This window comes from Musca autumnalis, unplaced genomic scaffold (genome assembly GCF_047663935.1).
Source record: "Musca autumnalis isolate F117 unplaced genomic scaffold, ASM4766393v1 scaffold_2, whole genome shotgun sequence".
NCBI classification, from domain to species: Eukaryota; Metazoa; Arthropoda; class Insecta; order Diptera; family Muscidae; genus Musca; species Musca autumnalis.
In genome coordinates this window covers 19,937,023-20,081,201 of record NW_027411755.1, presented here as the reverse complement: position 1 = coordinate 20,081,201, position 144,179 = coordinate 19,937,023, and the positions used below count along the sequence as shown (strand labels likewise).

The 144,179-nt window shown below is 33.9% G+C and overlaps 1 protein-coding gene across 1 annotated transcript; it reads left to right on the top strand.

The window, feature by feature from the left end:
• The first annotated feature begins 67,758 nt into the window (after positions 1-67,758).
• Positions 67,759-140,748, top strand: LOC141392079 (uncharacterized). The gene is made up of 2 exons (XM_073965036.1): positions 67,759-68,961; positions 140,722-140,748. Exons 1-2 carry the CDS (start codon positions 67,759-67,761, stop codon positions 140,746-140,748), a joined length of 1,230 nt encoding a protein of 409 aa, XP_073821137.1.
• Positions 140,749-144,179: the final 3,431 nt, after the last annotated feature.

Here is a 144,179-nt window from a genome sequence, read left to right as displayed (position 1 = left end):
TAAAGTGAACTTATCCAAAATTTTGTGTGGGAAGTACGGGATGGAGTGGACAAATATAGTCCATATTCGAACTTGATCTATATCTGGTAGATATTATGAGAATGTGAAAAGTATGGACCAAATCGGTTACTCCCTTCAAGAGTTATCGTACGCACAAATTTTCCGAACATTTTCGAACTTTTGTGGGGGAGGTACCGGAAGGAGTGGATCGATATAATCCATCTTTGAACTTGAACTAAGTTTGGACAAAATATTACGAAAGCCAAGTTTTGGACCGAATGGGCAGATCCGTTCGAGAGTTATCTTGCGCTCCAACAACTACACACGGTGTCATAGGTTTTTTGTAACTTTCAGACTATTTTCCCAGGAAGTATGGACTTGCCCCTACTGAAACTTATAGCGTCGTATAGAGGACAGCAAATACAACTTGCGTAAACAAAAATCAAAGCGATTCGAGACCAGGTCCTAAACTGAACTTTTCCGAAATTTTGTGTGGGAGGTACCCGAAGGAGTGGACCGATTGAGTCCATATTGAAACCTCATCTAAGTTTGGTAGAAATTACACGATGTGCAAAGTATGGACCAATCGGTTATTCCCTGCAAGAGTTATCGTGCGCACAAGTTTTGCGAAAATTTTTGAACATTTTTGGGGAAGGTACCTGAAGGAGTGGACCTATATGGCCCATCTTCGAACTTAAATCGAATATGGACAAAATATTTCGATACCCAAAATTTGAACCGAATCGATTGATCCGTTCGAGAGTTATCGTGCGCACCAGCCAGACAGACCGACAGACAGACAGACAGACAGACAGACGGACGGACATTGCTAGATCTACTCAAAATTGTCTGAAAGGGATATCGTACAAACATACTTGGGGTCTAAAACCATTATTTCGATGAGGCACATTTTTGGTCGTATCAAAGTGTAAATACCCTCTTTAGCCTAAAGGCTGAGGGTATAAAAATCCAAGCCCATATAATATTCTTAAAACAATGCACGCTTAAAAAATATTCGTAAAAAAAATCCACACTTAACAAATATTTGTAAAAAAGATCTACGCCCAAAACATTTTTAAAAAACAATCCGCGCCCAAAAAAGTATTCCTAAAAAATCAATAACCAAACAATATTCTTAAAAAATCCACAAAAAATATCCTTGAAAAATCTACGCCAAAAAATATTCTTAAAAAAATCATCTCAAAAAATATTCTTAAAACAATCCACGGCAGTGGCTCAGGTGATTGCCTAAAAATATTCTCAAAAAAATCCACACCCAAAAAAATATTCTTAAAAAAATCCATGCCGAAAAAATATTTTTAAAAAAAATCAACGTCCAAAAAATATTTTTAAAAGTATTTACGCCCAAAAAAATATTCTCAAAAAAGTCCACGACCAAAAATATTCTTAAAAAATGCACGCCCATAAAGTATTTTTAAAAAATAATCCGCGGCCAAAAAATATTACTAAAAATCCACGCCCAAACAATATTCTTTAAAAATCCACGCAAAAAATTATGCTTGAAAAATCTACCCCAAAAATATTCTTAAAAAATCCACGCAAAAAATTATCCTTGAAAATCTACCCCAAAAATATTCTTAAACAAGTAAGAAAAGTCTATAGTCGGACGGAGCCGACCATGGGATACCCTATACCACTATCCCTGGACAATCGCTCTCCACGGAACTTCTTTTCAATGATTGTGAAAATTTAATTATCAAATATCAGAGATGTAATGTATAATACTTATGACCAAAACCAAAAAGTTATCTAGCATGACAAAGACATTTTTGTAGCAGGAAAGGACAATTTAGTTCACACAAACTAAAATGTAATGAAGCCCACCTATGTAGTACTACTACTTCCGTTGTTTAACCGCTACGTTATTGAAATTTTTACCAATTTCACACAAAAGTTTCAGTCCATTTAACCCGCTAAGTATTATCTGATCTTCACGTTGGTTTGTACGCTTCTTCTTCATCATAAACTCAAACTTTTTTTAAAATTTTGCGGGTTATTATTTTGACCTACAGAGCCGCTACAAAATTGGTTAAAATTTTGTTTTTGGTCCATTTCATCCCCTGAACATTTCACTATCATCACCAAAAACTAATCATTTCTAATCTGGCCCAAACACAATCTCCTTAAAAAAATTGTTATTGAAGTTCAAATTGCCTTAAGCTTGTTTACAATTTTTAATGGACGGACACACACCGCTAAATCGCTTTATCTCGTCGAGATATGAATTTTGACATACCAAATAAGGGGTCTATGACGAATATTTCGTGATCATACATAAATTATTGGAGAGATAATATGTAGCATGATATAAAAATGTGGTTCTCTACACAGAACCCAATATATATTAGGCAGTAGGCCCGCTATCTAGCAAACACTTTATTGCAATTTACATCAGAGGAACGATCAGTAGTTTTTTTCCATATGTAGGCTACTTTGCGAAATATATATGTCCTCAAGGAATTAAAATATCGACCAAAATAAATTTTTTATATTTTTCATACAAAAGTAATGGTCCATTTCACCCGCTAAAGAATATCAGATCATCATTCAAAATTGTAGGCATCTTTTTCGACCCATACTCTTACCCGGTGCAAAATTTCGTGACTATTGAAGTATAATTGCGACTTCTAGCGAGTTTATTATTACACTACAAACAAATAACGGGATATATTAGGCTGTAACTCTGTTATCTGATCATGCAGACCAACACAATTGGCATCAATTGAAAGGTCAAGCGTTCCACTTTCAAGTATATCTCACTTGTCCGGAATGTCACTTCCAGGAATTAAGATATAAGCTGTATATTAAAATTTTTCACAATTTTCACACAAAAGTTTTGGTCCATTTAACCCTCTAAATATTATCCGATCGCCATCTCAAATTGCAAGCTTCTCCTTTGTGATATACTCTTACCTTATTTAAAATTACGCGTTTATCGGACTATTATTGAGACCTACAGAGCCGCTAGGAAATTGGATAAATATTATGTTTTTGGTCCATTTCATCCGCTAAATATTTCACGATCATCACCAATAAGAATAGGGATCTATTCTGATCTGAACCCGACCTCCATACAAAATTTCGTGACGATCGGTCCATAATTGCGGCCTGGAGCGTGTTTACAATTTATAATGGACAGACGGACGGACGGACTGACGGACGGACACACATCTCAAAATCGCTTTATCTCGTCGAGATATGAAAAATGGTATACCACATTGGGGGTCTCCGACGAATATTTCGCGGTGTTACATGAATTTTTACCAAAACAAACTTATAATACCCTTTTCCACATTGTGGTATAGGGAATAAAAATCAACGCCCAAAAATATTCTTAAAAAATCCACGCCAGTGCAGGATATGGGCGGATGACAGGTTTTTGAAGCAAAAAATCACAAAGGCAAGCTAGACCTTCAAAATTTCGTGCAGATGTTTATAATCGGCCTAGAAACTAATCTGTTAAATTTGGTTGATATCGGTTCATATATAGATATAGCTCTCATATATATGTTCGCCCGATTTCGAGTAATTGATGGACCAAACACGAAAATGCTGTCCATTTATGATGATATTTGGAATATGTAGCGGAATTCGGACTGGAAATAAGTTTGCCAAGTTATTTAGAAATCGGTTCATTTTGGATATAGCTCCCGTATATTTTTTCGCCCGATTTGAAGTATTTGGTGCAACAAACACGCAATTTCTGTCCAATTTCGATGAAATTTGAAACGTGTGACAGGATTCAGTCTAGAAATATGTTTGCCAAATTATATCGAAATCGGTTCAGATTTGGATATAGCTCCCATATATATATTTTCGCCCGATTTGAGGTATTTGGTGCAGCAATCACGCTATATATGTCCAATTGTGATAAAATTTAAACTGTCTGACGGAAGTTGGTCTAGAAAACATTATTGAGACATCATATTGAAATCGGTTCAGATTTGGATATATCGTTCATAAATTTTCTCTGTCGAAGTTAATTGTTTTCTCATTTTAGTTAGTTGATACCGAACATCCTTGAGAACATTGTTTAAATATTTTTCTTTTGACGAATTGACCGAAACAGAGGCGGCATGAATCAAGAGCTTGGTATTGTTGCCGTGTTCATAGGAGACTTCCGAAGCAAGTTTTCTTCCTTCACTATAATCCACATTAGGGCGCCCTCTCTTCTTTGTATCATTACCTTGTTCTAGCGGAAATACTGTGTCGCCAGCTAACCATAAGCTTTCAAATTGTAATACACGATTTTTTGACCTCCAATTTTTTATCCATTTTTGGTTAAGGCGTGCACAAATGTTATAAACTTGCCTTTTAACTCCCGTCACGAAGTTGTCTTTGACACCTCGATTAAATTTCACAGAAATCCAGTCTATGACGTGTTTAGGTTTTCGCTGATTTTCCAACCAAAAATTAAAAATATCCAAATTTTCAAGTTTTCCGAAATCTGGAAATTGATAATTTTTTTATTCGCAAGTATACGCAAAATTTCTTATCAAAATCTGTTAGCCGGCATTGTCACCTTTCACCAGATACATATTTTTACGAGAATACACCGCGATATCGAAAGTTCTACTCCAAAGAACACATGGACGATACCACAGACTACATCAAAAAACATCACTTACTGACACAACAAATTATTGACCACATCTAATATTACATTTACATTTTTAATAATAATCTTAATTTACATAACATTACCCGTATTTTCCATTTTTAAAAAATATATAATATCAACAGATCAGATTTTGGCGCCAAAATACTTAAATTGTTAAATTACGACTGAATGTCAGAAATAAACGGAATGAAAATTATGACATCTTTGGCAGCTTGTCAAAGATGCCGGTGACCGTTGCCAGATTGTAATTTTTTGGTTTTGGAGGTTTGTGTTAAGAATATAATTCCGTTATTATTTGATTTCATTCACTGACTTGAAAAAATGACTTTTGCCTCAAAAACCTGCCATTGGCCCCATCGTGCAGTGGCTCAGGTGACTGCCTAAAAATATTCTCACAAAAAAAAAATCCACGACAAAAAAAAAATATTTTTAAAAAATTCACGCCCAAAAAATATATTTAAAACGTCAACGTCCAAAAAATATTTTTAAAAATATTGACGACTATAAAAATGTTCTTAAAAAATCCATGCAAAAAATTGTTCTTAAAAAAATCGACTCTAACAATATTCTTAAAAAATTCTTCCCAAAAAATATTCTTAAAAAAATCTAACAAACAATCCGCACCCAAAGAAATATTCCTAAAAAATCCACGCCCAAACAATATTCTTAAAAAAACCACACCAAAAGATATTCTTAAAACATCCACGCAAAAAAATATTCTTAAAACATCCACGCAAAAGAATATTCTTAAAAAATCCACGCCAAAAAATATTTAAAAAATCCAATCCAGTGGCTCAGGTGATTGCCTAAGAATATTCTTAAAAAATCCACGACCAAAAATATTCTTAAAAAAATCCACGCCCAAAAATATTCTTAAAAAAAAATCCACGCCCAAAAATATTCTTAAAAAATCAACGTCCAAAAACTATTTTTAAAAAAATGCACGTCCAAAATTTTTTCCCAAAAAAATCCACGACCAAAAAAATATTCTTAAAAAACTCCACGCCCAAAAAATATTCTTAAAAGAATCAAAAATATTTTTAAAGAAATATTCTTAAAAAATCAACGGCAAAAAAATATTTGAAATAAAATTCATGCCCAACAAATATTCTTAAATATTCTTAAAATAAAACAATGTTCTTAAAAAATCCATGCAAAAAAAAATTCTTAAAGAAATCCACGCCCAAAAATATTCTTAAAAAAATCCCCACCAAAAAATATTCTTAAAAAATCCACTTAAAAATTTTCTTAAAAAATCCATGCAAAAAATATTCTTAAAAAATCAACGGCCATAAAATATTCTTAAAAAAATACACTTAAAAAATTTTCGTAAAATACCCATGCAAAAAAATTTTCTTAAAAAAATCAACGCCCATAAAATATTTTTAAAAAATCCACGGCCAAAAAATATTTAAAAAAACAAACCAAAAAAAAAAAATCGCTCCCAGAAATATTCTTAAAAAAATATACATATATATATAGATTGCCCAAGAAATATTCTTAACAAAAATCCACGCCCAAAGGTGTTATAAAAAAATCTTCCCCCTTGAAGTTTCACCCAAAACTTTCTCAGCCGCCACCTACTGACTTCTTTGCTATTATTTGGTGCTATTGTTATGGCCTAAATATGTTTCTGTTGTTTTTTTAGCAACTACTACTTGAGGCTGAGCCTGTAATGGGTGTTATTGTTTTTGTTGATGTTGTAATAGTGTATGTGTAGTTGTAGACACCCAAATTCAGAATCTTGTTCGAAGTTCACTTACAACAACAACAAGCCATTTGCATAATTTAAACTGTAATATTTGTTGCAAATTGATATTACCAAACAAACCGTACAGAGAGGAAATGTTGTAGGATTGTAAATGGTATGAATAGAGAGGAGGAGGGGAATGCTTGCTGCATGTAAATGTGGCTATAATATTTGTAACATAAAGATATCATTTCAATTTTTTCTTACAAGGTATCTTGAAGATGTTGGGAGTAGGATGCGTACACAAGGACTAGTTTTTAAGGAATAGTTGCTCAAAAACGTGCTAAAATAAAACACCAGTAGAGGTATTAAAAATGTTCTAATATGAGAGCAGCATTAGTTATATGAGGACAATGTCATCGTAAAACATAGGCTAGATTATATTCCCATAATGGGTGAAGAACCATCAACGGAAAACTTTGGTGAATTTGGTTATCTGAATACTTAAGACGAATGCGAAGTAGCTCTTTCTAGGGTCCAAGGACTGATTTTGTTTTGGCCTTAAGAGAAGGTTATAAAGATTAGATACTTTATAACATGTCGAAGACTTGTAAATCGAACCACTGTACCACCAATGACACAAACTGTTGCTGCTATCAGCATAATAGCTATTGCTGCTGGTGTAAATGATGTTGTTTGTTGTTATTCTTTCTTTTTCCTTCTTTTGCTCTCGTATAAACAATAAAAAATAATGTAATGCAAAAATAACAACACAATACATAAACAAATGAAAAGAACAACCGAGGGAAAAAGGAACACAATATTAAAGTTCGCACCAGCCAACATTAAAATGCTTTAACTCGTATAGTATAATATTCTTTTTGAGCGACGTCAACAGGCAGAGATATACAGACATCTTCAAAGCAGTACTCCTACTTTGGACGAGCAGCAGCAGTACAACCAAAAGTACTTCAAATGATTGTGTTGTAATCGCTGGGGTGTAATAATGTACTACCATAAGCCCAGTGTGAATAAAAGACATTATAAACAGTAAATTTCGGTATGTCTGGCTTAGCTGGGGAATACGCGAAGTGTATTTGTTAGAGGAGAGAGATATCTGTGATACAAAAAAATCATAGAAATGGGATTTTATTTGGGTATGTAAAATGTATTTTGCTAATTGAGTCTACATTGTATATCAATTAGTGTCTGGTAGACCTGAAGAAGATGGAAGCAGCTAAAGGCAATCTTCAGACCCATGGAATTTTAGTTAAATGACAGCTCCTTGGTAGGAGCCTAAAAGGGCATCTTGATTCCTGTCTTAGGTGATTGCCCAAAAAGCATTCTTCAAAAAATCCTCGCCTGTGGCTCGGGTGGTAGACCAAAAATATTCTTAACAAGTAAGTACGTATCAGTCAGCTGTGCTGACGGAGAAATACCCTCAGCCACTGACCAAGAAAAAAACAACAAAACCAAACCAAACACAATAATTATGCCGTATATAAAATATATTGATTTTATATCACGAGTTTGCTTTAAAATCTGTAGGTACCGTAATGTGGGCTTATACCAAATCATTGACATATACCAAACATTTTTGGCAACCAAACTTCCTCATAAAGGACTCAAAATATTAAATTATGTTTAAATAAGTTTGAAAGAAATGTTTGAAAAAGTTTTAGAGTTATCATTATTATTATTAGGAAGTATTGACTTACTCCGGAACAAAATGTACCATTGTAAATGAGGCCGCTCCAACAAGAGTCAAAACGATGCGAGAGGAGCTCCTAAACTTCACTTTATCCGAATTTTGTGTGGCAGGTACCCGAAGGAATGGACCGATATAATCTACCGGACTGGATGAAATAATACGATGCGCAAAGCCTGCATCAATCAAAAACTCCCTGCGAGGATTATCTTGCGGATTTGCCATTTTGGTTGGTGCCGTCAGGGTTTCTTGGAGCTTTTAGGCCAATATCTCAGGAATTATTGACTTAATCCGACAAAAAATTGTACCGTCGTAAAGCGAGCCACAAAAAAAAACTTAATGAAAAAATTTCAAAACGATCCGTGAGGAGCTCTTAAACATCACTTTATCCGAATTTTGTGTGGGAGGTACTCGAAGGAGTGGACCGATTCCAACTTGATACATGACTGTATGAAATAATACGATGTGCAAAGCCTGCACCAATCAGAAATTCCCTGCGAGGATTATCTTGCGGATTTGCCCTTTTGGTTGGTGCCGTCAGGGTTTCTTGGAGCTTTCAGGTCAATATCTCAGGAAGTATGGACTTCCGCAAGAAAAAATTGTACCGTCATAAAGGGAGCCGCAAGGAAAATTTACTGAAAAAAATTGCAAAACCATCCGAGAGGAGCGCTTAAACTTCACTTTATCCGAATTTTGTGTGGGAGGTACTCGAAGGAGTTGTTAGATATAGTTCATATTCGAACCAGATCTATAACTGGAAGGAATAATATGATGTGCAAAGTTTTGACCAAATCGATTGCTCCCCTCGAGAGTTATCGTTCAGACCATTTTACAGAAAAATTTTGAACTTTTGTGGGGGAGGTACCAGAAGGAATGGGCCGATATGGCCCAACTTCGAAGTTAAACTAAGTTTGGACAACGTATTACGATACCCAAAATTTGGTTCGAATCGGTTGAACAGACATTTTTCGTATCAAAGTGTATATACCATTCTAGCCTAAAGGCTGAGGGTATAAAAAATCCACGCCTGTGGCTCAGGGGGTTGCCCAAAAATATTTTTAAAAAATCCACGCCCAAAAATGTTCCTTAAAAATATTCCTAAAAAAACATACGCCTATGGCTCAGGTGATTGCGCAAAAAATATTCTTAAAAAGCCCACGCCAAAAAGTATTTAAAAAAAAATCCACTCCAAAAAATATTCTTAAGCAAGTAAAAAGTCGTTAAGTTCGGCCGAGCCGAACTTTTTATACCCTCCACCATAAAATAGTCTTAATTAAGATGGAATAATTAGGGTCCTTTCACAATTTTAGGTGGAACAACTTTTCGACAGTGGATAAATTCCTACTGCCTCCCACTATTGCTTAAATTACACTGTGAACACAAATGTTAGGGCAGGGATAATTCCTTTTGGGAATGAAAGCCCTTGGTGTGTGTACATTAAAAACCCCGAAGGACAGATGCGCCGTGAGTCGAACTTCCGCGTTATGGCGTGATGAAGTTTTTGCAAGAGACCCTGTAAGCCATCAAGAATTAGCATTATATCTATGTTTGTTGTTTTTGTAGAGCACTTAAGCAACAGTGAACAAAGATATAACGCTAATTCCTGATGGCCCACAGGGTCTCTATCAAACATTTTATCACTTCGGGGTTCATAATATACTCACCAAGGCCTTTCTTCCCCAAGAGGAATTTTCCGTGCCCCAGACTTTCACCTCCATTTTGTTGCACAGTGTTATCTAATCTAAAAAATGTGTTCAGCTAGGTGAAAGGTACCACCAACGGGGCTATATCAAATTAAATTTTTTTGGCGGAAAAGTTTTATAGCTGCAGGGAACTTCAAGAGTCAAATTGAGGGTAGTTTCATCAAAACAATGTAGACCCTCAAAAATGGACCCATATTGACAAATTTTAGTGAAGAAATTTCGTGACCACTGAAAATTTCCGAAAATCGGGAAGTACAGTTATATGGGGGGATAAACCAAAACATGGACCTATATTGACGATTATTTTTGAATAGACAAAATTGTAGCTAAAAATCTCAAAATACCGATCTTTACAGCTAGTTCGTTTAAAAATTTTAGCTAAAATTCTCAAAATACCGAAAATCGGGAGGTACCGTTATATGGGGGCTATACCAAAACATGGACCTATGTTGACGATGTTTCGTGGAGATGTTTCATGACCACTGAGAACCTCAAATGTCAAATTGCAGATAGTTCGGTTAAAAATTGTGGCTAAAATTCTCAAACTACCGAAATATGGGGGCTACCGTTATATGGGGGCTATACCAAAGAGTGGACCGATATAGCCCATCTTCGAACTTGACCTGCCTATGGAAAAAAGACCCTCGCGTGCAAAATTTCAGCACTCTATCTCAATTATTGCGGACGATAGAGTGATTACAACAGACGGACGGACAGACGGACATGGCTAGATCGTCTTAGAATTTTATCCTGATCAAGAATATATATACTTTATAGGGTCGCAAATGATTAGTTCGATGTGTTACAAACAGAATGACAAACTTAATATACCCTCCATACTATGGTGGAGGGTATAAAAAAGGCTCAGGGGATTGTTCGCAAAATATTCCTAACAAAAATCCACGTCAAAAAAATATTCTTAAAAATATCCAAGTCCAAAAAATGTTCTTAAGAAGCACACGTCCAAAAAAATACTTAAAAAATGCACGCCAAAAAAATATTGTTAAATATATCGAAGCTCAAAAAAATTTCTTAAAAGCACGCCCAAAAAATATTCGTAAAAAATTCAAGCAAAAAATATTTTTTAAAAAATTCAAAAAATCCACACCAATAAAAATACTCTAAAAAAATCGAGCCCAAACAATATTCTTAAATATCAACGCACCAAAAAATATTCTTCAAAAAAATTCACATCCAAAAAATATCTACGTCCAAAAAATATGTTTAAAAAACTCTATTCCCAAAAAATATTCTTAAAAAATCCACGCCCAAAAAATACCCTTTAAAACTCCACGACCAAAAAATATTATTAGCAAAATCCACTTTCAAAAAATATTCCTAAAAAAATCCACGTTCAAAAAAATTCTTAAAACAATCAATGTCAAAAAAAATATTCTTAAAAAATCTACGCCCAAAAAATATTACTTAAAGAAAATCGATCTCCACGTCCATCTCCATCCCCACGACCAAAAAAAAAAAAAATATCCTCAAAAAATCCACTCCCAAAAACAAATCGTAAAAATCCGTTTCCAAAAAAATTCTTAAAAAAATACACTCCCACAAAATATTCCTGAAAACTACCCCCCCCCCCCCCTCAAAAAAAATATTCTTAAAAAACCACATCAAAAAATTTCTTAAAAAAATCCATGCTCAAAAAATATTTTTAAAAAAATCCACGCCCAAATTTTTTCTTAAAAAACTCCACGCCCAAAAAATAATTCTTAAATATGAATTCACGCCCAAAAAATATTCTTAAAAATGAATCCACGCCCAAAAAATATTCTTAAAAATGAATCCACGCCCAAAATATATTCTTAAAAAATCCACGCCTAAACAATATTCTTAAAAAATCCCCACCAATAATGTTTTTAAAAACACCACGCTCAAAAATGTTTTTAAAAAACACCACCCCCAAAAAAATTCTTAAAAAAGAATCCACGCCCAAAAAAAATAATTCTTAAAAAAGAATCCACGCCCAAAAAAAATAATTCTTAAAAAAGAATCCACGCCCAAAAAATATCTTTAATAAATCCACCAACAAAAATTAAAAAAAATCCACGCCCAAAAAATATCTTTAATAAATCCACCCAAAAAATATCATTAATAAATACACAAAAAAAAAATTAAAAAAAAATCCACGCCCACAGAAATATTCTTTAAAAAATCCACGCCCAAAAAATATTCTAAAAAAATCCACACCCAAAAAATATTCTTAAAAATATTCACGCCAAAAAATATCTTCAAAAAAATCCACGCCTGTGGCTCAGGTCATAGTCCAAAATTTTTTCTTAAAACACAGCCACTCCCAAAAAAAAAATATTTTTAAACGAATTAACACCCAAAAAATATTCTTAAAAAATCCACGCACAAAAAAATATTTTAAAAAACTAGGGCCAAAACATATTCTTAAAAAATTTATGGCCAAAAATATTCTTAAAAAATCCACGCTCAAAATATTATTTTTAAAAAATCCAAGCCCAAAAAATATTCTTAAAAAAATGCATGCCAAAAAAATAGTTTTAAAAAAATCCATTTCCAAAAAATATTCTTTTCAAAATCCACGCCCAAAAAATATTCTTAAAAAATTCCACCTCCCAAATATATTCTAAAAAATCCACACCCAAAAAATATTCTTAAAAAAATTCTCGTCCAAAAAATATTTTAAAAAAATCAGGGTCCAAAAAACATTCTTAAAAATATTCACGCCAAAAATATGTATTCTCAAAAAAATCCATTCTTAAAAAACAACCACTCCCAAAAAAATATTTTTATACGAATTAACACCCAAAAAATATTCTTAAAAATCCACGCACAAAAAATATTTTAAAAAATTAGGGCCGAAACAAATTCTTAAAAAATTCACGTCCAAAAAATATTTTTAAAAAATTCCACGCCCAAAAAATATTTTTAAAAAATTCCACGCCCAAAAAATATTCTTAAAAAATTCCACGCCCAAAAAATATTCTTAAAAAATTCACGTCCAAAAAATATTCTTAAAAAATTCCACCCCCAAAAATAGTTTTTGAAAAATCCACGCCCAAAATATATTCATAAGAAAATCCAGGCCGAAAAATATTCTTAAAAAGATCCACGCCAAAAAAATATTCTAGAAAATTCCACGTCCACAAAAATATTGTTGAAAACACGTCCAAACAATATTCTTAAAAACATCCACGCCTAAAAAACAGTTTTTAAAAAATCCACGCCCAAAAATATTCATAAAAAAATCCACGTCGAGAACTATTCTTAAAAAGATCCACGCCGTAAATTTTTCTTAAAATCCACTCCCAAATATATTCTTAAAAAAATTCACGCCCAAAAAATATTCTTAAAACAATCCACGTCCAAAAAATATTCTTAAAAAGTAGAAGCCCCAAAAAAGAAATTCGTAAAAAATTCATCTCCAAAAAATCTTAAAACATTCTACGTCCAATATTTTTCGGACGTAGATTGTTTTAAGATTTTTTTGGAGATGAATTTTCTTTTTAAAAAATATCCACGTTAAAAAAATATTCTTAAAAATTCTACTTCCAAAAATATTCCTAAAAAATTCCACGTCCAAAAAATATTTTAAAAATATCAACGCCCAAAAATATTCGAAAAAAAAATCTAGGCGATTGCATAACAAATGTTCCTAAAAATCCCATAGACTTTATCCCCCTTAACCCATGTAGTAGATCTTAGAATTGGTGCCTGCGGTATAGACCCGGAGCTATCTAAGTAATCCCAAAGGAGCGTTGGCTGACCATGGTTTCGTTGCTTCTGTGCAATCCAGCAGTGACTGATACCACAGAGAGTGTGTTGCTGGTTTGACTCCAGGAATGAGGTCAGCAACACACATTTTCTGCCCTTGTAGGCATTAAGATCGACATCAGTAAAATCTTATATATGGCATACTGCACAACTTAACTTAATAAGTAGAGCAAAATCTTATTAACATGACTTCTACGCCTCCACCCAATTTTAACCTAGAAAGTCGTGAAGAACGCGCTCAGTTTTTCGCCAACAAAGTGGATTTGAAGGTGCACTATTGTCCTGAATGCAGTTTCACATAAGAATTGTGCTCCAACGATGGCCTACTTGCTGCCATAGACAATTGTGGGACTGCAAAACGTAACATCACATCAATCTGTACTGAGATAACGGCTTCAAGTTTGGGTCCAGAGACAATGAATACCGACAACGCAGAAGTAGAAGAACATGACGCAAGTCTCCCTTCGTCAGTCATTCGTATAGAGCATTCTCCGCATCGTAAACAAACTGAAAGAGCACAAAGTGCATTTTAGGAAGTTTGTAGTAAGTAGGAAGCCATGTTCGATCTCAACCTAAAGGTCGTACATTCGTAGTATGTAGTATTGCCGAAATTTGAATGTCCAACTTAAACTTTATTTTAACAAAGGTTTTACAATTGAACATGACGATTCATGTCATAAAAACCACCAACTCTCTATCTCATCATATGCAAAACATGTTTACCCCAGCAGCTAAGAAAAACCTTCCTTCTAATGTGCTATGCAGGAATAATATGAAACAAATCGCTTCACACCGGATGTGTACTTTAGAGTGTCATTCCCTTAACATTTGATACTCGTATCGTGGACTTTATTTTTGTCGTTGTTTTGCTTTTTTATTTCTTGTTTTCTGTTCTGTAACATTTCCTCTCATATCCTGTTTACATATCCGGGCAATATATGGTAAACGACAAACAGCAGACCACCATCACCATATCAGTGGTGGTGGCAGAAATATAACAACAACAACAATAACTAGCAATGGAACAACAAAAGTATAAAAATCGACAGAAAAGTAGAATAAAAAAGTTCTTTCTCTAAAGTTTTTATTTCATTTTCGGGCTTTCTTTTGGTTCATCCTTTTTTCATACACGATGTGGATGATACAGTGGAACGAGACTATAAGTCTTTTAAACTGTTCGTAATAATTACTCTGTGGAAAAGTGTTACCTGCGAAGGAAGTAGAGGAACTAGAGGGGATTTTTTTTCTTCTTAAAGAGTGCAGCCCTGTTCTATTTTTGGATCAATGATATGGAACTTCATTTTTATTACTGAGCCCAAATGGCGGGTCGAAAATAATATGAGATCACTTTAATGGAAATTATACTCAGAAAATTTGGCTTGCATTTTGCTGAGGGTTTTTTAATTTCCGCGGAAAATGTGATACTGCCTTCCTCGAATTCATGTATTCAGTGTGTATGTTGGTCAAGCAAAACGTGGCACCCTTGTAATGTTCATACGCTTTAAAAAGCATAATCCGTTATAACACAGCTCGCCTGTACTCCATTCCTATCTTATAACTTTTGTACCTTTCTACAAAAGGAATTTATTTTCCTGTTGTGTTACGAATTTTAATAAATATATGAGTATGTTTTGTAATCATTGAGTTGTTCTTGTTGTTATTACTTTTTTATTGTGTAATTCGTAAGAACGGAAACTTTTGGATTTAAAGAATATCTTCAAAGAAAAAAGTTTTCCTTTGCTTTGATCTCTTTATGTTTCATTTATAGAATAAGTTTTTGTTCAAACAATACGTTTGAGATCTGAGTGTCCAATATGTACAAGTGGAAATGGGTGCGGCAAATCATAATCGCTTACCGAAACATGGTTTTATTCATGAGCCACAGGTGTAGATTTTTTAAACAATATTTTTCAACCATCATCTGACCTCAAGGCGTGGATTTTTCAAGAATGTTGTTGCAACCTTCATCTCATCCCAAGGCGTGCATATTTTACGAATATTTTTCAACCGTCATCCGACCTAAAGCCGTAGATTAAAAAAAAAAATATTTGCCCAGAAACCTTCTCAGCAACAAACTTGACTTTTTTGGAGATAATTTCAAAAGAATATTTTGAAGAATTTCAAAGAATTCTGGGCCAATTTGTAAGAAAAAATTTCCAAGGATTTCACAGCAGCTAAGGTGGATTTTTAAGAATATTTTTCCAAGACTTTTGGGCTAATAAACGTCTTTTATGAATATATCTATAACATACTTGAGGTGAGAAGAAGAGTTAGGAGTCCTCTAACATTGTGTAGTTAGTTCCTCTATAAGTTCTTCTTGATGATGATGATCTTTGGCAGGTCTTTTATCTATAGACGACCTCTTTTAAGGTGCTCAATATATGTATGTATAGGTTGCAACTTTAGAAGTTCTTTTATTTCTAGAATATCCCTTGCGGAAGCTCATTATTTATAGTAACTTATGCCTATAGAATGTCCCTTTGAGAACCCTCTAACCACAAAACAATTAAGAATGACGTTAAGTTCGGCCAGGGCGAACTTGTTATACCCAACACCACGAGTTGTATTAAAGTAAAATGGAACAATTAGTTTATTTTCGTTTATGAAGAAGACTAAATACCAAATTTCAGCAAGTTCGGTAAAACGAAGTGGCTAACATACAAAATACTGAAATTCGGGAGGTACCATTCTATGGGGGCTACATCAAACATCTATCTATAGCTACAAATAGACTCAAAGAAGACTAAATTCAAAATTTCCGATATTTCGGTAAAACCCGAGGACCTATACTGATAATTCTCTTCTGGCATATTTTATAACCCCATGGAAGAGTTAATAACAAAATTCAGTCTTTCGATGGGATATTGACGTCACAACCTTCAGAATTACGAAAATCGGTAGGGACCGTTCTATGGGGGCTACATCGAAACGTGGACCTCTACCAACGTATTTCAGTCTGAAAGGCTTTTACCACCAACAGAGACTTAATACCAAATTTCAGCCATTTCGGTGGAATATTGAGGCCGCAACCTTCAAAATAGGGAAATAGGGAGGTACAATTCTTTGGGGGCTGTACTTAAGGCATGGACCTGTACCGACAAATTTCTGGGGGTAAGTTTTATATCCCCAACGAAGACTAAATACCAAGTTTCAGCCATTTCTGAGTAATATTGAGCCCACAATCTTCAAAACACCGAAAATCGGGAGGTGCCGTTCTATGGGGGCTATATGAAGGCGTGGAGCTATAACCACCAATTGCATATGAAACGTTGAATAACCCAAATGAAGCCCAAATACAAAATTTCGGCCATTATGGTGGATTATTGTGTAAGCGACCTTTAAAATACCGAAAATCGGAAGGTGCCCTTCTATGAAGGCTATACCAAGGCGTGGATCTATACCAACAAATTTCGTATGGAACGTTTAATATCCCAACTGATGACCAAATACCAAATTTCACACATTTTGGTGGAGTATTGAGCCCACAACCTTAAAAATACCGGAAATAGGGAGGTACCGTTCTATCGGGGCTATACTAAGGCGTGGATCTATACCGACAAATTTAATATGGATTGTTAAAATCCCCAAATGAAGACCAAATACCAATTTTCAGCCATTTTGGTGGAATGTTGAGGCAACAACCTTCAAAACACCCAAAATCGGGAGGAACCACTCTATGGGGGCTATACTAAGGCGTGGATCTATACCGACAAATTTCGTATGAAACTTTTAATATCTCAACTGAAGACCAAATACCAAATTTCACCCATTTTGGTGGAATATTGAGCCCACAACCTTCAAAATACCGGAAATAGGGAGGTACCGTTCTATGGGGGCTATAGTAAAGCGGGAACCTGTACCGACAAGCTTCTGGGGGAATGTTTTATACTCCCAACGAAGACTAAATACCAAATTTCAGATATTTCTGAGGAATATTGATGCCACAACCTTCAAAACGCCGAAAATCGGGAGGTGCCGTTCTAAGGGGGCTATATGAACCTATACCGACAAATTTCGTATGGAACGTTTAATACTCCAAATGAAGACCAAATAGCAAATTTAAGCCATTTCGGCCAATTTAAGCCATCGAAAATCGGGAGGTACCGTTTTATGGGGGCTATATGAAGGTGTGGACCTATACCGCCAAATTTCTGGAGGAAAGTTTTATATTCCGAACGAAGACTAAGTAGCAAATTTCAGCCATTTCGGTGTGATAATGAAGCTAAACCCTTCAAAATCGGGTGGTACCGTTCTATTGGGGCTACATCAAAACGTGGACCGATATAGCTCATATGCAATACCAAACATTCTAGGAGTAATAGAAACTCTTTAGACGCCCTCTTTAGGAGTACTATATGCCCTGATGATCCCTCCGAGAGTCTTATTAACTTAGCTGGCCCATTACAGAACATTTGTTCCATAGACCGAACTAAGAAAAGATCTCCAATTTTTTCTGTTTAGTGCTTCGCTTTCTGGAATACCGCGCCTTGTCGTCTCTTCATCCACTTGTTTGCTCCATCTAAGCTTAGGCCTGCGTGCACCGCCATGTGGCACGTATTTATACGCCTTTTTAGGGGGTTCATCATCGTTCATTCTTATGATATGGCCTAGCCAACGGAATCCTTGCATCTCGATACGTTTATCTATACTGATGTTGTTGTATAGCAGATACAGCTCGTGGTTCATACGACGTCGATATTCACCGTCAACGCAGATTGGTCCATAGATCTTTCGAAGAATTTTTCTCTCAAACACACCAAGCACTGCCTTGTCTGCTTGCGCAAGTACCCAAGCTTCGGAATCATACATCAGCACAGGTAGTATCAGTGTTTTGTAAAGCGTTGTTTTTGTTTGACGGGATGTGGCTTTATTCCTAAACTGCTTACTCAGCCCGAAGTAGCATCTGTTGGACAACACTATTCTTCTTCGTATTTCACAACTGATGTTGTCGGTTGTGTTTACGGTGGTGCCGTGGTAGACGAAGTCCTTTACTACCTCAAAATTATAGGAACCAACCTCAACAGTTGGCCCGATCTCTATGGACGCATTGCGCGTCGACACCATTAACTTTGTCTTCTCGCCGTTTACCGCCAGACTCACTTTAGAAGATTCCCTTTCGACTTTTTGAAAGGTATCAGTTACTTTCCTTGCTGATCGACCTATGATGTCAATGTCATCGGCATAAGCAAGTAACATATGGCTGTTTGTAAATATTGTGCCACTTCTTTTGACCTTCGCATCTCGTATAACCTTTTCCAGCAAAATGTTGAATAGGTCACACGAGAGGCCGTCACCTTATCTGAAACTTCTTTTGGTACTAAACTCTTCGGAGAGGTTATTTCCAATTTTAACTGAGGACCGAGTATCAGTTAATGTCATTCTACAAAGCCGAATGAGCTTTGCGGGGATACCAAATTCAGACATGGCTTGGAATACCTTTGAACGTAGGGGGCTGTCGAAGCCTGCTTTGTAATCGACAAAAAGGTGGTGAGTATCGATCTGCATCTCTTGGGTCTTCTACAGGATTTGTCGCAGGGTAAATATCTGGTCAATGGTTGACTTGCCAGGTCTAAAGCCGCATTGGTATGGTCCAATTACTTCGTTGACCATGTGCTTTAGTCGTTCGCACAATATCCCTGGCACTATCTTGTAGGCGATCGGGAAAAGACTGATGCCCCTATAGTTGGAGCATAATGTCTTATCTCCTTTCTTATGGACGGGACACAGGATGCCCAGGTTCCAATCGTCGGGTATGCGTTCTTCCTGTCAGATTGAGCTAACTAGCTAATGCATACACCTTATCAGTGTGTCGCCTTCGGTTTTAAACAGCTTGGCTGGTAAGCCATCGGCTCCTGCTGCCTTATTATTCTTCAGCCGGTTTATTGCTGTATTTACCTCATTTTGGCTGGGCAGTATACATCCAATACCATCTTCTGGGATTCGATCTGTGGTATCTTCGTCGACTACGCTACTATTGGATACCAACAGTTTGGAGAAAGAATCTTTCCATATCCTAAGCACATTATCTGTATCAGTTACCAAATTACCTTGCTGATCTCTACAGGAGGATGTGCCTGTACCAAAGCCATCTGTTTGATGTTTCACTCTTTGGTAGAATTTTCGGACTTCATTCTGGCTCCAGTACATCTCGATTTTTTCACACTCCCGCCTTTCCATTTCTGTCTTTTTCCTGCGAAAGAGACGTTTCTCGTCTCTCTTTTTCTCCCGATACCTCTCTCTTGCGCTACGCGTTGCTACTGATTGTAGAGTAGCCCTGTATGCCGAATTTTTTTTCTTCGGTAACAGCACGACACTCCTGGTCATACCATGGAGCCCTTGGTGGAGGTCTCTGGTATCCAAGTATGGATTTTGCGGCTGTTTGCATGGAATGGGCGATATTTTGCCATTGTGCTGATATGTTATCGGGACGAGGAGTGTTTTCATGAGCAACTTATCACTTATCAAAAATAAGGGTCCTGTGGAACGCAAAAATTTGCGAATTTTTGAATTGTAAAAAATATTGCTGAGTGCAAAATGAAAAGTTGATAAGTTGTTGCGTGGAATAGGGCCCAGGTTTAAGTCTAGTAAAAAAGTGCGGACCGGTCGAACTTACTGACATCTTATTTGTTTAAGAATATGAGCTACAGGCGTGGATTTTTTAAGAGTATTTTTGGGGCACTGAAGCCACTGGCCTGGATTTTTTAATAATATTTTTGGTCATTCGCCTGAACCACAGGCGTGGATTTTTTAAGAATATTTTTCAAGCTGTTTGTTTAACTTTTAAACTAAATAGTTTTGTAATCTAACCGTGTAAATATACCTCATTACATTTTCGGGGAACAATTTTTTCCTCCCGACAAAAAGAAAAAAACTCATTTCCTTTTAAAAATTTTCGTACACGTTTTTTTCTTCCTCTCTCCCTCTAAATATCGTGACTATATTCACTTAAACAACACTTATGAAATCATGATATGAAATTTTCTTTTCTAACGGAACCCACGAAATAAAAAGTGAAACGAGAAGAACTACAAAGTGAAGAACAGAAAAAAACGAAAACCATCTTCAGTAACCCCATTATGAAAATGGTGAAAAATAGTTAGAAACCAAGGTACACATTTATGAAATAAAATTTTTTTCTAAAAAATGTATACTAAATTGGTATAGTTGTTGTTGTTACAACCACATGGCTTGGAAGTCCTGTTGTTGGCCAAAAAACTACTACTGCAGCAAAAAATACAACAATAGCAAATACCAGTAGTGTATATATTTTTATGATTTATATAAACAATTTAAGCAGGTACTGTAAATGTAAAAAATAAATTATAGTATTTTGCAAAGTTGGAAACACAAACAGTCATGCATACATATGTATGTATGTGTGAACATCTGCAGGACGCCATAACTACTGGTAATGGTGGCCTACACGCATATGCGTTAGAAATAAAATTGAAATGAATTTGCACAATGGCTTAAAATATTTCAATTCATTAAATTTCCTAAGCCATTCATCAATGCTATCTCTAATAACATAACCTTAAAAAAAGATAATCCTTTTAATTCCTGAATGACTTCAAAATAGCCTTCACATTCTAATGTTTTCTTTTTAAATGCAAATCTTTGTATTGCCCATTGTGCATTCTAGGTTTCCTTTTGTTTGCCCACCACCGCATAGTTTAGACTTTCACACAAAAATTTTGAAGTATTGCATTGCATGTTTATTGGAGCAAAAGTAGAGTGCTGTATGTGTGTGTGTGTGAGTTTGTGAGTACGCGAAAGTGCACGTCTAAAATTTCTACTTCGCGAAAAACACAAACTTTCATTAATGAGAGTGTATCCTTTTGCACTCTCACACACATTTACATTTGATGTTTACACAAAATATGTAATTTTAGATATATTCATTTTTCCATCTACATAATTTGAATGAAAGTCCAACAAAAAAAGAAATTACTGAAAGTTTTGTTAGGAGGTTTCTATGGTAGGTTGCAGATTGTATGTGGTATAATGTTGACTGTACTCTTTTGCTTGACCATAGGAAAATTTCAGCATACCTGGATTTTTAAAGAATATTTTTTCAAATACCAACAAAGCCACAAATATGGATTTTTAGGGATATTTTCTCAAAGACCAACAGAGCAAAAAAAGTAAATTTTTCTATAATATTTTCAGGGATTTTTAAAGAATCTTTCTTAAATCGAGGATTCCTTAAAACGTTTTTAAGGAACACCACAAAATTAAGCCTTGTATTTTTCTAACAGCTCCATATTGTCAACAATTTCATAGTATTACTCACAATTATTCCCAAATAATCCGAAACACATACCGCATATCCTTTGGTTATCATTTTAAATATTTTGTAACATCCGTTGTTAATTCCTTCCTGACACACATATTTTAATATCTTTCAACAAGTTACCTTCAAAGTAGTTTTTTGGACAAATACGAAAAGAAAAACAAACTCTTGTTGCAGGATTGCAGGAAAAGAGAACAGGAAAACAAAAACTTCGCAACAATTTTATATTCTTATGTTACTCGGATTCTTCTCGTATCTTTTGCTCTACGCAAAGCGGATATATAACCTGGTAGTGGTGGGATTATCAAAGGAAATGCAAAACAGTTTTTTTGTTGTTTCTTTATTAATTTTACATATTGCCACTTTTGTTGAGGTTTACTTCTTGGTAAAGTTTTTTATATTTATTTAAGATATTAAAATAAAACAAAAATAATTTTGGGTTGTTTTTATTTTATTTACTTTATTTACTTTATTTTTTTAATATTCTGAAAAAATATTCTTTAAAAATTCTACGACCTTGGTGGTCGCTAAAAAATATTTTTTAAAATATCTACGACATCGGCGGTCGCTGAAAAATATTTTTTAAAAAAATCTACGCATTTGGTGGTCGCTGAAAAAATAATCTTTAAAAAATCTAAGCCCTTGGTGGTCGCTGAAAAAATATTCCTAAACAATTCACGCTCTTGGCGGTCGCTGAAAAAGTATTCTTTAAAAAATCTACGACCTTGGTGCATGCTGAAAAATATTTTTAAACAAATTGCGAACTTGGCGGTTGCTGAAAAATATTTCTTAAAAAATCCACGACCTTGGTGTCCACTAAAAAAATATTCCTTAAAAAATCCACGACGTTGGTGTCCACTAAAAAAATATTCCTTAAAAAATCCACGCCCTTGGAGTCCGGTAAGAAAATATTCCTTAAAAAATCCACGACCTTGGTGTCCACTAAAAAAATATTCCTTAAAAAATCCACGCCCTTGGAGTCCGGTAAGAAAATATTCCTTAAAAAATCCACGACCTTGGTGTCCGCTGAAAAAATATTTTTTTTTTAAAATATCCACGCCATTGGTGGTCGCTGAAAAAGATTTCTTAAAAAATCTACGGCCTACATGTCGCTGAAAAATATTCCTCAAAAAAATCCAAGCCCTTGGTAGCCGCTGAAAAAATATTCATAAAAAATCCACGCCTTGGTGGCCATTGAAAAAATATCCCTTATTCATTGCAATTTGTTTTAAAAATACACAAACTTGGTGGTTGCTGAAAAAATATTTCTTAAAAAATCCACGCCCTTTGTGGTCGCTGAAAAAATATTTCTTAAAAAATGCACGCGCTTGGTGGTCGCTGAAAAAAGATTTTTTAAAAAATCTACGACATTGGTGGTGGCTGACAAAATATTCTTTAAAAAATCCACGTGCTTGGTTTTGGCAGAAAAAATATTTCTTAAAAATCCACACCCTTGGTGGTGGAAGAAAAAATATTTCTTAAAAAATCCACACCCATGGTGGTGGCAGAAAAAATATTTCTTAAAAAATCCACACCCTTGGTGGTGGCAGAAAAAATTTCCTTAAAAATCCACGCTCTTGGTGGTGGCAGAAAAAATATTCCTTAAAAAATCCACGCTTGTGGTGGTCGCTGAGAAAATATTCCTTAAAAAATCCACGCTTGTGGTGGTCGCTGAGAAAATATTTCTTAAAAAATCCACGCCTTTGGTGGTCGCTGAAAAAATATTTCTTAAAAAATCCACGCCTTTGGTGGTCGCTGAAAAAATATTTCTTAAAAAATCCACGCCTTTGGTGGTCGCTGAAAAAATATTTCTTAAAAAATCCACGCCTTTGGTGGTCGCTGAAAAAATATTTCTTAAAAAATCCACGCCTTTGGTGGTCGCTGAAAAAATATTTCTTAAAAAATCCACGCCTTTGGTGGTCGCTGAAAAAATATTTCTTAAAAAATCCACGCCTTTGGTGGTCGCTGAAAAAATATTTCTTAAAAAATCCACGCCTTTGGTGGTCGCTGAAAAAATATTTCTTAAAAAATCCACGCCTTTGGTGGTCGCTGAAAAAATATTTCTTAAAAAATCCACGCCTTTGGTGGTCGCTGAAAAAATATTTCTTAAAAAATCCACGCCTTTGGTGGTCGCTGAAAAATATTTCTTAAAAAATCCACGCCTTTGGTGGTCGCTGAAAAAATATTTCTTAAAAAATCCACGCCTTTGGTGGTCGCTGAAAAAATATTTCTTAAAAAATCCACGCCTTTGGTGGTCGCTGAAAAAATATTTCTTAAAAAATCCACGCCTTTGGTGGTCGCTGAAAAAATATTTCTTAAAAAATCCACGCCTTTGGTGGTCGCTGAAAAAATATTTCTTAAAAAATCCACGCCTTTGGTGGTCGCTGAAAAAATATTTCTTAAAAAATCCACGCCTTTGGTGGTCGCTGAAAAAATATTTCTTAAAAAATCCACGCCTTTGGTGGTCGCTGAAAAAATATTTCTTAAAAAATCCACGCCTTTGGTGGTCGCTGAAAAAATATTTCTTAAAAAATCCACGCCTTTGGTGGTCGCTGAAAAAATATTTCTTAAAAAATCCACGCCTTTGGTGGTCGCTGAAAAAATATTTCTTAAAAAATCCACGCCTTTGGTGGTCGCTGAAAAAATATTTCTTAAAAAATCCACGCCTTTGGTGGTCGCTGAAAAAATATTTCTTAAAAAATCCACGCCTTTGGTGGTCGCTGAAAAAATATTTCTTAAAAAATCCACGCCTTTGGTGGTCGCTGAAAAAATATTTCTTAAAAAATCCACGCCTTTGGTGGTCGCTGAAAAAATATTTCTTAAAAAATCCACGCCTTTGGTGGTCGCTGAAAAAATATTTCTTAAAAAATCCACGCCTTTGGTGGTCGCTGAAAAAATATTTCTTAAAAAATCCACGCCTTTGGTGGTCGCTGAAAAAATATTTCTTAAAAAATCCACGCCTTTGGTGGTCGCTGAAAAAATATTTCTTAAAAAATCCACGCCTTTGGTGGTCGCTGAAAAAATATTTCTTAAAAAATCCACGCCTTTGGTGGTCGCTGAAAAAATATTTCTTAAAAAATCCACGCCTTTGGTGGTCGCTGAAAAAATATTTCTTAAAAAATCCACGCCTTTGGTGGTCGCTGAAAAAATATTTCTTAAAAAATCCACGCCTTTGGTGGTCGCTGAAAAAATATTTCTTAAAAAATCCACGCCTTTGGTGGTCGCTGAAAAAATATTTCTTAAAAAATCCACGCCTTTGGTGGTCGCTGAAAAAATATTTCTTAAAAAATCCACGCCTTTGGTGGTCGCTGAAAAAATATTTCTTAAAAAATCCACGCCTTTGGTGGTCGCTGAAAAAATATTTCTTAAAAAATCCACGCCTTTGGTGGTCGCTGAAAAAATATTTCTTAAAAAATCCACGCCTTTGGTGGTCGCTAAAAAAATATTTCTTAAAAAATCCACGCCTTTGGTGGTCGCTGAAAAAATATTTCTTAAAAAATCCACGCCTTTGGTGGTCGCTGAAAAAATATTTCTTAAAAAATCCACGCCTTTGGTGGTCGCTGAAAAAATATTTCTTAAAAAATCCACGCCTTTGGTGGTCGCTGAAAAAATATTTCTTAAAAAATCCACGCCTTTGGTGGTCGCTGAAAAAATATTTCTTAAAAAATCCACGCCTTTGGTGGTCGCTGAAAAAATATTTCTTAAAAAAATCCACGCCTTTGGTGGTCGCTGAAAAAATATTTCTTTAAAAATCCACGCCTTTGGTGGTCGCTGAAAAAATATTTCTTAAAAAATCCACGCCTTTGGTGGTCGCTGAAAAAATATTTCTTAAAAAATCCACGCCTTTGGTGGTCGCTGAAAAAATATTTCTTAAAAAATCCACGCCTTTGGTGGTCGCTGAAAAAATATTTCTTAAAAAATCCACGCCTTTGGTGGTCGCTGAAAAAATATTTCTTAAAAAATCCACGCCTTTGGTGGTCGCTGAAAAAATATTTCTTAAAAAATCCACGCCTTTGGTGGTCGCTGAAAAAATATTTCTTTAAAAATCCACGCCTTTGGTGGTCGCTGAAAAAATATTTCTTAAAAAATCCACGCCTTTGGTGGTCGCTGAAAAAATATTTCTTAAAAAATCCACGCCTTTGGTGGTCGCTGAAAAAATATTTCTTAAAAAATCCACGCCTTTGGTGGTCGCTGAAAAAATATTTCTTAAAAAATCCACGCCTTTGGTGGTCGCTGAAAAAATATTTCTTAAAAAATCCACGCCTTTGGTGGTCGCTGAAAAAATATTTCTTAAAAAATCCACGCCTTTGGTGGTCGCTGAAAAAATATTTCTTAAAAAATCCACGCCTTTGGTGGTCGCTGAAAAAATATTTCTTAAAAAATCCACGCCTTTGGTGGTCGCTGAAAAAATATTTCTTAAAAATCCACGCCTTTGGTGGTCGCTGAAAAAATATTTCTTAAAAAATCCACGCCTTTGGTGGTCGCTGGAAAAAAATATTTCTTAAAAAATCCACGCCTTTGGTGGTCGCTGAAAAAATATTTCTTAAAAAATCCACGCCTTTGGTGGTCGCTGAAAAAATATTTCTTAAAAAATCCTCGCCTTTGGTGGTCGCTGAAAAAATATTTCTTAAAAAATCCACGCATTTGGTGGTCGCTGAAAAAATATTTCTTAAAAAATCCACGCCTTTGGTGGTCGCTGAAAAAATATTTCTTAAAAAATCCACGCCCTTGGTGGTCGCTGAAAAAATATTTCTTAAAAAATCCACGCCTTTGGTGGTCGCTGAAAAAATATTTCTTAAAAAATCCACGACCTTGGTGATCGCTGAAAAAATATTTCTTAAAAAATCCACGACTTTGGTGGTCGCTGAAAACATATTTCTTAAAAAATCCACGCCTTTGGTGGTCACTGAAAAAATATTTCTTAAAAAATCCACGCCTTTGGTAGTCGCTGAAAAAATATTTCTTAAAAAATCCACGCCTTTGGTGGTCGCTGAAAAAAATATTTCTTAAAAAATCCACGCCTTTGGTGGTCGCTGAAAAAAATATTTCTTAAAAAATCCACGCCTTTGGTGGTCGCTGAAAAAAATATTTCTTAAAAAATCCACGCCTTTGGTGGTCGCTGAAAAAATATTTCTTAAAAAATCCACGCCTTTGGTGGTCGCTGAAAAAAATATTTCTTGAAAAATCCACGCCTTTGGTGGTCGCAGAAAAAATATTTCTTAAAAAATCCACGCCTTTGGTGGTCGCTGACAAAATATTTCTTAAAAAATCCACGCCTTTGGTGGTCGCTGAAAAAAATATTTCTTAAAAAATCCACGCCTTTGGTGGTCGCTGAAAAAATATTTCTTAAAAAATCCACGCCTTTGGTGGTCGCTGAAAAAATATTTCTTAAAAAATCCACGCCTTTGGAGGTCGCTGAAAAAATATTTCTTAAAAAATCCACGCCTTTGGTGGTCGCTGAAAAAATATTTCTTAAGAAATCCACGCCTTTGGTGGTCGCTGAAAAAATATTTCTTAAAAAATCCACGCCTTTGGTGGTCGCTGAAAAAATATTTCCTAAAAAATCCACGCCTTTGGTGGTCGCTGAAAAAATATTTCTTAAAAAATCCACGCCTTTAGTGGTCGCAGAAAAAATATTTCTTAAAAAATCCATGCCTTTGGTGGTCGCTGAAAAAATATTTCTTAAAAAATCCACGCCTTTGGTGGTCGCTGAAAAAATATTTCTTAAAAAATCAACGCCTTTGGTGCTCGCTGAAAAAATATTTCTTAAAAAATCCACGCCTTTGGTGGTCGCTGAAAAAATATTTCTTAAAAAATCCACGCCTTTGGTGGTCGCTGAAAAAATATTTCTTAAAAAATCCACGCCTTTGGTGGTCGCTGAAAAAATATTTCTTAAAAAATCCACGCCTTTTCGTGGTCGCTGAAAAAATATTTCTTAAAAAATCCACGCCTTTGGTGGTCGCTGAAAAAATATTTCTTAAAAAATCCACGCCTTTGGTGGTCGCTGAAAAAATATTTCTTAAAAAATCCACGCCTTTTCGTGGTCGCTGAAAAAATATTTCTTAAAAAATCCACGCCTTTGGTGGTCGCTGAAAAAATATTTCTTAAAAAATCCACGCCTTTGGTGGTCGCTGAAAATATATCTCTTAAAAAATCCACGCCTTTGGTGGTCGCTGAAAAAATATCTCTTAAAAAATCCACGCCTTTGGTGGTCGCTGAAAAAATATTTCTTAAAAAATCCAAGCCTTTGGTGGTCGCTGAAAAAATATTTCTTATAAAATCCACGCCTTTGGTGCTCGCTGAAAAAATATTTCTTAAAAAATCCACGCCTTTGGTGGTCGCTGAAAAAATATTTCTTAAAAAATCCACGCCTTTGGTGGTCGCTGAAAAAATATTTCTTAAAAAATACACGCCTTTGGTGGTCGCTGAAAAAATATTTCTTAAAAAATCCACGCCTTTGGTGGTCGCTGAAAAAATATTTCTTAAAAAATCCACGCCTTTGGTGGTCGCTGAAAAAATATTTCTTAAAAAATCCACGCCTTTGGTGGTCGCTGAAAATATATCTCTTAAAAAATCCACGCCTTTGGTGGTCGCTGAAAAAATATTTCTTAAAAAATCCACGCCTTTGGTAGTCGCTGAAAAAATATTTCTTAAAAAATCTACGCGTTTGGTGGTCGCTGAAAAAATATTTCTTAAAAAATCCACGCCTTTGGTGGTCGCTGAAAAAATATTTCTTAAAAAATCCACGCCTTTGGTGGTCGCTGAAAAAATATTTCTTAAAAAATCCACGCCTTTGGTGGTCGCTGAAAATATATCTCTTAAAAAATCCACGCCTTTGGTGGTCGCTGAAAAAATATTTCTTAAAAAATCCAAGCCTTTGGTGGTCGCTGAAAAAATATTTCTTAAAAAATCCACGCCTTTGGTGGTCGCTGAAAAAATATTTCTTAAAAAATCCACACCTTTGGTGGTCGCTGAAAAAATATTTCTTAAAAAATCCACGCCTTTGGTAGTCGCTGAAAAAATATTTCTTAAAAAATCTACGCCTTTGGTGGTCGCTGAAAAAATATTTCTTAAAAAATCCACGCCTTTGGTGGTCGCTGAAAAAATATTTCTTAAAAAAACCACGCCTTTGGTGGTCGCTGAAAAAATATTTCTTAAAAAGTCCACGCCTTTGGTGGTCGCTGAAAAAATATTTCTTAAAATAATCCACGCCTTTGGTGATCGCTGAAAAAATATTTCTTAAAAAATCCACGCCTTTGGTGGTCGCTCAAAAAATATTTCTTAAAAAATCCACGCCTTTTCGTGGTCGCTGAAAAAATATTTCTTAAAAAATCCACGCCTTTGGTGGTCGCTGAAAAAATATTTCTTAAAAAATCCACGCCTTTGGTGGTCGCTGAAAAAATATTTCTTAAAAAATCCACGCCTTTTCGTGGTCGCTGAAAAAATATTTCTTAAAAAATCCACGCCTTTGGTGGTCGCTGAAAAAATATTTCTTAAAAAATCCAAGCCTTTGGTGGTCGCTGAAAATATATCTCTTAAAAAATCCACGCCTTTGGTGGTCGCTGAAAAAATATTTCTTAAAAAATCCAAGCCTTTGGTGGTCGCTGAAAAAATATTTCTTATAAAATCCACGCCTTTGGTGGTCGCTGAAAAAATATTTCTTAAAAAATCCACGCCTTTGGTAGTCGCTGAAAAAATATTTCTTAAAAAATCTACGCGTTTGGTGGTCGCTGAAAAAATATTTCTTAAAAAATCCACGCCTTTGGTGGTCGCTGAAAAAATATTTCTTAAAAAATCCACGCCTTTGGTGGTCGCTGAAAAAATATTTCTTAAAAAATCCACGCCTTTGGTGGTCGCTGAAAATATATCTCTTAAAAAATCCACGCCTTTGGTGGTCGCTGAAAAAATATTTCTTAAAAAATCCACGCCTTTGGTAGTCGCTGAAAAAATATTTCTTAAAAAATCTACGCGTTTGGTGGTCGCTGAAAAAATATTTCTTAAAAAATCCACGCCTTTGGTGGTCGCTGAAAAAATATTTCTTAAAAAATCCACGCCTTTGGTGGTCGCTGAAAAAATATTTCTTAAAAAATCCACGCCTTTGGTGGTCGCTGAAAATATATCTCTTAAAAAATCCACGCCTTTGGTGGTCGCTGAAAAAATATTTCTTAAAAAATCCAAGCCTTTGGTGGTCGCTGAAAAAATATTTCTTAAAAAATCCACGCCTTTGGTGGTCGCTGAAAAAATATTTCTTAAAAAATCCACACCTTTGGTGGTCGCTGAAAAAATATTTCTTAAAAAATCCACGCCTTTGGTAGTCGCTGAAAAAATATTTCTTAAAAAATCTACGCCTTTGGTGGTCGCTGAAAAAATATTTCTTAAAAAATCCACGCCTTTGGTGGTCGCTGAAAAAATATTTCTTAAAAAATCCACGCCTTTGGTGGTCGCCGAAAAAATATTTCTTAAAAAATCCACGCCTTTGGTGGTCGCTGAAAAAATATTTCTTAAAAAAACCACGCCTTTGGTGGTCGCTGAAAAAATATTTCTTAAAAAGTCCACGCCTTTGGTGGTCGCTGAAAAAATATTTCTTAAAATAATCCACGCCTTTGGTGATCGCTGAAAAAATATTTCTTAAAAAATCCACGCCTTTGGTGGTCGCTCAAAAAATATTTCTCAAAAAATCCACGCCTTTGGTGGTCGCTGAAAAAAATATTTCTTAAAAAATCCACGCTTTTGGTGGTCACTGAAAAAATATTTTTTAAAAAATCCACGCCTTTGGTGGTCGCTGAAAAAATATTTCTTAAAAAATCCACGCTCTTGGTGGTCGCTGAAAGAATATTTTCAAAAAATCCACGCCCTTGGTGGTCACTGAAAAAATATTTCCTAAAAATCCACGCCTTTGGTGGTCGCTGAAAAAATATTTCTTAAAAAATCCACGCCTTTGGTGGTCGGTGAAAAAATATTTCTTAAAAAATCCACGCCTTTGGTGGTCGCTGAAAAAATATTTCTTAAAAAATCCACGCCTTTGGTGGTCGCTGAAAAAATATTTCTTAAAAAATCCACGCCTTTGGTGGTCGCTGAAAAAATATTTCTTAAAAAATCCACGCCTTTGGTGGTCGCTGAAAAAATATTTCTTAAAAAATCCACGCCTTTGGTGGTCGCTGAAAAAATATTTCTTAAAAAATCCACGCCTTTGGTGGTCGTTGAAAAAATATTTCTTAAAAAATCCACGCCTTTGGTGGTCGCTGAAAAAATATTTCTTAAAAAATCCACGCCTTTGGTGGTCGCTGAAAAAATATTTCTTAAAAAATCCACGCCTTTGGTGGTCGCTGAAAAAATATTTCTTAAAAAATCCACGCCTTTGGTGGTCGCTGAAAAAATATTTCTTAAAAAATCCACGCCTTTGGTGGTCGCAGAAAAAATATTTCTTAAAAAATCCACGCCTTTGGTGGTCGCTGAAAAAATATTTCTTAAAAAAATCCACGCCTTTGGTGGTCGCTGAAAAAATATTTCTTAAAAAATCCACGCCTTTGGTGGTCGCTGAAAAAATATTTCTTAAAAAATCCACGCCTTTGGTGGTCGCTGAAAATATATCTCTTAAAAAATCCACGCCTTTGGTGGTCGCTGAAAAAATATTTCTTAAAAAATCCAAGCCTTTGGTGGTCGCTGAAAAAATATTTCTTAAAAAATCCACGCCTTTGGTGGTCGCTGAAAAAATATTTCTTAAAAAATCCACACCTTTGGTGGTCGCTGAAAAAATATTTCTTAAAAAATCCACGCCTTTGGTAGTCACTGAAAAAATATTTCTTAAAAAATCTACGCCTTTGGTGGTCGCTGAAAAAATATTTCTTAAAAAATCCACGCCTTTGGTGGTCGCTGAAAAAATATTTCTTAAAAAATCCACGCCTTTGGTGGTCGCCGAAAAAATATTTCTTAAAAAATCCACGCCTTTGGTGGTCGCTGAAAAAATATTTCTTAAAAAAACCACGCCTTTGGTGGTCGCTGAAAAAATATTTCTTAAAAAGTCCACGCCTTTGGTGGTCGCTGAAAAAATATTTCTTAAAAAATCCACGCCTTTGGTGGTCGCTGAAAAAATATTTCTTAAAAAATCCACGCCTTTGGTGGTCGCTGAAAAAATATTTCTTAAAAAATCCACGCCTTTGGTGGTCGCTCAAAAAATATTTCTCAAAAAATCCACGCCTTTGGTGGTCGCTGAAAAAAATATTTCTTAAAAAATCCACGCTTTTGGTGGTCACTGAAAAAATATTTTTTAAAAAATCCACGCCTTTGGTGGTCGCTGAAAAAATATTTCTTAAAAAATCCACGCTCTTGGTGGTCGCTGAAAGAATATTTTCAAAAAATCCACGCCCTTGGTGGTCACTGAAAAAATATTTCCTAAAAATCCACGCCTTTGGTGGTCGCTGAAAAAATATTTCTTAAAAAATCCACGCCTTTGGTGGTCGCTGAAAAAATATTTCTTAAAAAATCCACGCCTTTGGTGGTCGCTGAAAAAATATTTCTTAAAAAATCCACGCCTTTGGTGGTCGCTGAAAAAATATTTCTTAAAAAATCCACGCCTTTGGTGGTCGCTGAAAAAATATTTCTTAAAAAATCCACGCCTTTGGTGGTCGCTGAAAAAATATTTCTTAAAAAATCCACGCCTTTGGTGGTCGCTGAAAAAATATTTCTTAAAAAATACACGCCTTTGGTGGTCGCTGAAAAAATATTTCTTAAAAAATCCACGCCTTTGGTGGTCGCTGAAAAAATATTTCTTAAAAAATCCACGCATTTGGTGGTCGCTGAAAAAATATTTCTTAAAAAATCCACGCCTTTGGTGGTCGCTGAAAAAATATTTCTTAAAAAATCCACGCCTTTGGTGGTCGCTGAAAAAATATTTCTTAAAAAATCCACGCCTTTGGTGGTCGCTGAAAAAATATTTCTTAAAAAATCCACGCCTTTGGTGGTCGCTGAAAAAATATTTCTTAAAAAATCCACGCCTTTGGTGGTCGCTGAAAAAATATTTCTTAAAAAAATCCACGCCTTTGGTGGTCGCTGAAAAAATATTTCTTAAAAAATCCACGCCATTGGTGGTCGCTGAAAAAATATTTCTTGAAAAAATCCACGCCTTTGGTGGTCGCTGAAAAAATATTTCTTAAAAAATCCACGCCTTTGGTGGTCGCTGAAAAATATTTCTTAAAAAATCCACGCCTTTGGTGGTCGCTGAAAAAATATTTCTTAAAAAATCCACGCCTTTGGTGGTCGCTGAAAAAATATTTCTTAAAAAATCCACGCCTTTGGTGGTCGCTGAAAAAATATTTCTTAAAAAATCCACGCCTTTGGTGGTCGCTGAAAAAATATTTCTTAAAAAATCCACGCCTTTGGTGGTCGCAGAAAAAATATTTCTTAAAAAATCCACGCCTTTGGTGGTCGCTGAAAAAATATTTCTTAAAAAAATCCACGCCTTTGGTGGTCGCTGAAAAAATATTTCTTAAAAAATCCACGCCTTTGGTGGTCGCTGAAAAAATATTTCTTAAAAAATCCACGCCTTTGGTGGTCGCTGAAAATATATCTCTTAAAAAATCCACGCCTTTGGTGGTCGCTGAAAAAATATTTCTTAAAAAATCCAAGCCTTTGGTGGTCGCTGAAAAAATATTTCTTAAAAAATTCACGCCTTTGGTGGTCGCTGAAAAAATATTTCTTAAAAAATCCACACCTTTGGTGGTCGCTGAAAAAATATTTCTTAAAAAATCCACGCCTTTGGTAGTCGCTGAAAAAATATTTCTTAAAAAATCTACGCCTTTGGTGGTCGCTGAAAAAATATTTCTTAAAAAATCCACGCCTTTGGTGGTCGCTGAAAAAATATTTCTTAAAAAATCCACGCCTTTGGTGGTCGCCGAAAAAATATTTCTTAAAAAATCCACGCCTTTGGTGGTCGCTGAAAAAATATTTCTTAAAAAAACCACGCCTTTGGTGGTCGCTGAAAAAATATTTCTTAAAAAGTCCACGCCTTTGGTGGTCGCTGAAAAAATATTTCTTAAAATAATCCACGCCTTTGGTGATCGCTGAAAAAATATTTCTTAAAAAATCCACGCCTTTGGTGGTCGCTCAAAAAATATTTCTCAAAAAATCCACGCCTTTGGTGGTCGCTGAAAAAAATATTTCTTAAAAAATCCACGCTTTTGGTGGTCACTGAAAAAATATTTTTTAAAAAATCCACGCCTTTGGTGGTCGCTGAAAAAATATTTCTTAAAAAATCCACGCTCTTGGTGGTCGCTGAAAGAATATTTTCAAAAAATCCACGCCCTTGGTGGTCACTGAAAAAATATTTCCTAAAAATCCACGCCTTTGGTGGTCGCTGAAAAAATATTTCTTAAAAAATCCACGCCTTTGGTGGTCGCTGAAAAAATATTTCTTAAAAAATCCACGCCTTTGGTGGTCGCTGAAAAAATATTTCTTAAAAAATCCACGCCTTTGGTGGTCGCTGAAAAAATATTTCTTAAAAAATCCACGCCTTTGGTGGTCGCTGAAAAAATATTTCTTAAAAAATCCACGCCTTCGGTGGTCGCTGAAAAAATATTTCTTAAAAAATCCACGCCTTTGGTGGTCGCTGAAAAAATATTTCTTAAAAAATCCACGCCTTTGGTGGTCGCTGAAAAAATATTTCTTAAAAAATCCACGCCTTTGGTGGTCGCTGAAAAAATATTTCTTAAAAAATCCACGCCTTTGGTGGTCGCTGAAAAAATATTTCTTAAAAAATCCACGCCTTTGGTGGTCGCAGAAAAAATATTTCTTAAAAAATCCACGCCTTTGGTGGTCGCAGAAAAAATATTTCTTAAAAAATCCACGCCTTTGGTGGTCGCTGAAAAAATATTTCTTAAAAAATCCACGCCTTTGGTGGTCGCTGAAAAAATATTTCTTAAAAAATCCACGCCTTTGGTGGTCGCTGAAAAAATATTTCTTAAAAAATCCACGCCTTCGGTGGTCGCTGAAAAATATTTCTTAAGAAATCCACGCCTTTGGTGGTCGCTGAAAAAATATTTCTTAAAAAATCCACGCCTTTGGTGGTCGCTGAAAAAATTGTTCTTAAAAAATCCACGCCTTTGGTGGTCGCTGAAAAAATATTTCTTAAAAAATCCACGCCTTTGGTGGTCGCTGAAAAAATATTTCTTAAAAAATCCACGCCTTTGGTGGTCGCAGAAAAAATATTTCTTAAAAAATCCACGCCTTTGGTGGTCGCTGAAAAAATATTTCTTAAAAAAATCCACGCCTTTGGTGGTCGCTGAAAAAATATTTCTTAAAAAATCCACGCCATTGGTGGTCGCTGAAAAAATATTTCTTGAAAAAATCCACGCCTTTGGTGGTCGCTGAAAAAATATTTCTTAAAAAATCCACGCCTTTGGTGGTCGCTGAAAAATATTTCTTAAGAAATCCACGCCTTTGGTGGTCGCTGAAAAAATATTTCTTAAAAAATCCACGCCTTTGGTGGTCGCTGAAAAAATTGTTCTTAAAAAATCCACGCCTTTGGTGGTCGCTGAAAAAATATTTCTTAAAAAATCCACGCCTTTGGTGGTCGGTAAAAATATATTTCTTACAAAATCCACGCCCTCGGTGGTCGCTGAAAAAATATTTCTTAAAAAATCCACGCTCCTGGTGGTCGCTGAAAGAATATTTCTTAAAAAATCCACGCCCTTGGTGGTCGCTCAAGAGGTTGTTCAAAATCCACGCCTGTGCTTTAAAGCATATTTTTTGAACACATACCAGCAAAAAAGTTATGTGTTGACATTTCCGCTTACCAACTCCCCCACCTATTCCTCCTGATGTCATTCAAATGCTAGAATAGATTTTCAATATGACAAATTGAAATTAATTATTAACAACGTTACGCACGATTTTCTTTGATTTTATATTCAGTGGCAGAAAAACATTGTTATTTTTGTGCTTTTCATTGCTTTGTTGTTGGTTTATGCTTTTTTGGAAGGACCACTCAAATTTTGTGTTTTTGATGTTTTTGATGCAAAACAGCCAAAAAATAAAAATGGAATATAAAGTTATATGGCCTTTTGGCAGCACGAGCAAAGTTAGAATGGCCCGGAGGTTAAAATGTTATGGTTGAAAAACATCAAACTAATTAAGGTCACGTGACCACCCAAAGTTGTGTTAAGAGTTCTTGTTACACCTCCAACTCCTTGCAAAAATAACAAAAAAACTCTCAAGAAATATCATTTGCAGAAGTTCAACAACGTGTGGAATATACGCATTTGCCTCCCAAGAACATTTGTAATGTCATTCATACCCACAACGACCACCACCAGCTCTGAACTGGGGCAGGGGCAGTGAAATGTAAAATATTAAGAATCGAAATGTCACATTATGAGAAAAGACAAGCAGAAATGCGTAGCAGCCAACCAGCAATAATTCGCTTTTTGTCTGCGTTCAATTGCTGGGAAAATGAAAAAAAAACCTGCCCCCTCCCACCCACTGTCTGAGAGGCGGGCCCGACGACAGCAGAAAACTTAAAATAAATTGTTTTGCCTCCTTGTATGAAATACAAATTAGCATTTTCCTCATTTTGGATTTTCCATTTATTGTTGTTTTTCTGTGTGACATTTGTAGAAAAATGTCTGCCGAAGAAAGGACTTGCTAACCACGTACTGACAAAGAAACAATGAGATGGCATCACATCAGCATCTTGAAGTGGTACGGATGAATTACACTGGACAATATGCGTTTAAATGCTACTGCTTTGTCGCTCATGCTGATAGTGATGATGTCGCCAACATAAAAGATGGATGTAGCTCATATCGTAAGCTTGTAAGTAAAGCAATTAGTCAAAACAGCAAGTGAAAGCAAAGCAATTTTCGAACTAGTCGAATCTTATATACCCTTCATCATATTTTAACTGATATTTAAAGAGACATCTGAGCCACGAATGCGAAATTTTAAGGAATATTTTTCAAGGACGTGGAACTAGATGAACTAGACGAGTCTCATATCCCTTCATCATAGGGACTAATATTTAAACTGGTATTTAAAGAGACATCTGAGCCACGAACGCGGAATATTAAAAAATATTTTTTCAAGGAAGTGGATTTTTTAGGAAATATTTTTCCCAGAGCGTAATTGGTTTGAAAAATATTTTTTCAAGAACGTAAAATTTTAAAAAAAATTTTCTTCAATAATGTAGATTTTTAATATTTTTAAGGACGTGGGTTTTTTAAAAATTCTGTTTAAGGAAGTGGATATTTAAAAAAATATTTTTTAAGGACTTTGATTTTTTAAAAGAAAAATATTTTTTTCAAGGACTTTATTTTTTTAAAAAATATTTTTACATGGACTTGGGGAGTTTTTAAAAAATATTTTTTAAGGGTTGGTTTAAAAAAAAATTAAGACGTTGAATAAAAATATCAAGACGTGTTTTTTAAGAAATATTTTATTTTCAAGACCTGGATATTTAGTATATATTTTTTAAAGACGTGTTTTTTAAATAAATTATTCTCAACGTGCGGTTTTAAAAAAAAAATAGAACGTGGATTTTTAAAAAATATTTTTTTCAAGACGTGGTTTTTTAAAAATTCAAGACCTGGATTAAAAAAAATCAAGAATTAAAATTTAAGAAATATTTTATTTTCAAAAAATATATTTCAAACCGTGGTTTAAAAATATTTCATTTTCAGGACGAGGGTTTTAAATAAATATTTAATTTTTAAGACATGGATTTTACACAAATACTTCGTTTTCAAGACGTGGTTTGTTAAAAAATATTTTTTATGAGGTGGATTTAAACAAATACTCTTTGAATAAACGTAGATTTAAAAAAAATATTTTTTTCAACCACCATAGACGTGGATTTTTTAAAACATACTTTTTCAACCACCATAGACATGGATTTTTTAAAAAAAAATATTTTTTTAAGCACCATAAATTGGTGTGGATCTTTAAAAAATATTTTTTCATGCACCGGTTTTATGCGTGGATTTTTTCAAAAAATATTTTTTCCAGCACCGGTTAAATGCGTGAATTTTATTATTTTTCAAGCACAATAAATTGCCGTCGATTTTTAAAAAATATATGTTTAAGCACCATAAATTGGCGTGGATTTTTCAAAAGTATTTTTTCAAGCACCGATTAAAAAGAACTTTGATTTAAAAAAAAAAAAAACCTTTTAAAGAAGATTTGGATATTTTAAAAAAATTCAAGGGCCTGCATTTTTTTAAGATATTTTTTCATTTTAGTTGGTTTTTGTTTTAATTTTTTAAAAAATATTTTGTTAAAAATTTTTTCAAGGACTAGGATTTTTTTTCAAGGACTTGGATTTTCAAAAATATTTTTAGAAACATTTTTAAGAAGATTAGGATTTTTAAAAAATAGTTTATTAAGGACGTAGATTTAAAAAACATTTTAAAGAGTATTCGGATTTATAAAAATATCTTTTACAAGGACGTAGATTTAAAAAAAGCCAAGGAAGTGGTTTTTTAAGAATTATATTTTCAAGGACTTGGGATAAAACGTAATATTTCATTTTTAGGACGTGGATTTTTTAAAAATATTTTTTCAAGAGGTGGATTTAAAAGAATTAAGAATAAAAAAATATTGTTTCAAGACGTGGATGTTAAAAAAATATTTTTTAAAGACGTGGAATTTTAAAAAAAAAATTCAAGAGGTTGATTTAAAAGAATTGAGACGTTGAATATTAAATAAAGAATTTTTTAAAAAAAATAATTTAAACATAATTTTTTTAAGACGTGGATTTTAAATAAATATTTCATTTTCAAGACGTGGATTTTACACATGGATTTTACACGTGGAGTTCTTAGAAAATATTTTTTCAAGACGTGGAGTTTTTTAAAAATGTTTTTTCAAGACGTGGAGTTTTTAAAAAAATATTTTTTCAAGAGGTGGATTTAAAAAAAATTAAGACGTTGAATAGAAAAATCAAGACGTGTTTTTTTAAGAAGTATTTTATTTATATTTTTTCAAGACTTGTTTTTTTTTTAAATATATTATTTTCAATGCGCGGTTTAAAAAAAAATATTTCATAACGTGGATTTCTAAAAAATATTTTTTTCAAGAAGTGATTTTTAAGAAATGCTTTATTTTGAAGACCTGGAATTAAAAAATTCAAGAATTCGTTTCTAAGAAATATTTAATTTTCAACATAATATAAAAAATATATTTCAAAACGTGGTTTAAAAAATATTTCATTTTCAAAACGTGAATTTTAAATAAATATTTTATTTTCAAGACGTGGATTTTCACAAGCATTTCATTTTCAAAAAAACAAAAAAAAAAAAAAATAATAATGACGTGGATTTTAAAAAAATATATTTTTTATGACAATGATTTAAAAAAAAATTATGGCGTGGATTTAAAAAAAAAATTATGACGTGGATTTAAAAACAAATCTTTGAATAAACGTCGATTTTTAAAAAAAAAAAAATTTATAACATAGATTTAAAAAAAATTATGACGTGGATTTAAAAAAATATGACGTGGATTTAAAAAAAATATGACGTGAATTTAAAAAAAAAAAATATTCTTCGAATAAACGTAGATTTTTAAAAAAAAAATATTTTTTTCAACCACTATAGATGTGGATTTTTCAAAAAAAAAACATTTTTCAACCACAATAGACGTGGATTTTTTAAAAAATATTTTTCCAAGCAGCATATATTGCCGCCGATTTTTAAAAACATATTTTTCCAAGCACCATAAATTGGCTTGGATTTAAAAAGAAAATATTTTTCCAAGCACCATAATTTGGCAGGGAGTTTTAAAAAACAGTTTTTCAAGCACCGATTTTAGGAGTGGATTTTTTAAAAAATATTTTTTCAAGCACCACAAATTGGCCTGGATTTTAAAAAAAATATTTTTTCAAGCATCATAAATTGGTGTGTATTTTTAAAAAATATTTTTCAAACGCCGTAAAATGGCGTGAATTTTTAAAAAAATATTTTTTCAAGCACCACAAATTGGCGTGGATTTTTAACAAATATTTTTTCAAACACCATAAATTGGCCCGGTTTTTAAAAAAATATTTTTTCAAGCACCATAAATTGGCCCGGTTTTTAAAAAAATATTTTTTCAAGCGCCATAAATTGGCGTGAATTTAAAAAAAAATATTTTTTCAAGCACCACAAATTGGCGTGGACTTTTAAAAAATATTTTTTCAAGCACCACAAATTGGCATGCATTTTAAAAAAATATTTTTTCAAGCCCCCAACAAAACGTAGATTTCTTAAAAAAAATATTTTTTAAGATCCTAACAAAATATTTTTCAGGCACTTAACAAAACGTGGGTTTTTTTAAAAATATTTTTTCAGGCAAAACGTGAATTTTTTAAAGTATTTTTTCAAGCACTTAGCAAATCGTGGATCTTTTAAAAATATTTTTTAACAAAACGAAGATTAAAAAAAATCAGGTACTTATTAAATCGCGAATCTTTTAAAAATATTTTTTTCAGGCACTTAACAATACGGGAATTTTTTAAAAAATATTTTTTAGGCACTTAACAGAACGTAAATTTTTTAATTTTTAGGCACGTAACAAAGCGTAGAATTTTTTAAAAATTGTTTTTACAAAGTGAAAAAACGTGAATTTTTTTAAAATTATATTTTCTCAAGCAACCAGCAAAACGTAGATTTTGTTTAAAAAATTTTAAAACTTATTTTTTCAAAGCATCCAGAAAAACGAGGATTTTGTTTAAAAACTGTTTTTTACAAACGTGAATTTTTTAAAAAATATTTTTCAAGCACCCAACAGTACGTGTATTTTTTATTTAAAACATACATTTTCAAGCATCCAACAAAATATGGATTTAAAAATTATATATTTTTCTAGCACCCAAACGTGGACTTTTTAAAAAATATATTTTCTCAAGCACTCGATAAAACGTGGACTTGTTAAAAAATTATATTTCCTCAAGCAACCAACAAAACGTAGATTTTTTTAAAGAAATATTTTTTAAACCCCATCATAGGATTTTTAACAAAAAGTTATTCAAGCACCACCATAGTAGTGGATTTTTTTCACAAATATTTTTTCAGGCACCAACTATAGAGGTGGTTTAAAAAGAATATTTTTCTAAGCACCAATGATAGACGTTGAGTTTTGAAAAAAATATATCATCAATTATTTTCGGTTTTTATTGCAGTGTTTTATTTAACTTGCTAAAACTTTCCACACTTTTCAGATTTGGACGACAATACATAATTATGATAGAATCTCTCAAATAAAACGCTTGCCGCTTAATTTTATCACCATAAAACACTGTAACTTAATTTTTTAATTATTTTTTTATTTCTAATTTTTTTATAAATATTTTTTTTAACCTTTTTGTAAATAAGTTTCCTCTAAAAATATTTTCAAATATTACTATGTTTTATTTAACTTGCTTCGTTGTCTGTTTAGTTCAAATCTGGTAACTCATTTTTCACACAGTTGCGGTTGACCAATCCAACTAAAACTTTGTACACTTTTCAGATTTGGATGACAATACATGAATATGAAACCAAAACCAATATGGGTCAATTTTTTCCTATAGCCCCCTTTAGCAGCAACACACAATTTCAGGTATTTTGAGGATTTTATATCAATTTTTAGCCCGAATTGGCTGTAACATGGCATTTGGAGTCCCCAATGGCACAGAAACTTCCCCACCAAATATGTTGGTCATAGGTCAAGGTTTTGGTATAGCCCCCATATAGCGGTGACATTAGATTTCTAGCATTTTAAAGTATGTGCATTAACAGGAGTTGCAGCTCGCTTAATCAGTGGCTCAACGATCCACACTACGCTAAAGCTGCCTGTTCAAAAAGATGGTAGAATTACGGGATTGTCACCACTAACTGGAAACTATCTAAGAATTATGCGACAGCAATGGAGAGATATAGAGTTTATCATAATAGATGAAATATCTATGGTATCTTACCAAATGCTTTGTATGATAGATTTTCGATTAAGGCAGTTGAAAAATAAGGATGACGAGTTTTTTGGTGGTGTAAATATTCTTCTCTTTGGAGATTTAATGCAGTTACCGCCTATCAAGAGGTCAGGTAATCCCGTGTATAAACAACCTCAACATCTAGAGCCAGCAACAAATCTGTGGCACCTCTTTACGCTCTGTGAACTCACAGAAAACATGAGGCAACAAGGGGATAATACATTTGCAGAGCTACTAAATGCACTACGCATTGGAGAAATGAAAGCAGAACATTTCGAAATATTGTCAGAAAAAATTTTAAAAGAAGCAACGGAAGAATTTGCAATTGAAAAGGCGTTAAGAGTATATCCAACAAATAAGCAAGTTGAAGATCACAACACAGCTGTACTGCAATACTTCAAAAACCAAAATGTTAAAATATATACAATCGAAGCACAAGATCGATTAGTAGACGTAACACGCCAATTGGAAAACAGAGATTTGAATGAAGTCATACCCACTGACATCAATAAGACCGCCGGATTACCAAAAACTTTGGAAATTTTTGTTGGAGCAAAAGTGATGCTCCGATCCAACATAGATCAAACAAAGGGATTAGTTAATGGAGCAATAGGATATATAACGGATATAATTTGGCCTCACTACCGCAGAGAACAAATGTACTTAACAGATATACCATCAGTAAGGGTTGACTTTGATAGAGTTGGTACTCATATAATACAACCAAAAACAATACAATTTTCGGCTAAGTTCAGTTACGGAACTGCTGAAAGAAGAATGCTTCCACTGATATTATCATGGGCCTCAACTGTCCATAAATTACAAGGGTCAACCGTAGACTACGCAGTGGTGTATCTGGGATCAAAGCTTTTCGAAGAAGGGCAGGCATATGTGGCATTGAGTCGCGTAAGATCGCTAGATGGATTGAGAATAGAAGAATTAGATTGCTCAAAGCTAACTGGAAAGAAGCCATGCAATAACGAAGCGTTAACAGAAATTAATAGGATGAGAAACTACCAACCTAAATAAATGTTTATTAACATTATAAATATAAACTCTTCATTAAATATCTGTTATAATTTCATGTATGTACAATAAAAACTTAAGATCTCAAAAATTTGTTAACTAAAAACTTAAAAATAAAATATAATTTAAAAAAAATTAAGTTACAATGTTTTATTTATAAGTGCACCAAAAAATTATAAAATAATTGTTCGCGTAGCCTTAGTAAGTATATTCTTCTTCATGATGGAATCTCTCAAATAAAACACTTGCCGTTTAATTTCGTTCCCATTTTTAATTTGAAGGCAAGTGTTTTATTTGAGAGATTCCATCATGAAGAAGAATATACTTACTAAGGCTACGCGAACAATTATTTTATAATTTTTTGGTGCACTTATAAATAAAACATTGTAACTTAATTTTTTTTAAATTATATTTTATTACAGTGTTTTATTTAACTTGCTTTGGTGTCTGTTTAGTTCAAATCTAGTAACTCATTTTCCACACAGTTGCAGTTGATAAATCGGTATCACCCTATTTCAGGTATTTTAAGGATTTTATCATAATTTTCAGCCCTAATTGGCTGAAACTTGGCGTTTGGAGTTCCCACTTCCCCACCAAGAATAGTGGACATAAGTCCAGGTTTTGGTACCACACGATTTCAAGCATTTTAAAGTTTTTATCTACATTTACACCCTAAATTGGCTGTAATTTGGTTATGAGATTCTCAGTGGTCAAAAAAATTATTTACTAAACAGTTGAAAATAAAAAAAAAATAACCCAATAATTAAAAAAAAAATAAAAAAATTAAGTTACAGTGTCTTATTTATAAATGCACTTAAAACTAGAAAATAATTTTTCATGATGAAATCTCTCAAAAACAAAAACGCTTGCATTCAAATTAAAAATGGTGACAATACTGAACGTTTGAACAAGCGTTTTATTTGAGGGATTCCATCATGAAAAAATATTTTCTAGTTTTAAGTGCATTTATAAATAAAACACTGTAACCTATTTTTTAAATTATTTTATTTTTTTAATTTTTGGGTTAAATTTTTTTCAGATATTTTTTTTAAAATATTTTTTTTAAAGGTGGAAATTTGTTTTTTATATTTTTAGATAATTTTTTTTTTCAATATATTTAGATATAAATAATTTTAATATTTTTTGATTTTTTTTAGTATTTTTTTTTTTTTTTGAAATTTGAAAGGATCAAAGCAAATTCAAATCTGTATTTTTTAGTGTAACAAATGCCATGAGGAACCAATGATGCCTTAATCAAGACGAAAAAAAGTATGATGTCTAAAAAAGTATGATGTCTAACAAAATGGTTAACAACAATAGCAATTATGCCAACAAAGACAAACTGTCAAGAAAAGAACACCAAGAACAATAATTACTTGTTAAAATAAAAAAATATAAAAAAAAATCCAAAAGAAGCAAATGCAACTGACAATCTTCGGCCCAAAAAAAAGACACCAAATTCGTGACTTGTGAAATGTTTAACGCAGTGAAAGGACATAGAAAGGACTCTTCAAAGAGTCAACCTCAAATCTAATTTCAACCCACCCATATTATGGTCGTGGTCCTGATGATCCCGATCGGATGTTTAGGATATATCCTCTAAAATCATCTATTAATCCTCAATAGCGGGTTTAAAACTCCATTAATTGCTTAAATTTAAATACCATTTAATTTCACATAGTAATTTCGAGTGTTTGCTAAAAGTTTATTTTGAAAACAAATTGGCCTTTAAACAAAAATTGCATATAAAACGTGCAGTTTTTTTAACGTAAGTACCTTTGCAGGGCTTAACTGCCAAAACAAAAAATGGAGTATGCACATCATCACACAAACAAAAACGAACTATAGAAGTCAGTGAACAAAAGCCGGTAAGAAAAAAAAACTATATAAAACTTGGTATTTTAACCAATATTTACCCCAAATAAATGACCATTACTGGTGTTTTTTTTTTCTGTTTGTTTGCCACATTCAATCCAGTGCACAAAACAAGTTCAAAATAACTAAGGGTTGGTAAAAGCTTAGTGTGGTGCTAGCAAGTCAACAACGGCAGCAACAGCAACAAGAAAAGCCACCAAAAGCTGCCTAGCAAACGCACATTATGATGAATTTCATTCATGACCGCATTCAGCCGTGATTTTAACGCAAACTCTGGCACTTTTTTTGCCAATTCTATTTGGAGTTCTTTTTTCTGTGTGTTCATCGTTTTTTTACACACAGGATCTGCTCCCAACTACTGTGAAATTCATTCAACGATGAAAAATTCAACTAAAATGCAATGTTATGGCAGGTAGAAAAAACTCAGCATTTGTATTAAAGTTTTTTCTTCTTTCGTTTTTTTTTTTTTTTTTTTTTTTTGTAAGTTAAGGGTGTTGGTTGGTAATTCGAAAAAAAAATCGTTAGCATACAAATATTGCCAGAAATGGACAAAGGAACGTTTATAAGGTTGATGAAAAAAATCTTTAAAAAATCCACGTTTATAAGGTTGATGAAAAAAAATCTTTAAAAAATCCACGTTTATAAGGTTGATGAAAAAAAAATCTTTAAAAAATCCACGTTTATAAGGTTGATGAAAAAAAATCTTTAAAAAATCCACGTTTATAAGGTTGATGAAAAAAAAATCTTTAAAAAATCCACGTTTATAAGGTTGATGAAAAAAAATCTTTAAAAAATCCACGTTTATAAGGTTGATGAAAAAAATCTTTAAAAAATCCACGTTTATAAGGTTGATGAAAAAAAATCTTTAAAAAATCCACGTTTATAAGTCTGAAGGTGGATGAAAAAAAAATCTTTAAAAAATCCACGTTTATAAGTCTGAAGGTGGATGAAAAAAAAATCTTTAAAAAATCCACGTTTATAAGTCTGAATGTGGATGAAAAAAAAATCTTTAAAAAATCCACGTTTATAAGTCTGAAGGTGGATGAAAAAAAAAATTCTTTAAAAAATCCACGTTTATAAGTCTGAAGGTGGATGAAAAAAATTCTTTAAAAAATCCACGTTTATAAGTCTGAAGGTGAGTGAAAAAAATTCTTTAAAAAATCCACGTTTATGTGTCTGATGGTGTGTGAAAAAAATTCTTTAAAAAATCCACGTTTATGTGTCTGATGGTGTGTGAAAAAAATTCTTTAAAAAATCCACATTTATGTGTCTGATGGTGTGTGAAAAAAATTCTTTAAAAAATCCACGTTTATGTGTCTGATGGTGTGTGAAAAAAATTCTTTAAAAAATCCACGTTTATGTGTCTGATGGTGTGTGAAAAAAAATCTTTAAAAAATCCACGTTTATGTGTCTGATGGTGTGTGAAAAAAAATCTTTAAAAAATCCACGTTTATAAGTCTGAAGGTGTGTGAAAAATGTTCTTTAAAAAATCCACGTTTATGTGTCTGATGGTGTGTGAAAAAAAATTCTTTAAAAAATCCACGTTTATGTGTCTGATGGTGTGTGAAAAAAATTCTTAAAAAAATCCACGTTTATGTGTCTGATGGTGTGTGAAAAAAATTCTTAAAAAAATCCACGTTTATGTGTCTGATGGTGTGTGAAAAAAATTCTTTAAAAAATCCACGTTTATGTGTCTGATGGTGTGTGAAAAAAATTCTTTAAAAAATCCACGTTTATGTGTCTGATGGTGTGTGAAAAAAATTCTTTAAAAAATCCACGTTTATGTGTCTGATGGTGTGTGAAAAAAATTCTTTAAAAAATCCACGTTTATGTGTCTGATGGTGTGTGAAAAAAATTCTTTAAAAAATCCACGTTTATGTGTCTGATGGTGTGTGAAAAAAATTCTTTAAAAATCCACGTTAATGTGTCTGATGGTGTGTGAAAAAAATTCTTTAAAAAATCCACGTTTATGTGTCTGATGGTGTGTGAAAAAAATTCTTTAAAAAATCCACGTTTATGTGTCTGATGGTGTGTGAAAAAAATTCTTAAAAAAATCCACGTTTATGTGTCTGATGGTGTGTGAAAAAAATTCTTTAAAAAATCCACGTTTATGTGTCTGATGGTGTGTGAAAAAAATTCTTAAAAAAATCCACGTTTATGTGTCTGATGGTGTGTGAAAAAAATTCTTTAAAAAATCCACGTTTATGTGTCTGATGGTGTGTGAAAAAAACTCTTAAAAAAATCCACGTTTATGTGTCTGATGGTGTGTGAAAAAAATTCTTAAAAAAATCCACGTTTATGTGTCTGATGGTGTGTGAAAAAAATTCTTTAAAAAATCCACGTTTATGTGTCTGATGGTGTGTGAAAAAAATTCTTTAAAAAATCCACGTTTATGTGTCTGATGGTGTGTGAAAAAAATTCTTTAAAAAATCCACGTTTATGTGTCTGATGGTGTGTGAAAAAAATTCTTTAAAAAATCCACGTTTATGTGTCTGATGGTGTGTGAAAAAAATTCTTTAAAAAATCCACGTTTATGTGTCTGATGGTGTGTGAAAAAAATTCTTTAAAAATCCACGTTAATGTGTCTGATGGTGTGTGAAAAAAATTCTTTAAAAAATCCACGTTTATGTGTCTGATGGTGTGTGAAAAAAATTCTTTAAAAAATCCACGTTTATGTGTCTGATGGTGTGTGAAAAAAATTCTTTAAAAAATCCACGTTTATGTGTCTGATGGTGTGTGAAAAAAATTCTTTAAAAAATCCACGTTTATGTGTCTGATGGTGTGTGAAAAAAATTCTTTAAAAATCCACGTTAATGTGTCTGATGGTGTGTGAAAAAAATTCTTTAAAAAATCCACGTTTATGTGTCTGATGGTGTGTGAAAAAAATTCTTAAAAAAATCCACGTTTATGTGTCTGATGGTGTGTGAAAAAAATTCTTTAAAAAATCCACGTTTATGTGTCTGATGGTGTGTGAAAAAAATTCTTTAAAAAATCCACGTTTATGTGTCTGATGGTGTGTGAAAAAAAATCTTTAAAAAATCCACGTTTATAAGTCTGAAGGTGGATTAAAAAAAATCTTTAAAAAATCCACGTTTATAAGTCTGAAGGTGGATTAAAAAAAATCTTTAAAAAATCCACGTTTATAAGTCTGAAGGTGGATTAAAAAAAAAATCTTTAAAAAATCCACGTTTATAAGTCTGAAGGTGGATTAAAAAAAAATTTTTAAAAATCCACGTTTATAAGTCTGAAGGTGGATTAAAAAAAATCTTTAAAAAATCCACGATAAAAGTCTGAAGGTGGATTAAAAAAAATCTTTAAAAAATGCACGTTTATAAGTCTGAAAAATCCACGTTTGTAAGTCTGAGGGTGGATGAAAAAAATTCTTTAAAAAATCCACGTTTATAAGTCTAAAGGTGGATGCAAAAAATTCTTTAAAAAATCCACGTTTATAAGTCTGAAGGTGGATGCAAAAAATTCTTTAAAAAAATCCACGTTTATAAGTCTGAAGGTGGATGCAAAAAATTCTTTAAAAAACTCCACGTTTATAAGTCTGAAGGTGGATGAAAAAATGCTTTAAAAAATCCACGTTTATAAGTCTGAAGGTGGATGAAAAAAATTCTTTAAAAAATCCACGTTTATATGTCTGAAGGTGGATGAAATAATTCTTTAAAAAATCCACGTTTATAAGTCTGAAGGTGGATTAAAAAAAAATCTTTAAAAAATCCACGTTTATAAGCCTGAAGGTGGATGAAATAATTCTTTAAAAAATCCACGTTTATAAGTCTGAAGGTGGATTAAAAAAAAATCTTTAAAAAATCCACGTTTATAAGCCTGAAGGTGGATTAAAAAAAAATCTTTAAAAATCCACGTTTATAAGTCTGAAGGTGGATTAAAAAAAATCTTTAAAAAATCCACGTTTATAAGTCTGAAGGTGGATTAAAAAAAAATCTTTAAAAAATCCATGTTTATAAGTCTGAAGGTGGATGAAAAAAATTCTTTAAAAAATCCACGTTTATATGTCTGAAGGTGGATGAAATAATTCTTTAAAAAATCCACGTTTATAAGTCTGAAGGTGGATTAAAAAAAAATCTTTAAAAAATCCACGTTTATAAGCTAAAAAAAAATCTTTAAAAATCCACGTTTATAAGTCTGAAGGTGGATTAAAAAAAATCCACGTTTATAAGCCTGAAGGTGGATTAAAAAAAATCTTTAAAAAATCCACGTTTATAAGCCTGAAGGTGGATTAAAAAAAATCTTTAAAAATCCACGTTTATAAGTCTGAAGGTAAAGTAAAAAAATTCTTTAAAAAATCCACGTTTATAAGCCTGAAGGTGGATTAAAAAAAAAAATCTTTAAAAAATCCACGTTTATAAGCCTGAAGGTGGATTAAAAAAAAATCTTTAAAAAATCCACGTTTATAAGTCTGAAGGTGGATTAAAAAAAAATCTTTAAAAAATCCACGTTTATAAGTCTGAAGGTGGATTAAAAAAATCTTTAAAAATCCAAGTTTATTGGTCTGAAGGTGGATGAAAAAAAAATTTTTAAAAATCCACGTTTATAAGTCTGAAGGTGGATGAATAAAACTATTTAAAAAATCCACGTTTATAAGTCTGAAGGTGGATGAAAAAAATTATTTAAAAAATCCAGGTTTATGAAGGTGGATGAAAAAAATTATTTAAAAAATCCAGGTTTATGAAGGTGGATGAAAAAAAAATTCTTTAAAAAATCCACGTTTATAAGTCTGAAGGTGGATTAAAAAAAATCTTTAAAAAATCCACGTTTATAAGTCTGAAGGTGGATGAAAAAAATTCTTTAAAAAATCCACGTTTATATGTCTGAAGGTGGATGAAATAATTCTTTAAAAAATCCACGTTTATAAGTCTGAAGGTGGATGAAAAAAATTCTTTAAAAAATCCACGTTTATAAGTCTGAAGGTGGATGAAAAAAATTCTTTAAAAAATCCACGTTTATAAGTCTGAAGGTGGATGAAAACAATTCTTTAAAAAATCCACGTTTATGTGTCTGATGGTGTGTGAAAAAATTCTTTAAAAAATCCACGTTTATGTGTCTGATGGTGGGTGAAAAAAATTCTTTAAAAAATCCACGTTTAGTGTCTGATGGTGGGTGAAAAAATTCTTTAAAAAATTCACGTTTATGTGTCTGATGGTGGGTGAAAAAAATTCTTTAAAAAATCCACGTTTATGTGTCTGATGGTGGGTGAAAAAAATTCTTTAAAAAATTCACGTTTATGTGTCTGATGGTGGGTGAAAAAAATTCTTTAAAAAATCCACGTTTATGTGTCTGATGGTGTGTGAAAAAATTCTTTAAAAAATCCACGTTTATGTGTCTGATGGTGGGTGAAAAAAATTCTTTAAAAAATCCACGTTTAGTGTCTGATGGTGGGTGAAAAAATTCTTTAAAAAATTCACGTTTATGTGTCTGATGGTGGGTGAAAAAAATTCTTTAAAAAATCCACGTTTATGTGTCTGATGGTGGGTGAAAAAAATTCTTTAAAAAATTCACGTTTATGTGTCTGATGGTGGGTGAAAAAAATTCTTTAAAAAATCCACGTTTATGTGTCTGATGGTGGGTGAAAAAAATTCTTTAAAAAATCCACGTTTATGTGTCTGATGGTGGGTGAAAAAAATTTTTAAAAAAATCCTCGTTTATGTGTCTGATGGTGTGTGAAAAAAATTCTTTAAAAAATCCACGTTTATGTGTCTGATGGTGGGTGAAAAAAATTCTTTAAAAAATCCACGTTTAGTGTCTGATGGTGGGTGAAAAAATTCTTTAAAAAATTCACGTTTATGTGTCTGATGGTGGGTGAAAAAAATTCTTTAAAAAATCCACGTTTATGTGTCTGAAGGTGTGTGAAAAAAATTCTTTAAAAAATTCACGTTTATGTGTCTGATGGTGGGTGAAAAAAATTCTTTAAAAAATCCACGTTTATGTGTCTGATGGTGGGTGAAAATATCTTTAAAAATTCCACGTTTATGTGTCTGATGGTGTGTGAAAAAAAATTTTTAAAAAAATCCTCGTTTATGTGTCTGATTGTGTGTGAAAAAAATTTTTAAAAAAATCCACGTTTATAAGTCTGAAGGTGGATGAAAATAATTTTTAAAAAATCCTCGTTTATGTGTCTGATTGTGTGTGAAAAACATTTTTAAAAAAATCCACGTTTATAAGTCTGAAGGTGGATGAAAAAAATTCTTTAAAAAATCCACGTTTATATGTCTGAAGGTGGATGAAAAAATTCTTTAAAAAATCCACGTTTATAAGTCTGAAGGTGGATTAAAAAAAATCTTTAAAAAATCCACGTTTAGAAGTCTGAAGGTGGATGAAAAAAATTATTTAAAAAATCCAGGTTTATAAGTCTGAAGGTGGATGAAAAAAAAATTCTTTAAAAAATCCACGTTTATAAGTCTGAAGGTGGATTAAAAAAAATCTTTAAAAAATCCACGTTTATAAGTCTGAAGGTGGATTAAAAAAAATCTTTAAAAAATCCACGTTTATAAGTCTGAAGGTGGATTAAAAAAAATCTTTAAAAAATCCACGTTTATTGGTCGGAAGGTACATGAAAAAATATTATTTAAAAAATCCACGTTTATAAGTCTGAAGGTGGATTAAAAAAATCTTTAAAAAATGCAAGTTTATAAGTCTGAAGGTGGATTAAAAAAAATCTTTAAAAAATCCACGATTATAAGTCTGAAGCTGGATTAAAAAAAATCTTTAAAAAATCCACGTTTATAAGTCTGAAGGTGGATTAAAAAAAAACTTTAAAAAATCCACGTTTATAAGTCTGAAGGTGGATTAAAAAAAATCTTTAAAAAATCCACGTTTATAAGTCTGAAGGTGGATTAAAAAAAATCTTTAAAAAATCCGCGTTTATAAGTCTGAAGGTGGATGAAAAAAATTCTTTAAAAAATCCACGTTTGTAAGTCTGAGGGTGGATGAAAAAAATTCTTTAAAAAATCCACGTTTATAAGTCTAAAGGTGGATGAAAAAAATTCTTTAAAAAATCCACGTTTATAAGTCTGAAGGTGGATGAAAAAATCTTTAAAAAATCCGCGTTTATAAGTCTGAAGGTGGATGAAAAAAATTCTTTAAAAAATCCACGTTTGTAAGTCTGAGGATGGATGAAAAAAATTCTTTAAAAAATCCACGTTTATAAGTCTAAAGGTGGATGAAAAAAATTCTTTAAAAAACTCCACGTTTATAAGTCTGAAGGTGGATGAAAAAATGCTTTAAAAAATCCACGTTTATAAGTCTGAAGGTGGATGCAAAAAATTCTTTAAAAAACTCCACGTTTATAAGTCTGAAGGTGGATGAAAAAATGCTTTAAAAAATCCACGTTTATAAGTCTGAAGGTGGATGAAAAAAATTCTTTAAAAAATCCACGTTTATATGTCTGAAGGTGGATGAAATAATTCTTTAAAAAATCCACGTTTATAAGTCTGAAGGTGGATGAAAAAAATTCTTTAAAAAATCCACGTTTATAAGTCTGAAGGTGGACGAAAAAAATTCTCTAAAAAATCCACGTTTATATGTCTGAAGGTGGATGAAAAAATTCTTTAAAAAATCCACGTTTATAAGTCTGAAGGTGGATGAAAAAAATTCTTTAAAAAATCCACGTTTATAAGTCTGAAGGTGGATGAAAAAAATTCTTTAAAAAATCCACGTTTATATATCTGAAGGTGGATGAAAAAAATTCTTTAAAAAATCCACGTTTATAAGTCTGAAGGTGGATGAAAAAAATTCTTTAAAAAATCCACGTTTATAAGTCTGAAGGTGGATGAAAAAAATTCTTTAAAAAATCCACGTTTATGTGTCTGATGGTGTGTGAAAAAAATTCTTTAAAAAATCCACGTTTATGTGTCTGATGGTGGGTGAAAAAAATTCTTTAAAAAATCCACGTTTAGTGTCTGATGGTGGGTGAAAAAATTCTTTAAAAAATTCACGTTTATGTGTCTGATGGTGGGTGAAAAAAATTCTTTAAAAAATCCACGTTTATGTGTCTGATGGTGTGTGAAAAAAATTCTTTAAAAAATTCACGTTTATGTGTCTGATGGTGGGTGAAAAAAATTCTTTAAAAAATCAACGTTTATGTGTCTGATGGTGGGTGAAAATATCTTTAAAAATTCCACGTTTATGTGTCTGATGGTGTGTGAAAAAAATTTTTAAAAAAATCCTCGTTTATGTGTCTGATTGTGTGTGAAAAAAATTTTTAAAAAAATCCACGTTTATAAGTCTGAAGGTGGATGAAAAAAATTTTTAAAAAATCCTCGTTTATGTGTCTGATTGTGTGTGAAAAAAATTTTTAAAAAAATCCACGTTTATAAGTCTGAAGGTGGATGAAAAAAATTCTTTAAAAAATCCACGTTTATATGTCTGAAGGTGGATGAAAAAATTCTTTAAAAAATCCACGTTTATAAGTCTGAAGGTGGATGAAAAATTCTTTGAAAAATCCACGTTTATAAGTCTGAAGGTGGATGAAAAAATTCTTTAAAAAAATGCACGTTTATAAGTCTGAAGGTGGATGAAAAAATTCTTTAAAAAATCCACGTTTATAAGTCTGAAGGTGGATGAAAAAATTCTTTAAAAAATCCACGTTTATAAGTCTGAAGTTTGATGAAAAAAATTCTTTAAAAAATCGACGTGTATAAGTCTGAAGTTTGATAAAAAAAATTCGTTAAAAAATCCACGTTTATAAGTCTGAAGGTGGATGAAAAAAATTCTTTAAAAAATCCACGTTTATAAGTCTGAAGGTGGATGAAAAAAATTCTTTAAAAAATCCACGTTTATGTGTCTGATGGTGGGTGAAAAAATCTTTAAAAATTCCACGTTTATGTGTCTGATGGTGTGTGAAAAAAATTCTTTAAAAAATCCACGTTTATGTGTCTGATGGTGTGTGAAAAAAAATTCTTTAAAAAATCCACGTTTATGTGTCTGATGGTGGGTGAAAAAATCTTTAAAAAATCCACGTTTATGTGTCTGATGGTGTGTGAAAAAAGTTCTTTAAAAAATCCACGTTTATGTGTCTGATGGTGTGTGAAAAAAATTCTTTAAAAAATCCACGTTTATGTGTCTGATGGTGTGTGAAAAAAATTCTTTAAAAAATCCACGTTTATGTGTCTGATGGTGTGTGAAAAAAATTCTTTAAAAAATCCACGTTTATGTGTCTGATGGTGTGTGAAAAAAATTCTTTAAAAAATCCACGTTTATGTGTCTGATGGTGTGTGAAAAAAATTCTTTAAAAAATCCACGTTTATGTGTCTGATGGTGTGTGAAAAAAATTCTTTAAAAAATCCACGTTTATGTGTCTGATGGTGTGTGAAAAAAATTCTTTAAAAAATCCACGTTTATGTGTCTGATGGTGTGTGAAAAAAATTCTTTAAAAAATCCACGTTTGTGTGTCTGATGGTGTGTGAAAAAAATTCTTTAAAAAATCCACGTTTGTGTGTCTGATGGTGTGTGAAAAAAATTCTTTAAAAAATCCACGTTTATGTGTCTGATGGTGTGTGAAAAAAATTCTTTAAAAAATCCACGTTTATGTGTCTGATGGTGTGTGAAAAAAATTCTTTAAAAAATCCACGTTTATGTGTCTGATGGTGTGTGAAAAAAATTCTTTAAAAAATCCACGTTTATGTGTCTGATGGTGTGTGAAAAAAATTCTTTAAAAAATCCACGTTTATGTGTCTGATGGTGTGTGAAAAAAATTCTTAAAAAATCCACGTTTATGTGTCTGATGGTGTATGAAAAAAATTCTTTAAAAAATCCACGTTTATGTGTCTGATGGTGTGTGAAAAAAATTCTTTAAAAAATCCACGTTTATATGTCTGAAGGTGGATGAAAAAATTCTTTAAAAAATCCGCGTTTATAAGTCTGAAGGTGGATGAAAAATTCTTTGAAAAATCCACGTTTATAAGTCTGAAGGTGGATGAAAAAATTCTTTAAAAAAATGCACGTTTATAAGTCTGAAGGTGGATGAAAAAATTCTTTAAAAAATCCACGTTTATAAGTCTGAAGGTGGATGAAAAAATTCTTTAAAAAATCCACGTTTATAAGTCTGAAGTTTGATGAAAAAAATTCTTTAAAAAATCGACGTGTATAAGTCTGAAGTTTGATGAAAAAAATTCGTTAAAAAATCCACGTTTATAAGTCTGAAGGTGGATGAAAAAAATTCTTTAAAAAATCCACGTTTATAAGTCTGAAGGTGGATGAAAAATATTCTTTAAAAAATCCACGTTTATGTGTCTGATGGTGGGTGAAAAAATCTTTAAAAATTCCACGTTTATGTGTCTGATGGTGTGTGAAAAAAATTCTTTAAAAAATCCACGTTTATGTGTCTGATGGTGTGTGAAAAAAATTCTTTAAAAAATCCACGTTTATGTGTCTGATGGTGGGTGAAAAAATCTTTAAAAAATCCACGTTTATGTGTCTGATGGTGTGTGAAAAAAGTTCTTTAAAAAATCCACGTTTATGTGTCTGATGGTGTGTGAAAAAAATTCTTTAAAAAATCCACGTTTATGTGTCTGATGGTGTGTGAAAAAAATTCTTTAAAAAATCCACGTTTATGTGTCTGATGGTGTGTGAAAAAAATTCTTTAAAAAATCCACGTTTATGTGTCTGATGGTGTGTGAAAAAAATTCTTTAAAAAATCCACGTTTATGTGTCTGATGGTGTGTGAAAAAAATTCTTTAAAAAATCCACGTTTATGTGTCTGATGGTGTGTGAAAAAAATTCTTTAAAAAATCCACGTTTATGTGTCTGATGGTGTGTGAAAAAAATTCTTTAAAAAATCCACGTTTATGTGTCTGATGGTGTGTGAAAAAAATTCTTTAAAAAATCCACGTTTATGTGTCTGATGGTGTGTGAAAAAAATTCTTTAAAAAATCCACTTTTATGTGTCTGATGGTGTGTGAAAAAAATTCTTTAAAAAATCCACGTTTATGTGTCTGATGGTGTGTGAAAAAAATTCTTTAAAAAATCCACGTTTATGTGTCTGATGGTGTGTGAAAAAAATTCTTTAAAAAATCCACGTTTGTGTGTCTGATGGTGTGTGAAAAAAATTCTTTAAAAAATCCACGTTTATGTGTCTGATGGTGTGTGAAAAAAATTCTTTAAAAAATCCACGTTTATGTGTCTGATGGTGTGTGAAAAAAATTCTTTAAAAAATCCACGTTTATGTGTCTGATCGTGTGTGAAAAAAATTCTTTAAAAAATCCACGTTTATGTGTCTGATGGTGTGTGAAAAAAATTCTTTAAAAAATCCACGTTTATGTGTCTGATGGTGTGTGAAAAAAATTCTTAAAAAATCCACGTTTATGTGTCTGATGGTGTGTGAAAAAAATTCTTTAAAAAATCCACGTTTATGTGTCTGATGGTGTGTGAAAAAATTCTTTAAAAAATCCACGTTTATGTGTCTGATGGTGTGTGAAAAAAATTCTTTAAAAAATCCACGTTTATGTGTCTGATGGTGTGTGAAAAAAATTCTTTAAAAAATCCACGTTTATGTGTCTGATGGTGTGTGAAAAAAATTCTTTAAAAAATCCACGTTTATGTGTCTGATGGTGTGTGAAAAAAATTCTTTAAAAAATCCACGTTTATGTGTCTGATGGTGTGTGAAAAAAATTCTTTAAAAAATCCACGTTTATGTGTCTGATGGTGTGTAAAAAAAATTCTTTAAAAAATCCACGTTTATGTGTCTGATGGTGTGTGAAAAAAATTCTTTAAAAAATCCACGTTTATGTGTCTGATGGTGGGTGAAAAAAATTCTTTAAAAAATCCACGTTTAGTGTCTGATGGTGGGTAAAAAAATTCTTTAAAAAATTCACGTTTATGTGTCTGATGGTGGGTGAAAATATCTTTAAAAATTCCACGTTTATGTGTCTGATGGTGTGTGAAAAAAATTTTTAAAAAAATCCTCGTTTATGTGTCTGATTGTGTGTGAAACAAATTTTTAAAAAAATCCACGTTTATAAGTCTGAAGGTGGATGAAAAAAATTTTTAAAAAAATCCTCGTTTATGTGTCTGATTGTGTGTGAAAAAATTTTTAAAAAATCCACGTTTATATGTCTGAAGGTGGATGAAAAAAATTCTTTAAAAAATCCACGTTTATATGTCTGAAGGTGGATGAAAAAATTCTTTAAAAAATCCACGTTTATAAGTCTGAAGGTGGATGAAAAAATTCTTTGAAAAATCCACGTTTATAAGTCTGAAGGTGGATGAAAAAATTCTTTAAAAAATCCACGTTTATAAGTCTGAAGTTTGATGAAAAAAATTCTTTAAAAAATCGACGTGTATAAGTCTGAAGTTTGATGAAAAAAATTCGTTAAAAAATCCACGTTTATAAGTCTGAAGGTGGATGAAAAAAATTCTTTAAAAAATCCACGTTTATAAGTCCGAAGGTGGATGAAAAATATTCTTTAAAAAATCCACGTTTATGTGTCTGATGGTGTGTGAAAAAAATTCTTTAAAAAATCCACGTTGATGTGTCTGACGGTGTGTGAAAAAATTCTTTAAAAAATCCACGTTTATATGTCTGAAGGTGGATGAAAAAATTCTTTAAAAAATCCACGTTTATAAGTCTGAAGGTGGATGAAAAAATTCTTTGAAAAATCCACGTTTATAAGTCTGAAGGTGGATGAAAAAATTCTTTAAAAAATCCACGTTTATAAGTCTGAAGTTTGATGAAAAAAATTCTTTAAAAAATCGACGTGTATAAGTCTGAAGTTTGATGAAAAAAATTCGTTAAAAAATCCACGTTTATAAGTCTGAAGGTGGATGAAAAAAATTCTTTAAAAAATCCACGTTTATAAGTCCGAAGGTGGATGAAAAATATTCTTTAAAAAATCCACGTTTATGTGTCTGATGGTGTGTGAAAAAAATTCTTTAAAAAATCCACGTTTATGTGTCTGATGGTGTGTGAAAAAATTCTTAAAATAAATCCACGTTTATGTGTCTGATGGCGTGTGAAAAAAAAAATTTTAAAAAATTCACGTTTATGTGTCTGATGGTGTGTGAAAAAAATTCTTTAAAAAATCCACGTTGATGTGTCTGACGGTGTGTGAAAAAATTCTTTAAAAAATCCACGTTTATGTGTCTGATGGTGTGTGAAAAATTCTTTAAAAAATCCACGTTTATGTGTCTGATGGTGTGTGAAAAAATTCTTTAAAAAATCCGAGCTTATGTGTCTGATTGTGTGTGAAAAAATTTTTTAAAAAATCCGCGCTTATGTGTCTGATTGTGTGTGAAAAAAATTCTTTAAAAAATCCACGTTTATGTGTCTGATGGTGTGTGTGAAAAAATTCTTTAAAAAATCCACGTTTGTGTTTCTGATGGTGTGTGAAAAAAATTCTTTAAAAAATCCACTTTCATGTGTCTGATGGTGTTCGAAAAAAATTCTTTAAAAAATCCACGTTTATGTGTCTGATGGTGAGTGAAAAAAAATCTTTAAAAAATCCACGTTTATGTGTCTGATGGTGTGTAAAAAAATATCTTTAAAAAATCCACGTTTATGTGTCTGATGGTGTGTGAAAAAATTTCTTTAAAAAATCCACGTTTATGTGTCTGATGGTGTGTGAAAAAAGTTCTTTAAAAAATCCAAGTTAATGTGTCTGATGGTGTGTGAAAAAAATTCTTTAAAAAATCCACGTTTATGTGTCTGATGGTGTGTGAAAAAAATTCTTTAAAAAATCCACGTTTATGTGTCTGATGGTGGGTGAAAAAAATTCTTTAAAAAATCCACGTTTATGTGTCTGATGGTGTGTGAAAAAAATTCTTTAAAAAATCCACGTTTATGTGTCTGATGGTGTGTGAAAAAAATTCTTTAAAAAATCCACGTTTATGTGTCTGATGGTGTGTGAAAAAAAATTCTTTAAAAAATCCACGTTTATGTGTCTGATGGTGTGTGAAAAAAATTCTTTAAAAAATCCACGTTTATGTGTCTGATGGTGTGTGAAAAAAATTCTTTAAAAAATCCACGTTTATGTGTCTGATGGTGTGTGAAAAAAATTCTTTAAAAAAATCCACGTTTATGTGTCTGATGGTGTGTGAAAAAAATTCTTTAAAAAATCCACGTTTATGTGTCTGATGGTGTGTGAAAAAAATTCTTTAAAAAATCCACGTTTATGTGTCTGATGGTGTGTGAAAAAAATTCTTTAAAAAATCCACGTTTATGTGTCTGATGGTGTGTGAAAAAATTTCTTTAAAAAATCCACGTTCATGTGTCTGATGGTGTGTGAAAAAAATTCTTTAAAAAATCCACATTTATGAGTCTGATGGTGTGTGAAAAAAATTCTCTAAAAAATCCACGATTATGTGTCTGATGGTGGGTGAAAAAAAATCTTTAAAAAATCCACGTTTATGTGTCTGATGGTGTGTGAAAAAAATTCTTTAAAAAATCCACGTTTATGTGTCTGATGGTGTGTGAAAAAAATTCTTTAAAAAATCCACGTTTATGTGTCTGATGGTGTGTGAAAAAAATTCTTTAAAAAATCCACGTTTATGTGTCTGATGGTGTGTGAAAAAAATTCTTTAAAAAATCCACGTTTATGTGTCTGATGGTGGGTGAAAAAATTTCTTTAAAAAATCCACGTTTATGTGTCTGATGGTGGGTGAAAAAAATTCTTTAAAAAAATCCACGTTTATAAGTCTGAAGGTGGATGAAAAAAATTCTTTAAAAAATCCACGTTTATGTGTCTGATGGTGTGTGAAAAAAAATTCTTTAAAAAATCCACGTGTATGTGTCTGATGGTGGATGAAAAAAATTCTTTAAAAAATCCACGTTTATGTGTCTGATAGTGGGTGAAAAAAATTCTTAAAAAAATCCACGTTTATGTGTCTGATGGTGGGTGAAAAAAATTCTTTATAAAGTTCACGTTTATGTGTCTGATGGTGGGTGAAAAAAATTCTTTAAAAAATCCACGTTTATGTGTCTGATGGTGGGTGAAAAAATTTCTTTAAAAAATCCACGTTTATGTGTCTGATGGTGGGTGAAAAAATTTCTTTAAAAAATCCACGTTTATGTGTCTGATGGTGGGTGAAAAAAATTCTTTATAAAGTTCACGTTTATGTGTCTGATGGTGGGTGAAAAAAATTCTTTAAAAAATCCACGTTTATGTGTCTGATGGTGGGTGAAAAAAATTCTTTAAAAAATCCACGTTTATGTGTCTGATGGTGGGTGAAAAAATTCTTTAAGAAATCCACGTTTATGTGTCTGATGGTGGGTGAAAAAAAATTCTTTAAAAATCCACGTTTATAAGTCTGAAGGTGGATGAAAAAAATTCTTAAAAAATCCATGCTTGTAGGTAGTTAATTTTTTTTTTTAATCCACTCTTGTTGGAGTTTAAAAAAAAATTTCAAAAAAAATTCAGTGATGGTGGTTTGAAAAAAAAAATCTTTAAAAAATCCACGCTTGTTGACGTGATGGCGGTTGGAAAAAAATTCTTTAAAAAATTCACGCTTTTTGATGTGATGGTGTGTAAAAACTCCTAATTAAATAAAACTGTAACAATTCCCCTAAAATTTCTATTAAAGGTTTTTTAATTCTTTAATCCTAAAGAATAAAACTCATTACTTAAACCAAGAAAATATCGGTGCATTCAATATTTTTATTAATTTGATTTATGAATGTCGTCTGTAGGATTGAGCACGCGAAGTACAATAATGAACAGATGCAACAAATCATTGTTGCGCGCTTTGAATTTGATACAGAAATCCTTGGAATTTGTGTTTTATCATCATTGATGAAATCGTTAAATAAATTCATTCAGTTGGAAGAAATCTGTCATGCACGAATTTGTTGTTTGCCAGTGAATCAATGTCTTTTTTTATAGTTTATACATTTGAATTTTCAGCGAAACAAATCGAGATAAAAGAACATTGTGGAAATACTAATGCTGTTGCTTCTAAGAGTGATTGTTGAATTGAAAAATAAAGCAAAAACGAAGAAATATCTTGTCATTTGATGAGATTTGTATTTAATGACAACTTGAATAGTTTATGGTGTGGAATTTATTTCGCTATAGACAATGTTAAAAAAGTATTTTTAAAAATTCTGCAAAAAAGTACTTTGATTTTTTTGTCCTACTACTTGAAAAATGACGAAATGATTTTCGATGGCCATGGTTGAGGTAGGCAGACATAATACATGACTCTCTTTATAAATAAGAAACCATTTTATAAAAAATATATTTATTCATATTCATTATGTCTCATGTATTTCCCAATACCCAAATTCCCTGTTTAAAGAAGTCTTCTCCCCTTTGGCATACAATTTCAAAACCGAAAAGTAAGTACTTGCAAACATTCCACATTTTTATGGGATTTAATTTGAATTTGTAATTAGGCACAAATGTTATATTTTGACATTTGGCACTTACCTTTTTTAATTGCAGGCTGGCAGGAGAAGATCATGGCTAAAACAAACACACTACTAACTCTGCTAAGCAAAGCAATAACCAACAAAAATTAAAATTCACAAACCGTAAAATACAAAAAAAGCAAACTTAAAATGTGTCATTAACTGTCGTCATATTCCAAAAGTAGTGGAGGATGTGGTGGGTGGGGTTGGATAAGGCTTGTGTCCTTTTTAGTTGCGGTAAAGACGATGGTGATGATGATAGCCACTAAATGGTAGGTGGGATGTCGTTTTCGTGTTAGACAAATAAAACATTCAGTTGTTTTTTTAGTATCCTGCAGTTATTTTTTAAGGTGTGATTAAAAATATTAAAATTAATTTCTTTTTGTCACATGAAATGAAATGTTTTTTAGGGGAGGTTGTAAAATTAAAACTTTAATAGCCAGTGGTCAGCAAGCAGCAGAATAGAATGCAGGATGTTACACCGTGGAGGTGATGATGTGATGTTTGATAAAACACATAATTAACTTACAATATCACAGTCTTTTTGTATACTCTTTGTATGTCTGTCAAATACATTCACATCTTAATATTTATTATTCTTCCCCAATGTTTGTCTAAGAATCTCATTTTGTTCTTGGAATTTAATACAATTTATTAATAATCCGACACAAAAGCGCAACTCCTTCTATAAACTAAGTTGTGATTTTAAATTGTATCCATCATCCATCCACCATGAAGAGGCATCACCATCTTTGTACTCGTAAATAAGAAAACAAAAGGGGCGGCATAAAATTACTTAACAAAAGACTAATAAATTTCCATTATTTACTTTAAAAAGGCACTAATTTATAATCATATGAGAGTATCTCTACAACGATATCAACAACAATAACAACTACGACAACAAGAAATTAAAAGTAATTCAGAATTAGTTGAACGTGTGGATAAGAAGTAGAAGAATAAATTTTAAAAGGGATGAAGGCATTTGTCTTTCTATGAATAACGATATGAACTGAGATGGATCGGGAGTCGGAGGAAGGATGGAGTTCCTAAAAAAAAGACTTAAATCAGAATTTAATTTCCAGGGCGAAAACATAATAAATCGTAAAACTTATCACGGTGCGCCTTAACTAAATTTAAATGAAAGGAGCTTACACCTGAAAAGTTTTTGCGGATTCTGAGACTACAATATTCATAGATGAGAAAAATCAAAAAAACAAAAAAAAATCGCCGGAGCACTTTTTAAATAAATCGCGATTCAAGTTGACATTTTTAGGGGTTGTTTAGGTTTTCACGATTTTGCTTAGAAACCGCAAGCCCTATCAAAATAAGACTGAAGAAAATGTTGTAGCTATGAAAATTCTCTACAAGATTGACTTTTAGGGTATTTTCGTAGGTTTTACCATTTTTGAGATATTGAAGTTCAAATTGGGACAATGTACTGACTGTATCGCCCCCTTATAAAACAATGTCATGAAGGGTGCGCCTTAACTTACTTTTAATGAAAACCGCTTACACAGGGGAAGTTTTTGTGAATTCTGAAACAGCAATGTTCATAGATGAGAAAAATCCAAAAACAAGAAAAAATCGCTGTAGGGATTTTAAAATAAATCGCGGTAAAATTTCACATTTTAAGTGTTTTTTAGGTTTTCACGATTTTGTTTGGAAACCGCAAGTCCTATCGAAATGGGACTAAAAAAGATGTTGTAGCTATGAAAATTTTCTACATGACTGACTTTTAAGATAATTTCGTAGGTTTTACAGTTATTGAGATATAGAAGTTCAAATTGGGACAATGCATTGACTGTATCGCCTTCTTATAAAACAATGTCATGACCGCAATTTCCCAACTTAAACTTATATATATCGAAACTGGTACAACCTACGAAAAAATTACGAAAGCCAATCTTGTGGAGAATTTTCACAGCTAAAAGATTCTCTCTAGTCCCATTTCGATAAGATATACCGTTTTCAAGCAAATCGTTAAAACCAAACAAAAAAGCTGAAAATGTGACGTGAACATCTATACATCTCAAAAATGGTAAAACATATGAACAAACCATAACGGTCAATCCTCTAGAGAATTTCCACAGCTACAACATTTTCTTTAGCCCCATTTCGATAAGACTTGCGGTTTCCAAGCAAAATCGCGAAAACCTAAAATAAATCTAAAAATGTGACTTTTGACCGCGATTTATTTAAAAATCCTTCCAGCGATTTTTTCTTGTTTTTTCAACTATGAACATTGCTGTTTCAAAATCCGCAACAACTTCCCAGGTGTAAGCGGTTTTCACTTAAATTTAGTTAAGGCGCACCAGATATGAACTAATTTTATTAGGGAGCGATACAGTCATGGCATTGTCCCAATTTGAACTTCTATTACTCCATAACGGTAAAACCTGTGAAATTATCATAAGGGTCAATCTTGTAAAGCATTTTCATAGCTACAACATTTTATTTAGTCCCATTTCGATAGATCTTGCGGTTTCCAAGCAAAATCGTGAAAACCAAAAAAAAAACCCTAAATATGTCAACTTGAATCGCGATTTATTTAAAAAGCGCTACGGCGATTTTTTTTTGTTTTTTGATTTTTCTTATCTATGAACATTGTTGTTTCAGAATCAGCTAAAACTTTCCAGGTGTACGCACCTTCCATTTAAAGTTGCTTCAAGAGCACCGTGAAAACATTTGTTCTATAAACATAACTGAGGGACGATTTTTAAACCATCCAATTCATTAATTTGTTCCAATCATGGATTGGATCTTGTTTGCTTAAGAGTAGTCTTGGCCTTCCTACCTTAACTCTCAATCGTATGGCTGCAAATGTGCCTCTTTAAAATAACGGATTTAGACCCCACGTATATTACACCTGTCACTTTCGAAAAATCGAATTCGGGGGTTTGTATGTGTCATCGTCATTCCGTGTGTAACACATCGAAATATCCATCAGAGACCCTATAAAGTATATACAATTGAACCTTTATTATCTGTGCACATCATAAACTTGTGGAATTCCTCTTTTTACAGTCTTTTATTTAACTTGCTTTATTTCCTTTCTGTTTAGTTCACATATAGTAATTCATTTTTAACACAGGTGCAGTTGACCAAAACCAATATGGGTCCATTTTTTCTTATAGCCCCCATATAACGGTACCACCCGATTTCAGGTATTTTAAGGATTTTATCTTCATTCTTAGTCCGAATTGACTGTAACATGGCATTTGGAGTTCGCATTGGCACAGATGCATCCCCACCAAAAATTGTGGACACAGGTCCAGGTTTTGGCATAGCCCCCGTATAGCGATACCACCCGATTTCAGAACTTTTGAAGTTTATATCTTCATATTCGGCCTAAATTGGCTGTCATTTGGTTATGAGTTCCCGTTGAAAGTGGAAAGAGAATGTTGGGATGGGGAAGTTCGAAAGAGGTTGTTCAGAAGTTTGGTGGAGGTGTTCGGAGGTGGTTTTTCGGATGTTCGGTTGAAGTTGTTCAGAGTTTCAGTGCATGTTGTTCGGAAGTTCGGAGGAGGTTTTCTTTTGAAGTTCGGAGGAGATTTTTCGGAAGATCGGTGAAGGTTTTTCAGAGGGATGGTGTTATGAAGGGGGGAAATAGGAACTTCCACCCCTCCGAACTTCCGAACCACCTCCTCTGAACTTCCAAACAACCTTCTCCGAACTCCCCCCTCTCAACTTGTCCTTTCTACATTCAGTCTAACCTGTTCGCTACTACACACATACAAGCACACAAACGGCCAAAAAATAAATATGTACATTTTTCACTTGATTATTAGAGTTGTGTCGTTCATGAACGAACCCGTTCCAAGAATGATTCCGTGAAAAGAACGAACGGATCCGCATCCAGCGCATTCGTTTATGTCAGTGTTAATCACCACTGGGCTCGCGAGCCGTGTCTGTGTGAACACACACAATCTCAAGTGTGGTGAGTTTGAACGTTGCTCTCACCACCGATCATCTTCTTTGTTTTAGCAATGAATTAACGCACACGATGTTTATCTAGAGAGGGAAAGATAATCTCGTGTGTGTGCCCAACACAAACGCAGCGGTTGAATTTGTTGTTGCTGTTGAACACTGGTTTATGTCGTTCATTTAGATCCCTGATGGCCAAGACATTGCTGCTTACAAAATTAGCAGCAGAACCACCTTAATTAATTTTACACACAACATGACACCATGTTGACACCATTTTGTCTACTATTATGGTGACAAAGTCAACACTTTGTCAACAGGTTGTCAACAATTGATACTTTTACCTCAATAAGAAGAAGCATTGTTTATATTGAAAACTGATAGCCCAACAAAGCATCATTATGAGGAAAGGAAAAAGTTACTGAATTCCTACCTAGGAAAGGAAAATAACAGACAAGTTAAACAAGTAAGAACGGCGTTAAGTTCGGCCGGGCCGAACTTGTTATACCCTCCACCACAAGTTGTATTGAAGTAAAATGGAATAATTAGTTTCCTTTCGTGTATGAAGAAGACTTAATACTAAATTTCAGCAATTTCGGTAAAACAACGTGAGGCACCATTCTATGGGGGCTATTTCAAAGCGTCTATCTATACCAAAAATTTCTGACGGAAAGTTTTTAGGCTCAAAGAGGACTAAATACCAAATTTCCTATATTTCTATGGGGATATAGGAAGACGTGGACCTATACTGATAATACTCTTCTGGAATATTTTATAACTCTTGGAAGACGAAACAACGAATTTCAGCCATTTCGGTTGGATATTGACGTCACAATCTTCAGTATTACGAAAATCCGAAGGTACCGTTCTATGGGGGCTATATCGAAACGTGGACCTATACCGACGAATTTTAGTCAGAAATGGGGCAATATGAAAGCGTGGACCTGTACAGACATATTTCTGGCGAACAGTTTTATATCACATTGAAGACTAAATACCAAATTTCAGCCATTTTGGTGGAATATTGAAGACACAACCTTCAAAATACGAAAAATCGGGAGGTACCTTTCCATGGGGCTATATGAAGGCGTGGACCTTTACCGAAAAATTTAAAGGGGAAGTTTGAGTACCCCCAACGAAGTCTAAATACCAAATTTCAGCCATTTCGGTTGAATATTGAGGCCACAACGTTCAAAATACCGAAAATCGGGAGGTACCGTTCTATGGGGACTATATGAAGGCATGGACTCGGTATCGGTTATGGGGGAAAGTTTTATACCACCAACGTAGACCAAGTACCAAATTTCAGCCATTTCGGTGTGATAATGAAGCTAAAACCTTCAAAATACCGAAAATCGGTAGGTACCGTTCTATGGGGGCTATATGAAGTTGTGGACCGATACCGACAAAATTCTGGGGGAATGTTTTATACCCCTAAAGAAGACTACGTACCAAATTTCAGCCATTTTGGTAGAATAATGAAGCTAAAACCTTCAAAATACCGAAAATTGGGAGGTACCGTTCTATGGGGACTATATGAAGGTGTGGACCGATACCGACAAAATTCTGGGGGAATGTTTTATACCCCTAAAGAAGACTACGTACCAAATTTCAGCCATTTTGGTAGAATAATGAAGCTAAAACCTTCAAAATACCGAAAATCGGGAGGTACCGTTCAATGGGGGCTATATGAAGGTGTGCACCGATACCGACAAAATTCTGGGGGAACATTTTATACCCCTAAAGAAGACTACGTACCAAATTTCAGCCATTTTGGTAGAATAATGAAGCTAAAACCTTAAAAATACCGAAAATCGGGAGGTACCGTTCTATGGGGGCAATATGAAGGTGTGTACCGATACCGACAAAATTCTGAGGAAAAGTTTTACACCCCTAAAGAAGACTACGTACCAAATTTCAGCCATTTTGGTAGGATAACGAAGCTAAAACCTTAAAAATACCGAAAATCGGGAGGTACAGTTCTATGGGGGCTATATCAAAACGTGGACCGATATATCCCATTTTCAATACCAGCCATCCTGCAAGTAATAAAAACTTCTGTACCAAATTTTGAGTCTCTATCTTTAAAATTGCGAGCTGTATCTTGATTTCAACAGACAGACAGACGGACGGACGGGCGGACGGACAGACGGACAGGGTCAAATCGACATAGAATTTTATGCTGATCAATAATATATATACTTTATAGGGTCTCCTCCGTGCGGAGTTGTTTTTTTTTCTCTTTTTTGTCTCCCATCGGACGCCTCCCCAGGTGGTGGATAGGGGAACGCTCAACATATGATGGGTACCGCAAAAATAAAATATGTGGGGCGAACCAAAAGAAAAAAGGAAAAAGCAGTGTCTGTTCCCATATTGGGCGACTGCAAACAGCGTCTGTACTCCAGTGGAGCGGCTGAATACCGAGAAGGAAAACTGTAAACCCTTCAGAAGGCAACGGGAAACCATTGAAGTAATATCCCATGAAAATCATGCAAATATGGACACACATGAACAACGGCCCTCAATCTCCGGTCATACGAGGGTGCTAAGAATCCCCGGAGGTAAAACAAAACACACTCTGAATATTGGTACATGGAACGTGCGAAGTCTTTATGAATCTGGAAAGTTTGCTAATACCGTGATTGAAATGAATAAATTGAAAATCGACATTTTAGGAGTCTGCGAAACCTGGTGGCCTGACAGTGGAGACTTTGTCTCTGAAAATGTTAAAATGTTTTATTCAGGAAATATGAATAAAAATCACAGAAACGGCGTTGGAGTTATTGTTAAAAAACATATAGCAAAATGTGTATCAGGCTTTATTCCCAAATCTGATAGAACAATGCTTATACAATTGGAAGCAAGACCACTAAAAATTAATATTATACAAGTATATGCACCTACCGCTGATAAAAGCAAAGAAGAAGTTGAAGAGTTTTACGAAGATATTAAATACTTAATGAACATGACTAAACACCATGAAATAACAATAGTTCAAGGCGACTTTAATGCTAAAGTGGGCCAAGATATAGTGCCCGGGATTACGGGAAAACATGGCCTAGGAGAGAGGAATGAAAGAGGCAGCAGAATGATCCAATTCTGCCAGGAACATAACATGAAAATTACAAACACAATGTTCTCCCTTCCCCCTAGAAGACTGTATACCTGGAAGTCACCCCAGGATAGACCAACACACATAGTGAGGAATCAAATCGATTATATATTAATTAACAAACGCTATTCTTCTTTTGTAACAAAAACCTCTACGTATCCAGGAGCGGACGTCCCATCCGATCATGTATTACTGATGACAAAGCTACAAACAAAGCTAAGGACAAACATGAAGAAAAAAATACGTAAGAGAATTAACGTTGAGAAACTTGATGAGCCATCAATAAAAACAGAAATAAAAGCCCTCATAGGGCAAGAATTTAGTAAAATTGAAGGAATGGACAGTGAAAGCATATGGAAGTCGGTAAAACAATCGCTAAAATCAATAGCAGATAATAATTTAGGAAGCAATCCAAGAAAACGGAAGAATGAATGGATGACTACAGAAATACTGGGCCTAATGGAAGAACGTCGAAAATATAAGAATTCCAACTACGAATTATATCATGAATTAAATAAAGAAGTACAATCTGCAATCAGAGCAGCGAAAAATGACAATCTTAACAAACAATGCCAGGAGATCGAAAGATTACAAGAACTTCATGACGATTTTAATCTCCACAAAAAAATTAAGGAAGCAGCGGGAATATATCGTAAATCACTGCCAAAAGTTCTATACAACAGCAACAACGAAGCTGTTTTTGATATTACGGAGAAAAAAGCTATATGGCAGAATTACATAACCTCTCTTTATACAGATGAAAACAGATCAAACTACGACATAATGGAACCCGAGCCACAAGTAGGAACTCCGATAACTAAACACGAAACTGAAGCTGCTATTAAATCTTTAAAAATGAAGAAAGCGTGTGGTCCAGATGAAATCCCATCCGAAATTCTTAAACTGATTGAAGGCGATAATATCAACATACTTGTAAGGCTTTTTAATTGCATATATGAAACCGGTAAATATCCACAGGACTGGCTAAAATCTACGTTCATAGCTATTCCTAAAAAAGGACATCCAAAAGCATGCAACGATTATAGACTAATTAGTCTTATGAGCCATACCCTTAAAATTTTTCTCAAGATAATTCATGGCCGGATATATAAAAGATGTGAAAATGTTATGGGATTCTCTCAATTCGGCTTTAAAGAAGGAATGGGAACACGTGAGGCGCTTTTTTCAATTGAAGTTCTTCTTCAAAAATGTAAAAATGCTCAAAAAGACGTTTATATTTGCTTTATAGACTATGAAAAAGCATTTGATACAGTCAAACACGATAAACTTGTAGAAATCCTTGCATCTATTGGTATCGAAGAAAAGGAAATTCGCTGCATAAAAAGTTTATATTGGCAACAGACCGCACAGGTTGATGTTGAAGGAGAGATGACTGAAGATATAATAATATCTAAAGGTGTTAGGCAAGGATGTATATTGTCACCTTTACTATTCAATGTATACTCCGAAAAAATATTTCAGGAATCATTTAAAGATGTTCAGAAAGGAATATTTGTAAATGGCGCTTTCATCAACAATATAAGATATGCAGACGACACAACAATCTTAGCTGACAGCATGTCAGGCCTTCAATATCTCTTAAATAGGCTGGTAGCACAAAGCGAGTTGTATGGGTTAAAAATCAATATTAAGAAAACAAAATATATGATTGTGAGCAAAGAAAACCGCTGTCCCCCTTTCACACTAACAGTAAAAGATACACCAGTAGAGAGAGTATACAGCTTTAAATATCTCGGTGCAGTGATAAATGACAAGCTGGATAACTCATCCGAAATAAGATGCCGAATTGAAATGGCGAGGGAAGCATTCATCAAGTACAAGAAAATCTTTACCAGCCATGATATAAACATAAAAACCAAGCTGCGATACATGAAAACATATGTATGGTCAGTTCTGTTATACGCTGTCGAAGTTTGGACCTTAAAGGCAACAGATATTAAAAAACTAGAAGCTTTTGAAATGTGGACATACAGAAGAATATTGAAAATTCCATGGACGCAGTTTGTTTCAAACAGTGAGGTACTGCAAAGGCTACACCAGGAAAAGGAAATAATCCATATAATAAAAAAACGAAAAACAGCTTATCTTGGTCATATAATGCGAAACAACAAATATAAGCTACTCCAAAATATAATCCGAACAAAAATTGAAGGAAGACCCACTAGAGGAAGAAAAGAAATGATATGGATTAATAACATACAGGAGTGGACTGGTATCCAAGATGTTGGGAATCTTCTCAGCGAAAGCCGAAACAGAGAGTCATTTGCTGAGATAATAAGAAATTTATAAACACCAAAATGAAATTTATAATGTAACAGATGTAATATGTATGTATATAATTGCAATGATCGCCAAAATTCGAAAAACGAATAGGCAAATAAAGAAGATAGGGTCTCCGACGAATATTTCGATGTGTTACAAACGGAATGACAAATTTAATTATACCCTCCATATGGTGGAGGGTATAAAAATAGACTATTCTATATGAAATTACAAATTCTGAGGCGGCTGACAACATTTGTGGTGAAACTTCGACAACTAGACATTTTATGGAATCTTTAGAGAATATTGTGGAGTCTGACGAATGTATTGTCCCGTCTCGATGGAAATGATGAACGCAACTTATATCTGATATTTGTACACGGCATAATAATGAGTTGAAATATTGATGGGTTTTTTGACAAAAATCGATTGCGAGATTTTTCCAATGTTTATACAAATGTAATGTGTAAGTAAATTTAAGGATTTTTTTTATTTATGCGTATTTATACATGTTTATTCTTTTCAATTCCTAGATGTTATATCAATATTCAGCGAATCGCCTTATAAAACGTTAAGTGCAGCAGAAGAAGAAATAAAAAGGCGATGATATTTCTGACAATGAAAACATTTTTTTTATTATTGGTTAGACAGCCTTGAAAACATTGGCTTTATTTATTAATTTTGTGCTTATGTGGAATTTTGGGCCTAGCCCTTTATAAAGATAAAAAGGATTATAAAGCGCAATCAGTACTTTTTTAGTATTTTCATAATTATATGTTTTTCTTCAATAAAATATACTATTTAAACAAAAGTATAAGTTCATCGTCTTATTAAGCACACTATATAGCTTTTTAATAGTTCCAAATAGGCCAAAAAACTTAATAGTGAAAAATTTGGTACCAACTACCTCCAATGTCTCTATTGACTCACTACTTCCAATGTCTCTACTGACTTACTACCTCCAATGTCTATACTGACTCACTACGTCCAATGTCAACACATGGTTTCTCAGCAACTACTGACTTACTACTGACATAATAGTTCCAATGTCAGTACTGACTTTCGAATGACACGTTCATACAAAATGTCAATAGGAAATTACGTGAGTTGTCTACAGTTTGTCAGTAGTACTGTTGACAATGTCAGTAGCAAGTCAGTATAGATTCACTATTGACATTACCTACAGGGTACTTACACAAGCTGCGTTGACACAAATTTGCACACACAAAACAATCAATGATTCAGTTAGTAAATCAGGTCAGTAAATCAGGTATCGGCACCAATACAAACGCATTGTTTGCGGCCACACGCATACGACTCTCTCTCCACAAACAGCGTGAGCGTTAATGCATTGCTGAAATTAAAAATCATTGAAACAAGCGACAACAGAACCTTCTTCATTGACTTCTGAGCGAAGACTGAGTGGTGGTTGTTATGCTGTTATTCTCATCAAGGGCACGTGTGCCCCTTTTTGCCGGATGCTGCAGTAAATCATATCGTTCATCTCGTTCTTTTAGCTTCTTTCGTTCATATTTAAAACTACCACCACGTCAGGAAAACCACCCAATTTTTTGCACACAAACAAACTCACACAAGCTGCGTTAACGCAAGCTCACAAACTGACACACACAAAACAATCAATGAAGAGAAGAGGAACCATGAACGATATTCAAAAGAAAAGGATTGACTAAAATGTTTTATTGAATGAAAAAGAACCAACGAACGAAGTGAACGACCCGGATCTTTTTAGTGACCGGAATGAAAAAGATCGATCCGTTCAATGAACGAGATTGCCCAACACTATTGATTATACACGAGTTTACTCTTTGCGTAGGCTCCTACTCTATTTCGAGCATTTGTTTTATTTGTCAAAGAGAAATGTGTCGGTAATTTTAACTTTATAAAACGCTTGCATTTATGTAATTAGTAAACGGCAAGTGTTAATTGAGACATTACATCAGGTATCGGCACTAATACAAACACATTGTTTGCGATCTCACGCATACGACTCTCTCTCGCTCTCTCCACAAACAGCGTGTGTGTTAATACATTGCTAAAATTAAAAATCATTGAAACAAGCGACAATAGAACCTTCTTCATTGACTTCTGAAAGAAAACTGAGTGGTGGTTGCTCTGTTGTTATTCTCATCAAGGGCAAGTGTGCCCCTTTTTGCCGGATGTTGCATTACATCATGAAAAATTATTTTCTAAAACTAGTGCATTTATAAATAAATCACTGTAACATAATTCTTTAAATTATTTTTTTATTTTATTGATTGCTTAAGTCTGGAGTATTCCCCCAATGGCTTAACTTCATTATTACTCTCTATTACAGAGAGTAATGTTTTTCAAAACGAACTGACAGTGTTGCAAAATTTTACTGATCGATACCAATATCATGATTTCATCCCGGCGAAGGGAATTATCAATTGGCTTTTCAGTTTTTGAAATGATGATTTTTTAGTGAAATCCCGAACTCATTAAGTATCAAGTATTCTCAAGTTAATGAGAATGACGCTCATTTTCGGCTTTCCCAAAAAACACCAAAACAAAATATTTTGCAACATGCCAGCACATATCAACTAAGAATTCATCTAATTCTATAAGTTGAAATAATATCACCACAGTTGCCTGTGAATGATTGTTGTTGCAATTTTGTCTATAATGCCCCTGCGCATGCCATCCGTTGTTTTTCTTGGTTTGTTTATTGTTTGAAGATTCAATCTCATTGATTGCTTGAGTCTGGAGTATTCCCCCAATGGCTTTATTTTATTTAAGATACTTCTGTGTCGATTTAGCCATAGCCGGCTCTCCGTCTGTTGTAATCACGCTATCTTTGGAATGAATTTAGATTGATTGCTGTAAATTCTTATATCCTTTAAATTTTGTACACATGTTTCTTCGGTCGGAACTTAGATCAAGTTCGAAGATGGGCTCTATCGGTCCTCATTTTGGTATAGCGGTATCGCACGATTTCAGGTATTTTACCGTTTTTGCATTTACATTTTCTGGCTGACTTACATATAATTTAGTATTTGGGGTTGCCACCAAGCAAAAATTCGGGACCGTTAGTCATTATGTAACCCATTACAAAGTAATGTAAACAAAAATAACTAATTATATTACTCCTTACTATGTTATAAGTACGGGGCCACTCGCTTACCAATAATTTGGTATTTGGGGTTGCTACCCAGCAAAAATTTGGATCCGTTAGTCATTATGTAACCCATTACAGAGTAATGTAAACAAAAATAACTACTTATATTAATCCTTACTAACTTATGAGTACGGTGGCCCAGAGCGTGTGTGTCCGACTACAAATCCTAGGCTTGTGTATCCAACGCTCACCGTCGGTCGGGTACTTTTTGTTAACAGCACAAAGAACATATGGTGGTGCACATGGAAGCGTGTAAGCGTTTAAACAACCCTTAATGTTCGTACGCGTGGCATAGTTTGTAGTGTGTTCGGCTAAAAAGCAGAAGTTCACCTGTTCAAATCGCGCAAAAAGCGAAATAAAATAAAAATATGAAGGGTGTTGAAATTTAAAACATATTTTACATCAACTGTTCTAAAAATATAAAATATTTTTTAGCTTATCGCTTATTTTTCAACTTCCAGTGGCCATAGTTTTTCTAGTGGTTATAGAATAACTAGTAAATAAGTGCGACACGTCCTTCTTAAAATAATGGGTTAGTAAGGGGTTTTGTAAGTAGTTACGACTACCAAAATGTACTATAAAAGCCCATCATTTAGTAACATTTTTTTGCTCGGCAGTGGTAAAGAATTTTCTTCACGAAAAATTATGGACATAGGTCCAGGATTTTGTTTTTTAAAGCGGTACGTACCATCCGATTTCGGGTAGTTTTACATTTTAAGCTAAGATTTCAGTTTTATAGATCCTGAAAAAACTTTTACCATCATAATTGAGGCAGCGAATGCAAATTGCTTCAACAAAAATAAAAGTGATTCGATAGCAGGTCTTAAAGTGAACTTATCCGAAATTTTGTTTGGGAGGTACTGGATGAAGTGGACAAATATAGTCCATATTGGAACCTGATCTATATCTGGTAGATATATTAAGATGTGTAAAGTATGGACCAATTCGGCCACTCCCTTCAAAAGTTACCGTACGAACAATTTTTCCGAACATTTTTGAAATTTTGTGGGGGAGGTACCTGAAGGAGTGGACCGATATGGCTTATGTTCGAACTTAAACTATGTTTGGACAAATTTTGGACCCAATCAGCAGACCCGTTGGAGAGTTATCTTGCGCTCCAACCACCTCACACGGTGTCATAGGGGTTTTGTGAAACTTTCAGGCTATTTTCTCAGGAAGTTTGAACTTGCCCCTGATAAAACTTGTACCGCCGTATGGGGGGCAGTGAATACAAGTTGCTAAAACAAAAATCAAAGCCATTCGAGAGCAGGTCCTGAACTGAACTTAACCGAAATTTTGTGGGGGAGGTGCCCGAAGGAGTAGACCTATTGAGTCCGTATTGGAACCTCATCTAAGTCTGGTACATATTTCACGATGGGCAAAGTATGATCCAAATCGGTTACCCCCTTCAAGAGTTATCGTGCCCACAAATTTTCCGAACATTTTCGAACTTTTGTGGGGGAGGTACCGGAAAGAGTGGACCGATATAGCCCATATTCGAACTTAAACTAAGTTTGGGCAAAATATTACGAAAGCCAAAATTTGAACCGAATCGGTTCATCCGTTCAAGAGTTATCGTGCGCTCCAGCAGGACGACTCCAAATTGTCTGAAACACATTTCGTCCAAACATACTTGGGGTCTAAAACCATTATTTCGATGAGGCACATTTTCATCGTATCAAAGTGTATATACCCTCCTTAGCCTAAAGGCTGAGGGTATAAAAATGTTACCGTCATTAGTCGAGACTTTCTTCTTCGATTCACATTAGAATTTCAATAGTTCAATCACTACAAAGCATTGAAATTGTTCATCTTCCTGCTCACAACACAAGTTTCTTTAGAGTTTGTATGCAGAAGAAAACGCTTGCTGAAAAGTAAACAAATAGCTGACATAATGTTTTGTTTGGACTGAGAATGTGGTAATTTGGTTACACGTAATAAACGGAATCTACCTCAGAGAGACACAAAACCAGCCGTTGAAAAGAAAAATCATTTAACATGTGTCTGACATGACATTAAAGTTAATGTTAATGAGCAAGCAATTCAAAGCAGCAGGATATTAGCTAGAAATGCGCTATGGAAACTTTAGAACAAACTAATGAGGTAAAATCTCAAAGTAAATACTTCAGATGTAGGAAGTTAATTTTATAAAGGGTACTCTGAAGAATTAACTAAAAGAAACAGCAAAATTTTAACTACGAGTATGTCCTTGTGAATGCTAATAATGTATGTACATAAATGTCACACTGTGTGACATGAAACATGTTCTGTTAGCTGTTAATCCTTTGAAGTCCTTTAGTCATCCAAAAATATTCTTTGGTTAAAGCAAACATATTCTGAGAATGAATTTGAAATGTTTATATATGATTACAATAACATATGTTGCTCTCAGAATATATTTTCTTTAACAATATACTTCCCTGAGTGTGTGAAAATAAATATTTCGGTTTTCTAAATTCCTTTCTCTCTCCCACAATGGGTTAACTTTTTCAACAATGATTATTACACATTAAACATTTTACCTGTCTTCTCTCTTGTGGTGGTTTCACGTTTTTTAATATTCCATTTAACACACGCACATTCAACCAACCTCCACCCTCCACCAGGAGACCCCGCATACATCCTCCTCCGTACTAAAAAAACAAACAATGATAACATGAATAATATACACTTTGCAAACTTTTCTGCAAGGTACCCAAAGATTTTTATCTAAAAGTAAACCTTTCATAACTTTTTTTGTTGCCATAATTTCTACTCTTATGGTTGGCGTTTTTGTTGTTGTGAAATGTATTTGACTGCCAGAGAGTCCTTCGAATTTGTTGCTGCTACTGCTGCTGTTGTTACTCTGCCATTCTTGGCTTATGAATATTTTAAATGGCAATTAAAAAATACTCTAAAGTGTACTTTTCAGTACCGGAAAAGGAAAAAATGGCAAACAAAACATTAAAAAAGCCCACATGAAAACCACAAAAATGCACACACACAGATATCCTGTTAAAGTACCAGTAATACCAAAATGTATAACTGAACGAACGAATGAAAGAAATATCATGAGAGATATAAAACTTAAAACCGGAAACGAGTACAAAATTATATGAATTATTATTACTTTTTGGTTTTGTTGCTGTTGTTGTTGATTGTGATAAAATAGGTACAATGTAATAACAGAAAAATAAGAAAAACATTACAACATTTGCTCTAAATCTAAACATAATAAATTAGGTTTATATAAATATTCGTTTATCATGCATATGAATGCTTACATATGTATGCATGTACATACGAACATGTGCATATTAAAGGGTTACGGAAATTCGGGATTATGTTATTGGGGAGAACACCCTAAGGATCTTGTCATATGTTGAGTAATATAGACTTTTAGTTGTTGGAGCTTCAAAAATATTTTTTAAAAAATCCACGTAGTTGTTGGAGCTTCAAAAATATTTTTTAAAAAATCCACGTAGTTGTTGGAGCTTCAAAAATATTTTTTTAAAAAATCCACGTAGTTGTTGGAGCTTCAAAAATATTTTTTAAAAAATCCACGTAGTTGTTGGAGCTTCAAAAATATTTTTTTAAAAAATCCACGTAGTTGTTGGAGCTTCAAAAATATTTTTTAAAAAATCCACGTAGTTGTTGGAGCTTCAAAAATATTTTTTAAAAAATCCACGTAGTTGTTGGAGCTTCAAAAATATTTTTTAAAAAATCCACGTAGTTGTTGGAGCTTCAAAAATATTTTTTAAAAAATCCACGTAGTTGTTGGAGCTTCAAAAATATTTTTTAAAAAATCCACGTAGTTGTTGGAGCTTCAAAAATATTTTTTAAAAAATCCACGTAGTTGTTGGAGCTTCAAAAATATTTTTTAAAAAATCCACGTAGTTGTTGGAGCTTCAAAAATATTTTTTAAAAAATCCACGTAGTTGTTGGAGCTTCAAAAATATTTTTTAAAAAATCCACGTAGTAGTTGGAGCTTCAAAAATATTTTTTAAAAAATCCACGTTCCTTTTGATGCTTTTTAAAAAATCCACCTTCTTTTTGGTGCTTCTAAAATATTTTTTTAAAAAATCCACCTTCTTTTTGATGCTTCAAAAATATTTTTTAAAAAATCCACGTTCTAATTGGTGCTTCGAAAAAATTTGTTAAAAAGCCACGTTCCTTTTGTTGCTTTTTAAAAAATCCACCTTCATTTTGGTGCTTCTAAAATATTTTTTAAAAAAGCCACGTTCCTTTTGGTGCTTTTTAAAAAATCCACCTTCTTTTTGGTGCTTCTAAAATATTTTTTTAAAAAATCCACCTTCTTTTTGATGCTTCAAAAATATTTTTTAAAAAATCCACGTTCTTTTTGGTGCTTCAAAAATATTTTTTAAAAAAGCCACGTTCCTTTTGTTGCTTTTTAAAAAATCCACCTTCTTTTTGGTGCTTCAAAAATATTTTTTAAAAAAGCCACGTTCCTTTTGTTGCTTTTTAAAAAATCCACCTTCTTTTTGATGCTTCAAAAATATTTTTTTAAAAATCCACGTTCTATTAATATATTGTAAAAAAACCACGTCCTTTTTGGTGTTTCAAAAATAATTTTTAAACAAATCCACGTCCTTTTTGGTGTTTCAAAAATACTTTTTTAAAAAATGCACGTCTATTTTGGTGCTTCAAAAGAAATTTTTTTGAAACCTACGTCCTTTTTGATACTTCAAACATATTTTTAAAAAATCCGCGTCCTTTTTGATGTTTCAAAAATATTTTTTTATAAAATGCACGCCCCTTTTGGTGTTTCAAAAATATTTTTTTAAAAAATGCACGTCATTTTTGGTGCTTCACAAGTATTTTTTAAAAAATCCACTCCAAGTCCACAATGGTCTTTCAAAAACATATTTTTAATCCGCGTCCTTTTTGGTCCTTCAACAATATTTTGTAATCTTTCTAGATTAGTCCAATAGATTATCTTCAATAATGTATATGTCAGTACTGTACCAGCAGTAATAAGCTACCCACCGAATTTTTTATTCGGCAATAGTTATTTATGTATTATTTTAAAGCATACTTTTAGGGCTAATACATTTAATATTGTGTTTTATTCTCTGCGTACAACTCACCGGAAATTTATATAGAAATGCATTTCTTTTACAACATAAAAATATGTATAATTAAAATTTAAACAAACTTGCTTTCAATTTCATTCATTTTGCCATCTATAGATGACATTTATGTAAAATATAGAATATCAACAAAAACAACAACACTATCATTTTTTAAAAAATAAATCCAAATTGAATAAAACTTAATTTTCATCTTATATTGAGCTGAAAGAATACACATAAATATACATACATATATTTTGTTTTATTTAATAAGTTTATAAATAAATAACACACATGTCCATATTTGAAAAGGATATGGAAACGAAATAATAATAATTCGACAACAACAACAAGAATATCAAATTTATGTTAGTACTGCAAAATACTAAGAAGTGAAAGAAGAGAGACAGAAAAACAGAACACAGCAGCATTGAATAAACACAAAAATAGTAAAAATGACAAATTTATATGCTTAGACAAATCGCATAAAAACAACAACGAGAGCAACAACAAAAATACACAACTCAAAAAATGTAAGTAAATGTAGATGGAGAAGAGCTCTCAAAAAATATGAATTTGTGGAAGAGGAATTGAGTTGAAGCGGAGGACTATTAGGCCACGTTCCATGGAAAAACAACTTGGAAATATTCGATTTTTTTCTTACCTTTAATCGGTTTTCTTGTTGACATCATGGAAAAGTTCAGTTCACACTTCAGAGTAAAGAGGAACCATTATTTGTTCTAAATGTTGGCATGCTAATTCTTTCGGAAAAGCAGCTTCGTATCCACTGCCTATACAAATATAAATCCTTCTATAATTCTGAGTACAAAGAAGAGGGACAGGAAAGAAACACAAGCATCAAAAAGGACTTCGATTTTTTAAAAATATTTTTAAAGGAACAAAAATAACGTTTAAAAAAAATATTTTATTGGAGGAGCAAAAATAAACGTGGATGTTTTTAAAAAATATTTTATTGAAAGACGTGAATTTTTTAAAAACAATATTTTATTGAAAGACCAACCAGGACGCGGATTTTTAAAAAAAAGAATATTTTATTAGAGGACCAACAAAGACGTGGATTTAAAAAAAAAATTATTGAAGAAGTAACAGGGACGTGGTTTTTTAAAAAAAATATTTTATTGAAGAACAAACAAGGACGTGGATTTTTTAAAAAATATTTTAGTGAAGGACCAACAAGGACGTGCATTTTTGAAAAATATTTTATTGAAGGACCAGCAAGAATGTGGATTTTTTAAAAAATATTTTATTAAAGGACCAAAAAGGACGTGCATTTTTTTTAAATATTTTATTGAAGGACCAAGAAGGACGTGGATTTTTTAAAAAATATTTTATTGAAGGACCAACAAGGACGTGGATTTTTTTAAATAAATATTTTTTTGAAGTACCAAAAAGTACGTGGATTTTTTAAAAATATTTTATTAAAGGACCAGCAAGGACGTGGATTTTTTGAAAAATATTTTATTAAAGGACCAGCAAGGACGTGGATTTTTTGAAAAATATTTTATTGAAGGACCAACAAGGTTGTGATTTTTTAAAAATATTTTATTGAAGGACCAGCAAGGACGTGGATTTTTTTAAAAAAAATTTTATTGAAGGACCAACAAGGACGTGGATTTTTAAATGAAAATATTTTATTGAAGGACCAACAAGGACGTGGATTTTTAAATGAAAATATTTTATTGAAGGACCAACAAGGACGTGGATACTTTAAATATATTTTATTGAAGGACCAACAAGGACGTGGATTGTTTAACAAATATTTTATTGAAGGACCAACAAGGACGTGGATTTTTTAAAAAATATTTTAATGAAGGACCAAGAAGGACGTGGATTTTTTAAAAAATATTTTATTGAAGGACCAACAAGGACGTGGATTAAAAAAAAAATTATTGAAGGACCAACAAGGACGTGGATTTAAAAAAAAAAATTATTGAAGGACCAACAAGGACGTGGATCAAAAAAAAATTATTGAAGGACCAACAAGGACGTGGATTTAAAAAAAATTATTGAAGGACCAAGAAGGACGTGGATTTATTTTAAAAAATATTTTATTGAATTACCAACAAGGACGTGGATTTGTTTTAAAAAATATTTTATTGAAGGACCAAGAAGGACGTGGATTTATTTTAAAAAATATTTTATTGAAGGACCAACAAGGACGTGGACTTATTTTAAAAAATATTTTATTGAAGGACCAACAAGGACGTGGATTTATTTTAAAAATATTTTATTGAAGGACCAACAAGGACGTGGAATTGTTTTAAAAAATATTTTATTGGTGGGCCAAGAAGGACGTGGATTTTTTAAAAAATATTTTAATGAAGGACCAACAAGGACGTGGATTTATTTTAAAAAATATTTTATTGAAGGACCAACAAGGACGTGGATTTATTTTAAAAAATATTTTATTGAAGGACCAACAAGGACGTGGATTTATTTTAAAAAATATTTTATTGAAGGACCAACAAGGACGTGGATTTATTTTAAAAAATATTTTATTGAATTACCAACAAGGACGTGGATTTGTTTTAAAAAATATTTTATTGAAGGACCAACAAGGACGTGGATTTATTTTAAAAAATATTTTATTGAAGGACCAACAAGGACGTGGATTTATTTTGAAAAATATTTTATTGAAGGACCAACAAGGACGTGGATTTATTTTAAAAAATATTTCATTGAAGGACCAACAAGGACGTGGATTTATTTTAAAAAATATTTTATTGAAGGACCAACAAGGACGTGGATTTATTTTAAAAAATATTTTATTGAAGGACCAACAAGGACGTGGAATTGTTTTAAAAAATATTTTATTGGTGGGCCAAGAAGGACGTGGATTTTTTAAAAAATATTTTAATGAAGGACCAACAAGGACGTGGATTTATTTTAAAAAATATTTTATTGGAAGGCCAAGAAGGACATTTATTTTTTTAAAAAAATATTTTATTGAAGGACCAACAAGGACCAGGATTTGTTTTAAAAAATAATTTATTGAAGGACCAAAAATGTGGATTTATAAAAAATATTTTATTGAAGGACCGACAAGGACGTGGATTTTTTAAAAAAATATTTTATTGAAGGACCAACAAGGACGTAGCTTTTTTCATTTGGCATTGCTCGTTTGAATTTTACCCAACCATCATCCTGTTGCTTACTTTATGAAATCATACCGGAAAGTCCACTTCATACATATGTATGTATGTGTGTAACAAGTTTCGTTTTTGTTGTTTTTTGGGTAAGGGTATTAGTGATGATAGAGTAGCTAGAGATGATATCTTGTGTTGATGCTCATGCTGAGCCTTTTTACGTGTCACAGAACATATTCATATTTCATTTAAGTTTATTGTTTTATACTTGAGTTCATATTTCCCTTTGACCTCTGCCGCCGCCTTTACCCCAGAAAGAAAATGAATAAGAATTTTTGTAAACAATTTTTAAGAATATCATTTCGTGTAAGTTAGAGAGATATGAATAAAGTAGAAGGAGAAAAACAATATCTTTGTTGAATAGGATATGCTAAGGATAGAAATAAAAACAAAGAGTTATCATTGGTCATATGTCGATGCCATGCCTTGCCATTCCATGTCTGAGGTTTTGTATTACTTTGAAGTTTATGAATTTAGTTTTGTGTAAACAATTTCTTGCTATTGCTCTCTCTTCTGCAGAACGAGAAAGGGACTTTGTTACATATTTTACTATTCTAGGAAATATTTCCAATTTTTGGCAATTTTTCAAAATACACAGAACACAAAGACACGCACACACAATGTTTTTACTCATTCTACCCCTTTGGGTAAACAGCAAAGGAACAAAAAACGAAACAAAAAGAGCAAACCAATTCTTTAGAGAAATACCTAGAAAATCCAATAGAAATTATGATAAATAATATAAATCATATCGAATTGGATTCAACTAAATAAACAAAGTTTATGGAGAAAGAGAGAGGAGTCGACTCTTATGGTAGTCCCAAAGACAATTCCCCCCTAAAAAAATTACAAATAAATAATACAAATATGAAACAAATAACTGACATTCATTTAAAACGAATGGGTTTTTTGTTTATTTGGTACAAGTTTTTTTCCTTTGTTTTGTCACATAAACCAATCATCCATCTGCATTGATAAATAATAATAATTTTTGTTAGTCTTATATGTTTCTGTCGGTCTTTTTGCAAAGATTGCCGTAAATAAATGGAAAGGTAGAAACACCAGCAAGAACAAAAAAATCTATCAAAACTGACCGAAATACTTATTGGACTGTAAGAAGAGAATTTGAGAAATGAAATTGAATAACTTACGCAAACATGCATACAAACATCTGTTTAGGAAAGGTTGTTTTTAGGGACACTGGATCGTATGAGTTGTGTTTTTATTAGGTTTACGATGCGTATAAGTAATACCAATTCATATTTCTTTGTGAGAAAAAATAATTGGTGTTTATGCAGAACTGGATGAAACGTGCGACGTTAAGTTCGGCCGGCCTGAACTTTTTATATCCTCCACCATGAACTGTATTGAAGTAATTAGGAACGTTTAGCTTCCTGCCGTTTTTGAAAGTACTAAGTCCTTCATCTGCGTTAAGGCTTACTCCTTGGAGGAGCAGAATGTCTTAACTGATGATAATAACTTTATATTAATAATTTTCTTCGTGAAGGTTTTCTACCCCTTGAAATTCCACAATGCCAAGTTACATCAAATTCGGAAGATGTACCAAAACTCTTTTAAACCCCGAATTGAGCTTTTGTATCCCCTGACAAAACACACTACCAATTTACAACAATATTGATTCTAAAGTTTGCAAAAAAAATCTTCGAAATATATAAAATTGGACAATACCGGTCCATGATTAGAACTGAACTAGACTGACTGTATAGTGTTTTGTGTGGACTTATAATTTCACAATTTCTTCAAGGGATTTCTGAATCGGTTATAATGTTTTGTACGCCTAGCGAAGTCTAATTACCAAATTTCAGTCATTGGATATTGAGGCCACAAAAAGAGATGGACGCCTGCCTAAAAAATTAGGAACGAAATGCACATAGACAGGTCAACATTTTTATACGCACAAACACGGCGTTTTCCGAGAAGGCACCATCACGCACGAATACTTTTTATGAAAAAGGAAATATTCCCAGCAAAAAAAGTCATTACCAAATAATGACTTTATTCAGTAAATTTTTGCAGTTGTAACTACTTACAAATATACTGTAAAAGTCATTATTTATACATGGGGATGTCATAGGAAGGAAGTACTTCCTTAAATATGTTTTTTAAGTACATACTTAACCACATACCGGCAGTGGAAAAGAAGCTAAAAAGCATAGTTCTATTTTTAGAAAAAATTGAGGTGAAATTATATTCAAATTCAACACTACACATTTTTTTGTTTTTATACCCTCCACCATAGTATGGAGGGTATATTAAGTTTGTCATTCCGTTTGTAACACATCGAACTAATCATTTGCGACCCTAAAAGTATATATATTCTTAATCAGGATAAAATTCTAAGACGATCTAGCCATGTCCGTCTGTCCGTCTGTTGTAATCACTCTTGCGTCCGCAATAATTGAGATAGAGTGCTGAAATTTTTCGGTATTTTGAGAATTTTAGCCACAATTTTTAACCGAACTATCTGCAATTTGACATTTGAGGTTCTCAGTGGTCATAAAATATCTCCACGAAACATCGTCAACACAGGTCCATGTTTTGGTATAGCCCCCATATATCGGTACCTCCCGATTTTCGGTATTTTGAGAATTTTAGCCACAATTTTTAACCGAACTATCTGCAATTTGACATTTGAGGTTCTCAGTGGTCATAAAATATCTCCACGAAACATCGTCAACACAGGTCCATGTTTTGGTATAGCCCCCATATATCGGTACCTCCCGATTTTCGGTATTTTGAGAATTTTAGCTACAATTTTTAACCGAACTAGCTGTAATTTGGCATTTGAGGTTCTCAGTGGTCACGAAATATCTCCACCAAACATCGTCAACATAGGTCCATGTTTTGGTATAGCCCCCATATAACGGTACCTCCCGATTTTCGGTATTCTGAGCATTTTAGTTACAATATTTAACCGAACTAGCTGTAATTTGCCATTTAAGGTTCTCAGTGGTCATGAAACATCTCCACCAAACATCGTCAACATAGGTCCATGTTTTGGTATAGCCCCCATATAACGGTATCTGCCGATTTTCGGTATTTTGAGAATTTTAGCTGCAATTTTTAACCGAACTTTAACAATTCATGACGGCTTACAGGGTCTCTTGCAAAAACTTCATCACGCCATAACGCGGAAGTTCGACTCACGGCCAGTGTTGCCGAAGTTGACAATTTATCGTCATTTTGACGATTTTTTGGCCCAAAATTTAAAAATGACGATTTGACGATTTTATGGTCCAAAATGACGATTTTCACCCAAAACAAAAATTGCATGAGTTAAAAGACGAAAACTATATTTTGACCAAAATTTCATAAAAGGATTTAAGAAAAACAATGCTGCAAACTCGATTTTATGAACTTCTTTAATGATTTATAGCAATTTCCAGACGGATTGCCTATATTTAGGCACATATCGGGGATACAGGTATTTTCATAGTTTTTGCCGCATCTTCGAATTATGAAGCTGATATAAAAAAAATTCGTTCAGCATTTTAATGGATTTAAATCTTCCTTGAGAAGTTTTCGAGTATTACATCTAATTCGCTTAAAAAAATATGAGTGCAGCTTTCTTAACTTCCTACTAATACCCTAAAGCTGGGTTCACATTGTAAGTTTTGAATGTCGATATTTCGCAATTATCGATAACTGTCAAACCGTCCAGCAACCACAAAATATTGTGGTTGCATGATGAATGACAAAAATGAACGGCCTCACTAGCAAGCAACCGCAAAGCTGAAATTCAAAACTGACAATGTGTACCCAGATTTAAACGGTCAGTCAGTTTTGAATGACAGTTTCTATCAATTTCCCATTGCCCAACGACCAATATGTGCGTCTACAGAAGGTAACTGTCAAACAAGCTTTATTTGAGCTAAGCTGTCATTCAAAACTAACAATGTATACCCATCTTTACCTTGCAAATTCGATAACATAGGGAAAACTGTAATCTTGTGAAATATATTTTGGAGCGGTATTTAAGTGAGATTGGGTTAGATTTATTGGTGTGAGTTGTATTTTTATGCTGTCAGTCACATTGAGAAAACTATCAGCGAAAAAATCACATTTAACGGTAACCAAACCTAATTTTGGACCATGTTGACGATTTTCAAAATTTTGTTGACGATTTGACTTGACTTTGGCTTTGATTTTTTTGACGATTTCCGACCAAAAACTGTCGGCAACGCTGCTCACGGCGCATCTGTCCTTCGGGGTTTTTAACATACACACACCAAGGGCTTTCATCTCCAAAAGGAATTATCTCTGGCCCAACATTTGTGTTCACAGTGCAATTTAAGCAATAGTGGGAGGCAGTAGGAGTCTATCCATTGTCGAAAAGTTGTTCCACCTAAAATTGTGAAAGGACACTAATTAAGACTATTTTATGGTGGAGGGTATAAAAAGTTCGGCCCGGCCGAACTTAACGACTTTTTACTTGTTTTCTTTTTCATTCGATACCTGCTAGTTTTGAACACACGAACTTCTGATTTGTAGCCAAACACACTACACACTAGGCCACTCGCACGAACAACGCTGAGCTTTGAACACACAACTCTAGAATTTGTAGTCGGACACACTAGCTCTGTGCCACCATACTCATTACTTAGTAAGTAAGTAGTAAGTAAGGAAGTAACTAGTTATGTGTAAACTGTTTTATAAATACTGCCTAATAATGCGGAGTGTAATGAGCACTCATTACCCGGTAATGCAAGAAGTAATGACATGTGCTTACCAAATTTTTGCTGGGTTGGTATAGTTTTACATTTATTTATTCAAACAATATACATATATGTGGAATCCTACGTGAAATCGTTCACTTTTTAAAATATGGTTTTTTATTATACCCTCAGCATTTATGCTAACGAGGGTATATACACTTTCATACGGGCAAAATGTGCTTCATCGAAATATTGGTTTAGGACCCCAAGTATGTTTAGACGAAATGTGTTTCAGACAATTTGAAGTTGATTTAGCCATGTCCGTCCGTCTATCTGGCTGGAGCGTCCGTCTGTCTGACTCCCGAACGGATTAAGCAATACGGTCCAAAATTTGTAGTGGTACGGTGTAGTGGTTGGATCGCAAGATAACTGTCGAACGGATCTGCCGATTCGGTCCACAAATTAGTCTTCGTAATATTTTGTGCACACTTAGCTTAAGTTCGAAGATGAACCATATCGGTCCACTCCTTCAGGTACCTCCCCCACAAAAGTTCAGAAATTTTCGGAAAAATTGTGCGCACGATAACTCTTGATGGGAGTGACCGATTTGGTCTATACTTTACACATCCTAAAAATCTATCAGATATAGATCAGGGGCCTAATTACGACATTCGATTTGATTGAGTATTTGCTCGTGAATGAAAAAATCTAACTATAAAAACCTATTCGCGCCACCAACCGTACATTTACTAAGGTAGATATATTAGCAATTTGCATTTACATTTTTCTATTTTTCTACCATAACATCATTCCGAATATTTAAATTTTTTCATTAATAATTTCATTAATAATTTTTTTTTTTAGTTTTTTGCTTTAAAATAAACACATTTTTACCATATACCTTCTTAATGTTCTTTAAGAACACATAGGTTTTCATAGTTCGATTTTTTCTTTCACGAGCAAATACTCGATCGAATCGAATGTCGTAATTAGGCCCCAGGTTCGTATATGGATATTATTTATTTGTCCACTCCTTCGAGTACCTCCCACCCAACATTTTGGATAAATTCACTTTAAGACTTGCTCTCGAATCACTTTAATTTTTGTTGAAGCAACTTGCATTCGCTGCCTCAATTACGGCTGTAAAAGACTTTTCAGGGGCAAGTCCATACTTCTTGAGAAAACAGCCCGAAAGTTGTAAAAAACCCCTATGGCCGCATATATAGTGGCTGGAGGGCTCGAATTGAATACTCCGTTCGTCCACACTTTGGATATTATAATATTTCTTCGAATATTAGATGAAATTCGAAGGTGGTGCTTATAGGTCCACTCCTTCCGGTACCTCCCCCATAAAAGTTCGAAAATATTCGCTAAAGTGGTAAGCGCGATTTTTCATAGACGTAGCAACCGAATTGGTCCAAACTTTGGATTTCTAAATATTGTGGAAACTTAGTTTATATTCAAATTTGGGCCATATCTGTCCAATCCTTGTGGTACCACCCACACAAATGTTGAACATTTTTGTGTGGTTCGAGGATGTGTTGGAATTTTTTTTCGTAGGCTAGTGTGATCACAAAAGCCCTATCTATCGATATCCCCGCAAATTTTTGAGCTTTAATCCTATTCATGCTTTTGTCTGTGCATACGCCCAAAATTTTGAAAACCTGCCTAATTACATGTTTTTTTTTTTTTTTTTTTTTTTTTGGAAAAAAGTATTTCAATCCACACAGGCTGAGGGTATATCTCTGTCGGCAAAGCCGACTGATACTTTTTACTTGTTTTGTTTTTATACCCTTCACCATAATATGGAGGGTATAACTAATATGGAGGGTATATATGGAGGGTATATACTAAACTTGCATTCCGTTTGCAACACATCGAAATATTCCTCGGAGACTTGATCAGGATAAAATTCTTAGTCGATATAACCAGGGCTTTGGAGTCGAGGTAAAAATTGGCCCACTCCGACTCCAGGCCACTTTTTTTCACGACTCCGACTTAGACTCCGGACTCGACTCCGAAAAAGACAAAATTGCAGCAAAAGGATTTCTGAATATGGGATCCCTCTCGATCTGTTAAAGGATTATTTATATGTAAATAAATGTTTTTACTCTGTGGTTCGTAAACCCAGAATGTGTGTTTTGTATTTGTTTATATTTCCCTACTGCCCTGCGGGACTTTTCTCAACCGGTTTACAAAATAGTTAGTTACAAATGCATTATTCTACAACTAACACAAATTGGTTGAAAAGTCATCTATAGATCTACCAGATTGAAAACTAAAAAAATGGAGAACTGACTATCTCTGCATTACTTTTCAACTAGTTATTAACCAGTTGGAAAATAGTCGTTAACAAAGCAATTTTTCTACAACCAACTATAAATTAGTTGAAAAGTCATCTAGAGATCAACCAGTTGAAAACGTTGAATGTTCAATAGTGTGTTTTCGACGCAAATAATTCTCATATACACTTTCGTAATTATTTCGATATAAATGCAACACACAATTATACAAGCTATTTTTGATAGACTCGGCATACCAAAAGAGGAACAACAAGGGAACATAACTGAGAAACAACTGGTGTCAAAATAAAAAGTCAAAGAAAAAAGCAAAATAGAGAAATAAAATGTAAATAAAATATAATAAATAAAAAATAATTTTTTCTCTCCCTTTATGGGTGTTTACAGAGAAATATGTATGTATGCCAATATAAGGCAGGGCCTCCCTTGTGCTCTTTATTCACGCTCACAACCTATACATTAATGTATGCACATAACTAGAAGATTTACTACTGATCTATCAAATAACAAGTAAGAAAGTATCAGTCAGCTGAGCCGACAGAGATATACCCTCAGCCACGTACCCGAAGAAAAAAGTTAACACAATACTTCTGTAGGTTTTTTAGCTGTTGGGAAAATTTTTCAGGATGGAAAGGGCCGCAAAAAGCTACATGTTGCAACAAAATTCAGAATGATCCAAGACGAGTGCATTTTTTCCAAACTTTGGGTAGGGTGTACCCGTAGGAATGATCCGATGTAGTACATGTTCGGACCTAATAGAAATCTGTGGGAAATATTTTTTTTTCTTTATTATTCTATGGATATTTTCCTTACAGACTATATTATTAAAAATGTTGTACTTATCTTCTGAATTTAAATATATTACAATTTTACTTTTCAATTTACAAAGTTTGAGCTAAATCAATTTCTCTCTTAAAGGGTTATTTTACACATTAGCCACTTTATGTGGTGCCGGTAGGATTTTCTGGACCTTTTTGGATCATTATCTCAGGAAGTATGGACTAGCCCACGAAAAACATTACAACGTCGTAACAGGGGCCGCAAATGCAACCCGCTGCATCACAAATTAATAAGATCAGAGAGGAGTTGTTAAACTATACTTTTTCCAAATTTTGTGTGGGAGGTACCCAAATGAGTGGACCAATATAGTCCATATTAAAACCCGATCTATGCCTGAAAGTAATATTACCAATAGCAAAGATTGGCTCAATTCGGTTACTCCCTCCTAGAGTTATCATGCCCACAATCTTGTCGAAAAATTTTGAACCTCTGTGGGGGAGGTACCGCAAGGAGTGGACCGATATGGTCTATCTTCGAACTTAAACTAAATTTGAACGAAATATGTTGATCCGTTCTAGAGTTATCGTGCGCTCCAACTACGACACGTGGTATTATATGGGTTGTTTGCAGTTTTTGTGCTGATTTCTGAGGAAGTATGGACTTGCTCCTGAAAAAAATTATATCGTCGTAATGGGAGTAGTGAATACAAGTGGCTGCAACAAAAATCAAAGCGATTCGAGAGCAGGCCTTAAACTGCACTTAAGCAAAATTTTGTGTGGGAGGTACCCGAAAGAGTGGACCAATAGGGTCCATATTGGAACCTCGTCTATGTCCGGTAGAAATGTCACGATATGCAAAGTATGGACTAATTCGGTTACTCCCTTCAAGAGTTATCGTGCGGACAATTTTTCCGAAAATTTTTGAACCTTTGTGGGGGAGGTACCTGAAGGAGTGGACCGATATGGCCCATCTTCGAACTTAAATCAAATCTGGACAAAATATTTCGATACCCAAAATTTGAACCGAATCGATTGATCCGTTCGAGAGTTATCGTGCGCACCAGCCAGACAGACAGACCGACGGACATTGCTAGATCGACTCAAAATTGTCTGAAACGGATATCGTACAAACATACTTGGGGTCTAAAACCATTATTTCGATGAGGCACATTTTTGGTCGTATCAAAGTGTAAATACCCTCTTTATCCAAAAGGCTGAGGCTATAAAAACGTAAATTTGCCCAACATTTTGTTCTGCATCAACATAAGAAAAAAAAAAGATTAGAGATAATTATCTCAAAAATAGGAAATGCATTCGGAGTCAGAGTCGAGCTTTTTTTAACGACTCCGACTCCAGCAAAATTTGCTAGACTTCGACTCCAGATTCCGACTCCTTGGATATAACTATGTCCGTCTGCCGTCCGTCCGTCTGGTGATTTCAAGATACAGCTCGCAATTTTTAAGATAGAGGTTTGTAATTTGGTATAGAAGTTTCTATTACTTCTAGGATGTTTGGTATTGCAAATGGGCTATATAAGTCCACGTTTTGATATAGCCCCATAGAAAGGTACAACCCGATTTTCGGTATTTTGAAGGTTATAGCTTCATTATCACACTGAAATGGCTGAAGTTTGGTATTTAGTTTTCATATGGGGTATAAAACTCTCCATATGAATTTTGTCGGTATAGGCCCACACCTTTTATATAGCCCCCATAAAACGTTACCTCCCGATTTTCGGTTTTTTGAAGGTTGTGGCCTCAATATTCCTTCGAAATGGCTGGAATTATTTATTTATTCTACGTTGGTGGTACAAAGCTTTCCCCAGAAATGTTTGTACAGGTCCACGCCTTAATATAGCCCCCATAGAACGGTACCTCCCGATTTTCGGTATTTTCAAGATTATGGCCACAATAATTCATCGAAATGGCTGAAATTTGGTATGTAGTCTTCGCTGGGGGTATTTTAGTAAATAAATTTTTCTATTCCGAACAAAATTTTCAGAACATCTGAACGAACGACCACCCCCCTGAACTTCCGAACAACCTCCACCGAACTTCCCCTCTTAACATGTCATTTCCACCTTTAACGGAAACCCATAACCAAATTACAATCAATTTAGGCCGAATATGTATAAAAAACTTTAAAATAGCTGAAATCGGGTGGTACCGCTATATGGGGGCTATTCAAAAACTTGGACCTATGTATACAATTTTTGGTGGGGTAGTTTCTGTACCATTAGAAATGGTACAGCCAATTCGGGATAAAAATGAAGATAAAATCTTCAAAATACTTGAAATCGGGTGGTACCGCTATATGGGGGCTATAGGAAAAAATGGGCCCATATTAGTTTTGTCTTCAGCGTTTGGATACTGTTAGTCTAGGGCTACGATCTAGTTTTTACCATACACTACTGATTTCTATATACGGAACAGTGAATAAAAGTCCCTTTGGAAAAGCTATGTTCTGTGGAACTGCTGTCCCGAAGGCCCAGTGGAACAGTGACTCGAAGTCCCTGTAGCACTGCGTGACTACTACATACTGGGTAGCCCTCAACAAGAATTTCCAACGCAATGACATCGAGGTAGTTGGCGTATTTGGAACGGTATTTTGTTCCAACCCGTGCAGCTAACTCCTTGCCGTATTTATGTGTTGATTAGCAAAATTTGGTATGTATGCATAACAAACGATTGGGACGTCATAACGCGTCAGCCCTATGTGTGGCATTCACAAGAAAGAATACAAGACCGTTTGTGTCAACTAGAGAGGCATAAATCTCCTATTATAGCTTGTAAAGTTTTGCCGATCGTGTTGTATGAATAGCTAAAAGCTAAGGTCAATAAAATAGTCCAAGCCAAATCCACTACAGACCAAATTTTCACCCAACGCCAAGATCGTCACCCAAGACGATCCACGAAAAGCAGATCGACACATATCACCTGTTCGTCGACTATGAGACCTCCTTCGAAAGCCCAATAAGGTCAAAGGTGTTTCCAGCCATGACTGAGTTTGGCAAAACCAACTCTTGTCAAACACATATTATACTCTACCAAACACTGATAGTACCAATACTTCAATTGCAACGGTCTCCGCAATAAGGTAAGCGAAATTGTGGATTTTATGTGTCGGTAAAACGTCATGGTCGCTGCGATCCAGGAAACAAAGCTCAACGCCATGGTTACAACGTTTTGCTGAAGGATCGCACAAGAAGCGTATGAGGAGGACTTGCCTTCCTAATACACCAGTCTGTACAGAACTATCTTGCTTGAGCTTGTCTCTAGTAACCCATGCATTCCATGCATGGGAGTAGCAGTAATGTGTGGTAATATAGTTTGAATAGTTTGCCCGGCGTTATATGCCCAATATTACTTCGCTTTGGTGCTAGGGAACTTCAATGCTCATCATGAGCTTTAGCATTCCAACCTAAGTAACGACCAGAGGGGTACAGCGCTGGCCGAGCAAATTGATAGCTCCACGTTTTTCACGGTGAAAGAAGACGCTCCTACGAGGAGATTGCACTAGCTCGTCAGATGTCACCATTGTGGCACCAGGTCCGATAAATGATGTATTCTGGCAACCCGTAATTTCCCTAGGCTCGGACCACCTCCCTATCATCGTCTCCGCAAATAGACCACCCGATTTCATAACCTCTGAACTCCGTACATTCCTGAACCATGGGAAAGCTGATTGACAAGGGTTCAGAGATTTTGCCAATCACGGCTTCGGAGAGATGCCCATACCATCAGACCCTCGGGTAGCTAAGAGCACTTTCCGGGACATCATTCATGCAGCAACCGCACGTTACAAATCTGCTGGTCGAATACCCGAAATAAGACCAAATTTCCCAGCAAAGGCGACGGGACTAGCAAATGAGCCCTGAAGACCCAAGAGGTAGAGAGCTTACTCTTGAAGTTAACAGGCTAGTAGGCGAACATAACCGGAAAAAGTGGCTAGACCACCAGAAGCAATGCAACATTGGTGCAGAAATGCAACATTGTGGGCAACGGTCAAATCACTCTCGAATCCGGAAAAGAAGGATGACAGAATGGTAGTTACTTTCAACGGTGTGACAGTAACTGAACCAAAGAGGTTCGCGTGTTATTTTAGCCGGCAGTTCATAGAGCACCCCGAGAGTGATAGGGCGAAAAGGAGTGTGCTACGCCGTATAAGAAGCCGAGGAGGTACCACCACAATTTACTATGCGCGACGTTGCAGATGCCACCCGAAACGTGAAATCATCTAAAGCGTTGGGCTCTCACCGAATATCGATGGCAATGCTTAAGCAACTGGATGAACCCGGACTTGAGTATTTAACAAGTGTCCTCAACTTATCGTTAGCCACCCATATTGTACCAGAAGCCTTTCAAGGGCGCCAACAGAGGGAAGTCGTACAGGCCCATTTCACTCCTGTCGGCAGTAGCAAATATCCTAGAGGCACTTCTCCTCCCCACGACGAGAAGATGTTTCCTATTGTCCAACATCTACATGGATTTCGGAAAATGCATAGTACTACAACAGCATTCGACGCCATATCCATATCAGTAGAGAACTGAACCAGAACAGGCCGAGCGACGGAACAGTTGTGGTGGCTATTGACCTATCGAAAGCCTTCAACCATGCCAAGCTGTTCGAGGATGTAGAGAAGACTACTTCACAGCCGTGTTAGAAACGTTGGGTGATCAACTATATATTCAGAGGCAAGAAGTCCAAACCACATGGAGTGAAACAGGGAGTTCCCCAAGGATGGGTGGTATCTCCGGAACTGTTTAACCTCTACCTCTCTTAAATTCCACACTTTCCAAACGGCATAGAAGTCCAAATCCCGTGGAGTGAAACAGGGAGTTCCCCAAGTAGGGGTTATATCTCCGGAACTGTTTAACATCTACCTCTCTTAAATTCCACACACTTCAAACGACATAGAGATCGTAATGTATCCGGATGATTGTACGATCTTGGCGTCGGGTCCTATCGTCGATGACATATGTGATAGGTTAATGTCTACATAGCTGACCTAGAGCAGTTCTTCCATTCGAGGAATATGGAAATATCCCCCGCTAAATCCACTGCAACACTGTTCACCACCTCTTGTAACGCAATAGGGCGGTCTATGGTAAGCTATGCGGCGCCAGCGTGTTATTCAAATGTTAGTGTTACGCAGTGGAAGTAGATTCAAACCAGAATGCCGCCATGAGGACTGTAACAGGGTGCCTCCTCATGACACCCATGAGACAGCACAACAAGATGTTGTCGATGTAGTACCTGCTTGGGTGTTATCGCAGTGAACATCCCTCTCACAATTTATTGGAAAGACTTCCCCTACCCAGGCACGTCAGGAAAAATCTTCAGACATGGTTGCGCAGGCAGTACATAGATGCAGTGTGAGCAGCAGAAGAATGCCAGCTGCCAAGGCAAACTCGAGTGGTTTTAGCCTAGTTAAGATCCGGACGATGCAGCCGGCTTAATTCGTACTGGCCCTGAATTGATGCCACGATATCCAACACATACCCGGCATGTGGATTGGGATCTCACAACACACTGCATTTATTTAGCTGCCCAGCTAACCCCACTCACCTGTCTCATTATTCAATATGGACGCAACCAGTCCAGGATGCAGAATTCATGAATCTGGATACAGAGGAACCAGAACATGATAACTGAAATAATACACAAACGAACATATTTGCGTTGCTACAACAACAACTGATACAGCCATTGGAATCAGCCTTATCAACGATCGCAACCCTCAGCTCATTCGGAAACAACCGTCGCGCAGCTTGGTCAATATGTTTCGAGTTAGACGAGAAAGGTTTCGTCTAAGAAATATTCTTCGCACTGACCTTGCTCGCTTTGGCAGACGTACAGATGCATCGACTGAAGAGGTTTCGGCTCTTCATACAAAGCATATGAAACGTACGGATAAACCGCGGCAGTGTCGACTTTATCGCAGAAGGCCGCTGTTCCTTAGACGAGATCATCCTTTTCACAGCCAATGGTCTGTCTCTCTGCACATCAGATAGCTGTCTTACCTCCATCATCCTGGTATGGGATTTGAGAAGTGGGGCAGCTATGGAGCTAAGCGAAACCATCTCGGAGGGTTTATGTGCAGTCTTCGCCTTTTTTGACTTCTTCACAGTCTACTAATCGAGGATTTCACTTTTGCAGTTATTAGGAGCTCTAGAGATCTCAACTCCTTCCAAATCTTAACAGGTGTGTACTGAGTTACTATGTTTGGATTCCTCTTTGAGGTGGATGGTATAGCCGACGGCCATGGCACCACCTTAGCCTCCTCAGGTTGCGGATTTGCCAATTTTCTATTTTGCCATCAGAACGACAGTTCCCCACAGTCATGATAATCTCCATATGGGTCTCGACAGCAATAACTTTTGCACTTGAAGTGGGAATTTCGCTGATAGCTATGTGAATACAGTTCCTTACAAACTTAAGGTGATTTTTTAGCTAAAACGCCCTTTCGCTGATGCGTTTTGGATTCTTATTTATGAAAGACACTGCTCTTTGGTGGAATTCCTGCACATTACTTCCGCATTTTGGGAGTACAGAGGTACCGGCAAACCATCCGCCCATTTGATGGTCAATGCCGATAGGATGAAGTATCTTGGTTAGAGATTGAGACATGGATCACTGTTGTGTTTATAGCTTTCTTTTCAGCTACGGGATGCTTTCTTTTCTGAAACTTTGGAGAACTTTCTCTATCTCTGCTCTATCAATTTAAACTTTCATTTATGTGGTCGTGTTGCGGGATGTCATCCCCGGCCATAACTACAGTCCCTTTTTTGTGTCACAAAGGAGCTTGAGATGCTGACTACAGTAGTGAGGGAATCGTTGTCCTTGTTCATATTTTTAACATTCAGGGAGAGTGAGGTTTTTCACTTGGGGTTCTAAAGGCTGAGGGTGCTTTTACTTTTAGTAAAAGTAGCTATACCTATTTGTGGAACGACAAAGTTCTACCGTGTCCTAGCCTCCTTGCCATGACAGGGACTCGCAAGTTTATGTGACTTGAAACATTTGAAGACAATTATATTTGCATCACACTCTCAAATCTACTCTACTAATTTAACTTTATTTTAATGTAAAATAATTAAACGACCCACATTTCCCAGTCAGCATTTTTTGAAAATTTTAATCAAATTCGAGTCTTTTTTTATCCGACTGCACGATTAAAAAGCTAGAATATGAGCTCATTTTCTGATCATAAATGACTCCTTTGTCGGTAGGAAAACATAACCTCAGGCGACTCTTCTAAACAAATCACAAATGAGTCTTTTTCGAGTCGTATTTCAATCATTTATTGGTGTTTTGTTGATTAATTTCGGACCCTTTTTCGAGTATTTTTAGAGTCATGTTTATAATCATTTATGAGTCTTTAGGGAGTCATTTATGAGTCTTTTTGTTAGACGAAATAAATTAAAAAAATTTTCTTTTTATTCTTCTTTGTTTCTTTCCTTTGTTTTATAGTCTTTTCTGCTTTGTTATGTCTTTTAATTATCCTTTATGTTGCTTGGTGGTTAGTATACTGCTTCTTCATTTCACTTGGCAAAACCTGTTGTGTTGTGTTTGTCTGTACCTTTAATATTATACGTTACATTTATATCAAAATTTTGTAGAAAGTGTATATGAGAATTTTATTTTTTTATTTACAACCAAATAAAAATAAAACAAAGCAATCAGTTTTTAATCACCTAACTGTTCAAAATATGATCAGAGTATACATAATTATAATCACTTTTCAAACACCTGTATTACCCTTTTTTGATTAAGCATTTTTCAATCTTCCAGATGATCAAAATGTGACAATAAATAACAAAAAAAATGGTCATATTTTAAACACCTGAATGATTTATTTGTGATTCCTACACATTTGTTGTTGTATTTTTAATTAAACTCTTTTTAATCATTACAGGGAGTCACTTTCGAGTCCCTTTCTGATCATACAAGCGACTTAATCAATTTTTTGATCACCAATAGGACTCTAAAAAGACTCCTCAATGTGATTTTTGGAAAAACAGTTTTCCAAATGCTAGATGGGTTATTATAACCAACATTTTCTTAACAATATCAACTCACACATTCTCACCAATATTTAGATTAACAAAACCGTTTTGTATTCATTTTATTTTTGAGTGCAATTTATAGACCTTCATAAAGTGTTACAAATATTTAACTTTCACTAATTTCTACAGCTAACAACGCATTTGGGTATTTTAACAGAGGGAAATCTGTAGAGTTTTCCCTGTCATGAAAATATTATGACCGTGTCAAAGTCACGAAATTCATTTTCTTCTTAAACAAAAAAGGTACACAAAAAACACATTTGAGCAGGTACCAGAATATTTATAAACGTTTTTCATCATCATCATTATTTTTAGCGTTCATTTGCGTTGTTAACGTGTTCTTTGGTATGAACAAAAATTAGCGCTACACCAAAAAGGCAAACATTTGTCTCATCTGGTTTTACGCTAAATTTTATATTTGTTTTGTTAACATAAACAAAGTTGGGGAATAGAAAGTGGGGTAGAGGAGACAGAAACGGAGACAAAAAATAAAAACGAGGATTTTCTAAAGAATCTTTTTAAGGACCTTCAGTGTTACAAAACATGGAATTTTTAAAGAATATTTTTAAGGACCTTTGGTGTCACAAAAGGACTTTCAGTGCCAATGCTAGGATTTTTAAAGACCTTCAGTGCCACAAACATGGGTTTTTTAAAAGTATTTTCTAAGGACCTTTAGTGTCACAAACGTGAAAATTAATGAATATTTTTAAGGATATTCAGTGTAACAAAAGTGGATTGCTAAAAAAATATTTAAGCCTTTCAGTGTTACAAAAGTGGATATTTTAAGCAACACTCTTTGAGGACTTTCAGTGCCACAGAAGTGGATTTTTTTAAAAATATTTGTTAACGAGGATTTTTAAAAATATTGTATAAGCAAGGATTTTTAAACCGATTTTTAACGTGGATTTTTTAAAACAATTTTTTAACATGGATTTTTCAAAAATATTTCTTCAACGTGGATTTTTTAAAAATATTTTTCTATTTTTACAACGTGATGTTTTTTAAGTATACTTTCCTGTTTTACTAAGTGGATTTTTAAAAATATTTTTCTATTTTTCGTTTTTTAAAAAAATATTTTTTTATTTTCACAACGTGTTTGTTTTAAATATATTTTTCTATTTTTACAACGTAAATTTTTTAAAACTATTTTTATATTTTTAACACGTGGATTTTCTAAATTTTCACAACGGTTTTTTTTAAATATATTTTTCTATTTTTACAATGTGAATTTTTTAAAAATATTTTTCAATTTTAAAACGTGGATTTTTTTAAAAATATTTGTCTCTTTTTACAACGTGGATTTTTTAAAAAATATTTTTGTATTTTTACAACGTGGATTTTTTAAAAAATATTTTTCTCGGTTTGCAACGTGGATTATTTCATTTTTTTAGATATTTTTTTAGATTTCTTAAACGTAGATTTGTTAAAATTATTTTTTCAACGCAGATTTAAAAAAAATTCAACGTGGATTTTAATTTTAAAAAATATTTTTTCAACGTTGATTTTTTAAAAATATTTTTTCAATTTTTTAAAAATATTTTTGCAGCGTCCATTTTTTAAAAATATTTTTAACGTGTATTTTTTTAAATATGTTTTCAACGTGGATTTTAAAAATTTTTTTTTTCGAAGAGGATTTTTTAAACATATATTTTCAACGTGGATTGTTTTAAAACGTAGCTTTTCAACGTGGATTTAAAAAAAAAAAAAATTCAACGAGGATTTTTTAAAAATATATTTTCAACGTGGATTGTTTTAAAATATTTGTTCAACGTAGTTTTTCAACGTGGATTTTTTAAAAATATTTTTTAACGTGATTTTTTTTATATATTTTTGCAATGTAGATATTTTAAAGGGTGACGTAGGGGATGGAAGATACCAAGGAACGGTCCTGACCGGTTTTAACATGGCAAAGCCCAGGATTTATCTTGGTCCCTCTTTCATCCCAAGTGGACACTGACCTCCCCGTGGTGTCACCTGGGGAACTGCCTTTAACACCCGTTAAAGGTAGTGAGCTAACATGTGCCGCGCGTTCACCCATAAGAACGTTAAAAACTTGGGTTTGGGCGTCGGGTTAGTAACCCTCCCCTAGAAAAAACAGCCTACTATGAAAAAACGAAAGAAAAGAAAAACAAACCCCTCTAAAGTTGACGAACCCCGCAAACGTTTTAAGGACCATGATCTGCGAATCTGCACCTGGAATGTTCGCACTCTTTATAGAGAAGGTGCAGTCTTCGCACTGGCAGACGTACTTGAAAAGTACAAGACCGATATTACTGCCATACAGGAAATACGATGGATTGGGAAAGGCGTCACAACAACACCTAAAGGTGACGCACTGTATTATAGCTGCCATGACGTAAAGCATGAGTTTGGTTGTGGATTCGTAGTTAGTCGGAGACTAAAACATCTTGTATCCAGCTTCACTCCAGTGAATGAAAGACTTGCTGCAATTCGAATAAAAGCTAAATTCTTCAACATCAGCTTTATTTGCGCTCATGCTCCCACTGAAGAAAAGGACGAACAGACCAAAGATATATTTTACGAGCGCTTAGAAGAAACATATGACCGTTGCCCTGCCCATGACATTAAAATCATTCTAGGCGATTTTAATGCCAAAATTGGAAAGGAGAATATCTTTGGCCCAACAGTCGGGAAATTCAGTCTCCACAGTGAAACATCTGACAATGGTATGAGACTGATAGACTTTGCAGCTGCAAAAAACATGGTAGTTAGCAGTACCAGATTTAATCATCTCGATATTCATAAGGGCACCTGGCTGTCTCCAGATCAGAAAACAAGAAACCAAATTGATCATGTTGTGATAGATGGAAGACATTCATCGAGCGTGTTGGATGTACGATCGTTCCGAGGCGCAAACATTGATTCGGACCACTACCTTGTTGCAGCAAAGGTACGCACCCGCTTAAACGTAGCAAACAAAGTACGAACAGACACAACACGAAAGTTAGACATCGGTAAGCTGCAATCACAACAGATAGCCACAGCATATTCCACTCAACTAGCCCAATTGCTTAATCAAAGCCCTCCTCATCCCGATAACATATCAGCGCAATGGCAAAGCATTGCCCACTCCATGCAAACAGCCGCAAAATCCATACTTGGATACCAGAGACCTCCACCAAGGAATCCATGGTATGATGAGGAGTGTCGTGCTGCCACCGAAGAGAAAAATGCGGCATATAAGGCTACTTTACAATCCGTAGCAACGCGTAGCGCACGAGAGAGATACAGGGAGAAAAGGAGAGAGGAGAAACGTCTTTTCCGCAGGAAAAAGAGAGAGATGGAAAAGCGGGAGTGTGAAAAAATCGAGATGTACAGGAGCCAGAATGAAGTCCGAAAATTCTACCAAAGAGTCAAGCATCAAACTGATGGCTTTGGTACAGGCACATCCTCCTGTAGAGACCAGCAAGGTAATTTGGTAACTGATACTGATAATGTACTCAGGATATGGAAAGAACATTTTTCAAATCTGTTGGTATCCAATAGCAGCGAAGACGACGAAGATACCACAGTCCCAATCCCAGAAGATGGTATTGAATGTATACCGCCCAGCCAAGATGAGGTAAAGACAGCAATAAATCGGCTGAAGAATAATAAGGCAGCAGGGGCCGATGGCTTACCAGCCGAGCTGTTCAAAACCGGAGGCGACACGCTGATAAGGTGTATTCATCAGCTAGTTAGCACCATCTGGCAGGAAGAACGAGTACCCGACGATTGGAACCTGAGTATCCTGTGCCCCGTCCACAAGAAGGGAGATAAGACTGTATGCTCTAACTATAGGGGCATAAGTCTACTCCCTACTGCCTACAAGATCGTGTCAGGGATATTGTGCGAACGACTAAAGCCAATGGTCAACGAGATTATTGGACCATACCAATGCGGCTTTAGACCTGGCAAGTCCACCATTGACCAGATATTTACCCTGCGGCAAATCCTGGAGAAGACCCAAGAGATGCAGATCGACACCTACCACCTTTTTGTCGATTATAAAGCAGCCTTCGACAGTCCGCTGCGCTCAAAGGTATTCCAAGCCATGTCTGAATTTGGTATTCCCGCAAAGCTCATCCGGCTTTGTAAAATGACTTTAACTGACACGAGGTCCTCAGTTAAAATAGGAAAGAACCTCTCCGAAGAGTTTGGTACCAAAAGAGGTTTCAGACAAGGAGACAGCCTTTCGTGTGACCTTTTCAACATCCTGCTAGAAAAGGTTATACGAGAGGCAAACGTCAAAAGAAGTGGCACAATCTACACCAATAGTCACATGTTACTTGCTTATGCTGATGATATAGACATCATGGGTCGATCAGTAAAAGAAGTAACTGATGCCTTTATAAAGGTCGAAGGAGAATCTGCTAAAGTGGGTCTGGCGGTAAACGGTGAGAAGACCAAGTTGATGGTGTCGACGCGCAATGCGTCCATTGAGCTCGGACCGACTGTGGAAGTTGGTTCCTATAATATTGAGGTAGTAAAAGACTTCGTCTACCTCGGCACCTCCGTCAACACAACAAACGACATCAGTTGTGAAATAAAAAGAAGAATTGTATTGGCCAACAGATGCTACTTTGGATTAAGTAAGCAGTTTAAAAACAAAGCCACATCTCGTCAAACAAAAATAACGCTCTACAAAACACTGATACTACCCGTGCTGATGTATGGCTCCGAAGCCTGGGTACTTGCGCAAGCAGACATGGCAGTGCTTGGTGTGTTTGAGAGAAAAATTCTTCGAAAGATCTACGGACCAATCTGCGTTGACGGTGAATATCGACGTCGAATGAACCACGAGCTGTATCTGCTATACAACGACATCAATATTGTTAAACGTATCGAGATGCAGCGATTGCGTTGGCTAGGCCATATCATAAGAATGAGCGATGATGAACCCGCTAAAAAGGCGTATGAATACATGCCACATGGCGGTGCACGCAGAATTGGCAGGCCAAGGAATAGATGGCGCAAACAAGTGGATGATGAGATGAAAAGGCGCGGTATTCCAGAATGCGAAGCAACAAATAGAGAGAAATGGAGATCTTTTCTTAGTTCGGCCTATAGAACAAATGTTCTGTAATGGGCCAGCTAAGTAAGTAAGTAAGTAAGTAAGATATTTTAAAAGTATTTTTATAATGTGGATTTTTTAAAAATATTTTTGCAATGTATATTTTTTAAAAGTATTTTTATAATGTGGATTTTTTAAAAATTTGGATTTTTAAAAATATTTTTTCAATGTGAATTTTTTAAAAAAATTTTTAACGAGGATTTTTTAAAAAATGTTTTAACCTGATTTTTTTAAAAATCTTTTTCTACGTGGATTTTTTAAAAATATTATTTTAACTTTGATTTTTTTAAATTATTTTTTAGCGTCGATTTGTTAAATATATGTTTAAACGTAGATTTATAAAAGTATTTTTGCAACGTAGCTTTTTTAAAAATATTTTTACAATGTGGATTTTTAAAGATATTTTTTCAACATGGAATTTTAAAAAATAATTTTTAACGAGGATTTTTTAAAAATATTTTTCAGCGTGGACTTTTTAGAATTTTTTGTTTTTCAACGTGGATTTTTTAAAAATGTTTTTCCGTTTTTACAACGTGGATTTTTAATAATATTTTTCAAATGTTACATTGTGAATTTTTAATAATATTGTTCTATTTTTACAACGTAGATTTTTTAATAATATTTTTTCTATTATTACAACATAGATTTTTTAATAATATTTTTCTATTTTTATGACGTGGATTTTTAAAAATATAATTCTATGTTTACAACGTCAATTTTTTAATAATATTTTTCTATTTTTACTACGTGAATTTTTTTAAAATATTTTTCTATTTTACAACGTCAATTTTTTAACAATATTTTTCTATTTTTACATGTCGATTTTTTAAAAATATTATCTATTTTTACAACGTGGATTTTTTTAAAAATATTTTTCTATTTTTACAACGACAATTTTTAATAATATTTTTCTACTTGTACAACCTCGATTTTTTAATAATATTTTTCTATTATTACAACATGGATTTTTTAAGACATTTTTCTATTTTTATGACGTGGATTTTTCAAAAATAATTTTGTATTTTTACAACGTCGATTTTTAAAAATATTTTTTTTTTTACAACGCGGATGTTTTAAAAATATTTTTTAAGAACATATACCTTTTTTAACAACGTGGATTTTTTTTAAAAATATTATAATATTTTTAAAACGTAAATTTTTTAAAAATATTTTTCTATTTTCACAACGTTGGTTTTTTAAATATATTTTTATATATTTTACAACGTGGATATTTTAAAAATATTTTTAAATTTTTACAACGTCGATTTTTTAAAAGTATTTTTTTACAATATTTTTTAAAAACGTATACATTTTTTTAAAACATGGATTTTTTAAAAATATTCTATTTTTACAACGTACATTTTTTAAAAATATTTTTCATTTTTCACAACGTTGGTTATTAAATATAATTTTATATTTTTACAAAGTGGATTTTTTAAAAATATTTTTCAATTTTTACAACTTGGACTTTTTAAAAAAAATTTTTCAACGTGGATTTTTCAAAATATTTTTTCAACGTGGATTTTTCAAAATATTTTTTCAACGTGGATTTTTCAAAATATTTTTTCAACGTGGATATTTTAAGAGTAGTTTCTATTTCTAAAATGGATGTGTTAACAATATTTTTGTTTTTCTATTTTTTCAAAGAGGATTTTTTAAAAATATTTTTTCAACGTGGATTTTTTAACATATTTTTTCAACTTGAATTTTTTAAAAACATTTTTCACGTGGATTTTTTAAAAACATTTTTTTAAAGTTGGTTTAAAAAAAAATACATCGAGAATTTTTTAAAAATATTTTTTAACGTGGATTTAATAAAATCCATGGAGGATTTTTTAAAAATATTTTTCAACGTGAATTTTTTAAAAATATTTTTCAACGTGAATTTTTTAACTTGGTTTTTTTTTTAAATATTTTTCAACGTGGATTTTTTAAAAATATTTGTTTAAACGTGGAATTAAAAAATTTCATCGAGGATTTTTTAAAAATATTTTTTCAACGTGGATTTAAAAAAATCCATCGAGGATTTTTTAAAAATATTTTTCTAACATGGATTTAAAAAAATCCATCTAGGATTTTTTGAAAATATTTTTTCAACGTGGATTTAAAAAAACCCATCGAGGATTTTTTTAAAAATATTTTTCTATCGTGGATTTTTTAAAAATATTTTTTAAACGTGGATGTTTTAAAAATATTTGTAACATGGATTTTTTAAAATATTTTTTCAATGTGGAATTTTTAAAAATATTTTTTCAACATAGATTTTTTAAAAATATTTTTAACGTGGATTTTTTTAAAATATTTTTTCAACGTGAATTTTTTAAAAATATTTTTTCAAAGTGGATTTAAGAAAAATCAAAAATCAAAAAATTTAAAAAAAAATCCACAATTTATGGTCTTCCAAAAATCTTTAAAAAATCCACGATTTATGGTCTTCAAAAAATCTTTAAAAATCCGCGATTTATGAACTGCCAAAAATCTTTAAAAAATCCACGATTTAAACAATCCACGACTAATAAACTCGAAAAAAATTTAAAAATCCACAACTTATGGATTCGGAACAAAATATATAAAAATAATTCATTATGGTTACCCCTGAAAATTCCCCATTTATCACCGTCTTTCTAATTTGTTCCACTTTCATTTCTATTGAATAGATATGCTCTCCATTTCATTTGCTTGCAAAACAATCTCCACATGTCTGTCCCTTCTAAACTTTCGGTAGAAATTTCAATTTCCATAAAAAATTATCATTGTTTTTTGTTTTCACTTGAACTGATCTTTTGTAAGTTAAACAAACTTAAAACACACTCACACATGTACAGCATACAAAATTAAAAAATGAAAATATTTGCATATATAGAATATATGCTGTGTATACGTGTGTGCGGTTGGTTGTACGTACAATCCTATTATTCAAAGAAGTTGACTTTTGTTTTTAAACAATTTCATTTAAAATTTTTGTACACGGCATACATGACGGTGTACGTGTTTGGTTTATTAGTTAAAGTTTGTATAGCTGCTTGGTTTTTTAGTTACATTTGTGTGAGCGATATCCTGGCGGAATGGCTGCGTGAGTATTATTGTGTGAGATAGCGTTGTTACTTAGGCGAGGTGTTTTTTTGGCATCTTTTGTGGCCATAAGCATGAGTTCGTGAGTTTATGTTTAAACAAATACTGACACGTACAGCAACTTCTTTTGTTACAATATGTTTGTTTGAGCGGTTCGTTATTGTCGTTTTTTTGGTATTTATACTAATAAGGGAGGGAGAAGAAAAACGATATCAAAAATATTCTTTAAAAAATCCACGTTTGTTGGTGTGATGGTCTTTGACCGACTGTTCTGAAAACCTAGATGCTAAATAGCTTCTTAACTTAACGTTGATTCCGTTCGAAAAAAACAGTGACTAGTTCTACGCTGGTTTAGCTTTTCCATCAAACATGTTGGCGGGTTTACAATTGCTTTTTCTCACCTTTAAAGTTAATCACATGAAAAGTTTGGTTTCTTAACATTCCCAACAAAGTACCGAAGAACTGAAAAATGCCTAGGTTTTTGTGGGAAAAAAGATATATGAAGACTTGAAGAAGACCAACACAAAAAATACGAAATGGATATTCCACAAGTAGAACAAGAACCCACAACAAGTAGCTTAGGGCCTTGGGTTGACATGGTTTAACATGGCGTAGGCTTTGTGTAGTTGTATTTAAATATACAGTTTGTGTTATTTGAGGTAAAGACGATGTGGTCGCACAAACATGAACAGTGGTTTCAATTTTAGCTTCCAGACCTGCAATCGTTAATTTTTTGAATATATTTTTCAAGGACGTTTAGAGCCACAAACTTGAATTTTTTAACGAATATTTTTTCATGAACTTTCGGTGTCACTAACTTGTCATAAACGTGGATTTTTAATATTTTTTCAAGAAGCCTCAGAGTCACAAACTTGGATTTTTTAAAAAATATTCGTAAAAAGAATTCAGAGTCGTAAACGTGGATTTTTTAAAGAATATTTTTTCAAGGACCATCAGAGTCATAAACGTGGATTTTTTAAAGATTATTTTTTCAAGGAACCTTAAGAACCTCAGAGTCACAAACGTGGATTTTTTAAATAATATTTTTTCAAGGACCATCGGAGTCATAAAAGTGGATTTTTTAAAGAATACTTTTTCAAGGACCATCGGAGTCATAAACGTGGATTTGTTAAAGAATATTTTTTCAAGGACCATCGGAGTCATAAACGTGGATTTTTTAAGGAATATTTTTTCAAGGACCATCGGAGTCATAAACGTGGATTTTTTTAAAGAATATTTTTTCAAGGACCATCGGAGTCATAAACTTGGATTTTTTAAAGAATATTTTTTCAAGGACCATCGGAGTCATAAACGTGGATTTTTTAAAGAATATTTTTTCAAGGACCATCGGAGTCATAAACGTGGATTTTTTAAAGAATATTTTTTCAAGGACCATCGGAGCATAAACGTGGATTTTTTAAAGAATATTTTTTCAAGGACCATCGGAGTCATAAACGTGGATTTTTTAAAGAATATTTTTTCAAGGACCATCGGAGTCATAAACGTGTATTTTTTAAAGAATATTTTTTCAAGGAGTCATAAACGTGGATTTTTTAAAGAATATTTTTTCAAGGACCATCGGAGTCATAAACGTTAATTTTTTTAAAGAATATTTTTTCAAGGACCATCGGAGTCATAATCGTGGATTTTTTAAAGAATATTTTTTCAAGGACCATCGGAGTCATAAACGTGGATTTTTTAAAGAATATTTTTTCAAGGACCATCGGAGTCATAAACCTGGATTTTTTAAAGAATATTTTTTCAAGGACCATCGGAGTCATAAACGTGGATTTTTTTAAGAATATTTTTTCAAGGACCATCGGAGTCATAAACTTGGACTTTTTAAAGAATATTTTTTCAAGGACCATCGGTGTCATAAACGTGGATTTTTTAAAGAATATTTTTTCAAGGACCATCGGAGTCATAAACGTAGATTTTTTAAAGAATATTTTTTCAAGGACCATCAGAGTCATAAACGTGGATTTTTTAAAGAATATTTTTTCAAGGACCATCGGAGTCATAAACGTAGATTTTTTAAAGAATATTTTTTCAAGGACCATCAGAGTCATAAACGTGGATTTTTTAAAGAATATTTTTTCAAGGACCATCAGAGTCATAATCGTGGATTTTTTAAAGAATATTTTTTCAAGGACCATCAGAGTCATAAACGTGGATTTTTTAAAGAATATTTTTGCAAGGACCACCAGAGTCATAAACGTGGATTTTTTAAAGAATATTTTTCTAGGAACCTCAGAGTCATAAACGTGGATTTTTTAAAGAATATTTTTCTAGGAACCTCAGAGTCACAAACGTGGATTTTTTAAAGAATATTTTTTCAAAGAACCTCAGAGTCACAAACGTGGATTTTTTAAAGAATATTTTTTCAAGGAACCTCGGAGTCACAAACGTGGATTTTTTAAAGAATATTTTTTCAAGGAACCTCAGAGTCACAAACGTGGATTTTTTAAAGAATATTTTTGCAAGGAACCTCAGAGTCACAAACGTGGATTTTTTAAAGAATATTTGTTCAAGGAACCTCAGAGTCACAAACGTGGATTTTTTAAGGAATATTTTTTCAAGGACCATCGGAGTCATAAACGTGGATTTTTTAAAGAATATTTTTTCAAGGACCATCGGAGTCATAAACGTGGATTTTTTAAAGAATATTTTTTCAAGGACCATCGGAGTCATAAACGTGGATTTTTTAAAGAATATTTTTTCAAGGACCATCGGAGTCATAAACGTGGATTTTTTAAAGAATATCTTTAAAAAATCCACGATTTATGGTCTTCAAAAAATCTTTAAAAATCCGCGATTTATGAACTGCCAAAAATCTTTAAAAAATCCACGATTTATGGTCTGCCATTTGTATTTAAATATACAGTTTGTGTTATTTGAGTTAAAGACGATGTGGTGGCACAAACATGAACAGTGGTTTCAATTTTAGCTTCCAGACCTGCAATCGTTAATTTTTTGAATATATTTTTCAAGGACGTTTAGAGCCACAAACTTGAATTTTTTAACGAATATTTTTTCATGAACTTTCGGTGTCACTAACTTGTCATAAACGTGGATTTTTAATATTTTTTCAAGAAGCCTCAGAGTCACAAACTTGGATTTTTTAAAAAATATTCGTAAAAAGAATTCAGAGTCGTAAACGTGGATTTTTTAAAGAATATTTTTTCAAGGACCATCAGAGTCATAAACGTGGATTTTTTAAAGATTATTTTTTCAAGGAACCTTAAGAACCTCAGAGTCACAAACGTGGATTTTTTAAATAATATTTTTTCAAGGACCATCGGAGTCATAAACGTGGATTTTTTAAAGAATACTTTTTCAAGGACCATCGGAGTCATAAACGTGGATTTGTTAAAGAATATTTTTTCAAGGACCATCGGAGTCATAAACGTGGATTTTTTTAAGGAATATTTTTTCAAGGACCATCGGAGTCATAAACGTGGATTTTTTAAAGAATATTTTTTCAAGGAACATCGGAGTCATAAACTTGGATTTTTTAAAGAATATTTTTTCAAGGACCATCGGAGTCATAAACGTGGATTTTTTAAAGAATATTTTTTCAAGGACCATCGGAGTCATAAACGTGTATTTTTTAAAGAATATTTTTTCAAGGAGTCATAAACGTGGATTTTTTAAAGAATATTTTTTCAAGGACCATCGGAGTCATAAACGTTAATTTTTTTAAAGAATATTTTTTCAAGGACCATCGGAGTCATAATCGTGGATTTTTTAAAGAATATTTTTTCAAGGACCATCAGAGTCATAAACGTGGATTTTTTAAAGAATATTTTTTCAAGGACCATCGGAGTCATAAACCTGGATTTTTTAAAGAATATTTTTTCAAGGACCATCGGAGTCATAAACGTGGATTTTTTTAAGAATATTTTTTCAAGGACCATCGGAGTCATAAACTTGGACTTTTTAAAGAATATTTTTTCAAGGACCATCGGTGTCATAAACGTGGATTTTTTAAAGAATATTTTTTCAAGGACCATCGGAGTCATAAACGTAGATTTTTTAAAGAATATTTTTTCAAGGACCATCAGAGTCATAAACGTGGATTTTTTAAAGAATATTTTTTCAAGGACCATCAGAGTCATAATCGTGGATTTTTTAAAGAATATTTTTGCAAGGACCATCAGAGTCATAAACGTGGATTTTTTAAAGAATATTTTTCTAGGAACCTCAGAGTCATAAACGTGGATTTTTTAAAGAATATTTTTCTAGGAACCTCAGAGTCACAAACGTGGATTTTTTAAAGAATATTTTTTCAAAGAACCTCAGAGTCACAAACGTGGATTTTTTAAAGAATATTTTTTCAAGGAACCTCGGAGTCACAAACGTGGATTTTTTAAAGAATATTTTTTCAAGGAACCTCAGAGTCACAAACGTGGATTTTTTAAAGAATATTTTTGCAAGGAACCTCAGAGTCACAAACGTGGATTTTTTAAAGAATATTTGTTCAAGGAACCTCAGAGTCACAAACGTGGATTTTTTAAAGAATATTTTTTCAAGGACCATCAGAGTCATAAACGTGGATTTTTTAAAGAATATTTTTTCAAGGACCATCAGAGTCAAAAACATGGATTTTTTAAAGAATAATTTTTCAAGGACCGTCAGAGTCATAAACATGGATTTTTTAAAGAATATTTTTTCAAGGACCATCAGAGTCATAAACATGGATTTTTTAAAGAATATTTTTTCAAGGACCATCAAAGTCATAAACGTGGATTTTTTAAAGAATATTTTTTCAAGGACCATCAGAGTCATAAACGTAGATTTTTAAAGAATATTTTTTCAAGGACCATCAGAGTCATAAACGTGGATTTTTTAAAGAATATTTTTGCAAGGACCATCAGAGTCATAAACGTGGATTTTTTAAAGAATATTTTTCTAGGAACCTCAGAGTCATAAACGTGGATTTTTAAAGAATATTTTTTCAAGGACCATCAGAGTCATAAACGTAGATTTTTAAAGAATATTTTTGCAAGGACCATCAGAGTCATAAACGTAGATTTTTAAAGAATATTTTTTCAAGGACCATCAGAGTCATAAACGTGGATTTTTTAAAGAATATTTTTGCAAGGACCATCAGAGTCATAAACGTGGATTTTTTAAAGAATATTTTTTCAAGGAACATCGGAGTCATAAACTTGGATTTTTTAAAGAATATTTTTTCAAGGACCATCGGTGTCATAAACTTGGATTTTTTAAAGAATATTTTTGCAAGGACCATCAGAGTCATAAACGTGGATTTTTTAAAGAATATTTTTCTAGGAACCTCAGAGTCATAAACGTGGATTTTTAAAGAATATTTTTTCAAGGACCATCAGAGTCATAAACGTAGATTTTTAAAGAATATTTTTTCAAGGACCATCAGAGTCATAAACGTAGATTTTTAAAGAATATTTTTGCAAGGACCATCAGAGTCATAAACGTGGATTTTTTAAAGAATATTTTTCTAGGAACCTCAGAGTCATAAACGTGGATTTTTTAAAGAATATTTTTCTAGGAACCTCAGAGTCATAAACGTGGATTTTTTAAAGAATATTTTTCTAGGAACCTCAGAGTCATAAACGTGGATTTTTTAAAGAATATTTTTTTCCAGGAACCTCAGAGTCATAAACGTGGATTTTTTAAAGAATATACATATGTCAAGGGCGTTTCTTAAGTATTGTTTGAAGGACGTGCATTTTTAAAAATGTTTTCTGAAGGACGTACATTTTTTAAAAATATTTTTTCCAAGATCCACATCTTTGAAAAAAAATTTTAACAAAAAAATGTTCCGAAAGTCGAGGATTTTTTAGAAAAAAATTTTAAAGACCTGGATTTTTAAAAAATATTTTTTAGGAATTTGGAATTTTTAAAATTTTTTTTCTAGAACTTGGATTTTTTCTAAATTTTTTCCAAGAACGTAAAATTTTTTAAGATAGTTTTTCAACAACGTATATTTTTTTAAATATTTTCTTAGCACTTGTATTTGTTCAAATTCACATTTATTGCAAAAATTTATTTTAAAAATCTACGTTCATAGTCTCGGTTATTGCTTCGGATATTCCCTCAAGCAATTCATTTAAAAATCCACGTTTATTGCCTCTGATATTCTCTGAAAGCTGTCATTTAAAAATCCATGTTTATGACCCCGGATATTTTCCAAAAAAAGTCATTTAAAAATGCACGTTTATGGCTTTGGATATTCTTTTAAAGACTTCATTTAAAAATCCACGTTTATGGGCTCGGATATTCTCTGAAAGATGTCACTTAAAAATTCACGTTTATGGCTTCGGATATTCTTTGAAGATGTCATTTAAAAATCCAAGTTTATTGCCTCGTATATTCTCTGAAAGATGTAATTTAAAAATCCACGTTTATGGCCTCGGTTATTCTCCGAAAGATGCCATTTAAAAATCCACGTTTATAGCCTCGGATATTCTTTGAAAAATGTCATTTAAAAATCCACGTTTATAGCCTCGGATATCCTTTGAAAGATGTCATTTAAAAATCGGCGTTTACGGTCTCAGTTATTCTCCGAAAGATGCCATTTAAAAATCCACGTTTATGAGCTCGGATATTCTTTAAAAGATGTCATTTAAAAATCCACGTTTATGGCCTCGGTTATTTTTTGAAAGATGTCATTTAAAAATCCACGTTTATGGCCTCGGATATTCTCTGAAAGATGTCATTTAAAAATTCACGTTTATAGCCTCGCTTATTCTCTGAAAAATGTCATTTAAATGTCCACATTTATATCCTCGGATATTCCCTTAAAAATGACATTTAAAAATCCACGTTTATGGCCTCGATTATTCCTTGAAAATGTCATTTAAAAATCCACGTTTATGGCCTCGGTTATTCCTTGAAAAATGTCATTTAAAAATCCACGTTTATGGCCTCGGTTATTATCCGAAAGATGTAATTTAAAAATCCACGTTTATAGCCTCGGATATTCTTTGAAAGATGTTATTTAAAAATCCACGTGTATAGCCTCGAAAATTTCCTCAAAAATTTAATTTTCAAATCCCCGTTTTTAAATTTTTTTCTCAGTGCCCTGAATTTTTTGTATTTTGAATTTGTTTGTTCAAGGCATGTATTTTTTTTTTATTTTTCAAGACCCATTTCCACAAATCTGAGTTTGACTCCTCCGAGGTATAAGATATAAGAAATTCCGCTCCAGCTATTGTTTAATATATATTGCGCTGACTGGCTATAATATGTGAAAGGTATCCTTGAAAGCACAATTTTTGTTTAAGCTCTAAAGGTTGCCGTATTTGGAGTGTGTAAAGTGTTGTTGCTTGGTTGGTTGGTTGGTTAGACTATGATATCCGTCATGCATAAATATTCCATATGCCATACATATGACATGAACACAACACATATACAGCCATGTAAGCTACACGAGTACGAGTTGGGTTACATATTTAAACCTTTCTTTTTTATGTTGACTTTTTTCAGACAATAACATAAGTAAATATGTGTTAGTAAATGTACATGTGCATGTATATAAATATGCATATTCCAACAAGTTTTGGCAGGCTTTTCTCTCTTTATGCACGCTAAGGTCCTTTAGAGTTTTCCTTATGTTTCGTTGTTTGAGTTAAACATAGGACACACTTTTAAGACTGTTTTGTATTTTGTTCTTGAACCGTTTGCGAGTTTGTCAGGAGAGGCATTTAGCAAGTGTGTGTGTGTTTGGTTTGTGGCATTGTGTTTGCACATCCACATTTTACATATGCTTGACTTTAATTCCCTGCTGAACATTAGCGTTAAATATATATGGCGGAAAATGAAAGTCACTTTTATGTCATATGTTTTTCTTTAACGTCCGTTTGTCCCATGGATGTGGTGTTTAGGATCTGATGAGGAACAATTTTTCTTGTATGGCATAAAGGATAAGTAATGTGGAAACTAACAGTGGTGTGGGAGACTTCTTCTGAACTTTATTTAACTAAAAAAAGGGTATAGTTTTCTCGCATCAAGGATTTTATTTAATTTAATGATGTCTCCAAATTCGGACCCCTTGTCAAACAGAGAATAGCAACTCATATGGAGATCAATTACTTTGCTGAAATACCTATATAATGTATAGGATATTACTCTGGGTGGTTTAACCAACTTCGAAAAAAATAAATTATCCTGACAGGGTTTTGCCATTGATGCATAGGAAAAACAAAAACAATTAAAAACTTCAGTTTGAGAATAAAGTATATGAGGATCATATTCATATGATCTCCAAATGGTAAAACTTGACCCAACTTAATATTACGATTTGTTAACCTCTCTCCTATACATGGAACCCCTATTGTAAGACAAAGTGTTTTTTTCTAGCCAGTTAGCATTGCATTTTTTGCCAAGATATGGATATCGCTCGCTTTTGTTGTAGTGGAGGTCTATGATATTCCAAGCTAATACGTCCTGGTAGATTCCCAGCAAACCAAATGTCGGATGTCCGACATATCGAAACAATTTCGGAAGCAAAATCGTTCAGATTTCGTATCGATTTCTATACGATTTTTCGTAGGGGAATTTGTTCAGATTTCGTTCCGATTTCGGAGAAAATGTCGGAAGTAAATTTCCCTTCGAATTTGCTAATGTTTTTCTTCCGATTTCGTTACGAATTCGGATCGATATGGCGGAAACAATTTTCCCTTCGCACAACAACCACCACAGTTTGTTGTCGAAAAACAAAATGGTTGGTTATAAAATTCGCATATACATTTTTTAAATATTTTAAATATAAATGCAACATATAATAATTCAAGCTAGTGCTGATAGACTCAACATATTCGTACACAAAGTTTACATTGTTCTACTATAACTACAAAATGATAACAACAGTGAAAATCACTAGATATCATTGAAATTATAATCTTCCAATAAAAAAAAATTATCAATAAAAAAGAGGCATCAAAGAAAATTTTTTTCCTTCGTTAATCATACGAAATTATTCCAAAATTGTTCAGAAACCTTTACGAAAGTTCGGAAGGTACCTCCGATTTTCATACGACATTATTCCGAAATCGTTCAGAAATCTGTACGAAAATTCGGAGGAAGAAATTCGAATTCCGAATTTCCCAAGGATTTTGTTCCGATTTCGTTGCGAATTCTGACCGAAATCGATCCGATTTCGCTCCGACAATTCGTTCCGAAATTATGTCAACCACTTCATACAACTTTCGTTAAGATATCGTTACGATTTCGGATCAGATATCGGACGTAACGTCCGAAATTTGTTCCGATTTCGTTACGATATCGGTACGATTGGTTTGCTGGGTTGTTAACGCACATGCACACTAGAGTTGTACAATCTAGTTCATTTGAAAGATCTAGTTCAATAGCTCAGCTCTTTAAACTGAACTAGGTCAGTAATCTAGTTCATAGTTCACTGTCCAATTCAATCATTCGGATCAAAATCGTTCACCGGCTCTTAATCGGTCGTTTGATGAAAACGCATACGTGCACCAAATACAAACAAACAAAAGACTAATATAATTTAACTACTCCATAACAAAAATATAACATTTACAAGAATCTTCAAGTTTCACCACGTTTTACTTGAAAAGCGTTCCTTTACTTCAGACACCATACAATGCATATGGGAGCAGTTTACAACTTTTACTACTTTTGCCCGTTTTACCATTTTCAAAAGTAAAGGAACAGACCAATAGTTTTATTGCATCCTTAAAGAAAGATTAATTAATTTTAGAAAAAACATCCTTCATTTAGGTGGCTGGCAAAAAATCGTATGTGTGTGTGTGTAGAAATTGTCATTGCAAAAAAGCTTTGTGCGTGTGTGTTTCTTTTTATTTTGTTCCCGTTTTTTCTATCCAAAAATGCAGAATCAATAGGTAATGGATTCGACATATTGTAATATGTTATGTCTCGTATGTTTTTGTAGAAATCTTCATTTTTCGGACAGCTATTCCATGTACCTTGATCCAAAACATAAACAAACTGATCACATTACGAAGGCATCCCTTAACATAGACGACGTCGTCACTTTATGTATTTGTGAACGACATGTTGAACTAGATTGTGAATCGTTCGCTGATCGTACGGTCACCGACTGATTGTAGATAGTTCAGTGAACTTTAATGAACTATATCGACTGATCTAGTTCATACGCTCTTGTCAATGAATCGTTCAATTGAACTAGTTCGTTCATGAACTATACAACTCTAATGCACACACACACTTAAGTTTGTTGCCATTATTCTTTGTTGTAGCATTATTCTTCATTCTTTATTCTCAAGGAGGTGATAGTGTGACTGTCGTTGCCATTGCTGTTGGCTTTTATTGTCGTTGACAATGTTTGGTGTTGCGTTTAGTGTCATGCTGTGTCACGTTATTTATTTATATTTTATTATTTCACTATAATATTAACATTATTTGCATGTTTTTTGTAAGGGGATATTCATGATAGGGAGGACCTCGGGAAAAACTATTCGCATGAATAATGGAAACAAGTCATACGTGGATGGAGGAAACGTGAGGCACTTTGATAATATTCAAGCTGATTTTAATGATAAACGTAGTGCCCTCGTGCACGTTTATTGGTCCGAGGGCCCGTGAAAAAATAATCTTTAAAAATAATCAACGTTTACTCATCCCAAAGCGCTTAAGAAAATATTCTTTAAAAAAATCCGCATTTAATGATCCGAGGCCCCTTAAAAATATTCTTTAAAAACGCACTTTTAATAGTCCGAGGGCCCTAAAACAAGTATTCTTTAAAAAAAATCCACGTTTAATGATCCGATGGCCCTTTATTAAGTATTCTTTAAAAAACATCCACGTTTAATGGTCCAAGGACCCTCAAAAAAGTATTCTTTAAAAATCCACGATTAATGGTCTGAGGGCCCTTGAAAAAAATATTCTTTAAAAATCCACGATTAATGGTCTGAGGGCCCTTAAAGAAATATTCATTAAAAAATCTACGTTTACTGGCCCGAAGGCCCACGAACAAATATTCATTAAAAACCACGTTTACTGGTCCCTTGAGAAAATAGTCTTTAAAAAATCCACTCATCCGAAGGCCCTTGAGAAAATATTCTTTAAAAAATCCACTCGTCCGAAGGCCCTTGAGAAAATATCCTTTAAAAAATTCACGTTTACTGGTCCGAAGGCCCTTAAAATGTTCTTTAAAAAATCCACGTTTATTGATCTGATGGAGGGTGAAAAAATTGTCTTTAAAAAATCCACGTTTATTGATCTGATGGAGGGTGAAAAAATTGTATTTAAAAATCCACGTTTATTGATCTGATGGAGGGTGAAAAAATTGTCTTTAAAAAATCCACGTTTATTGATCTGATGGAGGGTGAAAAAATTGTCTTTAAAAAATCCACGTTTATTGATCTGATGGAGGGTAAAAAATGTTCTTTAAAAAATCCACGTTTATTTGTACGATGTGGGGTGAAAAAATTGTCTTTAAAAAATCCACGTTTATTGATCTGATGGAGGGTGAAAAAATTGTATTTAAAAATCCACGTTTATTGATCTGATAGAGGGTGAAAAAATTGTATTTAAAAATCCACGTTTATTGATCTGATGGAGGGTGAAAAAATTGTATTTAAAAATCCACGTTTATTGATCTGATGGAGGGTGAAAAAATTGTATTTAAAAATCCACGTTTATTGATCTGATGGAGGGTGAAAAAATTGTCTTTAAAAAATCCACGTTTATTGATCTGATGGAGGGTGAAAAAATTGTATTTAAAAATCCACGTTTATTGATCTGATGGAGGGTGAAAAAATTGTCTTTAAAAAATCCACGTTTATTGATCTGATGGAGGGTGAAAAAATTGTCTTTAAAAAATCCACGTTTATTGATCTGATGGAGGGTGAAAAAATTGTCTTTAAAAAATCCACGTTTATTGATCTGATGGAGGGTGAAAAAATTGTCTTTAAAAAATCCACGTTTATTGATCTGATGGAGGGCGAAAAAATTGTCTTTAAAAAATCCACGTTTATTGATCTGATGGAGGGTGAAAAAATTGTCTTTAAAAAATCCACGTTTATTGATCTGATGGAGGGTGAAAAAATTGTCTTTAAAAAATCCACGTTTATTGATCTGATGGAGGGTAAAAAATGTTCTTTAAAAAATCCACGTTTATTGATCTGATGGAGGGTGAAAAAATTGTCTTTAAAAAATCCACGTTTATTGATCTGATGGAGGGTAAAAAATGTTCTTTAAAAAATCCACGTTTATTGATCTGATGGAGGGTGAAAAAATTGTCTTTAAAAAATCCACGTTTATTGATCTGATGGAGGGTGAAAAAATGTTCTTTAAAAAATCCACGTTTATTGATCTGATGGAGGGTGAAAAAATTGTCTTTAAAAAATCCACGTTTATTGATCTGATGGAGGGTAAAAAATGTTCTTTAAAAAATCCACGTTTATTGATCTGATGGAGGGTGAAAAAATTGTCTTTAAAAAATCCACGTTTATTGATCTGATGGAGGGTAAAAAATGTTCTTTAAAAAATCCACGTTTATTGATCTGATGGAGGGTGAAAAAATTGTCTTTAAAAAATCCACGTTTATTGATCTGATGGAGGGTGAAAAAATGTTCTTTAAAAAATCCACGTTTATTGATCTGATGGAGGGTAAAAAATGTTCTTTAAAAAATCCACGTTTATTTGTACGATGTGGGGTGAAAAAATTGTCTTTAAAAGATCCACGTTTATTGATCTGATGGAGGGTAAAAAATGTTCTTTAAAAAATCCACGTTTATTTGTACGATGTGGGGTGAAAAAATTGTATTTAAAAATCCACGTTTATTGATCTGATGGAGGGTGAAAAAATTGTATTTAAAAATCCACGTTTATTGATCTGATAGAGGGTGAAAAAATTGTATTTAAAAATCCACGTTTATTGATCTGATGGAGGGTGAAAAAATTGTATTTAAAAATCCACGTTTATTGATCTGATGGAGGGTGAAAAAATTGTATTTAAAAATCCACGTTTATTGATCTGATGGAGGGTGAAAAAATTGTCTTTAAAAAATCCACGTTTATTGATCTGATGGAGGGTGAAAAAATTGTATTTAAAAATCCACGTTTATTGGTCTGCTGGAGGTTGAAAAATTGTCTTTAAAAAATCCACGTTTATTGGTCTGCTGGAGGTTGAAAAATTGTCTTTAAAAAATCCACGTTTATTGGTCTGCTGGAGGTTGAAAAATTGTCTTTAAAAAATCCACGTTTATTGGTCTGCTGGAGGTTGAAAAATTGTCTTTAAAAAATCCACGTTTATTGGTCTGCTGGAGGTTGAAAAATTGTCTTTAAAAAATCCACGTTTATTGATCTGATGGAGGGTGAAAAAATTGTCTTTAAAAAAATCCACGTTTATTGATCTGATGGAGGGTGAAAAAATTGTCTTTAAAAAATCCACGTTTATTGGTCTGCTGGAGGTTGAAAAATTGTCTTTAAAAAATCCACGTTTATTGGTCTGCTGGAGGTTGAAAAATTGTCTTTAAAAAATCCACGTTTATTGGTCTGCTGGAGGTTGAAAAATTGTCTTTAAAAAATCCACGTTTATTGGTCTGCTGGAGGTTGAAAAATTGTCTTTAAAAAATCCACGTTTATTGATCTGATGGAGGGTGAAAAAATTGTCTTTAAAAAAATCCACTTTATTGATCTGATGGAGGGTGAAAAAATTGTCTTTAAAAAAATCCACGTTTTTTGATCTTATGGAGGGTGAAAAAATTGTCTTTAAAAAATCCACGTTTATTGATCTGATGGAGGGTGAAAAAATTGTCTTTAAAAAATCCACGTTTATTGATCTGATGGAGGGTGAAAAAAGTTTCTTTAAAAAATCCATGTGGGTGAAAATTGTTTCTAAAATTCCACATTTATTGGTTTGATGAGGGGTGAAAATTTTTTCTTTGAAGATGTATTGTTCTTTTATCTAAAAAAGTGGTATTTTGTCTTTAGAAGACCACATGTCTTTTGATGACCACTTGGTAATAAGTTTTTGTCGCCTTCTTAATAGCTTTGCTTTACTTTATTTCCAAGAAAATAAACACAAATGAATTTTTTTCGAAAAGTAAAAGCAACCAAAATATTTATCATTATTTTGGTAAATTTTGTGCTTTTGTGAAATAACACAGATTTTCTCTGGTTTCCGCAAGGAATTCGGTATTGGCCACAAATATGTGAAACAGTCTCGGATCTGTTGTGACAAACAACCACATTTAAGACATTAAAACATTAACAATTCTTGGCAAGAACTTCAAAATGAACTTGACAATCAGTCATGTGTGGCTTATTAAAACAGTATGGCCTCGGGAAAGAACAGAAACATGCAAGTAGACACACAAACATACGTATGTATATTTGTATACAAATCCTCCTACATATGCCACAAAGTCTCTTAATTTTTGTCCCTTTTTCCAAGGTATACATACATACATACATATGTATGTTCATCCATATATATTTACTTATTCAGGAAATTTTGTATTGTTGGGTCATTAATGCGGTCTAACCCCTCGGCCTTCCTTTGAATTGCTTGTTTTATCGAAAGCTCTTTTATTTTTTGCCGGGTTTCCTTTTGTTGTTATTGGTGTTGCCATTTTATATGACTTTGTAAACATAAAATTTGTTACGCCCTTCAACAGTTAGTATTTTTTTTTTTTGGGCCATTTTTATGTGAATGTAGTCGCCTATGCTGGGTATGCGACGATTTTAAAATGTGGTCAGTGAAACCGGAAGTGATATATTTACAATGTATATATGTGACCAGAAGAATGAACGAACGTATGTTGTTAATAGCTTTAGTTAAATGTTGTGATTAAAATTTAAATTGTTACGCAAGTTTTGGGGTTGCAATTTTTGGGTGCAAACATTAACATTTTTGTCGAGAGGCTTGAACGGAGGTGGAGGAGGACTATTAAAAAGCCACATTATTTCCGAAAAACATGAGGGTTTAAAGTATGGCTAGAGAAAGAAGCCATGCAAAAAGTGGCAATCATCAAGTTTGAATGGTCAAATGAGAAACAATTTTGTATGATGAGGAAGTGAATAAATAATGGGTAGCATAAAATGGAAATGTTGGAGAGAAGAACATGCTCGAAAATATCAGGAGGCTTTGCCTACAAAAATATACGATCATAGTAAATCAATAAATCATATTACCGAATAAAAATATACATATTTTCCTATAGAAACCAATTGGCCTTCAAAGATAAGGTATTCTCGCAGAAAAAAAAAATTCCAAGAGGTCCTGCTATAGAATACCAATAGGTCTTCTAATAGTAGAAAAATATGTCTTCTGATAGAAGAACTGTAGGTCTTCTCCGAGATGGTAAATAGGTACCCTCGTGGAAGAACAATAAGTCATCATATAGAAGGCCAAAAGGTCTTTCATTAGAAGAGAATGGATCTTCTCATAGATGACAACTAGCCTTTGTCATATAAGTCTAATATTTTTTCATAGAAAATTCAAAGAAGACCATTAATGTGAGAAGACACTGGTGTTCTGGGATTTTCCGAAACCCACTAATATTTTGGTCGCTTATCCAGTGCTGGATATGTGCAGGGTTAGAAAGTCACTACTACTATTTAATTCGTATGGTATGTTTAATTGCGAACACTAAATTCGAAATTTTAGCCATTTCGGTGAGAAATTGTGGCCATAACCTTCAATCTACCGAAAATCGGATGGTACCGTTCTGTGGGGTCTATATGAAGACTTGAACCTATACCGACAAATTTCAGGCGGAAAGTTTTACACCCCAACGAAGACTAAATACCAAATCTCAGCTATTTCGGTAGAATATTTAGGCCACAACCTTCAAAATACCAACAATCGGAAGGTACCGTTCAATGGGGGCTATATGAAGGCGCGGACATATACCGACAAATTTAGGGGTGAAAGTTGAATACCCCCCAAACGAAGACTAAATACCAAATTTCAGCCATTACGGTGGGTTATTGTGCTCACAGCCTTCAAAATAGCGAGAATCGGGAAATACAGTTCTATGGGGGATATATGAAGGCGTGAACCTATACCAGCAAATTTCAGGTGAAATGTTTTATACAGCCAGAGGAGTTGGTAATGAACTTATTCCAAATTTTAGCCATTTCGTTGGGCTATGGAGGCCACATCCTTCAAAATACCGAAAATCAGAGGGTACCGTTCTATGGGGGCTCTATGAAGGCGTGGAACTATACCTACAAATTTCAGGTGGAAAGGTTTATACCCAACGAAGACTAAATACCAAATTTCAGCCTTCTCGGTGGGATATTGAAGCCTCAACCTTCACAATACCGAAAATTCGTAGGTACCGTTCTACATGGGATATATGAAGACGTGGACCGATATAGCCCATTTGCAATACCAAACATCTTAGGAGTAATAGAAACTTATATACCAAATTACAAAGCTCTATCTTAACAAGTAAAAAAGTATCAGTCGACAGAGATATACTCTCAGGCTATGTGAATTGAAACTTTCATCTACTTACAGGGCGAATGTATTTAGGGTGTTTTCAGAGTTTTGTGGGCCTTTTTGGACATTTGAACTTGCCGATAAAAATGTGGATAGGATTAAAGTTCAACATTTTTCCGCAGGAAATACTTGAAGCAATGGACTGACAAAGTCCGTTGTGGAAGTGGATGTTATCGAGCCCACTAGTCCTTTCAGTGGGTTATCGTAGAACTTTTGGACCAGTATGCCAGGTATCATAGGCTTGTCCATGGAAAAAATAATATCGCTGTAAACAGGACCACAACGAACAGCATCGTTATACATTTCCAAAGGAACAGACCCTAAACTGCACTTAGACACAAACGTTGACCTTTTGTCTGGGTCCAAAGTTTGGATCAAATTGGTTGGCCCGTTCAGAAGATATAGTGCATACCATTTTAGTGACCTTTATTTAATATTTGTGGGAAGTACTGGACCGATATTCCCTATTTTCGAACTGCAACTAAGTTTGACAGAATATAATGAAAGCCAAATTTTGAACCGAATCGGCAAATTCGTTGTGTAAAGCTTGGTCCGTGCTTTACACATCATAATTTATCTACTCCGTCACTCCCTTCAGGAATTATCGTGCGCACAATTTTTCCGAACATTTTTGAACTTTTGTGGGGGAGGTACCTGTTAGGAGTGGACCGCTATGGCCGCTTTAACTAAATTTGGAAAAAATACTACGAAGGCCAAATTTGTACAGATTCGGCAGATCCGTTCGAGAGTTATTTTGCGCTCCAACCACTGCCCACGTTATCGTAGTTTTTTTTTGCACTTTTGAGGCTATTTTCTCAGGCAGTATGGACTTGACCCTGATAAAACTTGTACCGTCGTATGCGGGGCAGTGAATACAAGTTGTTGCAACAAAAATCAAAGCGATTCTTAAACTGAACTTTTCCGAAATTTTGTGTGGGCGGTACCCGAAGGAGTTTGTCGATTGAATCCATATTTGAACCTTATCTAAGTGTGGTAGAAATATTACGATGAGCAAAGTATGGACCAAATCGGTTACTCCCTTTAAAAGTTATCATGTCCACAAATTTTCCGAACATTTTCGAACTTTTGTGGGGGAGGTACCCGAAGGAGTGGACCGATATGGCCCATCTTCGAACTTAAACTATGTTTGGCAAAAATGTTACGAATACCAAATTTTGAACCCGATCGGTATCTTCGTTCGAGAGTTATCGTGCGCACCAGCCAGCCAGACAGACAGACGGACGGACATTGCTTAATCGACTCCAAATTGTCTGAAACAAATTTCGTCCAAACATACTTACTAAGCTGGCCCATTACAGAACATTTGTTCCATAGACCGAACTAAGAAAAAATCTCCATTCCTCTCTGTTTTTCGCTTCGCTTTTTGGAATACCGCGCCTTTTCATTTCTTCATCCACTTGTATGCTTCATCGAAGCTTAGGCCTGCCGATTCTGCGTGCACTGCCATGTGGCATGTATTCATACGCCTTTTTAGCGGGTTCATAATCGCTCATTCTTATGATATGGCCTAGCCAACGCAATCGTTGCATCTCGATACGTTTAACTATATTCATGTCTTTGTATAGCTGATATAGCTCGTGGTTCATACGACGTCGATATTCACCCTCAACGCAAATCGGCCCGTAGATCTTTCGCAAGTACCCATGCTTGCGCAAGTACCCATGCTTTGGAGCCATACATTAGCACGGGTAGTATCAGCGTTTTGTATAGTGTTATTTTTGTTTGACGAGATGTGGCTTTGTTTTTAAAGTGCTTACCTAAACCATAGTAGCATCTGTTGGCCAATACAATTCGTTTTCTTATTTCACAACTGATGTTGATTGTTGTGTTTATGGCAGTGCCGAGGTAGACGAAGTCTCGGACCACAGTTGGTCCGAGCTCTATGGACGCTTTGCGCGTCGACACCTTCAATTTGGTCTTTTCGCCGTTTACCGCCAGACCCACTTTCGCAGATTCTGCTTCGACCTTCCTAAGGTATCAGTTACTTCCTTTACTGATCATCCCATGACGTCTATGTCATCAGCAAAAGCAAGTATTGCATCTCGTATTGCATTTTCCAGCAAAATGTTGAATAGGTCACACGAAAGGCTGTCTCCTTGTCTGAAACCTCTTTTGGTACTAAACTGTTCGGAGAGGTTATTTCCAATTTTAACTGATGACCTAGTGTCAGTTAAAGTCATCTTACAAAGCCGGATGAGCTTTTCGGGGATACCAAATTCAGACATTGCATGGAATACGTTTGATCGGAGGGGACTGTCGAAAGCTGCTTTATAATCGACAAAAAGGTGATATGTGTCCATCTGCATCTCTTGGGTCTTCTCAAGAATTTGGCGCAGGGTAAATATCTGGTCAATGGTGGACTTGCCAGGTCTAAAGCCACATTGGTATGGTCCAATTATTTCGTTGACCATTGGCTTTAGTCGTTCACACAATATCCCTGACACTATCTTATAGGCAATAGGGAGAAGACTTATGCCCCTATAGTTGGAGAATACGGTCTTATCTCCTTTCTTGTGGACGGGACACAGGATGCTCAGGTTCCAATCGTCGGGTACGCGTTCTTCCTGCCAGATGGTGCTGACTAGCTGATGCATACACCTTATCAGCGCGTCGCCTCCGGGTTTAAACAGCTCGGCTGGTAAGCCATCGGCTCCTGCTGCTTTATTATTCTTCAGCCGGTTTGTTGCTGTCTTTAAGTCATCTTAGCCGGGTGGTATACATTCAATACCATCTTCTGGGATTGGATCTGTGGTATCATCGTCTTCGCTACTATTGGATACCAGCAGATTGGAAAAATGCTCCTTCCATATCCTGAGCACGCTATCTGTATCTGTTACCAGATTCCTTTCCTGGTCTCTACAGGAGGATGTGCCTGTACCAAAGCCATCTGTTTGATGTTTCACTCTTTGGTAGAATTTTCGGACTTCATTCTGACTCCTGTACATCTCGATTTTTTCACACTCCCATTTCTCTCTTTTTCTTGCGGAAAAGACGTTTGTCTTCTCTCTTTTCTCCCGATAACTCTCTCGTGCGCTACGCGTTGCTACTGATTGTAAAGTAGCTCTATATGCCGCATTTTTCTCTTCGGTAGCAGCACTACACTCCTGGTCATACCATGAATTCTTCTGTGGAGGTCTCTGGAAACCAAGTATGGATTTTGCTGGTGTTTGCATGGAGTGGGCAATATTTTGCCATTGTGTTGTTATGTTATCGGGACAAGGAGTGCTCGCATTAAGCAGTTGGGCTAGTTGAGTGGAATATGCTGTGGCTATCTGTTGTGTTTGCAGCCTATCGATGTCCAACTTCCGCGTTGTCTCTGTTCGTGCTTTATTTGCAACGTTTAGACGGGTACGTACCTTTGCTGCAACAATGTAGTGGTCCGAATCAATGTTTGCGCCTCGGAACGATCGTACATCCAACACGCTGGATGAATGTCTTCCATCTATCACAACATGATCAATTTGATTACTTGTTCTTTGATCTGGAGACAGCCAGGTGCCCTTATGAATATCGAGATGATTAAATCTGGTACTGCTAACTACCATGGTTTTTGCAGCTGCAAAGTCTATCAGCCTCATACCATTGTCAGATGTTTCACTATGGAGGCTGAATTTCCCGACTGTTGGGCCAAAGATATTCTCCTTTCCAATTTTGGCATTAAACTCGCCTAGAATGTTTTTAATGTCATGGGCAGGGCAAAGGTCATATGTTTCTTCTAAGCGCTCGTAAAATATATCTTTGACCTGTTCGTCCTTTTCTTCAGTGGAAGCATGAGCGCAAATACTCGTAAAGCTGATGTTGAAGAATTTAGCAGCAAGTCTTGGAATTGCAGCAAGTCTTTTTGTTTAGTCTTCGACTAACTACGAATCCGCAACCAAACTCATGCTTTACGTCATGGCAGCTATAATACAGGGCGTCACTTTTAGGTGTTGTTGTGACGCCTTTCCCAAACCATCGTATTTCCTGTATGGTAGTAATATCGGCCTTGTACTTTTCAAGTACGTCTGCCAATGCGAAGACTGCACCTTCTCTATAAAGAGTGCGATTATTCCACGTGCAGATTCGCAGATCATGGTCCTTAAAACGTTTGCGGGGGTCGTCAACTTTTGAGGTATTTGTTTTTCTTTTGTTTTTCTCGACGCCCAAACCCAAGTTTTTAACGTTCTTAGGGGTGAACGCGCGGCACATGTTAGCTCACTACCATTAACGGGTGTTAAAGGCAGTTCCCCAGGTGACACCACGTGGAGGTCAGTGTCCACTTGAGATGAAAGAGGGACCAAGATAAATCCTGGGCTTTGCCATGTTAAAACCGGTCAGGACCGTTCCTTGGTATCCATCCCCTACGTCACCCGACAAATTTAATTATACCCACCATAATTGCGGCCTGGATTTTAATTAAAATGTTTAATGGACGGATGGACGCACATCTCAAAATCGCTTTATCTCGTCGACATATGAATTTTGATATACCACATGTGGGGTCTACGACGAATATTTCGCGGTGTTACATGAATTTTCGGAAGAACAAATTTATAATACCCTAACCACATAGTGGTGTAGGGTATAATTAACATTAAAATGATCTTAGCCCTAACATACAAAATTTCAAATGAATAATTTCCTTATTTCCTACTGTGAGGATGTAATAATGACAAAAACCTATGTAAAAAGTTTCAGGAATTGCCACTAAAGTTGTCACAGGGTGATTCATTCATTAGCGGAGACACCAACTTTCAACTGCCAAATCCCAAGCCATATTCAACCCTTTAATTTCAGTTAGAGGCGCTTGTGTTGTCAGATCGATATTCTACTACAGATTTGTGTCTAGGCTAAGGTCAATTAATAAGTCTGCCCGACAACACAAACACCTCCAGGTATTCTATATGTGCCCCTTTGAAGGAGCTTCTTCGTAGATAAAAATCCCTTCCAAACTGCCTTCTCTAGATAGAATACCGTTTTGAAGGGACATTCTATATGCATAAAGAAGCCCGGATGCTGTCCGAACAGGCAGACAATCTGAAAATGATCCAGAACTAGTTATATATCCAAAAGCAATTTGGAAGGTTGTCAGGACATTAACCCTTTTTTGGATTATTATGTATATATGTGGCTGGTTTATTTTCTTCTTTGATCTCTAATTGCTTCACTTTTTTTCCTTTGATCCTATATAAACCCCTTACTAACAAATTCCTTAGCTATTCATATGTTATTCCATTTTAATTTTCAATCCAGCATCAATATATTGAAATCGTTACTGATGTTTTCTTATTTTTTCCTGTTCGAAATATAATTTTTTACGCTTCACAAATGTCACCATAAATATCAGCACTTTACAACACCTCAACCTTTTGAAACATACGAACCATAAAAAAGCTTAATATGAACGAACCCTTTTCCCCCTACAAAACAAACAAAGTATCCCACCTCGGCAACTTCTAAGTCATAAAAAGAAAAGGGCCAATAAAATTAGAATTCTTATATTGACATTCTTTTGCAACGGCTTTGGTCTCTGACTGTGCAGAAAAACAAATTTTTATTACAGCCAACAATTCAATCAACGAAAAATGCAAATTCCCTTCGTCGTTTTTTTCGGTATTAAAAAATTTGCTCTAACTATTATGGCCGGGCGGGTTTTTTTGTTTTTCGTTTCTTTTTAGTGTTGTTAACTTGGCTTGTTTATGATACACAGGTAACACATATTGTAAAGAGGAGTGGGGCATTGGGGTTGGCAGGAGTGTGTGTGTGTAATATGGATGATATTCAACACTTCTTCTGTGTTTGACTGCTTTTTGGCAATATCAAAGTACTCCAGCATATGTTACATGTCGAGGTTCAAACTAGTAAAAGCCAGAACATATCCTATCCCCCCATTCTAGTCCCCAGCCATCCTGGCAGCCAACAGCATAACAGCCGGCGTCGTCACCGCAAAAATAAGAAAAATAAGACCTAAAAAAGGCAAATAAAACCACACATGTCAATTTAGTATGAAATTTATGGCTGATATGGGGAATGGCGGTTGGTTGGTTGTTCACCTCTTACGCTGGCTTTCGTCTCAAAAGGCAGGCGGCAGGCACACGTGTGCCATGTGAGCGTAAATATAGCGGCGCTATACCTTCTTTAAAACAGAACGAAATCCCACCTAAAAATATGATACTTTTATATGTTTCCCGAATGTGCCAATATCACGGTTCTTTTTTTCAACAACTACTACTATTTGTTTTGTTTCATACTATTTGCCAATTTCTTGTTGTTTTTGTTGCTTTTTTATGTGGAGAATTTGTTAACCACCATCTCCACCACAACCGCTGTGTGGAATTGCCAAAAAAACTACAGAAACTGATGAAATTTCGTTGCGGGTGAATTCAATATAGGCTGCGGTCGTATTGCACAAAGATGTAAACCTTTAAGACAGCAAAAGGCAATGCCACAAATACCAAAGGTAATTGGAACATGACCCAGCAAACATTTTTATTGAAAGACTACCTTGAAAAAGCATTTAAAAAATTAACGCTTGTGGTTTAGATGGTCCTTGAAAAATATTGTTTAAAAAATCCAAGCTTGTGGTTTAGATGGTCCTTGAAAAATATTGTTTAAAAAATCCACGCTTGTGGTTTAGATGGTCGTTGAAAAATATTGTTTAAAAAATCCACGCTTGTGGTTTAGATGGTCGTTGAAAAATATTGTTTAAAAAATCCACGCTTGTGGTTTAGATGGTCGTTGAAAAATATTGTTTAAAAAATCCACGCTTGTGGTTTAGATGGTCCTTGAAAAATATTTTTTAAAAAATCCACGCTTGTGGTTTAGATGGTCCTTGAAAAATATTGTTTGAAAAATCCACGCTTGTGGTTTAGATGGTCCTTGAAAAATATTGTTTAAAAAATCCAAGCTTGTGGTTTAGATGGTCCTTGAAAAATATTGTTTAAAAAATCCACGCTTGTGGTTTAGATGGTCGTTGAAAAATATTGTTTAAAAAATCCACGCTTGTGGTTTAGATGGTCCTTGAAAAATATTGTTTGAAAAATCCACGCTTGTGGTTTAGATGGTCGTTGAAAAATATTGTTTAAAAAATCCACGCTTGTGGTTTAGATGGTCCTTGAAAAATATTTTTTAAAAAATCCACGCTTGTGGTTTAGATGGTCCTTGAAAAATATTGTTTAAAAAATCCACGCTTGTGGTTTAGATGGTCCTTGAAAAATATTGTTTAAAAAATCCACGCTTGTGGTTTAGATGGTCCTTGAAAAATATTGTTTAAAAAATCCACGCTTGTGGTTTAGATGGTCCTTGAAAAATAATGTTTAAAAAATCCATGCTTGTGGTTTAGATGGTCCTTGAAAAATAATGTTTAAAAAATCCACGCTTGTGGTTTAGATGGTCCTTGAAAAATATTGTTTAAAAAATCCACGCTTGTGTTTAGATGGTCCTTGAAAAATAATGTTTAAAAAATCCACGCTTGTGGTTTAGATGGTCCTTGAAAAATATTGTTTAAAAAATCCACGCTTGTGGTTTAGATGGTCCTTGAAAAATATTGTTTGAAAAATCCACGCTTGTGGTTTAGATTTTCCTTGAAAAATATTGTTTAAAAAATCCTCGCTTGTGGTTTAGATGGTCCTTGAAAAATATTGTTTAAGAAGTCAATTCTTAAGGTTCTAGGGGTCCCTGATAATTATGTTATTGTTGTTTAAAATGTTTGTTGGGTTTCTTTACCCTTTCCCGCCAGCACACACCCTTTCCCACATGGTACCCTTAAGGTAAAACAAAAAATATTTGTTTGTTATTTTCTTTACTCTTGTACATGGACACAGTTTCATTTGTTATTAATTGAAAATATATATCGGTTAGAGGTATAAAGAAATAATTGATACAAATGAAACTGAGAGCAGGAGAAGCTAAAAAACAAACAATGTAATCCCAAAAGGAATGTATCTATGATGTGGAAATTTAATATAACCAAATTAAAAGAAACGGAAATAGCCACAAGCTTTATTTCCCGAAAATAGGATGCCGTATGGGATGTAGTGGCAGTAATTGATTTAACAATATTCCCTCTTTAAGCCTCTGAGAAATAATAATTTCAGGGGGTAGGTATCCCCTCCAACCAACATAACTTTAATATTTATAACTTTCTTAAAAATTCATAGCTTCATAAAAAGTGTCTTCTCGTTAACAGGTAAATAAACATCCGTAAAGGGTTGATTTTTACCCAGCTCCCCACAATATATTCCCCACAACTCTTTCCTCCACATTTGGTGACAAATGTTTTAGTTTCAAATATTTATGACATATTTATTCAACAAATTACGACTTGGCAATAACTGGGTACATTAACAAATCGCAGCAACAACAACAGCAAAACGTATTATAATTAGTTATAAAAACAACAACAATGTCTTAAATGATGACTTTATAAAATGAAATTTGAACATAACTTTTTCAACAAAGTTTCAATTCCAGCCACCACCATCTTACCCGTCGTCACAACCCTCTAAGAGAACAACATTTTTGAGCTGTTACAATTGGTGAAAAAATTTAATTAAAAGAAACACGGCAACAGCAAAAAAACTGCACCATAACAAAGCGCAACAAAAGCAAACGTAAAACTTCTTAAGAAAATAAGTAAATATTGGTTTGACACAAAGCGTAACAGGAAACCGGATGTGAAAACAATGTCGCATAATGGTGAGGTCGACTTCAATGTACTGAAGTATTGAAGTGGATTAGATGGGGGATGTGGTGACAGTGGGAAAAAGCGAAGCCGAAAAGTTAATGGTACAAAAAAATGTTTCCCTCTAATAAATAATATTTTTAAACAGAATATTTAAGAAGAATATTTTTAAGCAAAATTCCAGCCTCAAGGCTGGATTTTTAAAAAATATTTTTTTACCTACCATCTAAGCCACACGCGTGGATTTTTTAAACAATATTTTTTCAAAGACCCTCAGATCCGCATGTGTGAATTTTTAAAAAAAAATATTTTTTTAAGGACCAGCCACTACGCTTGTACGTAGAATATTTTTTACAAACCTTGGATTTTTTAAGAATATTTTTTATAGACCAGTCACCTGAGCCACAAGCGTGGATTTTTTTAAAGAATATTTTATTAAATACCAGCTACCTGAGCCATAAGTGTGGATTTTTAAAAGCCAGCCACTTGAGCCGAAATGGTTGATTTTTTTTAACGAATATTTCTTAAAGACCGGCCACTTGAGCCACAAGCTTGTATTTTTAAAACAATATTTGTTAAAGACCCTCAGAGCCACAAACGTAGATTTTTAAAGCAATATTTTTAAAGACCTTTCGAGCCACCACTTAGATTTTTAAAGCAATATTTTTCCACAAAACATCTGAATCATTCTAAAAAAATATTTTTCAAATATTTTTATAGAATTTTTAAAAATATTTGGAAGCTTTAATTATAACCTATACCACAATGTGGAAAAGGGTATTATAAGTTTGTTTTGGTAAAAATTCATGTAACACCGCGAAATATTCGTCGGAGACCCCCAATGTGGTATACCAATCTTCATATCTCGACGAGATAAAGCGATTTTGAGATGCGTGTCTGTCCGTCCGTCTGTCCATTATAAATTGTAAACACGCTCCAGGCCGCAATTATGGACTGATCGTCACGAAATTTTGTATGGAGGTCGGGTTCAGATCCGAATAGATTCCTATTCTTATTGGTGATGATCGTGAAATATTTAGCGGGTGAAATGGACCAAAAACATAATATTTATCAAATTTTCTAGCGGCTCTGTAGGTCTCAATAATAGTCCAATCCACGCGTAATTTTAAATAAGGTAAGAGTATATCACAAAGGAGAAGCTTACGATTTGAGATGGCGATCGGATAATATTTAGAGGGTTAAATGGATCAAAACTTTTGTGTGAAAATTTTTAATATACAGCTTATATCGTAATTCCTGGAAGTGACATTCCGGACAAGTGAGATATACTTGAAAGTAGAACGCTTGACCTTTCAATTGATGCCAATTATGTTGGTGTGCATGATCATATAACAGAGTTACAGCCTAATATATTCCGTTATTTGTTTGTAGTGTAATAATAAACTCGCTAGAAGTCGCAATTATACATCAAAAGTCACGAAATTTTGCACCGGGTAAGAGTATAGGTCGAAAAAGATGCCTACAATTTTGAATGATGATCTGATATTCTTTAGCGGGTGAAATGGACCCTTACTTTTGTATGAAAAATATAAACATTTAATTTTGGTCGATATTTTAATTCCTTGAGGACATATATATTTCGCAAAGTAGCCTACATATGGAAAAAAATACTGACCTTTCCTCTGATGTAAATTGTAATAAAGTGTTTGCTAGTTAACGGGCCTACTGCCTAACATATAATGGGTTCTGTGTAGAGAACCACATTTTTATCCCATGCTACATATTGGCTCTCCAAAAGTTCGTCCTAGACCCCTTATTTGGTATGCCGAAATTCATATCTCGATGAGATAAAACGATTTAGTGATGTGTGTCCGTCCATTAAAAATTGTAAACAAGCTTAAGGCCGCAATTATGGACCGATTGGAACGAATTTTTTAACGAGGTTGGGTTCGGGCCAGAATAGAAATGATTACTTTTTGGTGATGATCGTGAAATGTTCAGGGGATGAAATGGACCAAAAACTAAATTTTAACCAATTTTGTAGCGGCTCTGTAGGTCAAAATAATAACCCGCAAAATTTTAAACAAAGTTTGAGTTTATGATGAAGAAGAAGCGTACAAACCAACGTGAAGATCAGATAATACTTAGTGGGTTAAATGTACTGAAACTTTTGTGTGAAATTGGTAAAAATTTCAATAACGTAGCGGTTAAACAACGGAAGTAGTAGTACTACATAAGTGGGTTTCATTACATTTTACGTGAACTAAATTTTCCTTTCCTGTTACAAAAATGTCTTTGTCATGCTAGATAACTTTTTGGTTTTGGTCATAAGTATTTTACGTTACATCTCTGATATTTGATAATTAAATTTTCACAATCATTGTCCAGGGATAGTGGTATAGGGTATCCCATGGTCGGCTCCGTCCGACTATAGACTTTTCTTACTTGTTTTTCTTAAAGACGTTTCAAAAAATATTTTTTTGTCGTTGATATTAAAGTTTTTTAAAAAAAAAAAAAAACGACAAATCCAAGCCTTGTATTTTTTAAAGAATTTTGAAAAATAAAATATTTTCCAAACCATAGATTTTTTAAATATTTTTTTGTCTTTAAATTTTTTTCACATAATTTTTGAAATAATTTAAAAAAGTATTTTTCAAGCAGTCGATTTTTGAAAGAATTTTAAAAAATTTAAGTGATGGAATTTTTTAAAAAGTTTGAGAAGATTGATTGGTTTTGATTTTTTAAACGAATTAAAAAAAAAATATTTTTTAAACCATACATTGATTAAAGATTTTTTTTCTTGAATTTTTGAAGAATTTTCAAAAAATATTTGTTTAAGCAGTGATGTTTTAAAGAGTTTGTTTTTAAGTAATATTTTTTTAAGCCGTGGATTTAAAAGAAATTGTAAACTAATATTGTTGTTGTTATTTATTGTTGACCTGTTGTATGGTAATTTTTATTTGATGTATATTTCGGCTAAAGGTCAGTGAAAAGACGTTGTTTGTGTTTAGTTTTAAATTTTTATTTTTGTTCCAATATTTCGGTTGACTTCGTCAACCATCTTCAGGGATAAACTACAAAAAGAACAATCATTTACAATTTGATAATAACAATTATAACACAAAAATTACATTTAAAGAGAAAAGCCTCTGCTTTCTTACGCCGTTTGAGCTAAACTAAGTTTTTCTTTCTTGTTGTCTTGAGTGCTTGTTGACTAAGTTCCTGTATATGTGTGCACAGTGGTCAGTATCAGTTTTATAGTTCATTCTAATGTTTGTAGGGGTATTTATTATGTGCAACATTTCTAAAGTATATCGTCTTTTGTAATTGCTTTCTTGCGTTAATATATCCACATCTTTGAAATTTGGCGTATGTCCAGTTAATGTGCAATGTGCTGCTAAGGCCGTCTTTTGTTCTAAGGGTTTGTCCGTATTTTGATCCGACTTATGTATGAAAAATGAATGAAAATTAAAAACCAGACTTTCCGGACATAAGTCGGATCAAAATACGGACAAACCCTTAGAACAAAAGACGGCCTTAGCAGCACATTGCACATTAACTGGACATACGCCAAATTTCAAAGATGTGGATATATTAACGCAAGAAAGCAATTACAAAAGACGATATACTTTAGAAATGTTGCACATAATAAATACCCCTACAAACATTAGAATGAACTATAAAACTGATACTGACCACTGTGCACACATATACAGGAACTTAGTCAACAAGCACTCAAGACAACAAGAAAGAAAAACTTAGTTTAGCTCAAACGGCGTAAGAAAGCAGAGGCTTTTCTCTTTAAATGTAATTTTTGTGTTATAATTGTTATTATCAAATTGTAAATGATTGTTCTTTTTGTAGTTTATCCCTGAAGATGGTTGACGAAGTCAACCGAAATATTGGAACAAAAATAAAAATTTAAAACTAAACACAAACAACGTCTTTTCAGTAAACTAATATTTTTAAGCCAAATATTTTTTAAAAGAATTGTAATAAACATTTATATACGTCGTGGATTTATTTATTAAAAATTTTTAATAAACAATTTTTCAAGCTGTTAATTCGTTAAAGAATCTTTAAAAAAATATTTTTTTAAATCCTGGGATTTGTTTACAAATATTTTTGTTCATGCTGTGGATTTTTTAACGGATAGTTAAGAAATATTTTTTCAAGCCGTCGTATTATGAAAATATTTCCTCAAGCATTCGCATTATGAAAATATTTCTTCAAGCCATGAGTTTTGTAGATTTATTAAAAATATTTTTTCAAGCCGTGGATTTTTTAAGAATTTAAAAATAGCAAAACTGCAATGTTTTAAGAATTTTCAAAAACAAAAAAGGTTATGCCTTCGATTTTTTTGATAATATTTTTTTAAACCTTAATTTTTTTCAAGGCGCAGTTTTTAAAGAAATTTTAAAAATATTGTTCAATATATACAAAATACTTCTTCAATAAGTGGATTTTTATACCCTCCACCATAGTATGGAGGGTATACTAAGTTTGTCATTCTATTTGTAACACATCGAACTAATCATTTGCGACCCTATAAAGTATATATATTCTTGATCAGGATAAAATTCTAAGACGATCTAGCCATGTCCGTCTGTCCGTCTGTTGTAATCACTCTAGCGTCCGCAATAATTGAGATAGAGTGCTGAAATTTTGCACCCGAGGGTCTTTTTTCCATAGGCAGGTCAAGTTCGAAGATGGGCTATATCGGTCCACTTTTTGGTATAGCCCCCATATAACGGTACCTCCGGATTTGAGGTATTTTGACGTTCTTCGCCACATTTGCAGACCGAATTAGCTATAATTTGGGATTTAGGGTTCCTAGTGATCAACAAACTTATATCCCAAAGGATATGGGCATAGGTCCATGTTTTGGTATAGTCCCCATATAACGGTACCTCCCGATTTTCGGTATTTTGAGAATTTTAGCTACAATTTTAAACCGAACTAGCTGTAATTTGCCATTTGAGGTTCTCAGTGGTCATGAAATATCTCCACCAAGCATCGTCAACATAGGTCCATGTTTTGGTATAGCCCCCATATAACGGTACCTCCCGATTTTCGGTATTTTGAGAATTTTAACCACAATTTGTAACCGAAATATCTGCAATTTGACATTTGAGGTTCTCAGTGGTCATGAAATATCTCCACCAAACATCGTCAACATAGGTTCATGTTTTGGTATAGCCCCCATATAACGGTACCTCCCGATTTTCGGTATTTTGAGAATTTTAGCCACAATTTTTAACCGAACTATCTGCAATTTGACATTTGAGGTTCTCAGTGGTCATGAAATATCTCCGCGAAACATCGTCAACATAGGTCCATGTTTTGGTATAGCCCCCATATAACGGTACCTCCCGATTTTCGGTATTTTGAAAATTTTAGCTACAATTTTTAACCGAACTAGCTGTAATTTGCCATTTCAGGTTCTCAGTGGTCATGAAACATCTCCACCAAGCATCGTCAACATAGGTCCATGTTTTGGTATAGCCCCCATATAACGGTACCTCCCGATTTTCGGTATTTTGAGAATTTTAACCACAATTTGTAACCGAAATATCTGCAATTTGACATTTGAGGTTCTGAGTGGTCAATTTTCGGTATTTTGAGAATTTTAGCTACAGTTTTTAACCGAAATAGCTGTAATTTGACATTTGAAGTTCTCAGTGGTCATAAAACATCTGCAACGAAACATCGTCTACATAGGTCCATGTTTTGGTATAGCCCCCATATAACGGTATCTCCCCATTTACGGTATTTTGAGAATTTTAGCTGCAATTTTTAACCGAACTAGCTGTAATGATCGGTATTTTGAGAAATTTAGGTACAATTTTGTCTATTCAAAAATAATCGTCAATATAGGTCCATGTTTTGGTATATCCCCCATATAACTGTACCTCCCGATTTTCGGGAATTTTCAGTGGTCACGAAATTTCTTCACTAAAATTCGTCAAAATGGTCAATTTTTGAGGGTCTACATTGTTTTGATGAAACTACCCTCAATTTGACTCTTGAAGTTCCCTGCAGCTATAAAACTTTTCCGCCAAAAAATTTAAAGATAGGTTGACTCTTTGATATAGCCCCGTAGGTGGTACCTTTCCCCTAGCTGAACACTTTTTTTTAGATTAGATCAGATAACACTGTGCAACAAAATGGAGGTGAAAGTCTGGGGCACGGAAAATTCCTCTTGGGGAAGAAAGGCCTTGGTGAGTATATTATGAACCCCGAAGGACAGATCCGCCGTGAGTCGAACTTCCGCGTTATGGCGTGATGAAATTTTTGTTAGAGACCCTGTGGGCCATCAGGAATTAGCGTTGTATCTTTGTTCACTGTTGCTTAAGTGCTCTACAAAAACAACAAACAAAGATATAATGCTAATTCATGAAGGCTTACAGGGTCTCTTGCAAAAACTTCATCACGCCATAACGCGGAAGTTCGACTCACGGCGCATCTGTCCTTCGGGGTTTTTAATATACACACACCAAGGGCTTTCATCTCCAAAAGGAATTATCTCTGCCCCAACATTTGTGTTCACAGTGGAATTTAAGCAATAGTGGGAGGCAGTAGGAGTCTATCCATTGTCGAAAAGTTGTTCCACCTAAAATTGTGAAAGGACCCTAATTATTCCATTTTAATTAAGACTATTTTATGGTGGAGGGTATAAAAATTTCGGCCCGGCCGAACTTAACGACTTTTTACTTGTTAGTATACATTTTTTCAAGCTATGGATTTTTCAAAGAATTTGAAAATATATTTTTTCATGCCGTGGATTTTTTAATAATTTAAAAATATATATAAGCTTTCAGACCTCTGATAATTTGAGCAAATAAAACGAAGATTTTATTGCTTTTATTCCCGACGTTTCGTTGCTTTTTTGGCAACTTCCTCTGGGGAATTCGTCTATTTAAATAATTACATTATACATTATATTATAAATATTATATTATAAATAGACGAATACCCCAGAGGAAGTTGCCAAAAAAGCAACGAAACGTCGGGAATAAAAGCAATAAAATCTTTGTTTTCTTTGCTCAAATAATCGGAGGTCTGAAAACAACAAGAAAAATATATTTATATTTTTTAAGCCTTGGAGTTTTTTAGAAATTTAAAAATATTTCCTTTATAAGCGGGGGATTATTATAGGAATTTAAAAATATACAATTTTTCGTATATATTTTTTAGCTGTGATTTTTAAAGAATTAAACAAATATTTCTTTTATAAGCCGTGGATTTTTTAAGGAATTTAAAATAATTTAATTTTTCAAAGCGTAAATTTTTTGCAGAAAAAAAAAATATTTATTTTTTAAAGCTGTGGATTTGTTAAAGTATTTTTAAGTACATAATTTTTAGTATAAATTGTTTCAAGCTATGGATTTTCAAAGATTTTAAAAATATATATTTGTCAAGCCGTGGATTTTTTAATAATTTAGAAATATATATTTGTCAAGCCGTGGATTTTTTAATAATTTGAAAATATATATTTTTATGCCGTAAATTTTTTTAATAATTTAAAATTATTTCCTTTATAAGCAGTGGATTTTTTAAGGAAATGTAAAATATATAATTTTTATTATATATTTTTAGTAAAATATATTTTATATATTTTATTTTTTTATATTTTTTAATAATTTAAAAATATATATTTTTTAAGCCGTGGATTTTTTTAACGAATTGTAAAATATTTTTAGTATATATTTTTAAGCTGTGATTTTTAAAGAATTAAAAATATTTTTCCATGCCGCGAATATTTTAAAGTAGTTTCAATAAACATTTTTTAATCGGCGTTTTTTAGATTGTAAAAAAAATATTTTTCATGCAGTGGATTTGTTGAAGATTTTAAATAATTTTAAAAAAAAAAAATATCTTTCAAGCTGTGGATTTGTAAAAGAATTTGAAAAATATTTTTAAGTCGTGCATTTTTTACAGAATTTTGAAAAAAAAAGATTTTTTATTAGTTTTGATTGATATTTTTTTCTAGCAGTGGATTTTGCATAAATTTTGAAAAAAAATTATTATTTTTCATTAATATTTTTCCAAGCCGTGGACTTTGCATAAATTTTGAAAAACAAAAATATTTTCTCAAACCGTGGATTTTTTATTAATTTTGAATACAAATATATTTTTTCAAGCCGTGTTTTTTTTTTAATAATTTAAAAAAACATTTTTCAAGCCGTGGATTTTGTAAAAATTTTTATAAAAAATTTTTAAGCCATGGATTTTTCATACATTTTGAATAAGATGTTTGTTAAAGGCATGGATTTTTTTTATTTATTTTGAAAAATATGTTTTTTCATATGTTTAAGAATATTGATTTTTTTGAAAAATATTTCTTTAAGAAAATTATTTTAGGAATATTTCTTTAAGCTTTAAACAAATTTAAATTCGTGGGTTAAAAAATCGAAAGAATATTTTTCAAGCCGTGGATTAATAACAAAAAAATATTTTTTATTAAAAAAGAAAAAAAAATTTTTTTTGTTTTTAAAGAATTGTAATTTTTCCTCCCACTGTTCCTTTCGAATTTCCTTTCCTTTTGCCACCATAAAAATTGTTGGTACCTTCTCCCCCATTCCCCCCTCTAACCCAAATGTATTTAACAAATTAGCCACTGATTTCATAAGCAAAACAGCCGCTACATATAAACTGGAAAATATGAAATTCATCTGAAAGGGGGGTTGTAAAATAAGGGTGCCACAAATAATATTGCTTGGGAGGATGAATGCATGCAGCACTTCATCATTAGCCAACTAAACCACTTCTTAACACAACAAACAGACTTCACCAATCAAACAGTGTGACCTGATATATTCTCTGCAAAGAAAAAAAAGAAATAACTTCAGGATGGCGTAGTCAAAAAGCCACCCCAATTAACCGGATTACTCATAAATCCAATTTATTTAAATCATTAAAGAATTTCATAAATTCATTTTCTTGATGTTGTTGTTGTTCCTCTGGGTAAGCAAACTTTTCTGGATTTTTATTAAAAGACGAATATTAGTGACATGTTGTTTTGACTGCTATTTAATATGCCGGGATGTGTGCGAAAGGTGTCAGGATAACACAAGATGTTGATAATTACTGAATTAAATTTTCAAAAAAAAAAAAAAAAAAAAGAAAACACAAGGCAAAAGCCATAGTATGTCACACATCTGTCAACTTACCTTTTGCAAAAGTGTTTATATGAATATGGTGAAATTACAGATTCCCTGAAAACGCCAAGAACTGAAATTTCAATCTGATAATGTACTTCCACAAAAAAACTGGCATCCAACACCTGAAAAAATTCTTTGTTACTAACCTACCGACCCTGATAATATTTTTTGCAATTGGAAAAAAATACTGCTAATTGTTGTAGAGAAAGATCGCCCTTGAGGGAAACCTTGAAAACAACTTCGTCTATTATCACCCCTACAAGGTAAAAAAATTACGTATTTTTGGATCAATGACCCAGAAAATTATGTTTTCCATCATTTGAAACCGATAGATTACTTCAAACCCATTACACTTCGGGCATATTTTCACGATGTCACTAAGTTATCACTAAGGAAAACCAAACATCACTAGACACGGGTTGTGCATTAGAGAAAATTGGTAACCATTTAAAAGAATTGAAATATCATCGATTTTAAAACGAAAAATTGAAGCTGGTAGTTATGTTGAAAGCAAACACAAGAGAGATACCAGACTCTGATAAGGGTGGCTACCACAAGATATCGACAAATAGAAGATACTTATTTTTGGCAAGATAGATGTGAAAACAATTTTTATATCAAAAAATATAAAAACACAAATTTTCAAGTGGAAATATATCAGTAAGGCAGTAGAATTCAAAATGGGAACAATATCAGGTTTGAATCCTTTAACAATGTGTAATATTGCAGACCTTTTTCTACTAAATTTTATAAAATTTTTCTTTTCTCCCCCCCTCTTAGCAATTGTCTGCCTTTGTTTGGCTTTAAATTTAGCCACTGCCGCTAAATTGGATCAACAATTGTACTCGCGCTATTTGTGTCGTTCAAGGCCAAATGGTTATCGCACCATCGTTCCTGGCAGCTGTTCGGAATATTATGAGTGTGCCAATGGTGAAGCTTTAGTTAGGACATGTCCACGATTCTTTGATTCCAAGAAATTGGAATGTACAGACATGGCCACTGGTTGCCAGGCGATTCAGTCAACAATGCGTAACTGTGAGGGGCCCTGTTGTGGCATTGTCAATGGCTATACATTGGACCGCGTTAAATCTGAAGTCTATTATAGATGCTATAACAATGATATTTATAAGCAATTATCCTGTCCCGAGGGCAAGGTATTCAATTTGTTGAAAAAAGCATGCTCGGACCCGGTACGCAATAAATATTTTGTTGCTAAAAATGTTGGCAAAAAGCAAAAATCGAAACAGAATTCCAAACAAAAGGTAAAACCGGTTGTTGTTGCTGCTGCCGCACCAGCACCATGTAGCAAGGAAACAACAACAGCGCCACCACCACCATCCTCTTCAAAACCATGCCAAACACCTGAAGTTACGACTCCAGCAACTACAACAACATGCAAGCCAATAACTCCAGAAGTCACAACACCGAAACCAACGAACTCCTGAAACAACAACAACATGCAAGACAACAACTCCAAAAGTCACTACACCAACAACTCCTGAAACAACAACAACATGCAAGACAACAACTCCAGTAGTCACCACACCAACAACTCCTGAAACTACAACAACATGCAAGACAACAACTCCAGTAGTCACCACACCAACAACTCCTGAAACTACAACAACATGCAAGCCAACAACTCCAGTAGTCACCACACCAACAACTCCTGAAACTACAACAACATGCAAGCCAACAACTCCAGTAGTCACCACACCAACAACTCCTGAAACTACAACAACATGCAAGACAACAACTCCAGTAGTCACCACACCAACAACTCCTGAAACTACAACAACATGCAAGCCAACAACTCCAGTAGTCACCACACCAACAACCTCCTGAAACTACAACAACATGCAAGCCAACAACTCCAGTAGTCACCACACCAACAACTCCTGAAACTACAACAACATGCAAGACAACAACTCCAGTAGTCACCACACCAACAACTCCTGAAACTACAACAACATGCAAGCCAACAACTCCAGTAGTCACCACAAAAACAACTCCGGAAACTACAACTCCAGAAGTCACCACACCAACAACTCCCGAAACTACAACAACATGCAAGCCAACAACTCCAATAGTCACCACACCAACAACTCCTGAAACTACAACTCCAGAAGTCACTACACCAACAACTCCTGAAACTACAACAACATGCAAGCCAACAACTCCAATAGTCACCACACCAACAACTCCTGAAACTACAACAACATGCAAGCCAACAACTCCAGTAGTCACCACAAAAACAACTCCTGAAACTACAACTCCAGTAGTCACCACACCAACAACTCCTGAAACTACAACAACATGCAAGCCAACAACTCCAGTAGTCACCACACCAACAACTCCTGAAACTACAACAACATGCAAGCCAACAACTCCAGTAGTCACCACACCAACAACTCCTGAAACTACAACAACATGCAAGACAACAACTCCAGTAGTCACCACACCAACAACTCCTGAAACTACAACAACATGCAAGCCAACAACTCCAGTAGTCACCACACCAACAACTCCTGAAACTACAACAACATGCAAGCCAACAACTCCAGTAGTCACCACACCAACAACTCCTGAAACTACAACAACATGCAAGACAACAACTCCAGTAGTCACCACACCAACAACTCCTGAAACTACAACAACATGCAAGCCAACAACTCCAGTAGTCACTACACCAACAACTCCTGAAACTACAACAACATGCAAGCCAACAACTCCAATAGTCACCACACCAACAACTCCGGAAACTACAACTCCAGAAGTCACCACACCAACAACTCCTGAAACTACAACAACATGCAAGCCAACAACTCCAGTAGTCACCACACCAACAACTCCGGAAACTACAACTCTAGAAGTCACCACACCAACAACTCCTGAAACTACAACAACATGCAAGCCAACAACTCCAGTAGTCACCACACCAAACAACTCCTGAAACTACAACTCCAGAAGTCACCACACCAACAACTCCTGAAACTACAACAACATGCAAGCCAACAACTCCAGTAGTCACCACACCAACAACTCCGGAAACGACAACTCTAGAAGTCACCACACCAACAACTCCTGAAACTACAACAACATGCAAGCCAACAACTACAGTAGTCACCACACCAACAACTCCTGAAACTACAACTCCAGAAGTCACTACACCAACAACTCCTGAAACTACAACAACATGCAAGCCAACAACTACAGTAGTCACCACACCAACAACTCCGGAAACTACAACACCAGAAGTCACCACCCCAACAACTCCTGAAACTACAACAACATGCAAGACAACAACTCCAGCAGTCACCACAACAACAACTCCGGAAACTACAACTCCAGAAGTCACCACACCAACAACTCCTGAAACTACAACAACATGCAAGACAACAACTCCAGTAGTCACCACACCAACAACTCCGGAAACTACAACTCCAGAAGTCACCACACCAACAACTCCTGAAACTACAACAACATGCAAGCCAACAACTCCAGAAGTCACCACACCAACAACTCCGGAAACTACAACTCCAGAAGTCACCACACCAACAACTCCTGAAACTACAACAACATGCAAGACAACAACTCCAGTAGTCACCACACCAACAACTCCGGAAACTACAACTCCAGAAGTCACCACACCAACAACTCCTGAAACTACAACAACATGCAAGACAACAACTCCAGTGGTCAGCACACCAACAACTCCTGAAACTACAACAACATGCAAGACAACAACTCCAGTGGTCAGCACACCAACAACTCCTGAAACCACAACTCCAGAAGTCACTACACCAACAACTCCTGAAACTACAACAACATGCAAGCCAACAACTCCAGTAGTCACCACACCAACAACTCCTGAAACTACAACTCCAGAAGTCACTACACCAACAACTCCTGAAACTACAACAACATGCAAGCCAACAACTCCAGTAGTCACCACACCAACAACTCCGGAAACTACAACTCCAGAAGTCACTACACCAACAACTCCTGAAACTACAACAACATGCAAGCCAACAACTCCAGTAGTCACCACACCAACAACTCCGGAAACTACAACTCCAGTAGTCACCACACCAACAACTCCTGAACTACAACAACATGCAAGTCAACAACTCCAGTAGTCACCACACCAACAACTCCTGAAACTACAACAACCTGCAGGACAACAACTATAGCCGTCACGAAACCAACAACACCTTGTACTGAGACAACGGTACCAC

Excerpts from the sequence above, each read along its gene's own strand:
- LOC141392079 (XM_073965036.1), top strand. The coding sequence starts at position 67,759 with ATGCTTATACAATTGGAAGCAAGACCACTAAAAATTAATATTATACAA. Across the intron at positions 68,962-140,721 it reads GCGATAATATCAACATACTT|CAATTGTCTGCCTTTGTTTG; the intron begins GTAAGGCTTTTT and ends CCCCCCTCTTAG.